This window comes from Nothoprocta perdicaria, unplaced genomic scaffold, assembly GCF_003342845.1.
Source record: "Nothoprocta perdicaria isolate Ctin4 unplaced genomic scaffold, notPer1 scaffold_103, whole genome shotgun sequence".
Classification (NCBI taxonomy): Eukaryota; Metazoa; Chordata; class Aves; order Tinamiformes; family Tinamidae; genus Nothoprocta; species Nothoprocta perdicaria.
The window spans coordinates 1,961,865-2,087,947 of NW_020454128.1; the positions used below are offsets into that span (position 1 = coordinate 1,961,865).

A 126,083-nucleotide genomic window follows, 5' to 3' on the forward strand; every position below is an offset into this window, starting at 1 on the left:
CTTCAGGCGGCCCCCGGTGGCTCCAGCCCCGCGCCGCGGTGGGGTGGGGGGCCCTGCGGGGCGGCAGCCCCTCGGGACGGCGGCGGCGGCGCGCGCAGCCCGCGCCCCGCGAGGGGAAGGCGACGCACAAAATGGCCGGCGCCCCCCGCCCTTCACGGCCGCCGCGCGGCTTTGGGGGTGCCGTGAGGGGCCCCAGCGCCTCCGCCGGCCTCGCCMCAAGCCTCCCTGGGAGGCGCTCGCTAACGAGGAGGTAGTTGTACGAATAGAGGCTTAACAAAAAGGAAATAAATAAATAAATAAGTGGGGTGGGCGTTGGTGTCGCAGCACTAGCCGTTGGCGGGGAGCACGGCTCTCTGCTCCCTGGAGCAGAGTCCTCGCCTGGAGGCGAGTCCGCCAGATCCTCGGACCGCGGGGGCCGAACGTTAATCTTGGCTTCTCTGGCTAATGAGGAGACTAAAACGGGACATCTGTCCCCCGACTGCTGCTGACTAGGTTATTAGCCATTTGTTGATTAAAACAGGTTAGTATTTATGTAGTAGAGGCATGTTAATTGTAAAATAGTTATAACTGAGTATGKATTTCATAGAATGTTCCCAGAAGGAGGTAATTTCAGTCAGAGGGGCTAATTTCAATTGCAAAACTCTTTAGAGTTTTGCCTGAGAAAGGGAAAAAATATAGATTCCAGGGTTTGTTAACATCTATTAGAGAATGATGTTGCAAAAATGCTTCCTTGCTCCCCAAAGAAAGGGAAAATAGTTACCAGTATTGGTAAACTGGTCACTCTTTGTAGTGATACTTAATTAAATAGTGATACTAAGTTASATACTTAAATGATATTATTGACACAGAAACATGTTTGCTTAATGCAAATCATCTGTAAGGGTGGAGCTGGGATTCACTGCTTCCCACTACCTCATAGTGGTCTCAGGGCAGAAAGTGACCTGTTTTACGGTGTCACTTCCATAGGTTTTGGGAGTTCTGAAATATTGGTATATATCATACGGGGATTTTAAGCTGTGAAGGACAGTGGCCTGTGAGAAGTTCAAAGCTGCGGTCTCTTTGTCCAGGCTCACAAAGGCTGGAGTCAACTCCTGTAAAAAGAGCAGCAGGAGAGCTGCTGAGGTATTTTACTTTGTAAATCTATAATGTCCTCATTAAGACCAATGGAGTTGCCATGTGTTCAGAAGCCCCAAGAAGTGAGTTCTCAAAATTTTGTTCAAAATTAATAGCTTTAAGTAGCAGTTGCACTTGTACATGTTAGAGCAGCTTTCTTTTTATTTTATTTTTTTTGAAATTGAATGCACAAAAATACACAAGCCTATATGTGGTTTTATATGCTGGTAGCTTTAAACTTTAGCTAAGAGACTGCTTTTGACTTGTTGCCCTAAAGAGATAGTTTACAGAGCACCCAAGGAAGCAATGAGCTGTAGGGATTTAAAGCAAACAGCAAGATTATTAGTGGTCTTGGTGAGAGATTCAGGGAGCTTCTAACTACAAATTGTTACAGGTTACTTAGCTAATGCAAATTGGCATACCTTGCTCGTGCTATTGGACGAACGTTCAGCTTGATCATACAATTTAATTATTAATGCTATCTATTATTACGCCATATATTTATAGATTAATAAGTTACTGTATCTCAACTTCCAAAATACTTTCACTTCATATCTTTAGGAATTAAATTTTGCATTTGTGGACTATTAATTTTCCTTCTTGTATTTCTCTAGAGAGGGAAAGGAATGGAAAACCCATTCCTGCAGTGCGTGGCAGGAAGATGGGAAAGTGTGCCTGCAGCGCTGAAATTCTGCCTGACTTGGAGGTAAGCATGAAGCTTTGTTGTTGTAAGGAAAGGAAAGCAGTTTTATTTTGGAAGTTCAGGTTTCCAGGTGGAGGGTAATGTAGACTCTGGTTTCCCTCTTCTCTTTGTCTCCTTTCAGTTGCTTTTTGCCATAATGCAGAACATAATCTAGCTCTGTGATATTTTTTTGTTAGGAAAAAGATCTTTGAAGTATTAGCAATAGGAGAAACAAGGTAAAGATTGGCTTTCAATTAAAATGGAGTGGTATGTGTCGTTYACCCCATCCCTGTTTAAGACTGCATTAAGAAAAAGCATGCGGGCAATCAGTAGAGACACGCTGACTCACCCAGCAGATTAGCATTTCTTCCCTTTCAGTCTGCTGAAGCTGCTCACTTGCTGTTATAATTAGGTGAGTTTAATGGTTTCATCTAAAGCAAGCTAAAGAAGACTTACAGAATGATGCCAAGGCTACATTCAGCCCAGGAAAACATCCCTGAGTGTGTCCAGCCTGTCAGATGGCAGTTATTGTGCTGAATGATACAGAAATTACAGTAATAACATGACTTAAAAAGACAGCTGTATACAGTCATATTCTAGTGCTGCATTGGCAAAAGCAAGCAACATAATGACAATAAATTTCTCTTAATGTATTTCCCTCTGCGACACTATGTGCCTGAGGTACCCAGTCTAGCAATGGCATCAGTACAAGGAAAACTCTCAGTCTCCACTGAGTGCAGTGTGGCAACTCTGCTTCCATCCTACAGTGGGTCATGGGCCTGAAGGGAGCCTCCCTGACGTCTCTCCTGGGCATAGATAATGCTCTCTGTGATTTTTCCCATTGATTTTGAAGTGATCCTCACTTTTTTTTTTTTTTTTTTGCAAAGGAAGGATTGAAAAAAGCAGTCCTGAAGGAGGAAGGAAATGTTCATCTATTCAGGGCAAGAACTGGAACAGGTCCATTTGAGCAGTGACTTTTTGTGCCAGTGCTTTATTACTATGGGAATGCAGTAAAACATGTCCTGTAGGTCCTCTTATTGATCTGACCAGAAAAGTATGTTGCAAAAGCTCAGCCTGGTTGAGGTGGTAAATTCTCACTGAAACCCTTGGAGAACTCCATCCGAGAAAAACCTTCACAGTTTCCTGACAATTMTTTCCTGGCTTTATAGCTGTTTCTCTCTCTAAAACTTCTGGGGGAGAAAAAAGGGAAAAAAACAAGACTTTTCTTTTGAGGTTTGCCAATTATTTTCATTTATATCTTTGCATCCTATATTCCAATTCCTTTCAATACAAGACAACATAAAATACAAATTGTTGAAGCCCATGGGGAATTTTGTCTGCAAGGATTGAGGTATAGATGCAGAAGAGATGCTAATAAGTATTTAATCTATTTCCTTTGAACTGCTGTTTGCTTTGTTTGTGTCATATATAGGAAGCGCCTGAGCAGCTTTCATTATTTTATCATCACTTACACCAGTTCTGTTTTGCTGCACACAGTAACATTAATTTACTCACTTTGAGCTTGTTCTGCCTCTTGATTGAGCTAGAGGAAACTGCCAGCCGCTTCTTCCATCTGAACTCTATCAATGAATGCTTAATTACCAGATTCATTAGCTCTGTTTACTCTTTGGTTTGGGACTCCAAACTAGGCCACAGAATCTGATGGCACATTTCYCCTTGCAGCTCAGGGGCTAGTTCTTAGCTATCAGAATGAATTCAAAACCATGTTCAGCTGTTGTCTGATGCCATCAATTAAATGTAAACACAAAGGCTCTTGTACAAACAAGATGAAACTCCCCCGTATTGGCAATTGCAAAGCAATCTATATGGCTTGAACAAGTCTCTCTCAAAGAGATCATTTACTCCATTGCAAGTCTCATTGCTGTAAGTGGGTCTTTTGCTAACGTAAAATGTAAAGGGTTAGATTCAGGAGTCCAGAGACCACGCTAGAATCTTGTGCAAGTTGGCACTGAGCCATAGGCTTCACTGAAGCCCTACCCGTTTAGGCTCATCTCCCTGTGAAGCCTCCTAATGTAGGCAGACATGTCCCTCCTTGCAGAGAGTGCAGTCTGCGAGTAGAAGCTGCTGGTGGTCCTGATTTCCCACCTGAAACCTTCTCACGTGAATCAGGTTGCTGGTATTRTATTTAGGTCTCAAGGCAAGGGCTTTGCATACAAAAAGCAGCACATTGCTCCACTTCCATGCTAGTATAATTTAATTGAAAAAATGTGTCTGCAGAGGTGTAATCTCTGGCACTACTCCTAGAATAAAAATAGCTTTGCAGCACTCTAATGCAGGGCTATTTGTAATCTATGCAACCTGATTTAGAGCCTCCTTGAGGCTTCTGGGGGTCTCTGTTAGCTGTGAGAAGTCAAGTGTTTTGTTAATATTACTAATAGAGGCGGATGAGAAGTTGCTGTTTCTCATTTGTGGAAATATTTCAGGAAAAATGGAAACATTTCAGTTCCATCAAAATTGTGGCTATAATTTTCTTTTTTGAGTATGGAAGAGTGAAAAGAGAATTGATCAAAACTGAAATTCTGAAACTTTGAGTGTCAAGCAGATTGTGGGGTCTTTCATTGATGAGTAATAGTAAAGATCAATTTTAGACAAGGCTTGGTTAGGTCAGGGTCTGCCTATCGATGTTTTGTATTAAACGATAAACTCTTAGCCCTTCTCGAAACTAGTGATAAAAGCTATTAAATGGATTGCCAGCAGCAGATTAAAACTGATTTCAACATTTCCAAGATAGAGGCTGAGAGATGATATGCACTGAGCTTGCTCCTTGTGAGGAGGAGCCTTCAATTAAAAAGCGAGCCCATAGTTCTGCTGCACTGAGCAATTCAGAGCCAGCTGGCACATCCCGAGGGCTGGTGAGCAGCCACAGCATGAGGAGGCTGATCTGACTGACTGAGCACTTCTGCTAAGCAGCCTCCAAAAGCAAGGAGACTGGGGCTCTACACCGAGGGATGAAGGTTGTCTCCGACACATCCTTTCGAATGGAGAGGTGCACCTATCTCCTGTGCCCAAAGGTTCGAGTTTGTCGAGTTTTCAGGAGCAGCAGCAGTGAGCCAAGCCTCGGATATTTAACATAAGGTGAAGTGTTGACCTCTTTGTRCTACTGCACCACATACTGTGACATTAATGAGAGCATATTGCACCTTTCAGTGGCACTTGCAGAGTGGTATTAGCAGTGGCTTATRCACTGTCACTGTGTTGAGGGGAATAATCCAACATGCATGCATTCCAGCTGTATTGCTGGGAAATGTTTCCTTTATGCTCATGGGCAAAAAAGCCCTGTAATTCTTGAGGAAAAACAGAGTTTTAAGTCCAGACACAGGTCAAAAATGGTTGCCATCAGAATTAACCAGGCCCTTATGCCCATAGTCTTGTATAAGTCAGTTACTCCTCCTGAAACAGCTCCRCTGCTTTTACAGGCAGCAGCTTGGAAACTCCTCCATGCTGCAGAGCCTTCCATGTCTCAAACATATGCCATGTTTTTGCCTTCAAATGATATTTCCCCTGTTGCTTGAAGGCAACTCAGCAGCCTGTCCTCTCTCCAAGTCTCTATAGATGCAGCAGCATCTGGCGACTTGGGGCTCTGCAGTGTGTGGCAGTTTAAAAAAAATAAATAAAATGCTGAGCAGTGGTATCCCTTGATCAATTAAACAATGGTTTGTCATCAGAAAGTATGCACTTTGAAAGAGCTGGGTACAGATCTTAATGCAAGCCAAGATATGCTTTTGCCTTTGAATTACAAGTTAAAAGAAATAGTTTGAAGTTATTTTTTATGATTTTAGGAAAAGATTCCTAATTTGTTTATAATACCCATTGCTGAAAGTGGAAAGCAGCTTCATTAAYTCCTTTTTAACTTCAGTAGTGGCTACATGTGACTTGGCTTTTGTTTTTCCTTGAGCGTGTACATGAAGATAGCAAAGAGGAGATGGTTACAAGAGCCACAGCAGCTGGTTTCATTAGACCAAGGCTGGGGACATGTGTAGCTCTTGGTAAGACCAGGATGCTCCCTGTTTTATTTAAGTGATTTGTATGCAGGGCTGTGCTTTCATTTCCAATAATGTGAAGGGAGCAGAAGTGTTGCAAGCTGTGTTGTTCCTATCTAGTATCATCTTTAAATCCTGGAATATGTGGAGTTTAAGGCCGGTAGGTCTGGAGGTAGGTTGTGCAGCGTGTCGGCTCACGAGAGGCTCAGGGATGCTGAGGAAAGGGGAGCCTCTCTGCTGGGCCCTGGAAGCTGCCGCTGTGCAGCCCGGTGCATGGGAAGCCAAGGCCTCCGGAAGCCAAAACCCCGAGGTGTAGACATGTGGAGTGGGTGAGGAAGGGGAAAGAGTGGGTTGTTTGATGCCGTAATGCAGCGCAATGCATGAAACAGGAGGCAAGTGACTGCCCCCGCCCCTCCCTGGTGCTGCGCCCGAGCTCCAGGAGGGAACGTATTGAAGAACGTATGGAAGGAGGGCATTGCAGGCGCTGCTCAGCTGCATCTCGGACTGGCTGTGCCAGGCAGTCCCACTGTCCCTGGAATGTGACCCAAATCGTTCCTTCAGGAGGGCTGTCATCCCGGGAGCAGCCTGCCCTGGACTGAGAGGTGCTGGTAGCAGAGGGAAGGGAAAGGCTGTGGGAGGGTTAACTCTGGGTTGCAGTTCCCTGCGGGAAGACTGCAGCACTTTGCTGGTGCCTGTGCTGCTCCAGCGCCTCCTGCTGGGAATGCACCCGCGTGGAGCTGCAGCCTGAGCGGAGATGGGAGCTGAAGCTTTCARCCCTGCCTTTGGAGGGAAGGAGATGGAATTGATCTGCACGGGGTGAAATAGCAGGAGTAGTAGCAGAGGCAGCTGCAGCTCCGGGGGAAGCTTAGGAGAGATCTCTGCGCGTCCTGGGCTGGACACRATCACGGTGACTTTGCCTTTGGCGAGCGGGGCAGCAACCGCAGCTGCCCCAGTGCTGGGCAGCCTGTGAGCACAGGAGTGTACTGGCTTGCAGTGGGGCAGGAGGCCGGGGCCGGGTGGGCAGCATTGCCGGGGCCACTCCCGGCTCCCCTTGGGAGGCTGCTGCTCTGCAGCAGGTCTGGCTGCTGGCAAGAGTTCAGCACTGCACCAAGTTTCCAGAGAGAGAAGGGAGGGAGAGAGGAGGAGAGTCCCGCATAGAGGAGGAGCCAGCCTGTCCCGGGCGTTGGCCAGCAGCCCAGCTGCTGCAGGGAAGAAAAGAAGCAGAAAGAACAAGCCTCCCCTTTGCTGTTCAGCAGCTCTCCTGCAGCTAGCAGGGTTTCGGTGCCTCCCAAACCTCGTCCCAAGAGCGACTCTGCTCTCATCCGCCTGAGAGTGGAGTTCTGTGCTCGTGACYGCCCTCGTACACTGTGCACCTCTTAGGTGACTGTCAGACTGAGGGGCAGACTCCTTTCTGGGTGGTACTTTCACACACACTTGCTGTAGAGAGCTGTTTCTGCCAYGGGTCTGCACAGGCAGATGTACTATATGGCCCTTCTTTTCAGTGCTGTGAAGGTTTCTGCAGTCAGGAGAAAGTCSTTTGCAGTCAGTCCTTAGAGGAGCAGGAGTGGCTGTGTGGGAACCAGGCTGCCTGCAGAGAAGGGGCTCCCTGCTGTTGAGCAGGCAGGAGGYGAGAGCAGTGCCGAGGGAGCTCGTGGGGCTCTCGTGCCGCCCGGGAGCGTGTGGGCGTCTGCTCTGCGTGGGGGAGATAACAGGGCAGGGCTGGCAGCTCTGCAGCCGTGTCCCGCGGCCCAGCCCTGGCAAAGCGGCTCCGTGCACACRCTGGGCAGGCCCTGGCAGGGCTTTTAGGAGCACGTTGGGTTTGGGTGGTTCAAAGGGGGGGGGGGTCTGGGCAGGGAGCAGTGCCCGTCCAGCAGCCTGCGCCACCCTAGACCAGGGCCCAACCCTGCGGCGCTGCCCTTTGCTGCAGGAGGAGGCTGAGTCACTGCAGCCCTGCGGCTCCTCTGGACCCCGCCGAGCCCCTGCACTCAGCTGGAGGCAGCTCAGCCTCTTCTTTCCTGCCTTTTCTGCCTATCTTGCTCTCCCCCCACTKTCTTCTTTTTCCTCTTTCTGGATCCCAGCCAAAAGAAACCATTGCTTTAAAATAAAAAGAATACTGCTGCAGCCACTATAAGATGATGCTGAATCTATTCGTCCTTTGGTAATGGATATTCCTGTTACTCTGGAGAGCAGCAATAATGTTTGATGAATACGGTATATACTGCAGCAGTTTTCTTCTTTAAAAGAGCCCTCTTGGGCATTGAGTCAGCAGCGATTATCTATTGGGCAGGCATTTCTTGGAAGAAGGGCCAGGGTGCAGGAGACATGATTTTTATTGTGTTTTGCAGGAATAAGCAGCAATAAAACACTCTGTACCGCTTCTCCGCACTGACTGCTGTACAAGCTATTCCTTTAACCTCTTCTTCCTCAGGGATTGCTGCAGAGCATCTCAGAAAAACTCTTTAAAGTGCCCAGCACGCAGCTGGGGGAGGATGCTCTGCAGGAGGGTGGGATGGGAATCTTGGTGCAGCACTGGGTGACAAATGGGTGCTGATTGAGCAGTCCCGTCGGCCCTTGGTGCCTGGAAATGTAGCTGTACTCTAAAAATAGCCACGGGCCCAACAGCACCGTTCTTGAGCCACACACACAAGCAGCTCCCTGTTATTAGTCYCTGCTGCCTCTAGCTCTAGCATTGATTTTAGCCCAGTGAGCCTCAAACTGGGCAGTTGGCCTTGGTACCATTCTGTTCTGAATCTCATGTAATCCTAACGTTTTGGGAAGCGTGACTTTTGTGGGAATTTGCTAGAGAGATGAATACTTACCAACCTGTTTGAGCTCTGAAAACCTCTCATAAGCTGGAGCTGCTCATTGGATGCCAGACAAACACCTCATTTCCTCATCTTGTATCTCAGAATCTGCTCACATATCTATTGCAGACAAGTTGTTTCCCTTTTCAGGTCTATTTTTAGCTCAGCTGTTCCTAGCTGTGCATCTTTAGGAGCATGCAGATGTTACATAATGAATAAGTCATTTTACTCGTAGAAAGACGGAGGGTTAGAGCGGATGCTTGGAACTGGGGATTCATTTGTGTCATGTTCTGCAATTTTTATGAAGTTATTTATATGGATAGAAGTATCTGTGTGTCTGTCTGTAACATCAGTTCTCCAAGGTTTCACTTGAATAGGTTTAAGGAGAATATTCAAGTGAATACAGAGCACACGCAGGAGCCAGACTGCGTTCTTTCGTTCCCTGTCTTCCTCCCACACTTATCACTGAAGTCTCCCAGCCTAGTAAATGACTTTAAAGCATTTGCARTTGGTGCCTGTTAATCTCTTCTAGTACCTGATGGGCACATCATTCCTAATACACTTTATATAACTACAAATGGAGCATTAAAGACCTTGAAGTATGCTGATTTATCATTTATTTTACTCGCATAAAGAGCATGGGCACCTAATGGCTTCTCATGAGCTGCTACTAATTTGCACTGTAGACTACAAAACAAGGACATTTTTCTTAGTGTCTTAGGTTAATATATTCAATTATTGATTCAGTTATTGGTTAAGAATCCTTTTTTTTTGTTTCCTTTTTTCCCTGGTTAGAGAATACTAACTGCATCYTTCTTGCAGAAGCAGGCGATGTTTAGAAAGGTTATGTGCAGAAAACAAACTCATGTCCCCAGGTTGGTACACTAGATGTGTGAACCTATTCTGATAAAGTAATTTACTTAAGTCACAAAATTGGCTTTCCATCCCATGAATAATTGGAATAAATATCTACCACCTGAGCCCTTCTGTAACTGACTGAGGTTCACAAGGTTTGTCCATGTCGCRCATTAAAATTGCCCTCCTCTACAGGCCAGGAGTTACAAATGGGCCACATCCGAATCCTTGGAAATGCCYAGTGCACTTGTATGGCAAAGAGGCCAATGTGAACGGGAGCTGAGCAGGAGCTGGAGCAGGTCGTGGTTATGCTCTTCCTTACCAGCTTTTCATGATGTGACTCTAATTTCAAAATCAAAAAGGAGCTGTGTTTATGTTTTCAGTGCCCCAAAAATCCATTTGGATGCTGAGGAAGTAAAGAGACTATAAAGTTTGCAGGAGGAGGAGGTGTGGCTCGTTCCCCACAGCTCTTTATCACGGTTCTGCTGCCCGGCTTGACGTGATGAACTGCTTACTGCAGACAGCACTAGAGCTAAATGGCATTTAACCCATGTCTGGATTTATTCCGGTTTACTTTACTCCATGAAACATTTCTCTTCCGATTTCCATCACTGCAACCCCCCCACTAGAGACCCACTCTCTACTAATTGTGTTTGAAAATGATTCACTGCGTGTGTGTGGATCTGACAGGCTTAATTACAATGCTCCATCTGTATGAGATAATTTAAAAGAGAAATTGAGAAGAGTCAGAGAGGTGCCAGATTGAGATTGGCTCCCAGATGTTTCGTGTGTGAAAGCATGTACAGGTTATCAATTGGGGAATTATAAATGGATGTGGGGAGGCATATGGTCATTGAATGCAATTGTTTTATAGATAAACTAACAGTGCAAAGTTAGGAATGTGTGGTAGGGGATTCATTTGGGCACCAGTTACTGTTATAAACCATTAAAAATGATCATCAATAAGCCAGATGTAATAAATAAACAGCAAAGAGAAAAACTGAGCAGGCTTGTGTGTGTTCCAGTCAGGATGTCTTCTCATATTGGAAATGTTGCTGTCAGGATGAAGCCTTTCCAAGATCTGGTACCAGTCACATCGCTGGACTAGTCCTGCATACGGGCAGATAAGTAAGTGCTGCAATTTCAGTGCTTTTCTTGGTAACATGCTGTGAATTATTTATGCCATCTCTTTCCCATCCTGGAGGCTTTGATGAAGGGAGAAAAGTGCTTGCGTATGCAGCTTCTTTTATAGAGCACAGGAAAATGGTGTCTGAAACAGATGCCTCAGCAGGTAGGCACAGGCCTTTGTAGGCTGCCCACCTATATGGGTGTCATGTATTAGCTGGAATTGTAGCAAGAGGAAATTTGCTGAAACCCAATCAGTGGTGATACTGTAAAAAGCAGGTTGGCACCTGCTTTATGGGGATCTCAACCGTGATCCCAAATGCTGCCTGTCTTTCCTTGTGCACCTTTGTTGCTGGCTAAAAAGCTGCTCTGTGATTAAATAGGTTACTGAGGAGCTTGTAGATTTTCCTACAGGGGCAGCTACAGCAGCAGCTTTAATTCAGTTTGTGAAGGGGTATTGACATCATCCCTATTAAATCATCTGAGGAGAGGGGTGGAACAGGAGGCGCCATTAGCAAGAGCCACCCACAAACCAGAGCCCACAGTGAGGAATGTCAACCACCAGCCAGGGCGAATTCCCCAGCGAGGTTATCTCACACGGAGGAGCCCAGGCAGGTCACGGCGTGTGCCGCTTGTGCAGACCSGGGTGAGGGTGGGTGAAGGAGGGTGCTGCAGATGGATGTGTGGTGGATGTGCCTGATTGCAGCACGAGCAGGAGCTGCAAAGAGGAGAATCACATACTTGATGATACTGTTTGCATACAAAAGGCTTGTACTGACGAGTACCAACCTGGTTTGAGCTTTGGTTTTTCCAGACTGCCTTATCTCGCTCTTATGTTGAGGTGTTTGGATTGCACGTTACCATGCAGTMGTTTAGCACAGGCTTCCAGTGCTCCTCTGCAACAGAAATAGTAAATAACATTAAGAAAAAAAGCTATCTGTAAAACAATAACTTGCAGTCTTCTAAGTAACTTGAAGTCATATCATTCATTACATTTCATTCTAGGTAGTCATGAAGGCCAACTTGATTATTAGTGTTTGTGCATAGAAGCCCTCTTTGTTATTAGATTATTGCTATTTTTTTCCCCTTACTGGTCTCAGCCGGTGTTCATTGATTAAGGGGGTTGCTCCAGGCATAAATAAATAAATAAATAAAATCACATCTTGCAGTCCTGCAGCTAATCAATGGGCTGGTTTTTAAAAGTCTGCAGATCACATTACAAGGGCAACTGCTCTTGTAGGTTCAGCAGATGTGGCTGCAAGCTGTGATTTTTGCATGCAAATGTGATGTGAAAATAGACAGTGCCTCCCTCTGAGTTGTCTAGCTTTAAAAATGGCCTGGTCACTCAATCTTTTGCTAGAATGCATTTATTTAAACATTGTTTTACTCRAAGAGTCTGGAGCAATTAGGAATTGGTTTTAGCTCTTCATACTATTCTACTCTTTGCACAAGGAATTTCACGTCAGAAAAGCCTGTTTTAGCACATCTTTGTTGATCAGTATCATTAGACACAATGACCTAATACACACTGGCCACACAATTAACTCATTATTTTGCTTGATTCCTCTCCTGAAGGCACTTCCTGCAAGCAATATTGGCTTAGTGCAATTTTAATGAAGATGAACAATTTAGTGGATTGTCTTACATGCCAGAATGATGATTTCTTTCCTTTCGTTGTGTGTACAAAACATACGTTTTTAAGGACATGCAGTCATATGTACTTACATGCAGACTTATCTACCATTTTGACCATCTTGGAATATTCYTAGCAGCCCTTCCAGTGTTAAAATGAGATGATACTGAAAAAGAGATAAAAACATTTGTGAACACCTTGGAAGAGGTGCTGACAGGCACAGATTTCCAGAACTGATGGTTTAAATTGACAGGGAAAACAAATAATGAGGAGGTTTAGTCCAAGCGGCACCATGCAGCAAGAAAGCGCAGCTGGAATCTGGGTGTTGAGTTCAGTTCTCCGTGTGGCTTGTGCTACTGTCCTCATTACAGTCCTACAAAATAAGGTAATACTCTATTTAAGACATCAGTGTTTCAGTGCTCACTGATACTCGGTTCTGCAAGCCTGAATCYTTACATACCCTCTTTTCTGTACCTAATATTTCCTATACTTTATTGTTTCATGTTTAAGAATTGTGTTCCTTTGAAATGCAAAACAGTGGTAGAAAGTGTTGTGTAGSGAGTACTTCAAGTTGGAGTCTGTAGCTGTGATGAGTCTTTAATGTATTAAGAGCTAGATTAACAACACAAAAGGAAAACCTTTTGAGGGAGGAAGGACTGGCTCTTTCTTGGCAGATTCTAGGGTGCTTTGAAGCATCTTGTTCAGGTACACACTGGATTTCAGCCCTAGCCTCTTAGAGATCCCAGTATTTTTAAACGAAGGGAGTATCTGTCTGTAGATCTCAGGACCACTGCAAATAACGTAAGAAAATGTTATGTGAATAATCAAGAATAATCATTCCATGGGATTTGTATTTTTAATAGCAATATGGGCCAGGTCCTGCTTGCTTTCCTCCCACTTCAGTGGAGGGTGTTTGTGAGGCTCTGTTCAGGGCACATTTGGCCCCATGTCGCTCGTGAGATCATTTTTAGCCCCGCTGTGTCCTATCTGCAGAGCTGCCAGTATCTGTGGTGCTGTCTAGCAGCCAGCAGTAACAGCAAAACATGACGCTCTTGTGCGTGGCAGATAACAGCAAACGAGTGGACCTTGTGTGTCGGGCATGTCACTAAGCCGAGCAGGTCTGTGCTCCTGACAACAAGCGCGTGCTCTCTCTTGCTCTCGCCTCTTCCCTTCCTTGCAGTAAGCACACCCAGCGGCATGCAATTTGGAAGGGGCTTGTGCTCCAGGCTGCGATTCTCTCAGTTCTGAGTTTTTTTTTTATTTTCCCTGAGGACTGGAAGCCGGTGGCTGCTGCATTATTTTGCAGGCTGAGACCAATTTTAGCATTCAGCACATCCCCTAACCTTGTGTACCCAAGGACAATGTGTACCCAAGGAATGGGGGCTTTTCTTGCAGGGTCCTGTGTCTTTAGACACTGTTTATTCCCCTCTGAAAGATACACTAAAGAGAGGATGATGTATTTTGTGTAGAGCAGATTCTCTAGAATACATTATCTGTTCTATGGTACTGATCCTTTATGCTGTGCTCTCCTTTTGAACCCATCATCTCAGCACATTAGCTGAATTCTTCCTGAACAATTTCAAATTGATTTACACTATGTCATGCYAAGGTGGGTACAAGAGCCTGTGTGTCCGAGACCTGGGGGCTTTGGTACTGCAGGGCCCTGCACTGCATTGTTCAGACCAAGGAGGCAGCCGGTGTGCCCGGTGACCAGGATCAGAAGCATCTCCGCCCTAATGCCAGGGTCTTTGTGCTTCTCCCTGGTGTGATTGGCATCCTTAAGTGCAGTAGTGCCTTAAATGAGTTAGCATGGTAGCTTTGCTGGCCCTGAAAGAACACGCCTCGAGATGCATCATCTATCGCTGACACTGCAGCTAATCATATACAGAAAAAATAAGACRTGCAGCCATAAATTTGGGCATTTGAACTTCAGATAAGGATTGGAGGTGAAAAAACTGGGCTGGGAGCCAAATAGATTCTGCAGCTTGCAAAGAATATCATTGACATGTGGGCAGAAGCCTGCAAGTCATAGGGTTAAGGTATAGAGGARCTTTGAGCTCGGGTGTTCAATAGTCCTGCCCTAACTACTTGTTTGCATTCCCAAAGCAGGTCATCTCTTTCTTCTTTGCTCTGTAACTGGATGTTTCTCTCTTAAAAAAAAAAAGAGAGAAAAAAAAAAAAGTTACTGTGCTTCCCTCCTCATGGAACTGCATTTTAACTTGATTTTCTTGTTTCCTGCAGCCCCATGCAATGACTTGATCAGACCAGTAGCGGTAACACAGTTACTTCAGCTGAGGGGTGAGAGCAAGGCAGCGATGTGGGCCCTGGAGCAGGAGGTAAGGCGCGTGGTTCTGCAGTGCCTCCCTCTTGCCGTGCTGCAGAGTCATTAATAAAGTCTCCTCGGTTTCCCACAACGTGCTGTCAGGCCCCGCATCTGGGCTGTCCTTCACAAGGGAGTGAGGATACTGCAGGTTCAGCTCTTTGCAAATTCACATAGGTCTGACCTCTGGGGCTGCACTCATTTGTCTGCCTAAAGTCGCTGGCATAGCTGAGCTACAAAACATTTTACTCGAGCTTCCCTAAATCCTTGCACAAAAGTTGTACTCTGTTGCAGGGAAGAACAGCAATCAGGGATGTGTGTGTAGTTTAATTTGCTTGGCAATTGGAGGCAGACAGAATTTTATCTTGGACAGAAATTGAGGTCAGTTGCAAAACGAAGTCAAAGGCATTCCTTTAGAAACCTTTTCTCTGCTGCAACTATTTCCACTTTTTCTCCATTATTCCAACTTAAACTGTTTAGTGAGCTTGATCTGAGTTTACAGGTAGTTGATTTTTTTTTTTTAAACAAAACTGCATCTATCCCTCCACAAAGTTTGAGCAAAGCCTGTGGGAGTCAGGCAGAACCTGTGCCTCAGAGTTTACCGGGTGGCCAGCTGCGTTAGGAAAAACTGCTCTGTCATTCCTGCCTTGTCTTGGATCTTTGCAACGGAGAGCCAGGAATTAAGATTCTCAGGCAGGCATTTACAAACTCTCATCTTTTCAGCGAGCGCTTCCTATATGGAAAAACACAGCAAAATATATATTATTTGGATGCATTTAAATACATACATATGGACCCTTTTTGGTTTTGAGGCCAGAAGATGCCTAATGCAGACCTGTGTATCCCGGCAGCTGTAGCTCAAGCACTGCCCGCCCTGGTGCCTGCTTTCCCGCGGCGCTTTGCCCTGCAAAGGGTTAAGCTCCRTGTCGAGCGCTGCAGCACAGGGCTGGAGGAAGCCTGAAGGACAGAGTGCTGCAGTGCCTCTTAGCAGGGYGTGCCGCCCGGCTGCAGTTCCGGCTGCACAGAGGCGCTTCCTTACCCTCCTGCTTGCTCCCCTTCGGACACTGCTCTGTCCAAACCCAGCTTTGGGGTGAGGGGCTTCACACAGCCCCTGTTCTGGGCATCTTCCGAGCCTGGCACTCCGYGTAATCCCCAGAGGCTTTTCCAGTGGTTTGGAGTTTGGCGAGTTGCAAGGTGCTGGTGTGGACAAGGAGGAGCTGGGCAGGGGTTTCGGTGCTCTGTGTGTGCTGTCCTGCTGGTGGCTTCCCACACCTGTCACGCGTGCTGTGCAACAGCCGCACCGTTCTGCCCACTCCACAGGCACTTGACCTTCCTAGGGGGGTTTATCAAGGTATTTATTTTACATAAGGTCCTAAAAGATACTGAATTTTTAAAGCACAGAGAAGCAGTTTCTGCAGGATTGAAAGACAAAGAGCTAGTTCTGCAGACTGGCTTGTATTTTATTTCCCTGACATAAAAGGGTTCCAGTGTCACCATATGCAGTTTCTGCTTCATGTTTAGATCCCATCCTTTTTTAATTGCAGTTTTGATCGTAATATGCAGCCGAGACTTGATCTTTCTTCCACTGAGCTGAAGCTAGAGGCAAATATCCCATTAACCTTAATCAAAAGGTAAAATTTAAACAAATCTATAATTTAGGCTATCAGCTCAGTAGCGATTTGTGAGCTCTTACAGACTTTCAGTGCTAGCTCATTGGCATGCATGGGGTCATGGAGAATATGTGGAGTCCAAAACTGATGAGGCTTCCTGCTAATGTGAAGGACAATTATGGTAGGTCTGATTGCAAGATCAGGCTCTGTAATTATAACGTGGCAAACATAATTTCTCCATCTCTCTGAAGTGTCCATTGTACTTTGGCACTGGTGGAGATGAAACAATTGTTCTGTTTCCTCTGAGGTCACAAGAATTCACAGTTCCCAATCTTGTGGGGACTTCAAAGGAGCATGCACAAAACCGCAATGGGGAGCACTTCACATACATTTATCCAGCACATATATTTTCAAAGAAAGTGCAGGGCCAGACTTGACAGCTGGTGGAGTGATGTTACTTCTAGTATAGAGCCACCTCCCTTTAGGTGGGTGTGCGGTGCCCCTACAACCAGAGCTGGTTCACTGGGATCGTGACTTTCCCTTATGTGAACTCTAGTGCCACCATGTGCCGGTCCATGGGATGATTTTTGGGGGAATGCAGAGATCTGCAGCAGGTGGGATCAGAACAAAAATACATTCTGTGAAACACAGAAATAGAAGGAAAAAAAATAAAAAAGAACCAAAGGAAAGAAAGAAAAAAAGAAAAAACTTCCAGCCTCTCTCTTTCATTTATTGGAGAAGTTTAGCATGGCTCTACTTCATGACCTGATGCTGCAGGCTGAAGGCTGCCGGCTCTACTTCTGTTACTGCAGGTCCTCACCAAGGAGCGTGGGTCTGATCCTGGAGTGCTGCACGGCTCGGTGCTGCACCATGAAGGTGGGTCTGTGACCACTCGCTTTACTTTGCTCAGATTATTCTCTGAGGTCAKTAAAGCAGGAATAGAGGCAGGTTGTCCTGCCTGCTCTGCTCTGAAGTTTGCAGGGACAAATTAGTCTTTCTAGGCTGCTGTGCTAGAGCTAAGCCTTATTTGGGCTGAAAATCTCAGGTGTTGACAATCTCTCCTCTTGGATTTCAGTCCTAAACTCACTAATTAAAATCCAGAAGAACAGGAAGACAGAGGAAAGCTTTTTCTTATTTACTGTAGAGGAGTACCAGTTGTCAGCAAGTAATTGTATTTTCCTGAGCGCGGTTGGTTGCTCTGGTGTTGCCGCAGACGGTGCCTGCATTTCCAAACGCCTGGCAACAGCGGCCTGACGTCAGCCTGGCGCACTGCTGGGCGCCGGCAGCGGGGCCGCTCGGCGTGTTCCCCTTGCGGCAGCAAGGAAGTTGCAGAGTTCTCTCGACATTTCTCTTGAACATTAAATTGAAAAACTGCCCATTGCCCACTTTTAAGCTGTAAAATATAGACTGCCACCTCTGCCTTTGAAAAGAGGGGTTTTGAGTTTTAGTTTACTTGCAGATCTGTGCAGATCCCTATAAATCACGAGTGTGAAAAAATACTCTTTTTGTTTCCACACAGTGCAAATAGAGAAAGCATCACTGAATGACAAGTTTATCTTGCGTCTCTTTGTTCTTGAACTAGCAGAAGGCTGAATCTCCTGCAAACGTGAGATGGACTTTTCATTGCTATTTGCTGCAGAATTACTTGAAGCAGGCAAGGACTTCAATAGGAAATAACCTGGCATAAACGTAAATTCTGCAGGCTAGCTCGTCAGCCCTGCAAAATGCATATTCTCCATGGATTTCTGTTGAACTGTTCCCGTTTGCTGCTGGTGGGGGAGCAGCCCCTAGGTTTTAAGGGCTCTAGGTTGTGCTGCAGCTCTGCCAAAGGAATTGCTCCAGAGGTTGCTCCGGAGGAGAGCTGCCATCCTGCAGTGGGGATGGTGCCCCTTGCTGCCGCGAGCCGGGGCAGGGCTGCTCCCAGGCTGGTCTCGTGGTGGCACCTGCCGTTGAACGGCCGGAACAGCATCTGCTCCGGACCCTGGGGACTGCAGTGACCTTGAGGGCTTTTCTGCAGATAAAGCACTTGGAGATCTCTTCTTAAAGCTGCTCCCACGTGAGGGCTGTAGGCTTAGATCTTCTAAGAGAATCAATTTCTAATGCCCTCCCATTCCCTACATTGCAGTACTTTCCTTTGATTCCTATATTTAGCAAATCTTTTCTTGAGGCTTTAATATATTTGTCATTAATTCTCCCTCTTAGGGACTTAAACTCTCTGCCCTCAGTGCTCCTTTCCATCTCCCCATAGCAGGTTTTTCTGTGAGCCAGTACAACTGGGGAAGTTTTGCTTCTTTGCAAAGATGAAAACATCTTTCGAACTCTGTTAAAATAAACCTCATGCTCTGGGAGCACCAAGAGAACAAAGAGCATCTGTTGCCATTGCTGAAATGACAGGAAGTCTCTGTCCAGGCTGCCCAGCCCTTTCATGAGAGAAGGCAGGACACAGAACACCGATGAGAAGCAGAGGGTAAATTAAGAGACATATTAGCGGCTTTGCCAGGGTTTTTAATCAGCCCTCAGGTCTAGGCTTCCTTTTTGGTTTTAGCAGCATTGGTTCATTATGCGAGAAATAATTACATATGCCAATGGAGACAGGCCCCCTTGAGCTGCTGTGACATCAGCCAGGTCCTTCCACTTTCGTTGCTCTCMATCCCTCTGAATCTGTGTCTTCCCATCACTAACCAATTTTGTTTGATAGTTTTGTCAGTAAGCAACCTTTGAAATAAATAAAGCAAAACTATTACTTTTTTTTTTAACAAAATGCTTCTAGATTCCATAGGAAAAAACACTCCTGCACGTAGCAATGGAGCAGGCTTCCAACTTAGATGTTTTTAGCTTTCAGATATCCTGGCTCCTGAAACCAGAGAAATCATTTCTTGTGGAAATTCTTTTCGTATAGGCTCTCTGGGAGGAGAGGAAGAGAAAAAGTACTGTTTTTAAAAAAGAAATTTTATTGATTGCAGTCAGATGAAGACAACTGTGACATCTGCACATATCTCTTAAGAATTATTGGAAGCTCATTTCTAGGCTTGGAAATTGTGATTAAATCTGACCACACTACCCCCTGCTGAGGACACTTTAGAGAACAAGCTCTTCAGACATTAAAGATGTAAGAGCTGCATTAATAATCAAACAGTCGATATCCATGGTTCAGCTCTGATGGATAGATACCACAGGCATTGCGAGGGGCTCCTGCTAATAGGGGCTTTCGGAGGCAGTGATTCTTAATGAAAATGTCTGCCAGTGCTTCCTCCTTTTCATCTTCACATGATTTCAAAAAGKAAAGAAAAACAGAATAAGTGAACAAAAGTAAAATGTAAATCCAGAGGTTGCAACTGGTCTCTTGGTAGCTACTGTCCTATTGTGGCTGTGCTCGAGCGGCTGCAGTTGAGGGCTCTGGCATACGCACCAGAAACAGGGCTAAAGAGGGAAGAATCCATATCCATCCCGGATGAGCATCAATTGCRGTTCATGCCATTACACCCAGGAAAGATCAGCTGAAATGTTCATTCTATTGAAGTCAGTCTGCGCGTTGCTACTGACTTCATCTCTCAGCCTCTCCAGTGTTGGCAGAACCTCTTGCTAACTATTTCTGGTGTTAAAACAAATTTCCATGTCAATTTTCCTTGCTCTTCTATGCTTTGTAAATGCAGGATAATTATGTTTTCAGTAGTTTTTTTCCTTTGTCCTTTAAGYCTTTAGTAATTGTCTCTCAGGGTTGAATGAAGAATGACACAATAGCAGCAATAATGTTGTTTGTTTTTCTATTAGGAAATGAACTGAGCTCTGTTGTATCTCACTGATTATAAAACCAGTTTAATTTCCCATGGAAAATGGGAATAATATCACATAATAAAACCCCCAGTATGTTGGCATTGAAATTAAAGTATTTGAACAGCAGAAACAAAACATTTATCCCCACAGTATTTATTCAGTAAGATGGGACAAGGATTCCCAAGCATATTCACAATGTGAGTGGTGTCATAAAACAGACTTTACCCTGGGGACATTTTTTTTCTGCTGCTCCAAATCTAGCCCAATTCCAAGCTTCTTTTTCACAGTTGCAAACCCTTTATGGAGCTGCTGTATGCAATTACTTACATGGAAAACAATATTAGAAGATGAATGAATATGCTTTTAATATAATTAGGAAAAAGGGGCAAAAATCATAACCCAGTGACCATTTGGCTCTTACAAACCTTTGACTGCTGGGTGAGAGAACAGCTTTTTTCATCAACAAATACCAGTTTGAGCCAGGGGAGTTCAAGTGAAACCAGCTGTTGTACAAGTGCTCCTTCTTGAATTTATGTATGGACTTCTTCCTCCAGCATCAACATGGGCTTTAATAAAATAGCTAAAAATATAAAAATAGTGGTTAATAGAGGATGGGAATTGGAGATCTCTGAAAACTTCGTAGCATAAAGATTTAAAAATGGGATTTTACCGAGGGCCACTGACTTGTAAAACCTTTCATCAAGCACACAAGCAGATTGGAAGACAGAGAGAATTGCAAGATAACATCCGTGTGTGCCTTTTTCGGAACTTCTTAAAAGAAGCTCAAAAGCAAGATACAACAATGTAATATCCAGCCATTGGAAAAGCCCTTGGCATCCTGGCTTGAACTGCAGCATCAGTGCAGTGCATCCCCAAATAGCTATCACAGAGCTTTCTGCCATTGCAGGAGCCTAGCGTGTGCCTAGGAAGCACAGCAATTGGCTGCACGGCAGCTGAGCTGATTTGCATCCACTGAGGACCAAGATAACTGAATGAGCTACTAATATGAATAAYGAAGTATGGCTGCCAGCAGTGATTAATTCACGAGCCAAAGAGCTGCGTTTGCTTCTAGCCTGTGGGAATCTTATCACGGCATGTGGCTGCAATAAATGGATTTGAGTGAAGCCTGATTGATGAAAATAGTTAGAAGTGGTGTTAGAAGTGAGATTTTTGAAATTCTAAAATTTCAGGTTTAATTTTCCATTGTGTTTCATTTCAGAAATGTTGGGTTTGGGACTTGCAGTTCTTAGAGCAGTGCAGTATTGGCCTTTCCATGTGGCACAGGTGAGTAAGCGAATGGTGGCACGTGCAGAACTGAACATGTTCTGCAGTTTCTCAGTTACAAAGTTGGTGACAGACCTTCTGCTTCCTTGAAAAGCACAAAATCCTACCAAGCTCTGCATCACRCTGACTGGTGCTTAGGTCTGCGTGGATGGGATTCCTGGCTGAGCAAGGCAGAGACGGCCATCTGGTACAGCACAGACTAGAGGGGAGGATTCTTCTGTCTTTCCTTAAGGAGGGACAGGTGCAGGGGAGTTAGGGAAGCTCAACTTTGAAAAACTAATAAACTCAGACATAAAAATTCAGAGCTATTAAAACAGAAGTGCCAAATAAGTGATTACTGAGAACCTGTTCAACTGATTTAAGAATACATCAAGGCAAAGATTTTTCCAAGCTGCCTCASGGTTGTTGTAGTCCCCATTCCTATTTAATTGAAAAAGGAGTCAGGTTTCTCTTTGGAAATTTTTGTACAAAAGCATGAAACAGATRATCAGTTAGTATGTGCACATAACCTAGCTAAATAGACCCAGGATGGTGACTGAAGAGTGTTTTCATGTCACCACAGGAAATAACTTCTTTTCTTCTSTTCCCCATTCATCCACTAGAGATTGGTACATTCTTTCCATATTGTAGCTCTTACTTTGGACAGGGGAGGGCAGCAGAACCACATTTCTTCACTGGCGGTTGCTGCACAGAGAGGAGATGCATTTGGCTTCGAAGGTGTTTCCTCAACATGACTTAATGTGTGAGGTGCCAAGTTTAGATGGAGATTTTTCTTCAGCAGTCCGGAAATTTACTCAAAAGCAGTATCATTTTTAGTGCACTAAAAATGTGAATGAATCCCAGTCAGCAGAATGCTCTGCCAGGTCTGATCTGCAGCACAATCTCAGTATCGTGGTTTTGGTGTGGTGCATATGTAACTCAGGTTAATCTCTGCTATAACCTCACTTAGAATTTAACTSTCTGTCTTGTGTGAGGCCAAGAAGAACAGGGTTTATACTGTTCGTCATTAACTGCMTTGACTAAGCAATATTTAAACAGAAAGAGAAGTGAAAGAAAGATCAYCCAATACATTTACTAATATTACAAATTAAAATAAAAGGCTTTCTGAAATAAAGCCTATTTTCAGCAGCAGCTGAGATTGCTTGTTCCATGTGCTCCTGATATTTGCAAATCATTACATTTAATGAATCATTCATCAACTTTCCCTACTTTAGTTATAAAACCAGCTCCTCTAGTTACAGCTTGTCAGTCTTTCATGCTTGGCTCTGCTTTTCATTTGCTGCCAAGAGTTTGTTTTACCTATGTCAGAAAATACTGGCACAGCTCAACCGGATCAACTACAGCATCAAGAACCTTAAAATAAACTCAAGGTTCTAGGTTCTCATTAAAGGTTTCCTTAGAGAACCCCTGGCCAAAGGCCTTGAAGCCCTGAATACAGCCCCCCTTTTAAAAACCCATTTCAGGGTCTTCCTGAATTCTTGGGAGCCTAACAAAGTACCTTGCTTTTTGTGTTAAGGTCTCAAAGCACTTTGCTAAGTTAGGTCTCAAAAATGTTTGGATGAATCTCCTAAAGTAAAAGGAGTTGTAAAATCCATAAGGGTGAAGAAGTATGTGAATAGCTGGTCTTATGCAGTCCTATAAGGTTGGTCAGTGCGCCCTCCTTGTGCAGCGCTGTGAGACCAGCTCCCTCGGGAAGCACCGAAACCCCTTGGGGAAAGATCCGAGCGCTGTTTTTGGGAAGGCTCYGGGTTCTAGCAGCAATTGAGTGTCAGGTTGTGTGCACATCACTGCAGCYGCGTGACCAACGTGCTGCTGGCAGCCGCACAGCACCAGGTGTTGGTAGGAAGTTGTGCAGCTCCCGGGGCTCACACCGGCATCAAACACCCTTGTGCCTGAAATCCCGCCCGGCAAAGAACAGCTTCATTTGTTGGGCAGAGCCAATTAGCAATATTTACTTTGTGGCTGTGTTTTTCTGCCGCTTCGAGGCGCCCGTGCAGATGAGGGCGCGTTAACGCCAGCGGAGCGCAGGCCGAGCGGTGTGCGCCGTGCCCAGCCGTGCTGCCCGCGCGGCGCGGCAGACGCAGGAGCTGCGCGGCGCCGCACAGCAGCCGAGCAGGCAGAGCCGCCGCGGTCATCTCCCCCGCTCGCCACCTTCAGCAGTGCGGTCAGCGGGAGGCTTTTCGGGTTGTCCATGGCAGCTCCCAGTGAATTCGGGCTAGCTCGGGAGCCCGCGCGCCCGCTCGGGGCGGCCCACGGAGCCGGCGGGGCAGCGCTCGGCCCTGGCACCAGCAGCAGCAGCTCAGCCCCCGTGCGCAACTCAGGATGCTCGGCCACCTTTGCATCCCAAGGCCATGGGACAGCAACCGTGTCTGGCGTGAGATGCTGTTTTTCCTGCATCCCTGTTTTCCGAATGCCTGGAGTAATGTTTAAGCCATCCTTTCATTGATGACAAAATATGAGTAATGGGGAAATACCCCCATGCMCAGGCCCCCGCCCTGCCCCGGGTGGACGGCAGCAGCAACGAGGACCGGGCGGGACCCCGGGCGGGCCCGAGGCTGCCGAGCGGGCGGGGCGGGAGCAGGTGATCCCGGCGGAGCGCAGCGGGGCCGCCTCCCTCCTGCCCCGTCCCCTCCCTCCMTCCGCGCGCCTCCCTCCTTCCTCGCTGCCGTCCCCTCGGCGCGGCGGGGAAGTTGCGGCYGCCGGGAAGTTGCCGCATGGCGGAGCGGGCCCGGCGGCAGGCGGCGGGCGGGCGGGCGCCATGGCCCGCTGGATCCCCACCAAGCGCGAGAAGTTCGGCGTCGGTGAGTGCCGGGCCTCGCGGGCCCTGCCCCGGGGCCGGGGGGCGGCAGCGGGAGCCGCGGGGCTCCCCGACCGTGCGGGGCCGCGAGGCAACAGCCGCGCGGCTGGTCCCGCTCCGCAGGGAAGGCGGAGCCGGGACGCGCCTGTTGAGACCGGGACGTCCAGGGCCGCCGGGACCGTACCCGCACGCAGCGGGGGTCTTGGCACGGTTGTGTTTTGGTGGAGGGGAAGGACAGGAAACCTCCTGCCTGCTGCCCGCGCTGCCTCCTTGCCGTGGAAGGGAGGGCGCTGGACACAACTTTCCTCCAGGAGGAACGTGCTAGTGCTCCGGCTGGGTAGTTCTGCGCCCCTTCAGTGTGGCAGGCTGAACACCGCACGGTTCTGGGGTTGTGTGAGACAACCGGACAGGGAGCAGTGGGCAGGAAACCACTAATGACACAAACAATTTGGTACAGATTATTTTAACGAAGGGTGATCTTGTTGCCTTGTGTTCCACAGCTGTGAGAGAGGAAGACTTGTAATTTCTTGCTTGCAGAGGGTTGGTTGCTCTGGCTCCCACGAGGTTGCTCATTCAAGTCCAGTGCACAAGTTTAAAAGGCAAGAATCTTGTCYCACGTGGTTCTGTGTAAAGCGAAGGGGGAAAAGAGCCCCCGTGTTGGAAGCTCCTTTGCGGCGCGGCCGCGCACAGGCTGGGCTGGCGGCGCTGCACAACCTTATCTGGCGCCTGCGGCGGTGCCCGCTGGGGTGTGAGCCCTGCACGCCTGAACTTTGTTTCTCGCTGCGTGGCCAGGAGCCCGGGCTGTTCATTATCCCCTGGGAGTCCATCTATGTGACTTGGGGAGGTTACTCTGAGCGTTAGGAAGTTGAAAAGTTTGGTATTGCTACCAGGTAAGTTGTAACTCTATAATTTGAGCAGTTGGGCTAGATGCTGGTTTCATTTTTTCAGCCTGTTTCTCTGCAAGGCTCTGCTATCTCAAGAGTGGCCTTGGGCAGTAGGATGAATCAGAGGCACTGCTCTAATCGACTCTTTTTTCCTTGCTTCCGGGGTGAGTTTTCGTTGCCGATTTGAGCCAACTGCTGATTATGACATCTCGCCTCGCAGGGCGCTGGCGGTGAGTAAGCAGGGTGGAGGCAGAGCCGCTGCTTCCTGCGCCGGCCGCCCTGCCGCTGCAGCTCTGCGGGCGCAGCACTTAGCTCTGCACGCGGACCTGCTGGAGCTCTCTGTGATGCTCTCAGGTGTAACCCGTGAGCAGGACTTAGTGCAGCGGGCAGCGCTCCTCAGAGCCCCACGAAGCAGCGCCTGGCTCTGTGAGCAGCGTTTGCCCCGTTGTGTTGATGGGTCTGAACTGCAGCGGTGGCCGCTTCCCCTTCTGCAGCTGCCTTGCGGGATGTGCTAAAGCTCTACGCTTTGCTGCCAGCTCCCTKAGCCCCTCACCTTGCTTAATGAGCAGGTTAATCAGAGGTTGCCTGCTTAACGARCAGGTTAATCAAAGGAGCTCGCTGGCCAGTTGGTCTGTGTTGAGGAAGTGCTTTTGTCCAAACTGGTCTTCAACACCAGGAAACTCCTGGGCAGCTTTAGTTCCCAGGCCTTCTCTGCATCTTCACCTCTTCTTTTGGAGGTTTCCATTTTACACTTTAAGTTTGCAAATAAATGGTGGTGTTGGAAAAGTGATGGCTTGTTTTGATCTCCGCAAAAGCAAGCCACTTGCCATGGACAAAATATCTTGGCCATATAACCAAAAGAAGCTATTTACTGTGGTGGCAAGTAGCAGATAGGAATTTTTAGCCTATTTTTATATATATGTTTTTTTTTCTTTGAGGGGATTTTGTGATTAAACTGGCAAGTAATTACCCGTAATAGTTATCAGTGACCTTTTAAACCCGTTATATTCTTGTCTGCTGGAGGGGCCAGGCCATAGGTCTATCCTGTAGCAAAGAAGTGTTTACTCTATTGAAACACCATGTGGTGGTTGGGTTACAATCAGCTGCATCATGTCTTAGGAATGGCAGTAATTTTTCAAATGTAAACCAGRGCTTGCCAGCTACGTTGGTGATTTACGTGAGCAGAAATGCAAGGATCACAGAGGGAGAGAGAGTGCTCCAGAATAAGATTTTTCTTACTAATTATTTGATCTGTGGTGATTTCTAATGTGCTTGGCCATTGAGTCTTGTCTTTATGTTCAGACTTCACATTTCCTCTGTAAAAACAGCCTTGAAAGATGGTCTGCGATCAAAAGAATTTCACAGTACTGATAGCAGATCACGATGCTGCGCTGCCAAATGAGAGCAAAACTCCTATTTGTTTCAACTTGCTGCGTGCTTTGCCCCAGCTCTTTGCAGAACGTGTCTGGCTGCTGCTGAGGRCCCCTGTTGGGCAACTCATTCCGGGTGAGGGCTCCGAAGGAYGCGGGAGCCCGGCTCCTGTTTTCAGGAAGGTCCTTAGGAGATCAGATTGCTCAAATTCTACACATGGCCATGACAGAGCTGCTTTAAGTCCCTTCCTTTTCTGCTAGTATATTCAGCCTGACTCGCTGGGCATTGCTTTAGTTAGCATTTTTAGGGGAAAAAGTCCTATTTATGCAACCAGGCTAAGGACAATCCCAGYCTAAAACTTCAGTCCAAAGTCACAGATGCACTTATGCCCATGCTGTCAGGACGAAGGCTGTGTTTTCCATGCATTCCATCTGTTTGTGGATGCGTAGAATACTTCCGTGAAGATCGGCGCCTTTGCCAGGAAACCTGCCCAAACCCAGACCGTTTACGTGCATTTTGCTACACAGCTCTCTGGAAGGCTGGTTCACGGTCTGCTTCAAAGGCTGAGGGTAGTGCAGAGCGCTGCTTTGGTTCAGCTGCAAACGCAGAGCAGGTTTTGCACGTGAACGATGTAAATGTCCTTCTGGTACCGTACGGACCATGGCTCCTAGGAAGAGTCCTGAGGAGGAGGCAGGGGACAGCGCGAGAGGGATAGAGRGCCCGGGCGGCCTCTTGAAGCTTCCAGGTAGGTGTCCAGCACAATGTCAGACGTGTCTACAAAGTAGTGGTTCTTCCCAGGACATCCTCCTTTCGCTCCCTTTATATATCCACTAATTTCTGGATGTGTGGCTGCAGTAAAAGTAGATYTCTGTGTATTTAATGTTAAATCTGGGCCAAGAAGAAAATTGCGGTATAATGGAGCTAGTAGGGCTTTTTGCTCTTGGGCAAGTTGGTACTTTGATCCTTTCTAGTAATAAAGCAGTTTATGACTCCCGCTGTATAATTCTAATATTGCTTCAGTGTCATGGGCAAATAATGGCAAGTTGTTCTGAAAAATAGCTTTTTAAAAATGCAGGAGTGGCTTAAATTGGAGTGCCTTGCAGCACTGTGACTCTGCAGTGCTCTGACAAGGTGCGAGGGCTTCACACTGAACAAAGAGGAAACTTAATGGAAAGAAATAAGCAGCTCTGGARGAGAGGAACGCTGCAGTGCCTGGCAGCACACACTCCATCTCCCTGTGTCCGGCACCTCCGCGGGCGGCTTGTTCCTGCTCTCCGGCCGGGTCTCCGTTGGCCCCTTCCTTGCAGCGCCAGCCGAGCGCTCCTGCTGCCCTTGCTGCCCTCTGCTCGGTGCCCAGCGGAGAGGCCGGGTGAAGGGTGCAGGGGCTGCAGGGAGTTGCAGGGTGTTCTGGCGCGTGGCATCCACRCCCTCCCTGGCCGCCTTCCTGAGCCGGGCGGCTCCTACAGCCTCTCCCAGGGAAATTCTGGGAGAACTGGCTGCTCCCGAGTGTTCGGCTGCGACCTGGAGCAGGCAGGAGGCCTGGCAAGGCCTGTGCCGCCGAGCTCTGTTGGCCGCCCATGCAGCAGGGGCTCCCTTTGGCTTTGGCTTCCCGGGGACTCCAGGCTGGGCTCGCTGGGCGCAGGAGCCTCGGGGCTTCAACCCGACGAGCGTCACAAGAGGAGCGGCCCGCAGGCAGGCGCGGGCTCCGCACTCCGCTCCATAGACATCCCCTCGCATCTCCACCCTCACGCCCACTGGAAATAATGTTTGCGGTGAAAACTCATTAGCTAGGAGCAGTTGTAGTTTGGTGTGGAGGTAATTCCAAGTTTTCCTTCCCTTTGATGTTTTGCCCGGTAAAAACTGGGACAGAAATGTAAAGCCAGTGGCAAAAATTCACTTYGTTCTTTTGAAAGTGCCACCCACTGTTAAGTTGGGAGTTAGCTGAGTGGTGCAATTTACGAAGTGATGGATTTTGGTTCTYTTTTAGCAAATCTGCTTGAAAAATTTTGTTGCAGAAATTAATGCTGCGCTTCTGTATCCAAAGAGAACTGCTGCAGCTTTTGGGGGAGAGATTTCATACAGGGSTGGTGGGCACGTTTACGATTGCATGTGCATTGTAAAATGAGCCTCTGCTAATTCACAGGAAAGGAAACATTGAAAATAGGAGGTTGCCTTTGTGAAAACTGAACTTACACCCTCTGGTAGGTATGCGCCRCACTCAGAACTGGAATGCAGGTGCCCCTTAGACACTCAGAAGTTCAGATATGAAAGCTGCTTTGCAGAGGACAGTCTGAAGGGTGCTCATGTGCGCGTTCTTGTCCACGTCTCTCCGAAATATGAAGCATTGAGAATGCGAGCGCTACCTCAAGAGTTCTGCTGAGTTAACTGATACCCGGAGGCAAGCCTGGCTCCAAACCATGTTCTCAGTCAGTTAATGTCAGTGGCAAAACTGGATTTCTGTGGTTAATGCGATGGATGAGACCATGTTACTGGATGGGGTAGTTCTCCAAAGGACAACGTTATAATTTAGTGTATTTGGGGAAGAATATTCATTTTTTCAGGCTAGATGCTATGCTCAGATTTCACAGATGGCGATTAAGCCTGGAGGGCGTGGGAGATGCCCACCCTAGAACAACATCGAGCCCTTAGCAAGGTCTGTCAGTCGCCTTGYGCCCCGGGATCTGTTCTCCCAGGCTCGCCTGCTGCACGTCCTGCCTGTCGAGGTGCCGATGGCTGCCTGAGTGTTTACAGCGAGAAAGCTCCTTATCTGCGGTTATTTGCCTTCAAAATGCTAAGCATTCCCGGGCCTGAATGTCAGCACCAGCCAGTTAGGAGTGCTCCTTTGTGGCACAACTGGTTAATCTGACACACAACTCTTAATTAAGCTATTCTCAATTTTTCAGGCATAAATTCCTGGGAAGTTACAAAAAAGTTTTTGCCCGAAAGTCAAAAAAAACCTTTGTCCCTATTAGGAATTAATTCCTTGGGCAGCTCCTCGTCTTGTAAATACAGCCACTGTCTTTGTGCCGCATCTTGGCACCGGGCGGCATAGCCGGCCGTGCGGGCGAGGCCGGGCGGCGCGGGCGCCGCTCTGTGTCTGTGCCGCTCCGTGTGCGCCAGGGCCCCGGCCCTTGGGCTGACAGGCGCCCTGGCCGCTCAATGTGCCGCTTTGTCGGGCCGGGAGGCAGGACGGCGGGGCGGCCGGGCCCTCGTGTCTGGGGTGACTGCGGGAGCGGCTCTTTCGACCCAAGTGCCCCATGGCGGRTCTTGAAGTGTAGCTGCTTTTGTGATTTTTCAGGCTAATAATCTACACTTGAAGTGCATTTAAGCAAGTTATTGAGGAAAAAGTGCYGTTTCCTTCTGCTTTGAATCGGACACAGTGGTACACGGTGGCTTCTGCCTCGCTTGTTTGGCTTCAGCTATTTTAGTTTGGCTTCCCTTTCAGAACTGGCTTGCAAATGAGTGGTGGTCTCGCACCTCACTGCTTAAGGAGCGGGTGAAGCATTGCGGCCTTTCAAGGGCTCTGCTTCTCGCCCTGTGTGCAACACAGAGACATCCTGCTGCCTGGGTGCCCTGGCTGGCACCTCAGCGCTCATGAATGCGCCGCGATGAAGCTTGCGCTGTCCTAAAGCTGCCAGAGTGAGAAGGAACCCTGCTCTCGCCCTCCTGGAGGTGTTGCATGCCGGCCCAGGCACGGTGCTGCCCGCCCCGGAGCCCCGCTCCCATGAGCCAGGTGGCTTTCCAGGCTCCTTGTTCCTGGTGGGACCGTTGCACAGTGCCCCAGTGCTGCATCCCTTGGGGCACAGCCTTCCCGGCGGGATGCGTAGCCTCCCAACCCCTGCAGGGCGCAAGGAGCAGCCTCCGTCCTGCGGTGTTTGCGGCCCCGTTCCTGCAGCCGCGGCCAGTGCCCWCCCCTTGAGCCGGCCGCAGCATCGCCCCACCACCTTCCCGCACTGCAGCAGGAAGCATTTGCTTGGATCCACTTCGCTAGTCGCCGTGCAAGGCCTCCTTGGTGTGCCTTAAGCAAAGGGATGCACTGCCTGTAGCTATCGATATGATCACTGCAATAAATGCAGTATCTGGTTCTGAGGGATTGCGTTTTTCCTCTTTGGCTCTTAATGCCCATCCGATTTTCTGACCTTCAATGTTAGTTTTCCTTTGGGATGGTAAAAGGAACAGAATTATCCTTCTAAAGTGGACTTCAAAGAGAGGTCTGAAACTTGGTTTGAAGGAGTCTGAAGTCATTSCTGAAAGTTTAGGCAGACAAGTAGTCTTTTTAAGTGCCTCATCGCTGCACTTTTAAGTTCCTATGGGAAGGGGCTTTTTTCCTTCATGTCATGACCACGTTCACGTGCAACTGCCTTTTTCTTTTAAGTCTGGAGAGAGGGCARATTAAATACACAGAATGAAAAAGAGGCTAAATGGTTTAAATAACTGCGGCTGAACTGTTTTGAATGGGAGCAGCTTCAGGCAGTAGGACGTATCAGCTGCAAACAGGAAAGCTCCCAGGGAAAGTATGCCARCAATTTGTCTTTTGTAACCGTGCACAAACTCATCGGGCAGGAGATTTCATGTATTTCATGTACAGGAATTGTGTGCGTATAAACACACATACATTTGCAAAAATGTATTTTTTTGGAAAATTTCAAAAAAAAAAATCCCCAAACTTTCTCCTCCTCTGGARATCTTCCAAACCCGCGTGGATGCACCTGGGTGCTCTGGGTGTCCCTGCTGGAGCAGAGGGTTGGGCTGGGTGATYTCTAGAGGTCCCCTCYGACCTCAGCCATTCAGGGATTCTGTGCAAAAGCAGGCGCTTCTCGTGTAGAAAACAGCCAGGAAACGGGAGTCTGGAAGGGCAGGTTAAGACGTGAGGGAGAGCGGCAGGAGGAAACTTGGGAGGCCAGGACGGGACAGCCAGGAGGCTGCCCTGCATCTGGTAGTGTTGACATTGCTGTAGATGGGCTGTTGATGTCCATACGCTGGGCACTGCGTGTTTGTGCTGACCTCTGCAACCCCCTGCGCACTTGCGGGCTGCGTTTGGCAGAACGGTTTGGGTTTTAGCTGGATACACTAAGGTAACGACCGTCTCCCCCCTCAGACGAACCTGTGATCTCGGCGTGTGTCGTGGCAGCTCTTAATGCAAGGCTCTCCAGCCATAAACATTATACGAGCTTTTCTACAGTTGTACTTACAAGATTTACTTTTGGGCCTATTCTGGGGCCTTTTGGGTGTCTGGATTGGATATTCATGTCACTAGAAAGTCTTAAATATCTTGACATAGGGGAAGAAAAATGGGAATGTCAAAGCAACTAGTGCCTTAGGACGAGAAGTCTGGTGAATGTTCCAGTAACCCTCTGGAAACAGCACAGAGACCGAATGTGTCCCGTCCGTGTTCCTGCTGGAGCCGGGGTGGACGGGAACAGCGGCTGCTGTGGATGAACGCGGCCCTCAGCGTGGGAAAGCGYGAGCGGGATCTGTTTAGGGCCCATGAACGGGGTTTGTTTAGGGCCCGTGAATAGGGTCTGTTTAGGGCCCGCGAGCAGGGTCTGTTTTAGCTACCACAGGGCGCTCACACAGGCTGCCTGCTCCCGTGGTCTTACTTATAGGTAGGATATTTTAAAGAAAGCTGGTATATGTTAGATAATTTCCGTTGTGGTAAGCCACARTCCTTGAAGATGGATCCTTGCCAGGAGGCAGTATACCTCATCTCGACAGAAATGATAGGCATTTGATGGGAATTTCCTGACACTGTAGCTGATTCTGTTTAATTTTCAGAGAATGTTATTCCAATACAAACCCTGTGAACTACAAGCAGCTTTCCCAGAGCCCCTGAAAATGTTCATCTGGTTTATTTGCCTTTAAAAAAAAAAAAAAGAAGGAACAGAAATAGAAAAAAGAAAACAAGTGTTACGATATACTTCCCAAATGCATTTTCCTGGGGAACAGCTTTTCAGGAACAGTTGGGAGACTTYGTGAGAGTTGCCACCTCCCTTGCACCTGAGGAACATCATTAGACACCCATCTGTAGGATAACACCGCACTGCCCTGCTTTAAGACAGGGATTTTCACCCAGGGCTTTAGGAAGGTGGCCTCGCTTTGGTAGGGGATTGGGCAGCTCTGGTTTAACCGGTCAGTTCCCTGAACTTTCCTGCCTCTCTGTGCTGTTTCTTGCTGCTCTGGATGTAGAAGTCGGGTCGAATGCGAGTGCCCAGCCCTGCGGCAGCAGCTGTGGGAGAGTGGCGCTGCAGGAAGGCTTCGGGAAGGGCGGCTTGGAAGTGCCGGCTACTGCGCTTAATCCTGTTCCCGCTGGAAATCCGATAAGTGTTCGAATTAGCCTCGTCTTTCGTTGGGGTTAAATTTGCCATGAATCTCAAGTTTTCATGCTAAAATTAGTTCTTGCCTGGGAAGAGCCTTTAGTAACAATAGTTTGAGGCRTTTAATACAGAAGAGTAGCAGTTTTTTGTTTTAAAATTTCTTCTGTTTTGCCTCTGTGAATATTACACTGTAGTCAGCTCTGTGAAACATTAATAAAAATTATCCTACTGAGCCATAGCTGTTGCCTGGGGAAATAGCACCCTTTGCTGGGCAGCTGGTGAGTTAACTGGAGCCAACTCTCCCTGTGATCTTCCTTCTAGCCATCTACAATTACGATGCTGCCCGGGATGTGGAGCTCTCCCTGCAAGTTGGCGATACCGTTCACATTTTGGAGATGTATGAAGGTAGGATYGCTTTCTAGTATTTTGCAGGATTTTTAAAATTAAATAAATCAAGCTTGTTTTTTAAATAGCGCAGAATTTGAATCTACGTTTCCAACTTCTGGTACGTCTCCCATGCCCRAAGCTCACTATATAGTGTTTGCTGGTTAGCTTTGAATTTTGAGCAGTATTAAAAATGCATGAAATAGAGAAGCAGCAGTCGTACCGTGGGTGTAATACCATGAACTGGCTCTGTCTGCCTTTGAAAGTCKCCAGCAGACTGTTGTCTCCCCCAGTAATTTACAGGTAAGTTTTTCCTCATATCGACCTCAATGTAAAGTATCTTGCAGAAAGGGAAGTAAAATTCCCGCTTTAAACTAGATGAGAATGACATTTTTGTGCTTCAGATCTACTTACTGAAGTAAACTATTTCATCATTATTTAGCTATTAGGAGCAGAATCCAATCTTCTAATTATTTTAAMGAATACACTGCTCACCCCTTCATTTGGAAGGTTGTGTCTGCTTTCTCCAAGGTCTCTTGCTCTTGCCAAAGTAAAAGCTCAGTCATTTTCACAGACCACATCAGGTTGAACAGGAAGCAGCATGGAGAATATTTCAGTATCTCTGCTTGGTACAGCAGGCTGCTTGTTTAGCGATTTGTTCATGGCCAATTGTTCTCTTTCCACTTGTCTTTGACCTTGACGCTGGAAAGAGCCAGCCAGTTCCTGCATGTCATGGTGGTTTTACTGATGTGTGTGGTATTGGATGGGGTTTTTATTTTATTTAAAGTATGCAATAGTGCTAAATTATGCTTTTATGAAAAGGATACGTCTTAGAGTTTCCAGAATGTGGTGATTATTTTCAGCAGGGGGATGTGGGAGGTGTTTGTTTTTAGCAAGGTGGTGGTTCTGTCCTGCATCTTGCTGCTTATTCAGCTGTTTGACAGGCAGTCAATAATAGGGAATGAATCTCAAACAATATCCCCATTTTAACCAGAAATTTCCCAGGTTGTAACTTTGACCTGACAGGGTTGATTGTAATTTGGGAAAATGAACATGTTTTGGCTGTTTCCATACACTGAGGTTAGCATTGTGGAGACCTGGTTTGTGATAGGGGCASCTCAGAATTACTGCAGTAAATTAAATTAAATATCTTTTCTGGAACAGACATTTGAGAATCCAAAGTGAAGGATGCTGATGGCCTTTCAGATGGTGATTCTGCTGATGGCCTTTTCTTATACACCATAAATATGATTTGGTTTGAAAACTCCAAGATCTAATAAAAGTGGGGAGACTGGGGGAGTTCCTGTTTGGTTTTGTTCCAATACCTGCCCTCCTTATCAGGACACACAACCCAGACTTAGAAGAAGGTTCCGCTTTGAGAAGGGTGTCGTGTTTGCAGGAAGGGCAGGCACTCTGTGGGCTATCAGGAACATTCCTCAGGGAAGGACGGGCACATTCCCAGGGCCACCCCGGGAGTCCTGTGCGCTGGTGGCATCGCTTGGAAACCCTTGTTCCTGGCCGGTGTTGGTTGCTCTGGGGTGCAGGGTTGAGGCAGGGGCTGCACGGGGTGCCCCACGCCAGGCAGCAGCCCGGTTTCCTCTCCTGCTAGCAACCAGCTTGCACGCAACTTCCTCCCAGCGTGGGTCTTGGCCGCTTCTCAGCGTGCCGTGCGTGCCGGAGCCCTTTGTGCTGCAGCAGCGCGGTGTGAACGTCGCCGTGCTGCTGCGAGGAGGAGCCCGGGCACCCGGTCAGCACGGGCTGCACCCGCCGGCTCCGCTGAGCTCAACGCCAGCTGTCTAAGGGACTCCAGTACAAACAATTGCATTCCCAGGATTGTCCAACCCGTAACATGCTGCTTTAAAAATAATGAAAGGTGAAAGTGAGGACTTGGGTTCAACTGAAGAAATAACCTTGTGGCGTTTCTGTGTCCTCCTCTCTAACCCTCCTTTCTTCAGCAAACCTCACCTTGAAAGAGTCTTGTAGTAGCCAAAATTTGCCATGTCACCTTTGGCTGAAAAGCCCTCCTCTGGTTAGCACATTGACCCAAGCTGTTATGTAGCGGGGTTCAGCACTGCTCCCAGATCCTCGTGGTGTTCTAGAAATGTCTGCGTTTGAACCTGTTGTCACTACACCATCGTTCTTCTGCGCATTAGGCTTGCATGCTTTTTAAAAAAGAAATAAGTTGAGTGATCATTGATGATTGCAAAGGAAAGAAAAACATCAAAAAAGTCCTTTTTCAAAGGACAGATAAGGTTATTGAAAATTACTGTAGAATTCTCAAGATGGCATGAACTAAATGCCAAAATACAGCTTTGCATAACAATACGGAATGTGCCTTTTGTGCAATCATTGCAAAATGTTTGACAAGGTTTGGGTAAATACCAGCAGGTCGTTTTGAATGAGAGGAAACTGTGATCTAGAGGACTTAAGAACCTGTGTCAAAACAAATTGAAATCACTGGGGAAAGATTCTTAAGTTCCATAACCCTCAGACCAAATGTAAATAACCTGCACAAGACTGTTCAATTAATTACTGACATAGCCAAAAATAAAATCTAAGTCTTCCAATTCCTAATCCAGTACCTTATCCAGTCAAAGTGGTCCAATATCAATCTGAAGCTTTCATCTTGTGGAATTGTGTATATTTCTTCTTTCTACAAGACTGGTACAGATGCCTTCACACTAGTAGATCTCAAATGAGCAAGATTGATAGGATTTATGTTGTGAACTGTAGTGAGAATGACAATGGACATTTAATTGCTGCATGCAAAGAAATATATTTGTGTCCCTTTCACAGGCTGGTACCGAGGATACACCCTCCGAAATAAATCTAAGAAGGTATGAACTCCCTTTTGGGTAACTTGTATTTCCCCGTTGCTGTGATCAGCTGTGCTCCCCTGTGTTAGTTCTTCACTTGCTGTTAAGCAGCTCTCCCGATCAAGCCCTTTTCCTTGAGCTGAATGTTTGGGAAGCATTAGCTACGTGCCCATGATAAGCAGCTGTAACGTAGTTTGAACCAGCAAAGCTGGACATTGTGCATGAGCTAGAGCAGCTCTTTGTTATTACGGTTTTGAACCTGAAGGCCCTCATCAGTGGTTATAAATAAAGCTGAGATTAGCGTTTGGATTTGGCTTGGAAAATATTCCAGAAGTTATGCATGGATGGATCTCAGCCAAACTTTGAGGTTTGGAAAAACAGGGTGAAAACTGCTTGGAAATGTAGTTTCCCACAGGAATACGGGCACCTCTCGTGGGATAACTTCCTTTGCGGCATCTCTGCATTTTTCCAGGTCTAAATGGGAATGAAAGGAAAATAGAAAAGGATTGCAGTGCTCTTCAAGGGGTTGCTTCCCTTAAATAAGGGGAGTTTGAGGCTGGTGAATTCCTGCAAGTGCTGTCATTAGGAAGCTTGCTGGATAGCCACGGGTTCAGGCAGCCTGGCAAACAGCTACCAGGGCATTTTGCAGCGAGGACAAGGGATCCATAGTTGCCTACGTGTTACAGCATTTCACACAGGAATGCAGGTATCATTGCAGTGGAGCAAGGAATCTGAGGTACACATGAGGTAATTAACAGCACTGGTCAATTATTGTTCTGTTCATGGTTTCCCTACCCTTTGCTGTTGAATGCATTTCTGACATGTCCTATGTTGGAGTACAATTTTTCTTCCCCTCTCTTTTCTAGGGWATTTTCCCAGAAACATACATTCATTTAAAAGAGGCAACTGTGGAGGACCGGGGGTAGGTTGCAATGTCTTGAGGTGTTCTGTTGGGATTTAAATCTGGGATTTTCCATTAAGAAAACTTAAATAGCGGTGTGTGTGAGGAACACTGCTGGGCTGTGYGTGCAGCAGGGTGGTATCTCACTGGCATTAGGCTTCTGGAGCTTTCCTTTTTGCCTTTGCCAGAGCATTATGCAGCCCCTGCTGCAGGCATGGGTGCAGAGAAACTCTCTTGGCAAAAATGGAGGTCTACTGGACATGTTTGTAGTGAGGCAGGTCCATCAAGTTACATTTAGATCCCCCGGGACACCCTGAAGTCATCAAATGCACTTGCTTGCAGGCAAGTAGCCAGCCGGAGCGTGGATCCCTTCCTGTCTTGGAAAGCCTTTAAGGAAATCACTCCTCATTTGATTCTTACAGCTTATTCTCTGATTATTTTAGTGAGGAGAAAACAGCAGTAGCAACAGGAAGTTACTTTAGAAGGAAGTTTATTTTTCTTTTTTAATTACTGTGGGCAAGGTTCCATGTCTAAGTGGTGGTTCCTCAGAACTTAAATTCCACTCATTTTAACGTCATGCTTCCAGAGCGAATCCATGGGGACAATTAAGACTAAAATGAAATATATTTATGTTAAAAATGTATAGTGAATGTACATGCATTTGCTAGAGAACGAATTGAAAGTTTAAAAATCTAAGTATCGTAGTGAATGARTTGTGTGAAAATCCAAGCCTCTAATTTCCAGTTACATATCTGTGTTTTACTAGTAGATCTTGAGTGTAATGGCCTTTCTCTTTTTCTCTCCCTCTTTTTACCTTTTTTTACCTTCTCTAGACAGCATGAAACTGTGATCCCAGGTGAATTGCCCCTTGGGCAAGAGCTCACTTCTACTTTGAGGGAGTGGGCAGTTATCTGGCACAAGTTATACGTGGTAAGTTTTCCTCAGCGCTTGGTATGTGATGCAGGGTGTTCGTACAGGTAAGCAGCCTGAAATGCAAACCATGTGAAAGCCTTGAAGGCTCCTGTTTATAGCCATTTCTGCAGTCCAAATTGTGTGTACACTGAAAGCAGGGGCGAGGGGAAACCCAAGTTATTCCTAAGCAGTGCAAAATGATGAAACAGCATAGTTTTCCAGTGGAAAAGAGGTATGAAATGGAGTTCACAGTAAATTACTATCTTTCAAAGTTGCTTTCTTTCAAAGCTAATGATTTAAGCAGATTAAAAACAATCTTGATATGTTTCTTGGTCAGTAGTGACAGTGCTTTCAGCCTGTCCAGGGTATGCTCTGTTGCTATATTTGAGATGAGAGAATTGTTCTAAATTAGTTTTAAACATATAGTTTAACSAGAGCAAGCTTTCCTGCTGAAAACTTGACCAAACCATAAGTATGTTTTGTCTGTGGGCCATGAAACCACAGGAATTTGTTCCACTCTCTTAATTTAATGAGAAGCCCGATGTGATGTAATTAGTGTGCAAAGAGAGAAAGAGAGTTCTGTTCCTGGCATTTATTTATTTATTTATTTATTTATTTATTTTATTTTATTTATTTTTCTCCTCTGAATAATTCTAAGGTCCTGGCCTCAGAATGTGCTTTTCTTAAGAGCAGAAGTCTTCTGTGTGTCTTTTCTTAAGAGCAGAAGTCTTCTGTGTGTCTCTACTTAACCCACATAAGTCTTAAAATAGTCTCACAAAATATTGTGGTTTGAAATGGATTAGGGTTTATTTTCGCAAATATATATCCACTACGGAATAAGTATGAAAACAAGTGGGAGTTTTTAACATGTTAACATGTCTTAGCTAGTGCAAACAGTTGAGGACGTAACTCGGGGCAGAGCTCAGGTGGGCAGTTAGGTAAGCTGCTGTTTCCCTAAAGTTTCACCTCAGTCTGCTAACCTAAGCTGCCTTCTCTTTGCAGTTATTTTTGCCTCAGTTAGAACACTGTTTGTTTGTTTTTAATAAATATGTCTCTGGTGTCTTCCCTACAGAAACTAAAGATTAGTCTTGTTTCTATCTGCCCCTTCACCTTTTCCCCAATCAAATAAAGGTTGGCTCTTTGTAGCACCCTTTAGATTTGTGTTCTTGAGGGGCAATTATGAGGAGTTGATATCATTCATATTCTTTGTGGAGGCCAGAATGGATAAATAATTGAAATCAGTCTGACTTCCTCTGCTATTTGGGARCAATTGGGGTGTATAATTAAGTATTAATGACATTGATCAGAATTTTTTTAATCTGAAGTGGTGAAGGGCTCAAATCTTGAGACTCTTAAAGCCTGAGAGTACAAAGCATTGGAGAATTTTCTCCATGGACTAATGTTGTGGTGTTGTGCAGTGCCAGTCTAACAGATGCTTTTAGTTCCATACAACTGGTATTAATGATTCAGTAGAACACATCTCAGAAAACTTCCTGAGCTAGTAGTGTTCAAGATCCTGCTAGATTGAAACTGTCCTTTTTGCCCTGTAGGATAACAAGACAACACAATTTCGTCATGTACAACAAATGACTTACAGCCTGATAGAATGGAGGTCACAAATCCTATCCGGGACCCTTCCCAAAGATGAGCTGGCAGAACTCAAAAAGAAAGTCACCGCCAAAATCGACTACGGCAACAGGTAAACTCCAAACTGTGGGCTGCAGGCAGGGGAAGATCCCAGATCTCTGGGCTCTGAAACTTGGATTTGAGAATGCCCCTCTAATGGCAATCAGGTCTTAAAATTTTCCTTGGAAAAGAGATAATCATGGTTTTCAGTCCTTCCAGGATCTGACTAACCCACCAGGTGGGCGTGTAGCATTTGGTTCTTCATATGCCAGYACTCTGCCCTTGCAGGGAATCTTAACCTGTCTGTCATCTGCAGAAATCCTGGTGCATGTCATATCCCATGGAGCAGCTTGGTGCTGGAGCCAGGATTTAGATGCCAGTTAGGAACTAAACTGCTTTATTAGCATGTTAAGTAGTGCAGTTCTCTAAGCCTCCTTTCATTGGCGTGTGCAGATGAAGAATTGTCTTCATAGGTCATTTATCTGTATGCCAGACCTCATTCAGTCAAGTTTGACAAGCAAGTTTATGGCAAAGAATAATAACTACCCATCATCCATAGGTACCTGTCAACCAGGGAAAACACCGTCGCAGGGGGAAGGTTTTCTGGGCAGCAATCCCAGCAATGTGATTGTTGCACGGAATGGACTTGGTCCTCACCCACTGGCTGGTTGCAAGTCCACAGTTTCATATCCTCTTTGTGCTCTTTCAGTCAYTTTTGATTTTGATTCTAACAGATTGGGTCAATTCTTTGCTTTTCTCACTTGTATGCTGCCCAGGATCCTGGGGTTGGATCTGGTTGTCCGAGATGACAATGGAAATATTCTGGATCCAGATGAAACCAGCACAATCTCGCTCTTCAGGTGCCATGAAACTGCATCAAAAAGGATTGAGGAGAGAATCCAGGAAGAGAAGGTGCTTCTTATTGCTCTCTTAGTYCTCTCAAGTAACTTGTCCCTGTTGTATTTGTACGTTTTTCTTAAATATTTCCATAGCAGAGCTAAATTCTGTGCTGTTTTTAATGAGAATGTTCTCCTTGCACTCTGCAGTCCCTGCAACAGAATTTGGACCTTCGAGGGCAGCCAGTGTTCAACACTACACATACGTATAGCCTGTACATGAACTTCAAGAATTTTGTCTGCAATATTGGAGAAGATGCTGAACTGTTAATGAGCCTCTATGATCCTGACCTCTCCAAATTTATCAGGTAGTTTTTGKTTTTTTGTAGGATAAGGAATGTAATCATCGTGGTAGTCTTTGTAAAGAACCCTCTATGGAGATTGAAGAGGAAGAACTAGCAGAAAGCCTGTCAATTATGCTGGCTGCAGTTCCTCTCGTGCTTTTGGAAAGGGTTATTTAATTTCATGTGAGGCAGGGAGTCGAGATTYTAAGCATGTGCACTTCCATTCTGAAAGCAGGATGTTTCTGTGATATGTTAGTGAAATCCTAGATGATCTCCTTATATGCACAACTTTCCCTATTATTTTCACTAGACTTGATGTGTTTAATCCATTGCTGCCCTCAAACTCGTGCATATGCCTAGTGTTGGTGTCAGGTCAGTGCAGGTTCACACACCTGAGAGCCAGGTGTCCTGCAGCAGGAGATAAAGAAGTGCCCAACGTTGTCAGGGAGGACCAGGGGTATCGGGCACCGTCTGGCTCCGTGCTGAAGGTACCAGGCATGGCACGTGATGCCAGGGGCATTTGGCAGGGAAGTAATTGTGAGTGCCCAACTGTCACACCTGCCACCTCACTTCTGTTGCTTCAGAATTGCCTTGGGAAAGAGGATTTGGACAGCAATTTCCAAATATTCCTACAAGATAAGAATGCTTTTGAGTTTTTACACAGGAAATGGGTGTATTAGATACTGATTGTTTTATTTCCTTTATTTGTAGTGAAAATTATCTGGTTCGTTGGGGCAGTAACGGGATGCCTAAAGAAATTGAGAAACTAAATAATCTTCAAGCAGTCTTTACTGTAAGTTGTGCTTGTGTCTTTGCAATTCTTCCCCATGCTGCAGACATTTGAGTCTTAGTGAGGTGGCTTCAGTTTTCGTGGTTTTTTTTTTTTTTTTTTTTNTTTTTTTTTTTTTTTTTTTTTTTTTTTTTTTTTTTTTTTGTGGTTGTTTCCTACCCCTGAGCAGCAGTGGGTGACACAAACTAATAACCTGGTCATCAGGATGTAGTATCCTGATAATTAACACCAATTAGTCTGCTGCAGTTCTGTTGCTGTCGTGGTGTTATCAAAGCAATGGGACATATAGTAATTGATAGAAATTGCTAACATCTTTGCAGTATGTTGTCCCTAGGGAAAAAGGGAAGAGTTCTTCTCCCCCCCCTTTTTTTTTTAATAAAGCATATTTCCTTTCATGCATATATACCACCGAACAGGAAGGTCTTTTAGTTGGCTCTCTGTTGGCTTATCCCCCATGCATGAAGCAGGTGGATTTAGCTTGCTTTATTTGAAATGGTTTCCAGGATTTAAGCAGCTCTGACTTGATCAGACCGAAGATCAGTTTGGTGTGTCAGATCGTGAGGGTAGGGCACATGGAGCTGAAAGATGGGAAGAAACACACGTGCGGCCTCCGGAGACCATTCGGAGTGGCAGGTAAGAGACTGAGAAATAGTCAGTTGCCAAATTAATTCACTGGAGGTGCTTCAGAAGAGAGGGTGGTGCAGAGGTTGAGTCGGCAGGCTAGGAATCTGGAAATGTGTCAGCCGAAGCCTGTCAGCCTCTTGGTGCGGGTGTTTCTGTCTCCAGGATGGAGGTGTTGCTACTCAGCTGCTTATAGTACCTCTGTGAGATCTTTTAATGGAAGATGTATAAGAAGATGAAATACTGTCACTGCTCAGCATTTGTTTTGTTAGCCCTTAGAAAGCTAACGTGCCCCCAGCGGCGCAGTACACTGTTCTCTGTTAAAGAGGGATTTGGTCCTCATGGCTATTGGAATAAAGCTGAAGTTTTCAAGAAGAGAGTGTTCACATTCTCTACTAAATGCTGACATCAATGGATGTCAAGGTTCTGTTTAAAGAGTTAAGATGATGAGTGGCTCTCTATATCACTGTCAAGAGTGTTTTTTAGGCCAAAATTGTTTCTCTTTAGATTCGGAAAAAATATTTTCCCATGAGTTTCCCTTTAGCAACTTTGCAGAACTATGTGTTGAACTTGTTGTTGCAGTGATGGACATAACTGACATCATACATGGAAAGGTGGATGATGAGGAAAAGCAACATTTTATTCCATTTCAGCAGTAAGTACTAGAGTAGGGGAAAACATTCCTCTTGGAATCATTTTTTAAGGCTTGGAAAGACATGCAAGCAAAGCGTGCTGTCGTGCAGAGCCCTTGTCGTGCAGAGCCCTTGTCGTGCAGAGCCCTTGCTCAGTGTTTGTCTGCCTCTCAGGCCCTATTGTTCTTCCCAGGATTGCCATGGAAACRTACATCAGACAGCGACAGCTAATCATGTCCCCTCTGATAACCTCCCATGTGATCGGAGAAAACGAACCCCTCACTTCTGTCTTCAACAAAGTCATCGCCGCGAAGGAAGTGAATCACAAAGGACAAGGTACTCCAGTCAGGAGAGAGGCTGGCAGAAAAACCCCGTGTGGGGAAAGGTTCCCCTTCCTTGCAAAGCAAAGGCAGGTCCCGAGATCAAAGCTCAGTGAAGTCACCTCCTGTGAGCCTGTGCTCTTTCTGACGGCTGCTACCTCAGCAGCTTGGCAGCTAAAACCATAAAAACAGGAGCTGCTCTTGGTAAAAAGAACCGCTCCTCTGGCTGATCACTGATAGMCTCATGTCCTTTGGATTGCAGTGAAATGTGTCTTGTGGCAGGTGCTCGGTGGTTATTTAGACAGTGGGAGCCTGTTTCCCTGTACACTCCTCAGGACTGAACTAACGTAGTATTTTAAAGATGCACCTCTTCATATGGACGGATATTGTTTTTAAGTGAATGTCGCTGACTGCATCTTTTGAATGGCTTTGGGGGTTTCAAGTACTTGGTTCTGGATTCTGCTGCCCTTGCTTGTGTACCCGGCCTTTACCCAAATACACTAGCACATTCATCCCGATGTTGGGGCTTGGGGAGCCRCACGCCGTACTAGGTTTTTAATTTCACGTGTGTGGTGTCTTTTTAATCCAGTAAGGAAGTGTTATGTGCTTCTTTTTCCTTAGGCCTTTGGGTTTCCCTGAAACTGCTTCCTGGTGATCTTGTACAGGTTCAAAAGGATTTTTCCCACCTTGTAGACAGATCAACAGCCGTGGCTCGCAAAATGGGGTTCCCGGAGATCATTCTTCCTGGTGGGTCCCATGTGCATTCTCTTAGAGAGGCAGGGGAAATGCTGGAATTCCTGCTGTGAACAAATCTATTCTAAAACTAGCTAAAGTTGTAGGTATTCAGATGTGTGGAGGTTTGTTTGGTTTTGTTTTTTTCTTTCTCTCTTCCATTCCTCTTGAAGTTTCTAGCTGTTCTCTTTACTTTTTGTGAAATAAGTGAAATGTGAAAAAGCTCCCTTTCTTTGAGATATGTTACATTAGACTGAGTGGACTCTGGAAAGGAGGGTGGGGGAACAACTCCTTAGTCAGAGTCATTTTCATCACATACAGTTTTAACCTCTTCTGTTTAATCTTTTAAAGCAAGTTTTTAGTCTTTGGAAGTGATTACAGTAAAAAAAATAAATTACCTAGAGCCAGAGATGTTTTGGGTGAAACTGCTACATTTTAAAAGTTTTTGCATAATTTGTGTAAATTGTATAAACTTTTACAGCTGTCTATACAAGAAAAACAACTGAAGGTCTCTGAATTTCAGGTGATGTTCGAAATGATATCTATGTCACCCTGGTACAAGGAGAGTTTGACAAAGGGAAGAAGAAGACTCCCAAGAACGTAGAAGTCACCATGTCTGTGCATGATGAAGATGGCAATCTGCAGGAGGTACGACGGACTTCATGGGAGGTGCCAGGCTGCTGAGTTTGGGATATACCTCTGGTGCATAGGATCTAATTYGTTCTCTAGCTGTATGCATAACCTGTGTGATAATGAGATGAAGATTATAGGAAATCAGTGACCAAATTTGAGGATTCACTTTCCTTTTTGGTTTGTTTTGGTTTGTTTTCTTCCCACATGAACAGCAAATTTGGGAAATCTTTAAAACTTGGTGAAAGCTGGTGAAACTTTCGAAGAAGTGACATACATTGAATTCCCTTGACTGTGAAATGAGGGCTTGGAGTTACTCTGTGGTTTACACTCTTTGAAAGTTTCCATCCTAAGATACCGTTTTTCTTTCCTTCTCAAATTGCCTTTATCTTTTTCCCTCTCTTTGTTCTTTTCTCCAAAGAAAGCTATCCATCCTGGTGCTGGTGATGAAGGTGTCTCCGAATATAAATCTGTTGTTTATTATCAAGTGAAGCAGCCTTGTTGGTATGAAACTGTAAAGGTAAGAGCGTGCATTTTAGCCCTCCTTCCTTTGTGCAGAAAATAAGACTAATCTAAAATTGGTAGAATAATGAGTAGCAGGATGTCCTGTAATGGGCCCTCATGGCATTTTCTCATTCTGTTGTGTGCAGGTGTCCATTGCCATAGAGGAGGTCAGTCGTTGCCATTTAAGATTCACTTTCCGTCATCGGTCGTCACAGGAATGTGAGTATCACAAACCAAGAYCTGCAGGGTACTGCACTCTGCCCAGTCTCATCTCAAGTGTGTGCGGTGGTGGTTTCTGTTGTTGTTGTTGCTGCTTTGTTTTGCTTTTGTTTTGAGAGTCCAGCAAGGTGACAGGCAGACAGCTCTTTCAGCACTGGGTCACAGAGTATGCTTGTTCCTTCACATAATGTGGTGTAGCTGAAGAAGTTGTCACATGGAGTTATGGAGTTGCATGTGGACAGTATAGACGTAAGATCGATCCTAGTAAAGATTTTTCTTTCTTTGCAGCTAGGGATAAGTCTGAGAGAGCTTTTGGCATGAGCTTTGTGAAGCTGATGAACACAGATGGAACAACCTTGCAGGACGGCAAACACAACTTGATTGTTTATAAGGTAGGTTATAACTTGTTGAAAGCGTTCTGTGCCTGTCACTGTGCTGAAGTGTGCACAGTGTTAATGTGTCTACTGGGTCAGACAGGGTGTGATCAAAGCGCAAGATGACACTTACCCTTGCTGTGTTCAACCAACAGGGTGATAACAAGAAAATGGAGGATGCTAAATGCTATTTAACTCTCCCATGTACAAAAATGGAGGTGGAGGAGAAGGAGATCTCCTCAGGAAAAAATCTGCACCACCTTGCAACCTTCACCCCGACCAAAGACAGTACAAAGGACAGTTTCCAGATTGCCACTCTGATCTGCTCCACTAAGCTCACCCAGAATGGTAGGTCTTGTGTTCGTGCCCTGGCAGTACTGGCATGTGTATTTGATGAGGTAAGAGAGCACTTTCTTTACCCCAAACCTTGCCTGGATTGCACTGTTTATGGACATGTCCCTTTAGCTTCAGTATGGCAGCTGCTTGTGTCACTCGCAGCCCGATCCCAGCATTGTTAGTATGGTCAGTACAAGCTATAGAGATATTTATGCATGCAAAAGAGACCATGCTATAGACATACTGTACCCCGACTACCTATGATAAGTGTAGTAGATTGGCCAGCATTTACAGAAAATGCAGCTGTCACTTTGTAAATGTTTCTTTTTCTTTTTTCTTTTTTCTTTTTTTTTTTTAAGAATCCTTTAAATTATAAGCCAATTATCTTCTTACCTTTGCCTGTTAAGAATGTAGCAATTAGAAGCAATCTGTTGAGCATGTTGTTATGCAATAACTCTGCTTTGCATACAGCCAAAGTGGCCAAATTAAAGGATGTGTTTATGTGAGTGAATATATTATATGCTCATAAGTGATGCAAGATTTAAATGAGTTAAAGCACTCAGTGTAGCTCAGGAAGGGTTTTAGTATAATATAATCTGTGACTTCRGGAAAGAGTCATCTGAAAAATTGACATGAGCTGTGGCTCCATCCAGGTGTGTGTGCAGAGCTGGGAGATGGGCATGAACTGCCCTGCTTGCAGTAGGGTTCATCTTCAAGAGACTGCTTTAAAGCAAACATAGAGCTTTTGTCAGGAAAAGCTTCCCAGCTTTGAGGTATCTTCTCTTGGGTGCATGAAGAGCCTCCAGAATTGTCCGCCAAATGCCTTMGATAATGAAATCACACCAAGGCTTCCCATTAATAGCAGAGTTAACGTTTTTTGCAAAGAGTAAAGAGCCATCTCAGGTTAATGTTCTGTACATGGCACTGTGACTTTTTCTAAGCTGATTCTAAAAATAGCCTTGTACTTCACTGTTCTGCAGGCATTAGAGGAAATCAGCTGTTTTGTTTTGATCTGCTTCTAATTGATGATGTTCTGTCCTTGCTAGTTGACCTGTTAGGTTTGTTGAACTGGCGTTCTAACTCTCAGAACATAGCCCACAACCTCAAGAAGCTAATGGAGGTGGAAGGAGGAGAAATTGTAAAGGTATGTGCAGAGATTTGAGTTGTCCTGTTGTGCAGACACTAAAGTGGGTGCTTGATGTTAACCTTGAAGAATTATAATTGTGCTGTGTGCAGAAGCACAAGTCCTGTAGACCATGAGGGTTATTGTTCTAACTGCCGAGCAACATGAGAGCACAAAGATATCTTTTGACCCTGGATTTCTCATTAGAATTCATTGACATAGAAATTAAAGAAATTACCAACTGGTAATTTCCATTAGTGGCTCTGAGCCTGCTGTGTGAGTATGACCTGCTGTGCTAGGAACAGAGCACAGAGAGGGCCCAAAGAGCTTCTGGTCAGAGCAGCTTGCGAAAAAGACCCGTATTGTGGGGAAGTGGCACAGCAAATACCACTGTGAATATATGCAGGACTGAGATCCCCTTTCAAAATGTTTCCATGTGGAACTTCAACAATTCAGCTGGGTTAGGCCAAAAGGGGAAAGAGGCATCAAAAGAGGAGGCTCTTGGGCAGGGTTCCAGAAGCACTAGTCTTTTCCCACCCTTTTGTGATTTTTCTGTCTCTAGTTTTTGCAAGACACCCTTGATGCCCTTTTCAACATAATGATGGAAATGTCAGACAATGAAACCTATGACTACCTTGTGTTTGATGCACTGGTGAGTAGCCTCTTTCGTGTGAATTTTGAATATTTATTTTTCAGTCCTATCTTCAGACTGTTTATGCTGCTTGTGAATAAACTGCATATGTGAATTGACATTTCATCCTGAGACATAGGTTATATTTAAAGACACTTTCAAGGCGTTGTCAAGCTTTTTCAGAGGCTGGGACTGGAATATGCCATGATGACCATTTTAATTACCACAATGAGATTAATAATAAACACATACATAAATAGGCAATTTGTTCAGATAACTTTCTCATCAGGAGAATTTACCAAAGAGATAAGCAGTGTTATCCATCTGAAACACAAAAGGTGCTAAAGGTTCAGGTGCTTCCCTGAACCTTTAGGGAAGGATTATAATAAATGAGAAAAGGTTTGCTGCTGCTTTGGAGAGGTGTAATGTCCTTGAAAAGCACACATATGTTCCTGTGTAACACAGCAAGGAAGTTGTGCACCTGGGGCTGTCCAGCAACTACAGACCTAACAGGTGAGGGTTCTTCCTGAACACGAAGTCTGATGTATCCTGCAGACGTGGTGTGAGGGTGAATATGGGGAGACAGAACATCTAATGCATGTCATGGTGGTTGCAGGATTAAGAGTGTTATGGACCTTACGTGGATCATTTTGGAATATAGATGACCAGATTTCTTTATCCTGGTTTGAAAAACAGCCTTAATCCTGTATCTTGACAGTATTTACTTAATGGCTGTGACTAGTGCCAGCCACTTCATGGAGCAGTTACTGTGTAAATGCTCGTGCAACCTGCCTCCCTTCTATCTGAGAAGTGACATGTTGCACACCACAGTATTTAGTTGCTGTTCAGGATGTGAAAAGCACTATCTGCAGCATTAAAGCTCCTGTGGAGGGGAAAAAAGCACAAACAGCAGAACAAACCCGCTTAGAGGCAGTTAGTTAAAGGTTATGCTGCTCTGTTAATCTCTTTCTTCTTGAATTTTTGGCAGGTATTTATTATTTCTTTGATTGGAGACATCAAGTTCCAGCATTTTAACCCTGTACTTGAAACTTATATTTACAAGCACTTCAGTGCAACCCTGGCATACGTGTAAGTAGCCACAAAGCCATGGGCTGTCTTCTCAGGAAGCTCATGGTAAACCACCCTGATACCATAAGAGCAGCATAGACTGCACGACTGTAGTCTGTACTCTGTKTAATAAACTAATTTGTTAAAAGTAACTAGCAGTTCTTTGCATCCGGTTGTGTGAACATAGACGGTGGGAGCAGTTCTGCTTCCCTATAGCATTTTCATCTGTGCAGCTCAAAGCAACTGGAAAATTCAGTTCATAATCATTGATGCTGYTTCTTAAGGGAAGGCGATGCACAGAATTTGATTAGGTATATGTTATAATTCAGTTCTGTTAGGCACCCTGCTGACTTCATCAACTTAAAAGTGAGGCCCTTAAGTGCTGCACCTAACATAGCTTACATATTTAAGGRTAAAAACCAAACTTCCTTTTCCCCTTTCAGATCTCTTTGGCTTTTTCTAGTACACRTGAATTCCCAGTCAGTCTCTTCCAGTGGTGGCTGTCCACCTCAAGATGAATCTGTTTAGCAGMCATGGAAGGACGGAGCTGTGAGCTCCTCTGATTCCGAGGCACTTTGCTCTTCACTTCCCTGGCTGTGCAGTYGTGGCTCGTGTATATTTTCCTCTCCTTGTAGCCTGGGGAAGATTCATCACTCTTATTTCTCTCTACTATAAATAAACCTCTTTGTCTGATTAATGGGCATGCTGTGTCTTAGCTTTTTGTTCCCTTCCCTTGCTTTCCAGCTTGGCTTGAAAATGTGATATCCACTTAATGGCAAGTGGACTAGAACATTATGTAATGTCCTTTGTGTGCTCCTCGTGCCAGAATTTGACAAAGCAAGGAATTAGATGCTAGGTGCTAGAATTTGATCTATACTTGGCAATACTTTGGYTATACTTGGCTGTACCCCACTGTGGGTGCTGTGAGTTGTTTCATTGAGAGGCTGGTTCCTGAATATTAGAGCTCTCATCCCCTTCTAATAAGGGGGCTGTAAAATCTTGACCTTGCATTTGATCCTTGCAGAGAGTAGGCAGCAAATAGTAATATGTAGTTACCCCGCTCTGTCCACAGCTCTCAAAGTGCTCAGTGAATATGCTTCAAAAGCCTGTTGTGCTCCATATGTTTTTTTTCCTTTTAGCATAGGAGAATGYTAACATATTCATAAGGTGTGAATCTACTTTAAATAGTAAGAGGGTTTCCAGCCTCCTGAACCCTTCTTTTAACAGAAAAGGAAAAGCAGATCGAGATGTTGGAATTTGTAGATGCAGCTAATGGCCATGGTTTGGACTAGATACCTGGGAACTCATTTTTTTTTAAATTTGGTTTTGAAAATCTGGCACCCCACGAAGCCAAGGGTTCAGAATTAAATAAATGATGAACAGGAATCCCTGCCTGTTATCTAAATATCAGATTGTGGTTCCTCCCTAAAATAAGGGAACTGGACTTGCAGCAGAAGTTAACTGCTATGTTTGTTCTCCTTTTCTCTTACAAAGGAAACTCACCAAAGTACTGAACTATTATGTAGGAAATGCAGATGACTCCAGCAAGACAGAGCTGCTGTTTGCTGCTCTGAAAGCCTTGAAGTACCTGTTTCGATTCATCGTTCAGTCACGAATCTTGTACCTGAGGTGAGGCAAAGGTCTTTGCCATYCTTATTTTGCCTCCTTTTGAAATCAGTGGAATAGTTTCTATTCAGCACCAGCATAAAGGATATTTTTCAGTGCATCCTTCATTCTTGAGTTATCAGAAAGTGCATCCTTCCAGCTTTTGTGTGTAGCTGGACACAAAAAGATGTGTAGAGATTGAAATCCCCGATTCAAAGAGGAAGAATCCTTTTAGTTATCTGCTGCRGGCTATAGACTGCATAGGATAGTGCTGAAAAAGAACCTATTTCTTAATTAAAACTACTAAAAAAAAGACTCCCTTAAAAAAAAAAAGGCTATATTTTGATGGATTTCTCAAGGTGTATTTTTTAAAAAGCAATGATAATTCCAAATATCCTAAGGAAAAATATCTATTTAGTGGTGTGAGAAAATGCCTGCCCCGTAGATATTTTCTTCCAAGGAAATGTATGCAGTGTCTTCTCATTTTCCTTGAGCTTTTTGCAGCAGAAAAATGCAGTTTGAGACAACTAGAAAAGTGCAGCTTTTCACTTACAACAGGATTTCAGCAGGAAATTACTGCTCTAGTAACTGCAGAACCCCACAGTGCCATTACGCTTGTTTCTTTGGAGAAGGAAATTGCTTTAAGATGCTATTCCAAAGGTCAAAATTCTCAGCCAATGTGACTCTGTTTCTCACCTAAATTTATATGTGTAACTAGCCTTTTCTGTTCTTTGTAGGTTTTATGGGAAAAGTGAAGATGGGGATGAATTTAATGATGCCATACGCAAGCTGTTCCTCTCCTTCAATGTCCTCATGGACCGGCCTTTAGAGGAGGCTGTCAAGATTAAGGTATGCAGAATTCTCAGGGAGAGATGATATTTCTTATTAGGTCAACTGATGGTGCCATGGGGAGAGGGACAAGCTTTGAGATACTCAAACCCATTGAGACTCATCTCGTATTGAATCCGAATCCTGCCAATGTCTGTTCTAATGATCTGTGTGTGGCAGGAAAGCAGTATTTGAATCCCAAAGTTCATCAAATAAAGACAGGAGCTCTTCATATATTCTGTAAATGTAGCTTAGCTGAAACCCCAAAGTTTACCAAAACTGAAGTACTTGGCTAGGCATCCTTCTCCCTTCACCTTTTCCACTCTGCACTGCAGATATGTGGTTGCTGGAGGCTTTTTGACTGCATAAATTTTGTCTTAAGTCACTTCTATTGTCTTCATACTTGCTCTTAATGAAACTGGATTTGCCGTGGGTCATATAACCTGCATGCATTGTTGTTGAGGCTTTGCACTCTTTTAGAATGAACCAGCTAATCTCTTTTTATTTGTGGTTCATGCTCTTGTTTTTTMTTGCAGGGTGCAGCTTTAAAGTACTTACCAAGCATTATAAATGATGTCAAACTAGTATTTGATCCCGTTGAACTCAGGTGACTATATTAAGTTGGTTTGTCCTCCAAATCCAACTTATGCTTTGAGAAGAATTTGGGGCATTTTCTTAAAACCAGCCACTGTGATTATGACATGATGATATAGGTAGTGCATGAATTTGAGGGAGCTYTTTAGAGGAAGGCAGTTTCGTTCAAAGGAAAACAAAAGTTTGTAGCACTTCAGGAAACATAAAACATTYGATAGATATTTCCTCTTCACTGGTCATACCTTTCCCTAGAACCTTCTTCCATGTCTCCTTGTTCTGACAGAAGTAATTTGCTAGTAAGCAGCAGACAGACAGCAAATGTACATGGAATTTAATTTAATGGAATTGTATGATTAAAATGAACCATCAGTCTTGGCTGAGAGGGGCATCTGGAAGGACRTGCTCTTGCCATCACAGAATCACAGTGTTTCAGAGTTCAGCAGTACTGTGTTGAAGCTCTGCAAACTCATGCTTGCCCTTTGTATGGAATTATGATTATTTTACACTAGCTGTGGAAGGCAAGTGGATAGAATTGCCAGTTTATAAGATCTTGTGACATACCTAGTGTGTCTTGTGATGCAAGCTTCATCTTGGAAGGGTGTGAATTGTTAAGGTTCTTTGAAACGAAGCATCAGACTGCATAGTAACTTGCCTATGGGGACCTCGAAAGTTCAGTGTCAGCAAAGTGACAGAATGCTTGACTTGCCCAGGTGCAGGGCAGGGTCAGTGTAGATGGAATCCCAGTCTCTGCCAGCACTGACCATCTCCTTGCTTTATGGTTTGCACTCCAGTGTCCTCTTCAGCAAGTTTATCCAAAGTATTCCCGACAACCACTTAGTTCGGCAGAAGCTAAACTGCATGACCAAGATTGTGGAGAGTGACCTCTTCAAACAGTCTGGTAAGGAGCAAATTATTGTCCTTGGGTTTTGCATGAGCCAGGTGCCCTTTACAAAGCAAAGTGTCTTTCAAATTCACCAGTTCTTTACGTTACCTTTATGTGTGGGTGCTGAACAGTCAAACACTGAGGCCAACAAGATGTGTTGCTCCCTTTCACCTTTTAGAATGCAGGGATGCGCTGCTTCCTTTACTGATAGACCAGCTGAGTGGTCAGCTGGATGACAATTCAAACAAGCCCGACCATGAGGCCTGCTCACAGCTACTTAGCAACGTTCTTGAGGTCCTAGATCGGAAAGATGTGGTGAGTGTGAACTGTGAGGGGTAGAACTTGAGAATAATTCTTCTTTTGAGAAGTGATGCCAAAGAACTGTTCTCAACTTCTGCTTTATAGAGTCATGAGGCTCAAATGTTTATAGAAATTGTATTGTCTTGCTATACTGCTTTGAATTGCGTTGCAAATGGAGCAGTTGTGTGTAAGAGGGGCTGCGTAAAGGTTGAATCAGTGGCTACTACTGCAGTACAAGAAGCAATTCCAGTCTTTATGGAACAAAATACTACTTCCACTTGCTTTGGAGACTAGTAGAATTACTTGGGGCAAGTCGTCTGAATACTTGGTTTGCCTTCCTCTGTTAGGGAACAGGAGTAGCCTTAGTTATTAAGTTAGAATGCCCAGTCACTCRTGGTATCGGACATGGAAATTGATTCTAAGATGCTTTAAACAGGACAGTTTGAACTGAATGCCTGTTCAGGGCAAACAACTGCTAAATCAGAATGTCGAATTCAGCTATGCCAGGGTGAACTAACAAGATCAATATAGATCAGTAAAACTAGCTCTTCAGCAGGTTTAAGACCTGCAGTATTTCAGTTGATAATATGAAGGCCCCCTTTTATGTATATTCCCAACAGCAACTCACTACTGTCAGAGCAGTCCTACCATGCAAGGTGCTGTCTGTAGAGCAGTTCATACTAAAAATTGTCTCAAATTGTCCTAATTGACTGTCTCCAGGGGCCCACTGCTGTCCACATCCAGCTGATCATGGAGCGCTTGCTAAGGAGGATAAACCGCACCGTRATTGGAATGAGCAGACAGTCTCCACACATTGTGAGAACCTTTTCTTTCCTTCACCTATTACCTTTTCAATCTCTTGCTATTATATTTTGTTGTACAGTTTGTTCTCTGGGGACCTTCAGTGTGTGGCAATACCTTATGAAATAATCTTTCTGCTTCCTGCAGTGTTTCTGTGCCACTGAGCATGGCTTTGGGTGGTGTTCTGAGGATGGGTAGTAGGATACAACTTGTCTTGCTCCAGCAGCAATTAAAGCTGGGACATAGTTGACCATGATTTCATGTTGCCTTGGGCCTCTTTGCCCAGGAGCTTGGTTTCATCCCAGCCTCTAATACAAAACCATTCTCTGCCAAAAAGGTGCAGGTTTGCTGTCATTGCTAAAATGGGATTAAATGCTCAAGTATGGAACATCACTTAAGTTGCATTTCTTACTCTGCAGTGTGGCATTGTGGTTRGGAGATGCAAGAAAGCTGATGTGTTCCACTAATCCTCACTGTGCTTATTCAGAAACAGTGAAAAATAATACTCCAGCAATGCTGTATTCTTAGTGTCACAGAGGCCTAGAGAACACTAATACCACTGTGTCATCCACATATATCAGTATATTCCACTGTTTGAAGGATATGTTTTTCTGTGATTGCAAGCTGTGATTCTTGTAAAAAAACCAAAGCTATTCCTGGACTTCATGCTTGAAATTCAGCCAGTCTTTATTGCTGTGGATTATAGGGGAAAACGGTCACACAGTCAGGACACAGATCACAGACAGAAATCAGGACTTTGATATCTGATACTTGAATAGGCAGAACCTTGATAGCCTATGCCACATTTTGAGTGTATGAGGCTTAACACAGAAAAATAATCCAATGTGTTGTTTTATTTCCCTTGTAGGGTATTTTTGTGGCCTGCATGACAGCTATCCTGAGGCAGATGGATGATTGCCATTACAGCCATTACATCAATACCTTCAAAACCAGGCAGGACATCATTGTAAGTCAGCCTTAGCTCAGCCCATAAAGAATTGCTCTCTGCTTCTGAAAGGTCGTTTCTAGCCACTGAATTCTCTTTTGAGTCATTATGCTGCTTCTGTCAGCAGTGAGTTTTGGGCACCCAACACCACAGGCTGTAGGGATGTGTTCACATCTCCCCTGCTGGGTGCAGAGTGTGATTCTGCTGACTCAGTAGAGCCTGAGATTAGCATTTGTTGCCTTGAGTAAAAGGCACGTTTAATGGCTCTTTAAGTCAGTGCAACCAAAGGAAGGAACCAGAAGAGGGAATGAAGAGGAAAGCGAAGAGTTCCATTTTTCTTTCTTTGCTTTGTTTATCTCTTTCTTTCTGTGTGTGGGGCTTGTTGGTGTTTTTAAGAGATTGGAAAGTTTTATAAAAATATATTTAAACTGAAGAAGAGATGGCAAATTTGAAAGCATATATATATATATATATATATAATATATATATATATAAAAATTTCTGAAATCAGGGAAGTATTCTTTGTTAAAAGTCTCATAGAATAATAGCCAACAAGCACATTACTACATTCCTATTCAAACCAAGGAGCTGAGCATCTGCTTCAGCAGGTAGCAGCAGAGATAACTTCTTCCTTGCTAAGTCTTGTACAATTTGTGTTCCCAAAGGCTTTCAGTATGAAACCACCTGAAACATTAGGTTATGTTGGGGATGAAGGGCTTTAAAACTGACTGATCTGTCCAAATTTGTCTCCAACTTCTCCGAAAAGCTGAAACAAAATTTATATTTATGCGAGTCTCTGATGCATGATACGGCAACTGCTCTGGCTTTCCTTTCGGCCCCTGTGTTCTAGTTATGCAGCTGAGAAGTGCTGGCTTATTTAAATCCTGGCTGGGGAAGAGCTGGAGTTGTGGTGGTGGCGCCCCAGGCAGCTCCCAGGCACGGGAAGGTGCTCGTGGGTGCGCGTGGGGCTGAGTGTGGGACTGAGCGTGCAAGTGGCTGCGCTTCCCCGCGTGCCTCCACAATGCAGCTGCCTACAGGACACACACRCTCCTCATGGCTCTCTCTGTTGGAGCCTTTATAGAAAGCACTCTATACACTCTATAAAGCAGTGTATATGGTTATGGAAAGATTATTTCATGAAGCAGTGTGGCGTTACAATACTCATGGAAAATTGCATCTCATTTTATTGCAATAATTTTTTATTACTGTTTGTTTTTGTTATTTGCATTTCTTTGCTGTGGTGTTTTCAGCCCTGACAATGCATCTTTTACTGGTTTGGTGTTACAAGTTAATTCTTATCTTCAAGGTGCCCCTTGTCAAGTCCAGCCCTTTCCATCAAGCTCTGATTTAATCAGGTCTAAAGGTTTTTTTACTGAGGCAGCACCAAATGCCCATTTCTCTCTCCACTGYATCAGTGTTGCTTGCCAGTTCTTTAGAGCAAGCTGTTTAGCTCAACAGAGTTTTTCTTTGCTGGTGATCTTTGCAAGGTGGTGATTTCTCTGACGACCTTTATATGTTCCTCTCATTTTGAGTGCAAATGTGCTGCCTTTGCAGATAACTGAATCTATTTAAATACTCATAGGTAGCACTTAGGTCTGTAGAGATCCTTTTTTTTTTGTTTTTGTTTTCCTACCTGAAGGTCAATATTAATATTATCTGTTTTCACTCTTGTTTTGTATATAAGTATGCATTAAAAAATGCCTCCAATTCAACCTTAGTTTGCCTAGATCTTAGGATGCAAACTGATCCATCATTTGGATCAGTTCTGCAATTGTGAAAACAGCATCTATAGTAATGTTCTAAGCCATACATCTATACATATGTTCTTAACAACTCTTCCTGAAAAACAGACTAGAAAAGGCTTAAATAACTGGGGAAGTGATAATACATTAAAGTTCCGTGTTCATAAATAATGGTGCTTTGGGCTGGGTCACTGTCATCATTCAGACATTTGGAAACAAGTCCTCAAATACTGTTCTTGCTTTTTAATCCATTTTGTGCACCAGAGCTCCCTGTGCCACGGCTTAATTCAAAACAGTAAAGACAGATTTAATTTAAAAGATTAGGTGCATGTTCTGTGGAGTTATTTTTCCTTCTATAATTGGAAATTTGAGATGTCAGATACATCATTATTGGAATATAGTCTCACAAGAAAAGGTCTTTTTTACTGTGTATTGATTGCTAACCAGTGCAGTCTCTAATCAATGCAGCTGCACATTTGCATTTTCCTGTATTTTCATGTGGTGAAGAGGCTACACGCTACAGCCTAATGGGCTGTGTTTTTCTCTYTGTTTTACAGGACTTTCTGATGGAAACATTCATTATGTTTAAGGATCTGATTGGAAAAAACGTTTATGCAAGTGACTGGATAGTCATGAATATGATGCAGAGCAGGTAGATAGTTGCTGCTGTTTTACATCCTGTGACTACTTTGGATTTTTTTTTTTTCTGGCCCTGAGAGTAGGGAGGTTCATACCAGCAGTCCTGCAAATCATTTATGTTACAAAGACTTATTTTCTTTTACAGACTCAGGATGATTTAGGTTTTGGTAAGGTCTAGTGTCTGAACTGGAGATGTGTTTTTGCCCTAAGGCACACAAAACTATGAAGTCCTGGGCTCACTGGGGCTGTCTGTTCTTGTCTCCTTCTGAGCTTTTATATAGGGGCTTAAACCCAGAACTACAGTGTTACTCTTTGAAAAGGTGCATTTTTAACGGAATTCTTTATATCTTCCAGAGTTTTCCTCCGGGCAGTGAATCAGTTTACATCAGTACTCAACCGTTTTTTTCTGGATCAAGCAAATTTTGAACTCCAGGTAATAACTCTGTTTTTCTGGACTTTCCTTTGGACACCATTGGTTCCCAAAAGGCAGTAAGAACCAGCAAGCCCCACTGGAACTGGATTTTTTGGTGTGGAAGGTGCAAGTAGGAGTATTCACAGTCTTGCACACAAAGCAGCTGAACAGAAGCCAGTTCTGAATTACAGTCCTGCTGCTAGTGCAGCAGATGAAGCTGTTGCAGGTTTACAAGCCTGGCAGCCTTCTGGCTAAAGAGAGTTAAGAACAAAATTCACAGGACATACCGATTGCCTTTTCCTCTAGGGGGAAAGTCCAAGCAAAGTGAGTGAAAAATTTTAAGTTGATCTATGCTTCTTGCTTGCCCTTTATGGCTAACAACAGTGACTCAGCTATGTTACACTCCTTTCTTATGCCAGTTGTTGCTTTCCCTTTGTCTTCTCTTGTTTTAGACTTGTTTCTCTTCCACAGCTCTGGAATAACTATTTCCATTTGGCAGTGGCATTTCTCACTCATGAATCCCTCCAGTTGGAGACCTTCTCACAAGCCAAACGCAACAAAATTATCAAGAAGTGAGTTTATGTTCAAAAGCAGCCCTGCCTTTTTTYTGCTTTTAAGAATCCATATGTGTACTTCTCCCTTATATCCCTATATGATATCCCCTATGCAATATTCAGGACGAAGCATGCTGTGGAAGTGCTTGATTAGTGAATGATGATAAAGGAGGAGGAGATTGTTTTTTTTTAAGGATGGGGTTGGCTTTGTGGTTGTACTGTTAAAGTTCTTCAGCAGTCTTTCAAAGGTAACTCCAATGCAAAGACCTTTTCATCTGCCTTTTTCTTCCTAGGTATGGGGACATGAGGAAAGAAATTGGCTTCAAAATAAGGGATATGTGGTATAACTTGGGTAAGTTTCATCTAAAGACGATTATTTGAGCTCTGAAGCTGGATTTCAGATCTTTTATTTCTTCATGAAAGCCACTTATGTTTAATGTGGGGAAATGCACATACGCTCAGCTGTTTCCAAGCACAAAGTTGTCTTTCCTTTTTCTGGAAGCAAATCAATTTGCAAAAGCAGCTCTTTTTTTTTTTTTTTTTTTTCCCATGTCAGCTGATGAGCTGATCTCCTAGAGATTCCATATAAAGGGTGGCCTTCACGTGGCAGGGCAAGAGTAGGATTTTCCAGAGAGCTTTTGTGGTTTAACAGCATGCATACAGTTGGTTCCTTCCTTCTGGGACTATTTCTGCATTTCGGAGCTCTAACATATGAATTCCATCTGAAGTGACTGTGTGCCCATTATCCACATACAAATTGTTGTTATGCCACTGTTATTTTATCTGTTATTCTATGTGATTAATATGCTTGCATGTGCATGCTCACACGTCCCATGCCTCCARGCAGCCATGTGTCATTAGGTGATGCTGACTCTTTCTTCCAGGCCCACACAAAATAAAGTTCATTCCAGCAATGGTAGGCCCAATCCTGGAGGTCACCCTGGTYCCAGAGCCCGAGCTGCGGAAAGCCACCATTCCTATCTTCTTTGATATGATGCAGTGCGAGTTCAACTTCAGCGGGAATGGAAACTTCCATATGGTAAGGGAGCCTGGTGGCTTCATTGCAGATGTTTCACATTGCACAAGAAGGAGAGTGAGCAGTTAAAAAAAAAAAAAAAAAAAAAAAAAAAAAAAAAAAGCCCAACTATTGTGCCAGACATTTTGGGAAGTTACTGACACACAAATGGATTGATGTAGTAATAACTAAAGTAAAGGGCTAAGAGCCTGGTCTGTCCCTGACTCTGCCACGACTGTGGCTGATTCAGTGAATATCTTTGTTTTCAGGTCGTTATGTACTTGCAGATGTGGAAATACCCACATCTAAATTGTGAAGCAACTTTGAGACCCTGAAAGGATAGTCTGCAAAGTTGTTTCTACTCTACTATTTACATTTATAATAACAATATGTATTGCCCTAAGGCAGATTTTTAGCTGTATATGCAAGCTACTAGAAAGAAAGCTGCTGGACAGTCAAGTGTACAGCTTGAATTATAATAACATCACATAGCTATTTACATACTGACTAATCTCTCATTAACTTAAATTTCACAACATACTTGATGCCATCATTATGAAAGGGAGATACAGAAAGCAGAAATGATTAGCTGGAGGCTAGACAAGTTAAAGGATAAAGTTGGGAACAGAATGTGAGTCCCTGACTTCAAACCCATGCTGATTCTTCTGGAAGTTGMTATTACTACTGAGAAAACACTAATAAAGATGGGGGAAAAGGGATCCTCTCTTTTGCCCTTATGTTAACTTTTCACTGCAGTTTCTAAGGACTTTTTCTTCCAGCTTTCCTCTAGGGGTATTGGGCATTAACATCTCAACTGGCAGGCAGGGGACATTCCAGTTACACTGTCGACAGTCTTCTCCCTGGAGACGAGTGGGAGCCATCCATCCAAGAGGCAGCCACCTTTGGCGTTTCAGACTGTTGTCAAATGTGACGTGCCATTCCCTAAGCACCGTACTCGCACCAGCCCAAGCCCTAACTTCAGTGTTCATTTGGGGTCTTTCTTCCCTTGGGGTCTTTAGCACTGTTTGCCCCAGGGTCTCAGGGGCTTCTGGAGTCAGTAGAAGGAAACAGGACGCGTGACATGGATCTTCCATTCCAGTAATATTTATAGACTAGCTATAGTGTCCTTGATATTTTGGAGTGTGAATATTTAAATCRTAGTAATAGAATTATGAATGACTCATACTTGATGCGCTGACACATAGCAGGGCATGACTACATGGCTAGACACGTATAATCACATGGCACTGGCTCCTTATTCTGCTCCAGGAATGAAAAAATCCTCTAGCTTTGCTTGTAAAACCAGCACCTGGTGGCAGGACAGTTCAGAAACAGCAGCTACAGCRTAACTAATGTTCCTCAAGATTTAATGTCCGTTTGACGTGTGGCTGGTCGTTTTTTTTTATTTATTTATTTATTATTTTTGTTTGTTTTTTGCCTTTTCAGTTTGAAAATGAGCTGATAACCAAGCTGGACCAGGAAGTAGAAGGTGGTCGAGGGGATGAGCAGTACAAGATTTTGCTGGAGAAACTGTAAGTTCATGACAACCGTGGAGGCGTTCATGTTTTCAGCTTAATTATTTTTTCTAATGAAAAGAAATGCTAATTAATCCATTGAGCAGAGAGTGTAGTTAACAGCAGTTTTAACACTGAACAGGTTTGCTGAAACTAACTGCCTTAAAATGATAGATTTATGCTCACATAGGAATTTATACAATAATCTAAACTTGGGAGGTGTAAACCTTGAAGAAGCCAAGCTGGCAAGCAGGTTGTGAGTAGAAAGGCTTGGGAAGCAACATGCTTGGAGGCCAAACCAAAATCAGAGCTTTGTTTTAGCAGGGAGCAGAACCCAAGTTTTGATTTGAGCTTTGGACCTGTCTAGCTTGGCTGTGTCAGACCTGGGGGATTGTTTTGCTCTGCAGTTTGGGAGTCTCTATCCTTGGAATGCATTGGCTTTGCTGAACAGTTTGTTTTCAGTTGTTGCTGAAGTTCTGTTCAGCACCACTCAGAATTCCTTCTGCCTTGCTCTGCCTGCATGTGTTTGCAGTCTTCTGGAGCACTGTCGGAAACATAAGTATCTCTCTGGGTCTGGAGAAGTGTTTGTGTTGCTGGTCAGCAGCTTGCTGGAAAACCTGCTGGACTACAGGACGATCATGCATGACGAAAGCAAGGAGAACCGCATGAGCTGCACCGTCAACGTGCTGGTACGGGGGCTGGATTTGGAGGGGGCCTGTGTGTGGTGTGATCGGGGGGCAGACCAGTCACTCCAGAGTGAACAGGAGGGACTTCTGTGTTGCACAATAATTCCCTGAGAAACGTATAGATTTGTCTTTTTCTCTGGGAAGGAAGCTATTGAATAAGGGCTGACTGTAGGAAAATTTCAGTATTTTAAATAGTTCTTCATGCCCCTTCCAGTTAATGATGGGCCCAAACCAGGCTACCAGTTATCAACAGCTATAAATCCTAGAAAGGTGAATAGTCCAAAATCAAATTATGTGGCTGGTCGTTGCTTATTCTGAGGTCCTGCAATACAGGCAGGAAAGATGGCTAGCCGATAATTTGGGAAATGCCAAGTTAAGTCCTGGTACCACCACAGAGAGCCTGGGTAGCCTTGGACAATCACTTTCTGTCTTTGACCTAATCCYCTCTCTAGAGGGGCTAGTTGAACCATGCTGTATCAAAGGGATGTTGCAGGGATCAATGCTTTTAGGTGGGCAAAACAATAGTGAAGATCATTAGAACAGGAATAATGTCTGAGTTACTTCTCTAGAGATGACAATGTGAATCCATCGTGTTTTACATCAGTTTGATTTAGCTTTTTCTATTCTTGGCAGAATTTTTACAAGGAGAAGAAACGAGAGGATATTTATATCAGGTAGGGTGGCTCCCTCTCCAGGCCTGTGTAGAAGCCTCTATTTCCCCTGATGTTCTGTATGGTAGAGGAATTCTTCTTATGAAACAATAATTTTTATTTCACTCCAGGTACCTCTATAAGCTCCGGGACCTGCACACAGACTGTGAGAACTTCACAGAGGCTGCGTACACTCTCCTCCTCCACGCAGAGCTGCTCCAGGTAATGCACGAGAGGCAACTTCAGTATCCACTGTCAGCATATGGGTTTCAGATGAAATGCAAACAGCTCAGAGTTAAACAGCTCATTCTTCTGTGCTTTTGTGTGGTTTTGAACCTAGCGTTCTAGTGGCGATTAAGGAATTTCACAATCTTAGAAACTACGTTTAGCTACATAGTGTTAGCTGTGTTAGCTACACRGGAGCTAAACAAACAAACGAAAAAAACAAAAGCCACAAAAAAGCCTGTAGCATTACTAGCATCAATGTGTATGCATTCCTAGTTTATATTAGGCAGCTACCCCCATCAGATCACTGCTAAAATCACCTTAATTTCCTTTTGTATTGATGCTGATTTTTGTCTTGAGGACCTCCCTGAGAAGATGAGTCTAGACACTGTAGAATTTGTTTACCTAAAATCTTCCAGTTCTTTATCTGTTTTCCTATATGCTAGTGGTCTGAGAAGCCATGTGCTGCTCACCTGCTCCAGAGGGACAGCTACTGCGTCTACTCACAACAGGAACTCAAGGAAAAACTCTACCAAGAAATTATCTCTTTCTTTGACAGAGGCAAAGTGAGTCTCCTCCTTGTTCCTATGGTTCACTCTTAAATACATGGCTTAGTGAACGTAGCTGGCAGAAGCTGGGTGTGAAGGAAGAGCAAACATGATTCCACGGCAGGTTGGATGCTTTAGGCTTGACTTGTTAGCAAAGATCAGAGGTCTAGGAAAAGCTGGGTCTCTTTGTCTTGAATGATCGGATCTTCTTATTCCTGTGCTAGTTAAAGAGCATCTGTAAACTTATTCCGTTCAAGATACTGAGTAGATCATAAAACTATAGGTGTGGGAGTTTGGTTTGTTTTCTCTCCCTGGGCAGTGGCTTTTGCAGAGTTTTGCAGCAAATGTGGTTTGTTTGGCAGATGCTGAAGTTTGTGCTAGTTGCACTTTGGATAGGTGGCTCCCCCTGCTCTCTGTGCTTGTGAGAGTGGAGGCCGTGCATAGGCAGTGCATTAAAGTGCATTGAGTTAGCATCAGCTGAATGTTTTACTGATCTTTCCRTGATAAATGAATGCTTTTAACAGAGTCGTCTTTTATCTTTGTGCTTTCCCCACCTGCTTCCATTCATTCCCCTGTGGAGATGTGGGAAAAAGCCATTCAACTAAGCAAGGAGTTGGCTGACATGTATGAAAACAAGGTCTTCGATTATGAGGGACTYGGTAACCTCCTGGTAAGGTTTCTCTCTCTGTTTTCAGCAGGCTACTGCTAGCTGGCTGTTGTTAATGTCATTGAGCGGCTTTGCCCAAACATATGTTAAGAACAAACAAACATTACCCCCCTCTTTTATAATACTAGAGGAATCTATTCCTAATTCCTGTTTTTTAAAGTATTTATCTTTTTACCTTATTAGCATGCTGATATCCTCTGCAGATGTTTAGCAGTCTTCGCGTTAATCAATAAGCCAGTGTTTGCATAGTGTATTGCCAGGCTCCACATACCTCTTCACCTTGTTGTTTCTGTGGTAAAGCTTTCATGTTCAAACACGGAATTGTAAAAAGGTCTCTGTACTGTTTTTTTTTTTTTTTTTTTTTAAGGTTAAAGATGTAACCAGCTGTCCTTTATGCTCTTGCATGTGAGGATCATCTGCCCAGTTTTATTTCTGCCAGTTCTCTGACATTTGTCACCATTTGTCTGCTTCCTACCACTTTTTAATTTGTGTTGCAGCAGTCAAGGGTTTTTAATATTTTCCTGGAATCCCCTAAAACATGGCACTGTTCTCACATCTGAAACCAGGAAATGAAGCTGATATTTCACCCAAACCACTAARGGGACTAATAGGAAATATTCCAAAACCAATATAAAATATTTTATAGAAGAGAACTAACAGATCCAGAATTTCACAGTGAATGTCAACTATAGTTTGACAGTGTCTCTAGGAACTCAAAAATTAAAATTCTGGGAACTTTTTCTTTTTTTTCCCCCCCCCAGAAAAAACGAGCTACATTTTATGAGAATATCATGAAGGCAATGAGACCTCAACCAGAGTACTTTGCTGTTGGATACTAYGGTCAAGGCTTCCCTTCTTTCCTGCGGGTAAGCATTCAGGCTCTGGAGTGGCAGGTTCCACAGAAGCTGCAGGGGATACATTTTCAGAGCTTTCTCAAAAAAATCAGGTGCTAAACTTCTTTTTCTTTGAATTAAACTCAGAGATCTGAATCTCTTAAACATTTTGGAACACTTCAGCCTATAACAGAATGACAATTAACAGACGACATTTTTTGTATTACCAGTTTTGGTAAAGTCAATGGGTTGCAGTTAGGTTTGTTAGGTAATTAATATGCTCTTATATGGACTTAGTGTGAGTCTGGGGAGTTTACAGTGACCTCGAAGATGAGGAGCAAAGGATAAGTGAGATTCCTTGCTTTAGGCTGTGCACTGTCTCCCAGCACGTGAGTTTCATGATGCCCTTCCTGCACATCAGTCACACTGTGACTTGTGCCAAGGATGAAGTCAGACTTAATCGTAGTTCTTCCTTCTATCCCTTACAAGTCAATTGCTGTGTCTTTGCCTATTTAGGGAGCCCCAGMGCTGTCGTCTTGTCTGATCACAAGACTTCTAGTGTGATTTGAGGCATGGAGGGAATTGTGCTCTCCAGAAAACGCATGATCTCACATACCCAAATGTGCCTGTATGTGTCTACACTGGCTGTCAATTGGCTGTGTCAGATACTGGGGTGAAATCTCCTACTTAGTAAATGAAATGGTCCCAAAACATGCCATGTTTGAGGATGAGTGTGCAGAGAAGTGATGGCAGCAGCTTAGCATAGCAAGTATACCAGGGCACACACTAAGTAAGTGAACAGCAGTTCACAGCGAGTGACATAAAGTGAGTGGAAAATGGAAGTGTGATCATGTTCAATAAGACTGCTCATGGGGAAAATGGACTTTCTAGGCAAATACGAGGATGCTATTGCAGGGTCTTGCACCTATGAGTTGCTCTGYTGTCACTCCAGCCTCTATTTTCTCTGATTCCAATTGCCTTTTAAGCAAGGAAGCAACCTTTGTTGTAAGCTAGACCTCTGGGACTACTCAAGGTGTTTGTTTGGAAAGCTCATTCTCATTGCCTTGTTTTTTGTTAACTCTCCTTTTCTTCTGCTGCCCACAGAATAAAATTTTTATCTACCGTGGCAAAGAGTATGAACGGAGGGAAGACTTCAACCTGAAGCTATTGACCCAGTTCCCCAGTGCCGAGAAGATGACSAGCACGGCTCCCCCAGGAGAGGAGATCAAGTCTTCTCCTAAACAGTGTATCTTTTAGTTCTGACGTGTTTTGGCTCACTGGTCTGCTGCCTTCTTCCTTGAAGAGCAGAATTAGTAAACAACAGATCACTAAGAAAGGAACATACGGCTCCTGGAGGTCTTGAAACAGACCCTGGGCATGAAAATAAGAATATCTGTAATTGGAATAGTGGATTTAAAAGCATACTGGAAGAGAACCTGATTTTGTCAAGCTTAAATGAGTTGTTAAGTTGAAACCTGCACAGGTTGCGGTTGAGGATTTCTTGTACCTTCCTTTCAAGGTGGCACTGGCAGTAGAAGTGGGATGAAGAGAAGGCTCTTTCTCCTTCCTTGCAGTTAACAAGGATTTAGGAATTGTTTTGGGGGAGGGTGGGCAGTGGAAGTGCCATTTCTCTACTATGTGGTAGAGAATTCATTGGGCTTAAGACCTCTCTTAGGGCTGAGTGTGGCCAAGTGGAACCTCATGAAGATTCTTTGCATTCTCTTTGTGACTTCAAGTCAGTAGCAGATGTGTTGCTGGAAGATGTATGTTAGTAAACACCAAGTTACTGGGCTTCTCGCGTGTGTTACACAGGCCAGGCTAAAGAATCTATTGGCCCATTTTGGCCTTAAAAATCCATGTGCAAAGGCCCAACTCAAGCAGTGATACCAGATGCTTCCCTTGCAATGAGCCTGCCAAGCATTAAAGTCACATAGGAAATTAAAATTCATGCAAGACCCAACTTGGTGTCAAAATTGCCTTCTCTATTTCTGCCTTGTTTCAGCTAGTTCCTTTGCATCTGTTTGTGTTTGTTTTAATGCTTTTGGCTCAAGATGAACCTGAACTGCAAAATTTGGATACAGATCTGAACTGTCCCAAAGTTTGGGGGTGTTTGTTTCCGGGTCTTTGGCATAGCCCTGTTTTAAGAGGGAGCAGCTGCATAGTTTGGATTTGATACAGGTTCTTTTCTGACTCTTGGAAACATCACTGGGAAATACAAGGAATTTGAGTGCCCAAATTGCTGTTGCATTAGGCAGGAATTAATGGTTCCTCAATGTCTCCTGCTTTTGGTTGTTTCATAAAAGTGTAACAGAAGCATTAATTAAGCTGTACAACATCTTAGGGAATGCCTAGATACATAAACTGTCTAGTTCTGAAATAGAAACTGTATGTAGCATGCTTAGCATGGCCGAGACTAATAAGCTCTCCTGAGAGAAGTATTTCAGCTAGGGCTTAGTGCTTGCTCTGATGTATCCGTGTGGTTTGGGGTTCGGATTTGGCGTGTATCCAGCTGGCTCTTCCGTGCGGGCAGAATGACCTTGCCTTTGCTTTGAAAATGCCATGTGGAAATATCTACAGTGAGTTGGAGGTCTACCCTACCTGTCAGGAAAACATTGCTATTCCAGAGCAGAGTTGACAAAGGTTCTCAAAGGAAATTGGTTAGTTTGGGTCAAATTGTTTATGCTTTACTCTTCYGTATTGGTTTTTACTGTTGTAAAGTCTTCAGTTCTTCGAGGACTGTAAGCTGTTGTGCTTGGGGATATTATTACAGAGTGTTCTTGTATTACTATGAAGGGTCAGCAAAAGCCAAAACAAAAGCAGGAGTAGATGTTTACTGGTAATAGGTTACGTTCTCCAACTAGCCGCCTCGTGCTTCAGGGGCTGGGAGCAAGGCTTGGTCTCTGCTAGAAAGTTTTGAGACCAAATAATGAGAGGGAGGAAGAGAGGGACAAATCCACTATGGAACCTAATCCAGAATCCTGTTTTCCCACCCCTAAAGTAGAAATCAGGAACACACAAACTTCTGAGGGAGTGTCAGGATTTGGAAGTATTCCTAGGGCCCTTATCTTTTGGGGCTTTTGATTCCTGACCAGCATACAAACTGCAATAAGAAACATAATGCCTGGAATTGCTGATGAACAACTGAGTATTTTTCTTTAAATGTGACAACAGCACAGGGAGTTGTTGAGAAGTTTTGACATTTGATGAAAACGGGAAGGATTTTTCTCTGTCTCTATTTTCCCTAAAGGGTTCATAGTTTTTCATCCTTAACCATAACTGTTCAGATGTGCAATGCTTCATAGTGAAGCCTGTGATGAACCTGCCACCTAACTATAAAGACAAACCTGTTCCCGAACAGATCTTAAAGTAATTACCTTTTCCCTCAACGTTTACTCTATGCTTTCTTCTCAAATAGCATAGGCACAAGGTAGAGTGCCTTTGTTTCTCATCTGCAGATTTGATTCATAGTCCAGTTTAAACTTTATTTCTGAAAAGAAGAGAATATTAGCGCAAGGAGGATGGAAGGAGAGGAGACTCACTGATTACTCTTCTTCTTTGCAGCTACTACAGAGCAAACGAGGTACAGCAGTTCACCCACTCGCGGCCATTCAGGAAAGGAGAAAAAGATCCAGAAAATGAATTTGCTGTGAGTCCTTCCCATCTAATTCCMGCTGTCTGGGGTGTTTGCAATGAGAAAACTGTACTGTATATTTATTTATTATATTAACGGTAGCATTTTGAACAGCAGTGTCGCAATTTCTTTTTCTCTGTGTGTGGCAATAGAACTTGGTTGTTAAAATGCAGGAGGAGCAGAGGACTGCACTTTATATTGGAGTCTTTATGCAGAGCCAATCTGGTATGTTGGGGGAGTCCGTAGCTGAAATTGTAATGCTCAAAATCCTTGATCGAGGAGCCATAAATATTGTGCTCTAACCACAGTTTCCTGCAGAGTACRGCTGTGTGCCTGGTGCAGTGTGGTCGTCCTCAAAAAGTCAACCAATAACCATGAGGGATAAGCTCAAGTTCAGGCCAGCTTCTGGTGTGCAGCACGGCGTGTTGCTGCAGTACAGCCGTGGCTGTAGCACATGAGCAGGTTCTCTTGCTGCCCGGGGCAGATAGCTGCTTATCTACGGTGGTTGTGCATGATGCATCCAACTCGAGATGAATGTGTTATAGTCACACTGCTACCAGTAATGATCCACACAGGRAGATAGCCTACTGTTGCTTTGTGGAAGTTATTTAAATAATAGAGGTGGCATTTGCTGCCAAAAACACTGAGTTTCATACCAGTTTATGAAATGTGAAAATCATTGCATCAGTCCTGCCTTCTAGTGCAGGAAAATTGGTTCCATGCTGCAGTGTAGGAGAGAGTTGAACTGGGACACTAGGATTTTCCTTATCTTGGACTTTTTTTCCTTCTCTAACCAGACTATGTGGATAGAAAGGACAACGTACACAACAGCTTATTCCTTCCCAGGCATTCTCAAGTGGTTTGAAGTCAAACAAATTGCAACGGTGAGTCCTGCATGTGCGTGGGATCCCTTGATCCCTGCTGGCATTGAGAATCTTGCAGTGCTTAGGACCACCTCTTGCACTGTTAGACCTGACACACCAATGGATTCTTTTGTCTAAAGAGRAAAGCAAATGTGCATCTTTTTTAATAGGCTTGTATTTTTATACCATTCCACAGAGGCTGTACCACAGGCAGTAAAATTGTGTTGAACATGTTGTGCATAGGGTGGGAGGGAGCAGTCACTTCTGTAACACAGTGCACAGGCAGTGGCCAGTTCCTAAACTGCTGCTTCTCCAGGGTTAGGTGTGAGTCATTCTTAAATTTATTTCTCTGAATGGTAGTTAGCAGAGGGAGTCCAAAATCTTCTGCTGAGAACTATTGAGCTGCTATTCATATGTGGGAACTCCTTACATAATATTCAGTGGAGGAGAATGAAGATTTATTCTAGTCTTTCTTCCTCTCAGGAGGAGATCAGCCCCTTGGAGAACGCCATAGAGACCATGGAGCWCACCAACGAGAAGATTGGCAACATTGTCCAGCAGCATGGCTGGGACCGGAGCCTGCCTGTCCATCCTCTCTCCATGCTCCTGAATGGCATCGTGGACCCAGCGGTCATGGGGGGATATACCAACTATGAAAAGGTTATTTTTCATATTTATCTGTAGCAGGTCGTGGTRGAAACATGAGAGTTCAGTTCTCAACTGTTACTCAAATTGAGTGTACTTGGCATTACTTGCATCTCTTCAAAGCTCAGAGATGGCAAAAGAACAAGGATGAGAGATTTCCACTAAACTGGAAGGTGGAAAACTCCCACATTTTTAGTATTTAATCTCAGAGTATTTAATCTTGTATTAATATAGAATATTAAAGCAACTAAACATTTTTCTTTCCAGTACATATTTTGTCTTTGCAGTGTTGCAACAAAGGGTATATATTTTAGAATAAAAGTAATCTTCACTGCTCAGGTTTGTCCAGTTGTTGGCACAGTGTTTGTTATGTTCTTCAGTTATGAAACTAGGCTGCTTATTCCTGGCATCGAACTGTGGTACAGCACCATGAAATATCCTGCTTATTTCCATACATTGAATTGGTGATATTAAAATGCTTAGTTTTTTTCAGATGTGTTGCTGTCATATGTAGTGAGGTACGAAGTGAAATGGGAGAAGGTCTGGTTTGTCTAGGGTGTAAAACTCTTTTGATTTCAGGAGAGCTGCCTACTTTACTGGGGTGAATTTGGCCTTAAATACTCTCATTTTGTGAATTAAAGTTGACATAAAGTTTAGAATTACGAAAGTGGGAAAGCAGTTAAAACTAGGAAATGCAAAATATCTGTAACCACATCTGGAAATAATCATTTCTGGTTCATATTTTCCTATTTCAACTAGAGATCAGCAGAGAACATTTGGCTTTTGTGGGCGGCTAGGATCTTGAGTTTTAATTGTTTCACTGTAGCCAAAAGCCAAAGTCTGTATTTTTTAACATGGATTTTCTTCTTGCAATAATTAAACACTTTCAAGACAGATCCATTGGGACCTGCACAGCAGTCCCTTTGCAGGCTAACCTTCTCCTGACATGAGCCTGTTTCAGAATCATACCATGAGRCCTATAAACACTAGTGCGTTTCGGCCAGTTAATGGAAGGCAGACTAAAAAATGTATGCAGAGGCTGAAATAGGTCAGAGATGCATGTTAAAACTGAAGGAAAAATATTAAGTATTTTATCTAGGAAAATAAAAATTAAATTCTTCCGACTGGGAATTGTGCCGTACTTCAAGGCAGTGGACAAAAACACAGTGTGAATTGGCACAGTTTTAAGACTTCAGTGCAGAGAAGTTCAACGTTAAGCCCATAGGTGTTCTGTTGATTAAAGATAAATGCACACAGAAGTGTAGAGTATGGGTACTTCAGTGATCCAAAATACGAATGAAATTCTCAACACAGACGTAGTTTTACTAACTCTTCAAAACAAGCCTCATGCAGAATGTTTTATATGAGGATTTGAGTCACAGAACTCAAGGAAATGGAAGGCAAGAGATGACCTGTTCTTTATGCAGCTTAGGCGAGGTGGTTTGAATGTGGTTGCGTASTGTAGGTTTTTGAATCCTAAAAATGAAAGGGATTTCTTGAAGGAAAACCTTGAGGCTGGTTTTGGTAGTCATATTTGTGTGACGTGTCATACAAGTCTCTCTTCCCCCAGTTCTCAAGAAATAATCGTGGTTCCTCTCTTTCTCCTTCAGCTTTATGATGGGGAGAGATGAAAAACAATCTTGTTACGAGGAATAAGGGCAAAGGACTGCTCTTGAAGTGTGGGGATCTTTGTCTCTTACTCAAAGCTAGCTGTGCGAGTATCATAGTCTCTGATCATCTCTCTTCTTTCAGGCCTTTTTCACAGAAAAGTATCTTGAAGAACATCCCGAAGACCAAGAAAAAATTGAATCGCTCAAGCAATTAATTGCTTTACAGGTATCATATTGTGAAAGATGGGAAAGATGTGTGTGGGAGCACAGATGTTGGGTTTTATTTTGGAAGAGAGACTGTAGATAAATACTGTAGGAACGAATCTTGGTATGTGTACAGGACTCTTTAAAAAAAATACTATTTTAAGAACTGTCTATTCTAAAACTGTGGTGCAGAATATTCCACTTAACTTGTGCTTTCCTGAATGTTATGCCAGAATATTTGCCAATGTGGCATAGATTTGTGGKTTTTGTTTTGTTTTGTTTTTATGAGTCTAACAAAGTATGTATTATCTTTTCTATGAAAATCACCAGTCCTAATATTTTCTCACTGTGATAACTGGAAGYTGTCTGTTTCAACTGCAAGCAGTGAGAAATTGTCCATTTTTTATATAAACTAAATTCCATCCATGCAGAGTATGTATCAGATTTCGTATATTTTYGTACAACAGAGCCAAGCTGAAACCGCTTCACAATCATATTGCTTTGCAAGCCAAGGGAGTGACATTCTAACACTTTGCATACTGTGTATATCAAAGCAGAATATGGAATCTGTATGAGGAAGAAGACTACATAAGTATAGGTGGGGAAGGAGTTCATATTTCCTTGTAGAACATGTACRGAGTTCAGATAGACAGTCAAGGGGTATTATAATGCCAAGTTCTGAGTCAGTAATTGAGCCCTGCAAACTTAAAGTGAATGGGCCATAAACCCTTTAAATGTGCMTAAGATATGAAAATTGGTTTAGAGAATTCTCTGCTATAGCAAGCGAGCTGATGGGTCCTTTCACAGCAAGTTCTGCTGCTCTTTTTAGATGCCCTTGTTGGCAGAAGGGATTAGGATCCATGGTGAGAAGCTGACTGAACAGCTGAAGCCTCTACACGAGAGACTGATCGCCTGTTTCAGAGAGCTGAAGAAGAAGGTGGAGAARCAGTATGGTGTAATAACTTTGGTAAATATATCTTGTTGTCTGTTACTTTGCTTTAAAACAACACACCATGCTCCTTTCCTGGCTTCTAAGTCAGTGTTACCAATACCAAAACTAAGTGTGTTTGTCTACAGCCTGCCTCCTTCACTGAAAGGAAACCGAGCAGATCGGGCTCTGTTGTGTTGCCCTACATCATGTCTTCCACGCTGAGACGACTCTCCGTGACGTCTGTGGCCTCTTCTGTGGTCTCTACATCTTCCACATCATCTGACAGCACTTCCTCCAGACCTGGTTCAGATGGGTTAGTAGTCAGCTTTTAAATGTGAATCACATTTAAGAGAGCGGGGAAGAGTGGGGATAGGTCTTTGCCACAGTGAGTTATTTTACAGTATTTTCAAAAAAAAAAGACACTCTTGATATAATTAGTCACTTGTAACATGAAGAATTGTACCTGTGCCTTCAGAGAGCTTTAAATGGAAAAATTATCCCTTTCTGTTTTACAGACAGGGATTTTTGAGGCATACCTAGGGATAGACCTGGGAATTAAACTTGGAATTCTCTGCCTCTTGAAACCCAATCCCTTATATAATACTGAGAAGGGATGTAGGCAGTGTATTTCAGATGTAAGCTATTTCTATTCCACGGGGATCCTGGAAAACAGGGTTTAGTTCAGTGTGGTCTTCAAAGAGATGTATGGCCATATGGTAGTAGTTCCACCCACTTGTTAGCAGCTGMTTACATGGAATTAAAGGGAGCTTCCATATGTGAAACACTTCCTGCTGTTGCTGCTTGGCATCTGCTTCATATCTGCCATTGCCAGGGAGTCTAGATGACTTGGTCAAGGTAACACTGTGGACTGAGTGGCATAKATCATCATAAAATGCTGATCTCAGTCCCTGTGCAAGTAGATCATACTTTGTCTTCTATGTAAGGAATAATGCTCGAACTGCTTGAGTAATTTAAGAGCAGAAAATTTGCTTGAAATTTCATTTTCTAATTCAAGTTTTTTACAATAACCTCTTACAATAAAAGATCACCACCTTTACACAGGAAATATATGAAATGATGCAACTGGACCAATGCTTCTTCTCTTTTTGCTTTCTCGCTGTGGCCTGCAGGTCTATTCTGGAGCCTCTTTTGGAAAGAAGAATATCAACAGCTTCCAGAGCTGAGGAACTGCCCATTAAAGATGATGGTGACAACCGGATTAGCAAATTCAAGCGGAAGGACTGGAGTGTTAGCAAGTCTCAGGTTATTGTGGAGAAGGCGCCAGAAACTGAACTGAATTCCAAAATGGTAAAAATAAYGGTGGTGGTAAATTCCACAACAGGAGACTTTAGTGTCTCCTTTGCTTTCAGGCATGCTTGCCATTGGGAACTTCATTAAATATTGGGAGGGGTTCGAATACCAAAAGCATTGGTCATCTGAGTAATGGCTTGCTTTTTTATTTGGAAAACTTGTGTCACAGCCTGAACTGCAGTTTCACTTAAAAGTAAAGTATGAGACACTGATGTTTCATCTAGGTGCTCAGTACCCTCTTTTCTTATGGGAGTCGAGGGTTATGTGATGTACTCAGCACCACATAGAACTGATCTGTTTGTGTTGGAGCAAGTAGTTACTGCTCAGATCCAGCTGGCAAGCCAGATACTCAGCTGCTATTAGTCACCATCACTACACAAATCAAATGTACTACAAGGTGAAGATCAGTTTGAGAGATTTGGGAATGGGAAAAGGATAGTCTGGTAGTTAGGTCACTAGCTTGGACTTTGAAAAACTGATTGTCTAAGTTTGTGCTCTGCTATGAACTGCCTGCATGAGTATTTATTTTTTGAGCAAATCATTTGCAAAAGAGAAATGAAAAAGACTCTTGATTCTGATAGTGTTGTAACAAGGAATATATTGGAGACTGTTAGACATTCAGGTTGATAGTGGGATCCAGGTAATAGTCAAGTGTGAATAGATAAATTTCAGCTCAGAGGTACAATTATGTGACCCTGGAGCAATATCCTGAGTTACGCTAAGACAACATTACCCAGCCGGAGAGTGCTTGAGAATTGGGCATCGGAGTATTTAAGCTGATGGCTCAGTAGTACTAATTTGACTTAGCATATTCCGTGTAATATTTAATAATTCACTTTCCTTCCCCAGCTCTCACAGAGCTGAATCTTGCAGGAATCGGTTACATTCTTAAAGATTCAGGAATTCTCATCAAATCTGAGTGATGCTGCCAGCACTTGGAGGCTGCAAGCTCTAGAGTCCATTTGGAACTGTGGCTCTAGAGTCCATTTGATTTTGAAAGTCTTTTTGTCCAAGAAGAGTCTCAGGTTGTAAATATTAGTAATTTAGGATACCGGGCCCTCTGCCTTTAAAGAGCTGATTTTGAATTAAATAGGTTTAACCCACAAATTGTGACATCAGATGGTAATCACTTTATTAAGTAGAACTAGTGGAAAAATACCTGGAAAAAAAAAAAAAAACTGGTTGTATCAACCAACTTTTCTTTCTCCTGCTTTATCGTATTCCCTTCTTGGAACGTTTTCTCCCAAGTTTGTTCATAGATCTTCTAGTCAAGTAAAACCATTTTCTAGCCTCACTGTGACCTCTACCATTCTTAGTTGCTAGACTGAGGGAATTAAAAACAGATTGTTATTGCTCCCCTGTTAGAGCGGTCCCACAGTAAAGCAGATGTGTCTCAGCACTGTTCCTGCTTTTGGGCATTGCTCAACCAGTTCCGAGGTTGCACTTTTTTTTCACCTGAATGCACCTTTCTTTCTAGTAGATGGCTCTTCTGGAGCATGTTGATGCCTTTCTGACAGGTCTGGTTATCTGATACGTGTGCAGCAACCTAGTTGATTTCTGAAGGTTTTGTTTACTCTGTGTTTCAACCAGAGCACGTCAGGAAAAGTGCAGAGGCCAAAGAGTCTTCAATTAGGAGACAACAGACTGACTTTGCTTCAGAATTCTTCACTCCAACAGTCGACACCACTCAGCCCACCACCCATCACTCCCAAAACCCCAAGAACACACAGTAAGTCCTGCRGCAGGGTGATTGATGTGTCCTTCAGGGCCGTGTCTGTGGTAGGAATTGCCATTTGCTGAGGTAACATCACTTGGGGAAGCTGGGGACGGAGGAGAGAACTGCGTAGATGTAGTTTGCTGAGAACGACCCCTGGCCATTAATATTTTTGTAGGAATTTGTGCTGTTAACATTACTTAGAAGTGTTATCAAAAGAGCTAATAGCATACTTGTGTCTTGCATACTGATTCTTGAAATTAGAAAAGCGGATGAACTTCAGAGAACATTTCATCTTTTCATTTTTTTTCAATTTCTATCTTGCTTTTTTCTTGTATTGAGTTGTGGGAAGGAGTATTGAATCTCAAGGTGAGCACTGTGTAACTGATTTTAAAAAACCTGTTTCTCTGGAAATCAGGTCAGGTGGCCCATCAACATGTGTTACACTTGTAAAACCAGTTTCTCGTCTCATACACCAGAGGTGAGGAGTACCTCTATTGAATTCACCGAATAGAAAGGGAATTGCCTCAATCCAGCATGTGGGTTTCATTTCAGAACAAGTCTCTGGTTGAATTTTCTAGKCAAGCCTTGAAAGCTTTCGTGTTCATTAATGAGTAATTCCCAGCTCTATCATGTGGCAAAATGTTTTAAGAGGAGGTGTTCCTGTGCTGCAGGAAAATTAGGGAGTAAGGGCTGTTATGCCTGAAAGAGAAAATTCATCTTGAAGAATTAGTAAAACAAATAATTGGCTGAATTACCTTCCTTGCATACGTAGTAGGCTGCCTGGAATTCTTCATAAGTTAGGATACTTACCCTGTCGACTGGAGTTAAAATCAAAGTGAATCCACACGTTGAGGCCTGGGCTCAAAGGAAGAGCCCTTGAACATTTCAGATGTGATAATGGATTCAATTTGCTTTTCTCTGAGGCATATACTTTTCACATGAGCTTAGGTTCATTTTATGAAGATRGAAGTCTTCTGGGTATTCTGAGCTTAAGGGAGATAGAGCTGTGATTCTGCTTTGACATATCTGCTCAAGTTTAGCTACTAAAACAGCTCTGTTAGCAGACTTAAACTGCAAAATGTTAAATGACTCTCCCTTAAAATTACCTGTATTCAATCCCATTTCTCACTGCTCCTCAGCTTTCTCTGCATTCACTACCTTTTTTCTATTGTTTTTTCCCCAGGTTTTCCCTCCTTGCAAGCGGATGGATTGGTGACTGCCGGCCTCCAGAGTACACCACCCCCTCCTCCGCCCAAGAGCAAACCCTACGAGAACAGCAGCTCCAGAAATTCTGGGGAGGTGAGGAAATGTGAGCGGGCACTTCTTTGGAAACCAGCTTTTGAGAGAGAAGTAGCAGTGGAATTTTCCAAACAGTCTCCAGGGTGGTGCAACTTGAAGTTTGTCTAATCATTTTACTGGTTCACTCCCTGGAACCACAAAGAATAAGAAGTTTTTCACTTTGGGAATGTTATTAGTGCAGCCCCTTTTTCAAGTGTTGTCCTTGGTTAGGCAAACTGATTAAAATCTATCAGAAATACAGAAAACAAACAAAAAACCCATAATGACTGAAGAGTTTAAAAAACATTATTAACATGTAAAATATCACAGTAGCCTGCTCTTTTTATGCTTTATTATTGCACTTTATTTTCTTAGGTTGCCCCACCACTGCCCAGCAGACGTGAAGCCAAACCTCCTCCTCCACCCCCCAAAACCAGAAAATCCAGTGTCGCTTCATCAGAGCAAGGATTGCAGTGAAGATCATCRCTTGCAAAACAGCAAGTGCCTGGAGTGAGGTGGCTGCTTTCCTTTTAATGACATAGCTCTGCAGCTCTGAAGACTAGTGATCCCTCTTCCCATTCCATTCACTTCACTTGGAGTTTTTCCTGGAAAATACCAAAAGAAGCTACTGTTGGAACTGTATTCCCAAGCTCTGATTTACATTCCCAATACTGAGACACTGTTCATGTGGGAGTAGCAGTAACTACTAAAATTCCCAATACTGAGACACTGTTCATGTGGGAGTAGCTACTAAAATTGCTATGTTTCATTGTCTTGTCTATCCTGGGTTTTTCTCCAATGCAATTTCACCAGCTCCTTCCTAGCGTAAATCTGTCACGGTAATGGCTTGGCTCAGTGTGTGTGTGTGTGTGTGTGTGTGTGTGTGTGTGTGTGTGTGTGTGTGTGTGTGTGAACGAAGGTAAGCCATGCCTTATTACTATGATATTCTTCCTGTTTTCACATAGATTTATTGCAGCCATACAGTTGCTCTAATGCACTGATCCCTCCTCCTGCCCCTGAACATGTAGTGAAACCTTGACGTTCATGAAGTGAAACAGGCCATTCCTAGCTGTAAAATGTCAGGTCTTGAGGTGTCAGGTGCCATCCATTTGATGTGCAGTCTCTGAAGATTCTTGATTGCAGGCAGAGACCTTGGCACTGTTGACAGAAGTCTTTTTTTCCTCCCTGCTAGTCATCCTATATATTTAAGGGGAAGAGATTCTGCCTTGCAGCATCTCTGCTCCAGTGGTGGTAGTTGCTCACTCCTGAGAGCTTAGGTTCATCAGTACTGTGTCATAATTTCCCTGCTGATGACGGTTTTAACACTACAAAGCTATTGATACTCTTCCCTGAATTGGGGAACTTGTACGGGGCTTGGCTCCTGTACATATCAGGGACGTGGTACCATATGTAAGTTTTTTCTTTTTAAATAGGGTGTAAAAAATCACTTATTTCCTGTGAAAATCTTAGAATTGGTAGGAGTTGCACTGGAACCAGCACTGTATTGATAGCAACAGCTTCAAGGATGGAGTGCATGCAAAGCTTGACCTCAGAAGTGAAGTGTAACGGCTGCAGTAACGTCTGCTCTGGCTGGCCAAATCCTCACGCGCTTCCCCACCCCACGTACGTTTGTTGCAGTTCTTGTCCTTTGTGTTTGTTCCACCTCTGTTGATCCAGTGTCTTTTTTAAGAACCTCTAGTTGTGAAGATCTAGGAGGTAGGCGAAAGACTTGACAAAGTTTATTATTGTTTGGATTAATCCTGTTCTCTGCAGCCTTTCCTTGGAGGATGGGATAGTTACGCTGTTTATAAGTAGATTATTAATCTCTTTTATTTATTCCCCGCTTTGTTTGGATGTCACCATCATTCTTTACATTTGTCTAGAGGAAAAAAAAAGTGATCTTGATTTTTTTTTTTTTTAAGATTGTTTTTAAATTAGGGTGTCTTTTTTCATGTTTTTAAATTAATATGATCCATTACAGAAGAAGCTGTTGCACACAGCTAGAGTAGTAGTTCCTCACAGTTCTGCAGAGATTGAAAATTAAGCACAGGTATYGTCCTGGTTCGTGGATCCGATGACTCAGTCAGCTCTCCTCTGTGCCTGGGCTGCCACATGAAGGACTTTGCTGTTCTGCAGCGTTTAAGCSAGAAGCAAATGCAGTTTAAAATCCTCTCTTACAAAATGAATTTCTACTCAACTCTACTTTTTCAAGAGTTAGCTGCTGCAAATGTATTTGTATTGATCTTTTCTTTTATCTTGTGCTGCGCAGCCATTTCTATCCTGACTGTTTCAGAATGAATGCATTGAAGAACTTTCCTCCTCCTTTATTTTGAACTCTGTAGTTAAAATTTCTTTCTATGCCTCCCCAAAGTTGCAGCTGCCAGTTGGAGCCAGTGAAGTTCTGAGGATTCATCTGGATTAGACTGTAGAGGCAAACTAAAATCTCTGCTGAAAATGTAGCTTATAGGAATAAATGTACATGCTTTTCTTTTACGGCTTACTGCACCATGGATGTCCCCAGGGGCCAGGAGGAGGCTTCCCCTCCCAAGCCCTGCGGGGCATTTTCACTGGCAGGTTTTCTGGGTCAGAAAGGGACTTAGAAGATAGAGGAGCTGGTGGTGATGATGAAGGGGCACGTTCTCAGCAGATGGAAGTCACCCGAGTTTCCTTAGGGGTGAAAGCTGAAATCTGTGTGTTGTGCCTAAGTGWTTGAGCGGCTTTTTGCCTTTTCGGGGAAGAGAAAATAAAATGGCTGGGCATGAAGTGTGTGAACAAGCATGGGGCTTTGCTGGTGCTGATGAAGTGGAGTCAAGTGTCCATATTTTTGTGAAATAATCCACCAGCGCTCTAGTCATGTGTGTTTTGTGTGTGTGTTTTTTTCTTTTTTTAGTTTGCTTTTTGTTTTTCACCTTAAAATGTTGTGATTTTTAGTGATTGCTTTCTCTAGCACCTACCTGATTTAAATTCTGAGATTAAATTCCAGAGATGATCTGAAGTCTCACTGTTTTATGAATAAAACCAATYTGGAAGTTAAACATCCAGTCTGCAGAGGAGACAAAATCTAATCCCATGTCATAGCCATGCTGTTCAAAGCTAGTGCTGAATTTCAAGTCTTTGAGGATTTTTCTTTCTTTTGAGAAATATACTCAACTCTTCTTTTCTGGAGCTTTTAATTAAAATTCGTCATGCTGTGATAAACTCCTTTAAAAATGTTACAGGCTCTAATCCACATCATGGGAAGAGAGAGGCAGACAGCTTTCTGTTTCAGTGGATTATTGGATTAGGAAAGGACACGGATTCCAATGAGAATTGCTCTGTGATCTGCAATGGCAGAAGATACTGTTGTGCTTATGTAGCAGTTGTGATATTCTGCATCTAATAACCTTCACACTGTGCAGCCCGGCGTATGTTCCGCAGTGAGTGATTACAAGCAAGCTAGATTCAGTGATAATTCTCCTTATTTATTTTATATAATTGTAAATTAAAATACTGATGTCTGTAACTTAACTGTGTTTTTAATAGTAAAATCATTGCTGACCATTACTGTTTCCCTTCTTCAACGTTTTTTCTTTTTTTTTCTTTTTTTTTTYYWWTTTTTTTTTAATTAAAAGCTGCTCTATATAGTATTTACTCTTGTAGACCAAATTCTGGTGGGCCAGGATGAGCTTTTCCTAGGACTGCATCAGAAACAAACGCTTATAAATAATATTCCATTGACAGCATGGCAGGACTTTGACTTTTCAGAAGCACCTGAGGTTTACCTAATTCTGCTCCTTGTAATTAATGTTTGCAATAAATATTTATTTGCTTGTGACGCTAGCGTATGTTTCCCAGTTGGAGCAGKTAGGCTTAATACTGTGTGCTCTGGAAAACCTGTCCCCAGCTGATGAAGGCCGATCGTGCAGGTACCTGTGCCCACATATCACAGCCTTGAAGGGGGCTTTTCAGAATGGCAGGGTGGAGAATCAGGGCTGTGAACACCCCCAGCACCCTGTGCATCTGCTCTGCAGCAAATATACAGAGGACCCGCAACCGTGTCAAAAAGAAGTGAGGGAAAAACTTGTTCATGTGGCATTTATTCTGATTTAAGGCTGCTGTTGAAAACACTGCATGTGCATGTCTGTGTACTTCGGAACTGTTTTTCAGAAACACGGTCGCTAGTTTTTGTTTTATACAGAGGTAAAGACTTTTAATACTTCTGAAATTCATTCTTTATATGTGTGGTATTAATTGCTGTAGCTTTCACCATCGGGATTGTAAAGGTTTAATGCTGTGAGGCTTGGGAAATGTCTGTGTGGACTTGAGGAATATGGATGTTGTCTGAAATGCTGTCGTAGATCATGGATGTGATAGTTTAGTTACAGATCTCCTTTCTTCTCTTTTCCTTTATTCCTCTACAGTTGAAACAAAAAAAAATACTGCTTATAAACTGCTCTGAAGGAAGAGTAGGAGCTGAGCTTTGGAAAGGAAATCTGCATCTCTCTGGGTAAAATGACACATAATTCACTAAGACTGTAAAGCAAGGTGTACAAATTTTTGTGTTTTTTAAAATGTATTAACTACTGTAAACTTTGTAAATACCTTTTTAAATAAATGTAGTTTTTGAGTGAACCAGGAAAAAAAAAATCAATGTTCTTCATTCATGCATGGATTATATTCCTCAAGTGTAAGTGGAATTACATTCCAACAGAAAGTTTATCTTTGTTAAAAATTAAACCTTTCTTACTTGTGTTACTGTATTTGGAGACTGCGTTCCCTTTACTTACAAACTACTGTCCTACACAACAGTATTTTCCACAATTTACATGTAACTTCAGAATATTTATTCACAAAATACAGTCTAAGCAGAGGTCAGCTGAGGAGGAATTSTTTTTAACGTTGTCTTCAAATTTTACTCGGAGTTCTTGGGTTTAAATTTTCTTCCTGCCAGCTTCTCCTTCCATCAGACTTGCCTGTGAACACACATGTACTTTGTTYAGAAGAAAGAAAAAAAGAAAGTTACTTTGATGGAATTTTAAAGCCTGGTCAGATGCTGAAATGTTCGTATTAYGACTTTAATTTGTAGGAGCATTAGAATGTCATAAAAATAACCCAACATGATCTCTGTGCCAGCTGCCTGTGGGTCTGAACGTAACGTCGTGTCACTGCCACTTAAAATAGCGCTTTTCAGCCCAAAGTGGGCGACCGACTTTACATGCGTTAAGGGGCCCACTGCGGATCTTGGAGCCAACCCAGCCGCTGGTGAAGAGCAGGGCCGACAGCAGCCAGGCCACCAGGCACGAGCTTTAGGAGAAGGTGCTYGGACAGTGTCCCTGCACGGAGCGCAGGGGCCAGGCACCGCTCCAGGGCAGAGCTTAGTGCCTGTGGAAGAGAAACGAGTCTCATATCAAACCCTGCTGGGTCTGCTCTTCTGCGGGAAGGGCTCTTTGCATCTCGGGGGTGGTAGGTGGAGGTGTTGGGGATAGAAACGCTCCATGAAGCAGTTGTTCCCTCCTGTGCCTTAGCTAGGACTAGCTACGTTTGCACACACTGTTGCTTCTCCAGGAGAGGATGAGGGCTGGACCGTTTCCTGACACTTCCCCTCTCATGGCATAACATTCTTGCAGCAACTCCAGCAGTGTGTTACCCTGGAAAAGCTGCATCTGGAAAAGGTTTAACTTGTTTTTGCTGTCATTAAGCAGTTAAAAGCATGGAGAAGGCCACGTGATTCAGAATATGTTACCGGAGAAAGAAATGCAAAATAAGTTATAAACCGYTGAATCAAACACCTTGTACACTTACTGTGCATAATCACCAGCCCTTTCCAACAAGGAAACCTAAACATCCACCTGGGGACCCTCAGCTCTGCAAAGGAAGGCCAAGTTTCCATGGGTGATCAGAGAACTCATACAAACATTCTGCCATTTTTCTGCGATCTCTTCCCTTCCTAACGTAGCTTCTTCCAACAGGAAAAGCTGTGCAAGCACCTGACGTTACGGGTGTTGGCTCTCGTGCTGCCAGCCGCGCTGCTGGAAGGTGAAGGTCCCGTTAGGATTTGTTCAGGGCCAGCTTGAGTTCAGGTAAGTAGTGCATGAAAATCCAATGGAAATGAAACTCTTCAGTCTGCTTTAGCATGTTTGGGTTTATGAGCCTTGTTTTTCAGATCAGCCTTTCCTAAGTGAGGGAATGAGTACRTAGCTGTGGGAGGTTTTGCTTTTGCTGTTGTTCTCGCTCCACCAGGGAAGCGGAGGTGTTGAGTGCTCAGTCTTCAGAAGCAGCTTGGAGTTGCTTCCCAGAAAGTGGCAAGYGTCTACCCGAGTTAAGGTGCTGCTATATATGTATATTAATTAAAGAGCACATCTCTGCTGGAGTGTACTTTTTGTGGCAGTAAGTCCACACAGTCTCTGCTGTCATTGCATTATGGCATCTAATGGAAAATACATTTCCTGGTCTAGGGACCTTGGGAGTTGCAGCTTCCATATGGCCTGGTCCTTCAGCTGGCAAAGGGTGCCTTTGAAGCTGAGCATCTGCGAATGCTGCCAAGATGCGGAATGAAGGTAGAAYGTCTCTCCCTCCTTGGTTTTTGTTTGTTTGTTTTTAATTTCGCGAGCAATGACATTACTAAAATGGGAGTGTCAAGAGTAATAGAGTCCTGAACTAAACTTTGATGCCTTTTCTTTGTCCTCCACCCCTTCTTCTCCCCCTGCATATCCTTTCCCWGCCTGAGACAGTTGCTTCATTTTCCCACAGAGCTAAAACAAACATGTTCCTTACCAGGGCTTCCTGCAGGTCACGAAACTTGGYGTGCTCAGAGGGGCCTGGGCATTCAGTCTTCTGCATTTCCTCCAGTTTTTCCATTCTGTTTTCAATCTGAATTGGGAAAGGATATGGCCCTCATGAAAGGCAAGCGCCCGTAGATGACGATGAAACTGCTCTGCTTCACAGTTTAAATTCACCTCCTCCCAACTGCTATTGTTACAGTAAACTTAATATGTAGGAACTGCTGTTTTGAGGGACTGTAGATGAAGCAGTGGAGYTGCACAACGCATGGGAAAAACAGGGGTGAATGGAGCCTTTCACAGCTGTCTTATGATTTAAATTCCTCATCTAATTGGTCGCTGTCTACTTAGTTACCACATGACATCTGCTCATGGCCACATTCACACTGAAGTAACTGGACATTGTCATAAAACAGCCACTCAGAATATTGGCTGAAACTAGGGGAACGGTGCATTCGGATTTAATTTGGAATTAAAACTTCTATCTTGCCCTTAAGCAGGCTGCACAAACTATGTGTGTGTAACAGCCACCACAGATGTCATCTTTCACTAAACTGCATCACTCTTAGCTTTGCAAGTAATAAATAAATGTGTGTGTATAGTATGTACACCCAGCAAAGCCTATTTTATCTCTAATACCACATCCTGTGCATATAAGGTGTCACAGTCAGAAGGACAAGGTTGCTCTAAAACCCCGGGCTTACCTCTTGGAATGATTCTGCCAGGTTTTCGGCGTTCCTTTTCCCTCCTGGTTGTAGTCCATAAGACCAGTGTTGAGCCAAGCAGATTTCCACGGCCGCAATAAGCAGGACGACGCTGATGAAGATCTTGCCGCACTTCTCCATCCTGGGAGAGCAAGACACCTTTGATATTGTGCTGGCATTGTAAGTATTGACCTGTTTTAYCTTGCAGAATCATGAAACATTTCTGGAGCTCCCATCTCCTGCCTTTCACTGGTATTATGTCAACATGTGGTCAAGATCAACATGGATTTTGAGCCACTCAGAATCGATTAGCCAACTATCAAGAAAACTGGTACCTGAAAAAAATGTATTGAGCTATGAATTAAGTTTTTTAAACATCTCAGAATTTTAGGAGAAGCAGGACCTYAAAGGCTTAGTGAAAAACCCTGCTGATAGTTGGCAGATATGTTCAGTTTAGCTAGTTCTTTAGAAAGTCCTCTCTCCATTTCCCAATGCAAACTGCTTCTACTGCAAGTATCTGTAAGGAGGGAATAAGTAGAATGGATTGTGGTGTGTCCAAGCACCTTACCTGCTTGGTGAAAGAATCTGCAGAGCTGCTCCTGCTGCTCCTGTTTGGACTGCTGTCCTTCTCATCTCCCTTTTATATACAGTCACCTCAACCTCCAACCTCGCACAGCAGGTGTCTTTATTTAATTCTCTCTCTCAGACTGCAATTTTCTTCTTAAAATCGCTGTAATGCAGCAGAACATAATTGGAACACCCCTGATGCAGCTGTTAAATTCTGCTCTTTAAAGCTACTGAAGGTAACAAACTTTCTTTTCAATGGCTTCTAATTTGTTAAAAAGGCAAAAAAGACTTTAAAAGGTGCGTTAAGTGGATCCAATAGACAAGTGGACTATAAACATGTTGGGGAAGGCACCTTCTCTGTGTTAGGATGGGGCTTCTTTCATGAATAGAATTTCCAGGCACTAACATGTGTCATGTATATATAGATACAGATACATAAAAGCATTTCTAGAGCTCTTCATTCTGAGAATCTGTGCACTGCAGGGTATTTTAAGAATGGAAGACAGTTATAGGGACAAGTTAAACTCGGTAACTTTAACTGCAGAAATCTTTTTTTTTTTTTAATAATTCTTCTGGCAGTAATTCTGACTTCCTCTGCACCTTTTTATGTGCAATTAAATGTATCATTACATAATATAATACATGAATGTATTGCATTTAATGGTCCTTAAACATCAGCTTCCCTGATGGGGTCACTCCCCATGACCTCTTTCAAATTAATGGATTAAAGAATAAGTAAATATTTTAAGGAGGATTAAACGACTTTAGCAAAAAAAAAGTACTTCTTCCTGCTCTAATGCAACATCACAGCAGGACTAGACAACATTTAACCTCAGCTGATAAAACTGATCAAGCTGTGAAAATGTTTTGTTTCCCTTGCAGAAGTGTTAGYGCAGGGCAGGATTTAGAAGGGAGATTTTCCTGTGATAACATTTTAAGGCCACTTCCTTCATGATCAGCTTGCCAAAAATTAATGTTATTTAAAGTAAATGGAAGATTTTGGTTGTCCGGAAGGAGACTTAGCCCAGTAATTGCACCTCTTACTACCCCAGCATGTTGAACTCCATCTACTGCCAGCCAACCCCTAACAGCTCTCACCCTTCCTTACAGTGCAGTAAAACACAGTCACGAATACTGTTCTGTAGCTGACAAATAAGCTTGTTAACTTGGCTTAGTTAACTTAGTAAACACTTTCTAGTAAACTTAGTTTCTTAGTAAACTTAGTTTCAACTAAGTTTGAAAGCAAATATGGGTCTTTTGCTTTCTGCCCACGTGCAGGTTGCCTGTGCAGAAGTGAAGACTCCTAAAACTCCAGTCTTTCCATAAAATGAGCTTTCAAGCCTGGGTGCATCCCTGGCTGCAGCAGGCAGCCCTGTTAAGGGAGCACTGGTTGCTTACAAGCACAGGCTAAGGGAACAGCCAGGGCCTCGGGAAAGGCAAAGAGCAGCTTCAGCTACAAAATACCTTCAGTTTACATACAAAGAAAAGCCCCAGCCATCAATGTTGCCCTTCTCTTCCAACTTACTGCACTTCCACTAAAAGTCAARTAATTTTCTTTTTTAAATTAAGAACATAAAGACATTTTTATATTTTATACTTTTATTAATGCAGTTTAAATTATGCAGGAACCTGCAATTTCTGAATAGGCCATTTTAGGCTATCCATACAGCTTTGTCATAGCAAAAGAGGTACCTTATAATGGTATGTGAATGAACAATGTCACATGCTGTGATTATTCAAAACATAGTGCTTCAGTGAGATTTCAAATATATTTTATACATAGTGATTATGAAAATAGATTTTTTTCCATACAATATTTTACTTCTGCCAGCTACAAAATATGATAAAGAAAAATAATTCATTTATTTCTCTAGCCCTGGGAATCTTCTCCCTCTACAACTTATACACCACTCTTCATGAAGGTGACGGTGTGAGAGAAAGGACTCCAAAGATCCAGATGACGCGTTTCCCTTGAACATACAGATATATTTTACCCCTTGTCCTAGAGCCAGATCAAGAGGCCTGGGAATCTGGAAACAACAACCACCCACAATTCTGAATCACACGCCTGTGGGATTTTGAGCCCCAGAAGTTCATGTGTTATGCCTGAGTCAACCCAACTTGAAAATAAGGGAGAATCCTGCAGTTCCCCCATAGGAACAAACAATTTATCATTTCTAACTAATGTTTCTAGATAAACAGCAAAGCAGCATTTTCATAGTTACTATGGAGACAACACAACTTCTGTCCGGAGGGCAGTAAATTCCCCCTGCAACAATCAAAGGCAAGTCCCTGCAGTAGCTGTGAAATTCAAAGCACTGCTCGCAGTGTCACAGGCTGCAAGGGTTCGGATACATTTGTTCTTAACTTCCAGGAACAGCTGTATTTCCTTAGATTCAAGGTTAGTTTCCACTTTGGGCTACTTTGATAAGCATCTGAGGTAAGAGAACTTGACAAACCGTTTTTGGTATAGTATCTTCCTGTGCTTTTTGATTGTGTCTGAAGCCAGAGGTGTGTTAGATGCGAGCTCCTACCCTGACGCTGAGCGCTGCTCTGCAGTGCAGCTCACACAGCTCATCTCGCAGCTGCTCTTGGAGACACTGCACTGCATTTCTCCATCTACATTTCAGTGCCCRCTGAGAGCAAAAAGGCTACAGGTGCTCAAGCTTAGGAGTGGAGAGGATACAGGAAAGCAAGAGCATTTTTCTCACCAGCTGTGAGAATGCAATTCCACACTAACTTGAAAAGGATTAAAAAAAGCCATCTGATTTTGGAACAGAGTTGTTCTAGTTATAACTAAAACTGCTGTGTATGTGAAGTGTCTTTTTTTTTTTTTTTTTTTTTTTTTTTTTTTTTTAAAGTAATCTCTACAGCAGAAGGGACTTCCACTGGGTATTTTAGAACATGACAGAGAGCTGTTCTTTACCTAAACTATTACAAGCTGAAACATTACCTATGACTACAGTTAACTATGGTTTCACCCCAAAAGAAAAGAGTACCTGAAAGTGTCCTGTGGACAACCACATCTGTCATTTAATACACTGTGCATGAATGAAGAAACCTACTGTAGATAAACTAATCTAACTGTAAACCTCAACTTTTTTGCTACTATACATGAATAACATTTTCTATTCATATTGCAGCTACAGATTTAATAAATAGAATTGCATATATTGTGCTTTATAAATTAAAATGCATTCCAAAGTGAGGCAATGCTAAATAATGAATCTAAAAAAAAAAAAAAAAAAAAAAGCCACACATTCTGGTTCTAAAACCAGCCCACTTCCTCATCCTCACTCTATTCACAAAGGTAGAAACAGTATCTATTTCTCTCTTAAATAAAAGCTCCCTCCCCCAAAAGTGATCAGAGAAGAGTGTACTTAGGCACTAATGCAAATTTGTCCAAGAAACATTGCTTCTAACTTAATAAGGAGAGCAGGTGAAAAAAGTCCCAGTAAGTGTTTTGATTGCTTCCTCTAGAGCAAGTTCTCTTCCCTATCTGACGCTCTGAGACATGTGCAAAGGTGTCAGCATCTCTTCAAAGATAGCTCCTTTTACATTAGATCCCCTCAAATTAGCTTCTTGTAGGTCACAACCCGACAGATCACAATTCTAAAGGGTAAAAGAAAAAAATACRTATTAGTTGAAGTATACCCAGAACTTACAGAAGCCATGAACACTACCATTAATTRCGATCTCTTGAGGTCTCTCACTCTACTCAAGTTTGTTATTTCTCCAAAGACAGGAACTGCTTTTCACAGTATCAGCTKGACTTATTTTTAAGTTATTAAACTGAGCACTTTTCATAACAAATTACCTTACAGGAGTTACTACTGCATGCTGAAAAAGGGCCTCAAAGAAGCTGCCTCTTCACAGTCTCAGCAGTTATTACTCTGAATACTTCTTTAATACTTGAGGAGGAACTGCCATGTAAACAGCTTGCAAAACAAGCCAGAGTGTTCTGCTGTAACAGAGACAGTGCTGTGACATGCTAGCAGTCAGGTAAGATTCTCCCATTACTCACTTCCAAATCAGTTCCTGCCAAAGTTGCTCCTCTGAGATTACAGTTTTTCAGCTTTGCATTTTTCAGCGTTGCAACTCTGAGATTGATTCCTGTCATTTGACTGCCTTCCATGTCAACACCTTTCAGGTTAGCCCCTAAAATACACAAAGAGTGGTTTTACAAGAAAGAACAGTCAAACTCCATCACTCCAGTGATACTTGTTCAGACCCATGCGAATTCATACAGCTCAGGGTCAAACYTGGGATTTAATGACTGTACAGTCACGTACTCAATCCCTTATTTGTGGCATCTTCTCATGAAGATACAGACTGCACAAGCCACGGCCAAATCTTTCACAGGCCATGCAAGTTTGTGTTATTTAAAAAAAGACCTGTTCAGTTTCCACACAGTAGCAGATAGACCAAGACTTCTTACCTTCCAAATTAGCTTTAAGGCCTGACGGATCTTCAAAATTGCACCCTTTTAGAGATGCTCCTTCTGCATTGGAACACAGCATCTTTACCCCCTGGAGGTTTGCGCACTGGTRAGAGACAGATGTACCACTGACACTTGGAAAAATGCAAGGATTAACAATACCAGAGATCAGTTTACAGTCTTCATTTCTTTTCATGCAGTGAATCCCACTAAAGCACAAAACAGTCTCGGGGACAGTATAACTACTCGCTATACTATTACTTCTCCATCTTGGTAAGTAGTTCTCTCCCAATGCTTTTTTTAAGCTTCATTTCTATTTCTTTTTGGCCAAAAAAGCTTTTGAATACATCAGACTAGCATGATTCAAGAAAATAGAAAAGCATAGCACGTTTCTAGTTCTTCTATTTGTTCCGATTCCTATTCCCTTGAATAAAGAAAGGGCAGCCCGAGACACATCTCTTACATCAAGCACCGAGCCAGAGAGGTCCGCTCTTTCCAGATTTGCGCAGCACAAGTTGGCATGGGCCAGGTTGCAGCGGCTTAGGTTTGCCATCTTGAAGTTTATGTATCGAAGGTCTAAGCGGGAAAGATCCGCTCCACTAAAATTGAGACCCTATAAAAAAAATACAGAGGCCAAAGCACACACATGGCTTGAATTCCATGGAGCTTTTTGACACACAGTGCTGGCAAGGTGTATCACCATTGAACCCCAATATTATAGGGCAAACGAAAGTCTGCATTTTCGCACCTGACATCGCAGCTCCGACTTGGTTGGCGTTGCCAGCAGGAATCGGACAAACTCCTTTCGCGATATAGGAGAATGATCCTCAGCTGGCTGCGAATTCTATTGAGAGAGTTGTTTAAAGGACAGGATTAAAAACATGCATTGCCTGRAAGAACAGGACGTGGACAGTCACATACAAAAACATCTTTATAGATACATATGTTACCTTAATAGCTATTTCTAGATGTTCGATCAATGAATCGATACCAAAAAATCTGGCTTCTTCCAAAACACCTAATGAAAGAAAGCAGCATTCATTATTCTCAACAAGCAGACCTTGAATAGCATCAGTGTTCTTCCTTACTGGAGGAGACACTGTACAGTCATGCCAAGAACATGCCAGTAACTTGAGGTTATTCATCCTTGCAGAATGATGAATTCACCAGYTTTTCACCTATTCTTTTAACTCTACATTTTAGCTATACTCAAAGATGAAYAGATCACTTGCTGGGGCTTAAGGGGTCTCTAAGAACTGCATACGCTAATAAAACTGTCAACCACATATATCATATTAGATGTAATTGGGTAAGGTTAGCTTGTTTTTAGCTAAAGGGAAATAATAACTCAGAAGGGATATTTCCAGTAGCAGCAGCAGGTTAAAGACAGCAAATCCAGTATTACAGCCACACAGTAATGCAATATGGAGAATTTTTAAAGCTCTCAGGATAAATAGATTTAACCAGTATATCTTCATTAAACCAAACATGGAATTGAACTGAGAATCGAGTGCACCAAATCTTTACATGAACATACACAAGTCCCACTGGTTTTATCTAGAAGCGAAGCTTGACTTCTGCAGCATAACAATTTAGGAGTCATACAGGTAATACCTACCTAGCAAATTAATGCCATCATTTACAATGAGCTGTCCATGACGCAAATAGTTCAGGATTGGCTCAAAATACTCTGGACTGCGGTCAATTAGGAATGCTCCTCTATGATCCTGCTTATTTCCCCAAGCATCTGTTTCCATAAAGCATATGTATAATTAAATTTGTGTTAATGGAAGAGCATTTGCTTCAAACTGTGACTACTACAGGGTCCTGGATTAAAATAACAAACATTTCACGTTAAAGGGCATTTTGTTAAAGGAAGGAGAGTAAAAGCAGGGAGAAAACGAACAAAAACACTTGAAAGTCTCTTTCTTCTACTCTACATAGCTAAAACACACATTACCAGAGTTTTACCTTGATAGTACCTTTGCTAATTCCTAGGTTAAAAGTTTATTCCAATATACTAACCTTTATCYTTAAACATATGAGCCAACATACTGTCAGGTTCTTTATTCACCAAAGTGCTCCTAGAAAAGAAAGGCAGCACAGTTTTATTTTTCAAATAGAACATTTGATCAAGAGACACACTCGTTGGTTAGAGTGTATTCTCTCCCCCTGGCAGCTTGCRGGTAGGGATGGTTGTACCTGACACTCATTCCAACATCCACAGCAYTAAAGTGATTTAGACAAAGTACTTTATTGAAGTCCTGTCAGCATGAAGCCAAACTAGATGGACTTTTACCGTGTAGTTGTGAAGTATCGGCCTCCAACATTGAGGGTTAGCCAGTCTGTGTGGGATCCTGTTAGTTCTTCATGAGATCTCGCATCGGTCTGAGGATCTACACAAGCAAGAACACAGTAACTATTAGAAGAATACGCTTGAATCTTCCATATGGTAAAACTCTTTACTGAAAGGTATCTGAAAATAAGTTTTATATTTACAGTAAAACAAAACAAAACCAAAAYTCCTTCCATTGAGCAAAACATTAAACATGGGAATTACATACACTTACCAATGAATGGTTCCCCTTCGCAGACAAACAAAACATCATCATCTCTGTAAGGGAAGGGGGTGGGGGGTGGTTAAAATCATTAACTATATTTTTTGTTCCTTTACGCAAGTGACAGTACAATTTCTCTCCTATTTAGCTTACCAGGTTATTAATAATAAGTTGACATTACTTAGAAGTTCAGTACCTGATTTTTATCTTAATCTTACAGGTTCCAGCACAGCTTAATACTCTCAAGTTCAAGAGAGCTGTTCCTGACACACACCTGTGCAAACCTGGTAGGAATCACTTCTTTTACGTAGCTCGTTGAACTTTATGCAATAGTTGTCTCACRCACACACGCTCTAGGAATTAACTTTATGAATTTAATGCAACGGTACAGCTTTAAAACCTCATCTGAAAGCCTCATCTGCTGCTATCCCCTCAGTTTAACAAAAAGAGGGACTTGTGCAAGGCTCGAGCAGGGGGATGCTCCTGGTACAGGGCACTGTGCCTGGGCCCAGCCCTGGGTGCGTTCAACGGCATCAAACGCCGCTGGAATGACCCTGCGGCAGGAGGAGCCTCTGCGGCCGTCGGAAAGGATGAGGAGCTTGGATGGACAACCCTGGTCGTGAGTCAGGCCTGGGGACTAGCCGGGTCCTAACGCCTCGGCCCTCACCCCACAGCTTTCGCCGGGCGAGCCTCACCTGATCAAGGCGATGTCGTCGATGAGGCCGCCCTTCCCGTTGTAAACGCTGGTCGCTTTGATTCCCAGCTTGCTGCTAGCCACGGAGAGCAGGTCCGAGAGCGTCCCGTACACCGCCACGACCTGCGGGGAAACGGCTCGTGCAGGCGCGGCGCGGGCCCCGGCGGCTCAAAGCGGCGCCTCCGCCGGGGGCCTCGCCGGGAGAGGAAGAGTCCGGCGCGGCTCCTGCCCCCATCCCCGGCCCGCGGGGAGCGGCAGGGCCCCCCGCCGCCCCCCTCACCTTCCCGTTCCGGGGGCTGCCGTTAACGAAGAGCGTGACCCGCCTCATGCTGCGGCGGCGGCGGCCGCTCCCGGCAGGCAGCGCCCGCGGAGCGACGGCGGCCGCAGCCAATCGGCGCCGCCGCGGGAGCCGCCCCGCCGGAGCGGCCGCTCGGGCGGCGGGGCGCGCGGGGCGGGCGGGAGGAGCCCTGCTCCCAGCCAATCAGGGGAGGAGCGAGCCGCCTTCATTTGCATGCGGCTGGGAGCGGACCTGATTGGTGGGGACTGTCATGTGGGCGGCGGTTGTTCAAACGGCCGTCATCAAACGGCCGTTACTGACCGGCCGCCTCACCGCGTGAGGTGCCGGCTCGTGATGCCTCCGCGCCGCAGGCAAGTAAAGAGTCCCTCCGGCCCGCGGGGCCCGGCGGCGTGAGGGGCGGGGAGCGGGGCGGGGCCGGGCTCCGTCGAACCGCCCCCGCCTCCTGCAGCTCCAGCCGTGACGGCTGCTGAGAGGGAGGYGAGAGTGGGAAAAGTGCGCGGAGGGATCCGCAGTGCTGCGGTCGGATTTGAATGCGGGCGGCGGGCGCGAGCGAGGCTCGTGAGGGCGTTTCGCGGCGTGGCGGGGGTGAAGCTGGGGCGCGGTGGTGCTTGGGCGGCGTAGGGGATGGGGGGCAGCGGCGAGGGCTCGTGCGGGAGMGGGGGGCGCCGCGGGGGGCAGGTGTGGGCCGCGGGAAGGTGGTGCGAGGGGCTGCGGGCTTGGGGAGGGAAGCCCCCCACGCCTGGGGGAGGGCCGCCCGAGGGGAGCGGGGCCTGGGAGGGGGTGCGTGGCCAAAGGCTGCGTCTTTGCTGCGTGTTGGTGCTCTCCTCGCCTGAGGAGCAGCGTCCCGTGCCCCTGTCCGGATGGATGCAAGCATCAGTGATCACTTCAAAAAAAAAATAGTATATATATGCACGCGTTATTTAACAACTTTGGTTAGTCTATGGCAAGATACAGAGAAAACATTTTTATGAAGTTAAAGTTTGACTTTYCTGAACCCCGTGTGCTTAGCTTTTAAATCTTGAGAACTGAATGCAAAATATGTTATTGTTTAAACGTTGCAGAGTTAATCTCAAAGTGCTGATACCTGTTGTAACAGTTCTTGGAGCAAAGTTATAATCACAGAAGAAACTACTTAATGTATTYTGCATTAATGTAAGATTTAGATTTACACAACCTTGTATTTTCTTATTGTGTAACACTTTTGCAGGTCTACCCTAGAGTTCATTGCTCTGTTTAGCCCCAGCCCTACATGTTCTTTCAGTGTAGAGTTCTAGGGATAACACTTTTTCTCCTTTTTATTCACACTGCTACCTGCCTTGCCCTAGAMAATTACTCCAGGGAATTACTAGGTTTGATCAAAGTTTGCAAAAAATCACTCATACCAAATATCTGCTTAATCTCATTTTCCTTTTGGTAGGGAGCTGCGATTACAGGAGGACAGAGACTGATTAAATATCTCTGCAGTCTTAGAGTACGTTGTTAACAATGCCCAGGCAATGTAAACATATAAATACTGTTCTGGAAGTTAAAGAAAATATGAGTAGAAGTGTGGAAGAAAAGGAAGAGGCCCGTTTCTCTGATCAAGACCAGAAGATCTGCAAAGTGACTGAATGCAAAATCACATTGGCATCTGAGAAGGAGAATTATAGTGATAAAAATCAAGTGACATTGGAAAGACCCATGCTGAAGTACAGTAAAGACTTGCAGAAAGAATCATACCTCAACTGCAAGGATGCTGTTAACTGTCAGCTCACAGAATGCTTTTTTGATACACTAAATAGAGTTACATTTGGTGAATCTACCTTGCCTTTGAGCRATAAGGACAGTTTTTCAGAAAGGAGACCTATGTCTTTGAGGAATGAAAGCTCCTGGATACCTGATAGAGATAAAGCAGAAGAAAAATATGACTGTGGAAAATCAGAGCAACTGAGGAGGAGAAAGCCTATTGATTTTGCAACTGCAACAATTGCTGAATTTGGGATTACCCCAGAATCATTCACTAAACAATCTGTAGGTAAGGCTGGGGTGAATGATGAAGGCTGTGCTTCTGGGATAGAACCCTGGAGGTCATCTGGTCCAGTGGCTTCTCAGTATGGGATCAGCTTCAAAATTAGATCATGATAAAGTTCAGGACTGTGTCCGGTGGAATTTGAAATGTCTAAGRATATAACATTGATGTAATATTGCTTTAATTCTCCATTTAAACTTTTTTTTTCTATCCAATTTTGTGCCAGTGTGCTTCTCAGTGAAGTAATAAGACTAATTCTGCAAATGTTATTGACAGCACCTTAATGAGCCTCTGAAATGGGGAAAGACAGAGCTCCTCACCTGAAATACCGTTTAACCATGTTCTGGAGTGTTCTTTTTTTGTGTGTGGATAGAAAAGGAATGTTCTGATTTCCTGTTTGTAGAGAAAAGTAAAGATCTAATTTCTTATTTTTATATTAGTGAAGAAAAGTTCTGGAATCTGCTTTTAAGGACTTTGTTGAAAAATAGCATAGAAAATAAAGGTTTCCTGAGCTGGATGTTTCCAGAAAGTGTAAACTCTTCTTCTAAAACAATATTTTTTTAAAAATAATTTTAATCTTTTTTTTTTYCCCTACCATTTAAAGCTATAGATGTTTTAACATGTACATTTTCATAGTATTTATTTTTTCTCTCCTGTGCTGGTTTCAGAGCAGTCTCCAACTTTGTCAAAGTTTAGACGAAGATCAACAATCGGCGTGCGAGGGTCCCCAGAAAATAACACACTTATTCGATACCTCGCCCAACAGAGAACGAGTAGGCAGAAAGAACTCTTTGCACAGGTGAGAATCTTTTGCAGATATCTAATGTATCAGTTTATTCCCCTTGGAAACAATATGTAATTCTTCATATATATGCATATTTACATATATATATAAAGATAGTACATACTGACAGGAGGAGAAGTTAAAGACAGACAACATAAGAAATAAGCATGACCTCATTTTGTTGGATTCTCTTAGGCACTTTAAAATAGTGACTAATTTGGTTTTGTGATAGATTTTGTTTTGATTACAGACTGCATACAGACTAGCATAAATAACTTATTTTTAAGTTATACTTCTTGATCTAATCTCTTTTTTTCTATATTTTTACAATGCAACTGAAGCAGTAACCAGATTAAAGACAAAACTTGCTTCTTAGAGCTTGTTATGCTAAAATATAAATGCAAAGTAACAAAGATATGCTGGCAAAAGAAATTTCATGAAGTTTAATTTTGTTTCCAGACTAGTCCTTTTAATCATCAAAATGCTGGATCATTAAAGGACAAAATATGTGCTTTTCAAAAATCTTTTACATCAGTGCAAGAAAATGAAGGGAAGATTGGCTCCCCTGGGCTCTCACAGGCGCCTGATGCTTTCCAGGAGGCAAGCTCTTGTAAGTTATTTTCTGCTCAAAAGTTCTTCCTTTAGTACAGAAGCACATTTGTGAGCAACAAAATTCTGTTGGTTTTTTTATTGGTAGCTGTTCTAAATATAGATTTCTTAGAAACAAGCTGTTGGAAGAGGATTCATCACTATTGTAATTTTTGTTACACTTTTATCAGAAACTAAAATAAAAATAGAGTATCTTTCKTCTTGTCCAATGATTTGTAATGCAGTAGAAACTTGATGAGACTTTTGCCTAAAGGCTGACTGGGTTAAGTGGTAGCAAAAACAAAATATTGTAAATTATGATCTGTTCAAGTGGTGCTGCAGAGAAAGCTCATCTCCTAGTTTAAAGCTGAAATCATAGCTCCTCTTTTAGTACAGTACAGCACTAAATGGGTGTTTTATTGAGGGGCAGGTTCTCGGAGAGAGAAAACAGTCTTTATTAGAAGATTTTTATAGGCGAGTTTGGGGTGAGGATGGGGCAAGTTCTTCAGCATGCAAGCCCTTTTCCAATTCTGATACAAAAAGCAAGCCCAAAAGTAAACACAGACTGCAAATAATGGCTTTATGTTTCTCTTAATTTTGTTAGCTAGACAACTAGGGAAGTGTAGTTGCACARTATAATATTTTTCATGCCTAACATGGGTGAGATACAAATCTTTATGCAAAATCTCTTCAAGTAATACTCTTTTTACCTTTGCACGTTGTATAAATTTCTGAAATATGAAGGAGATGATGAACAGTAGCAACAGAAATTTTGAGAAGAATGACTTTTGTAATTTAGAAGAGTGAAATACTGGGTGATATTGATGCAGCCAGTCTATCAACTGAGATGTATATTTATAATTTATGTTGCTGGAATGAAATTTTCTGAATTTTACTTCAGTCTTTAATTATCACATCTGTTTGCTTATTCTGAAGATTTCAGTCCTGAGTATGTCACTAAAGAAGACAGAAATAATGTTACATCAGATCTAACTAGAAAGAAAGTTAGTTTTGCAGAAGAACTGAGTCTGGAAACATATGATGAAACCAAAGCGCCTGTCACACCGGTACAAAGAGGAAATGTTTTATCCAAGAAACATATACAGAGCGGGTCCTGTCTTCAATCTGTATTGAAGAAGACACCAGTAAAGCAAATAATGGATGGCGGCAYGAAGGTTGGTTGACAGACTTGAACGTAGATATTAATGCTAGTGATGTGCTTCCTTGGTCATTGCTGAACTGCTCAAAGTTGAATCATGGCTAAAGCTATTGACTAATGATAAAATCATGCTTCAGAAAGATAGATAACAGGAGGTTTTGTCTGCTGTTTGCTAATATTAAAAGCTTTCATATTACAAGAAGTTATACGTGTATGTTGTATTCTATTTTTTCTATTTTTCTATTTTTTAGAAAACAAATAGGTTTGTTAAATGATGGGAGTGATTCTTAAATGTTACTTAAAACAACTTCAGTTTTGATTTAAACAATGCCAATATTTGAATATATTGAATAGATAGTATTGAATGATGGTATTGAATAGATGCGTAACAGCCAATTATCACTTAAACCTGATAGGTATTAGACAGTCCTGTTGACAGAAGAAGTGGTGAGTCTCTTCACGTCAGCAGTGCCACAAACATCTATGAATTACTTCAAGCAGGTCAGATTCTGTTTTTCTGTGAATAGATGCTCTATTTYATAGATTCATAGGGCTTTGCTGTGTACACTGTCTGAAGAATGATGTGCATATGAGCCATATAACTCCTTTGTGATTAGCCCTTGCATGATAACTTGCATTGTGATGCAGAAGATAAGGTTACAAAGGGAGATAAGGGCTGTATTTTGCTGTTTAGTTGGGAGTTAAGAGCCCTGGGGAGGCCTGTGAATTGAAAGTTGTATTTTAAGTTCACTAAGCGGTCAATATATGCTTTTAAAATAGAGGAGACTGAACAATGTGGCTCAGAAAAGCGAAAGAAGAAAAAAGTTTCTTTTGGAGAAGATCTAAGTCCAGAAATATTTGACAAAACTTTGCCTGCAAACACTCCATTGCACAAAGGAGCAACACCAGCCCGTTATCCAGGATTGCAAAGCAACAGTCCATTTACAGGGTCAAGTCTGACGGAAGACCCATTATCTCAACCAAACTTTGACTGCAGTGATGAAAACTTGTTTAAGGTATAAAAACAGTTTCTTACAGTCTCCTAGAATGTTTAATTATTTCCAAACTGTTTGATTTTTGAAAAGAAGTTGCCAAAATATTAAAATACAGACTGCTTGATGCTTTTAAAATGACATGTTAAGAACTCTTGTTTTTYCCTTTGCTGTATCAATCCTGAATAGCATTCTGCTTGTAAAGCTGGGTTTAAAACYGGTAGTATATTGAAGTTCTTCCCTTGGCTTATGTGCCTACTTGCAGAAAGCAAGTTGCATCATCCTTTACGACAACACATGTTATATGGCTGTTCCAAACTCTTATAGTCAAAGTGTTTTTTAGTGTATTTCAGATAATAGTATATTGGTAGTAAACTAAACTTTAACTTTTATTGGTCATCTTAAAGGAGTGCCCCAGGCCTCTTCAGGAGATAATGGAGGATTATGTTKCTGCGGAAGGTTTTTTATCTGCTGAAAATAAGGAAGGTAACATAGAATAATATTCTGTCCTTAATTTCATCTTTGAGTCATGCATTGTTCCATATCTGAAAATGGAGAGATGCCACAGATCTTATATAGTTCATATATATGAGATGTATTAAAACTTGATGCTAACATTTAAATATTYTTGCTTTCTCATATAGTTCTTTGCTGTAACTGCAGTGTTTGTTCACTGTGTAGTTTAAATGGGTGTTATTTGATCTTTAGCATTTTCCTGTSGTAATGGTTGGTCTAACTTGACTTGCTGCTTGCATGTTAGTGGAATACTTTTTTCTTAACAGAGCACTGAATTCAGTCTTTTATAAACTGAACAGGAGGGATATGATGTGAAAGAATATGAAAGCTTTTATCATCTTGAATTCAGGTTCAGAACTTTAAAATTTCACTTACAGCTTTTACTAAAACGTGCATACATCTCAGCACTACTAGGAGAGGTACAAGATCAGTTCCCTGGTGTAAAGTTGAATATGACAGACTCTAGGGAATGTCATAGTTAAATAATATTAAGTTATAGATGTTCCTTAAATTCATTTAAAATTTTGAATAACTGGGATTACTATCCTGATTTTGTTACTGAAGTTTTGATGTTCTTGAAGTAGCGAGCAAAACAATAAAGAAAAGGGAAAGGACAGGAAATCCTAGAGATATTCTTCTTTATTTTATAAGGAAAACTTTCAGGCTTTATATCTCTTTGATAGTCCTTTATGTGCGTTACTTAATCAAGGCTAAGATAATTAAACATACTGTGCCTGATGATAAGAATTTGGATAGACTCCTCAAAATGTGATTTATTGTGTGCTAAAACTGAATCAATATTTTCTTTATCAGAAACTGACAGATCTTTAACAAGAATAACTCGATCCTGTACAAAAAGAAAGGTAAGTTTCTATAGTGATGTTTAATTTCATTTCTTAGAATTCAGTGTTCTTTATATCTCTTAATATTTATTAGAATTTTTTAACATCTTCAAATAGGGTAGAGCCAGATGTATAGAAATACATTCCATTGGTGTAAYTAACAGTCTTAAGGAAAAGTTGTATTTGACCAAAAGTGCTTTTCCGATTACAGAAAACAAACAAACAAAAAAGCTCACCTCCCACCCCTAAAAAAAACAAACCAAAACAAAAAAGCTTTGGTTGAAGACTAATACTTAAAGTTACTTTTCTATTGAATTTTCTAGGAACTCTCCCATATAGTGTTCTCTAAACTTTATATGGTAGCTTTTTCATGGCCTTTCGTTCATAAAAGAGTGAATGACATTGAGATTCACTTAYGGAAATGTGAAAAAGACAAGACTTAAAAATTTGTTTCTATTCTTAAACCAAAAAAGAAAAAAAATTCCTTGAGATTTAGGTATTTAGAACTTACTGTACAGCAATTCTATAAGTGTTTTTGTTTGTGTTTGGTTTGTTTTTTATTTTAACTTGCTGTAGTGATGTGTTCTAGAACTATTAGGGGTAGGGGGGGAGAGGTAGTACCAGAAAAAAGCAACCTATCTTCTCTGAAGGAAATAGCAAGATGAATATTTACTATTTTCTCATTAGAATAGCCTTGTTTACAAATAGACCTGTATTGTACTGTGTATGTAGAGATTATAAGTCTTAATTTCTGGCTTTGAGATTAACTGCAATGTGATTCTTCTGGCTTTTTGGCTTTATTTTATATTTTTATAAAGCGTGTGTGTGTGTGCGTGTGTGCACGTGCACACGCACACAAATGCACATATGCAAACAATTTAAAATATTTGTTCCTTAACAGTATGGCACCGTTCCTGAAGAGACAGATTCTAGCATCTCAAAAGCCACAAGTGCCAAGAATACTAACAGTGTTAAAAATCCAAGAAAGAACAAATTTCAAAGACAAAAGAGCAAAACTGTATCTACTGCTGAGAAGACACCAGTAAGTGGCAGCCTACTGCAATTTGTAAATACTCTCTTCGTTTCTCTATCCAAATATCTTCTACAATTAGTTTAGTAGGGTGTTAAATATTGCAAAGGATCATTGTAACTGCATTGCACTCTATTCAATCTTCCCARTTTCTTCAGAGAGTAAAACGTACAAGCTATGGAAAAAGAAGAAGAAAGAAAAAGGTAAAAGAATCTTTATATGGGGAGAGAGAAAAGGCTTCTAAGAAACCTTTCCTGAGCCCAATCCCTGAAATTCCAGAAGTTTTCTATTTTGCCTCATCTCCAAACACACCAAGACAAATGCAAGGCAATCATARGACAAATGCAGTTTTTCCAGGTAATGTTTCTTAGTCCTGTTTTTCCTTATTACTTCTACTACTTTTTTTATTTCACTCTACTATGTATAAAACTATTGATACTTGCTGTGTACTGTGTATAGGTAGAGGCCCCTACATTTTTGTTGGTTGTTGGGGTTTTTTGACATTTAATGGCTTCTTGAGTGCAAAGATGGAGGAATGATTAGTAAAAGCAGAGACCAAATGATCTAATATGTCATAATTTCAGACTAGAGAAATTCAGCTCTTATGGAACTCCAGTATAAAGCTGACAGCTAGACTGAATTTACCTGCGATGTGACTGGGGTCTGACATTTTCTTTTTCTTTAAAGCTGGTATGTTGGGCGTGAATAGGTGATTAATGTGCAGTATCTTTTTAGGTAGGTTTTGTTAATGCTAGTTATCTGAAATTACTGTTTAGAAGATTACTTTTATATGAGTAACTTACTGCAAAGGTTTTAGTAATATTCTAGAAATGATTTTTGTATGTTTGCAAGTAGAGTCAAGTAATCCTGCGTTTATTCTAATTCAAATGACTTTTAGATGATTTCAAATCCAGGAATACTTATGAGGATGGTCAACAGAAAGTGGTTGAAAGAATGAAAGRGGAAAACATAGATACGATTCATACATGTCCAAGCTCTAAGGACCTGGATGCTGTGGAAGCCAGCAGCTCCAGAGACGCACTGTTTCAGACTTCAGGTGATCCAGAGCCTGTTTCAAGCACTGATTACCAGGTAACTGATCGTTATAAGGATACACCATTAGGTTGCTTCTAATGTACAGATTTTTTTTTTTTTTTTCCTGGGGGACAGGAAGAGGGCGTGCAGAGAGAAGAATGATTGGAGTGCTGAGGAAAACAAGTAGTAGTAGCAGTCCAATTATCAGCTATTTCAAACCATTACCTTTCACCAGTAATTAGAATTTTTTTTTTCTTTCTCCCAGTTTCCCAATAGTGTTGTACCCGAAGCAAAGTGTATATTTGATACGTCTGATTACATCCAGCAAGGTCAAGAGTTTGCATGTATAGAAGAAGCAGAAATTAATTCCTTAACAGAAAACAAGAAATTACAAGGAAACTTCCTAAATAAGGAAGAGCCACTAGCAAGACTAGAATTCCTGGAACCTCAGAACACTGGTGTACATAAGGATGCCCAAAGAATGGAGTGTTCACCAAAAGACTGCTCAAGAGGAAAACCATCAAGAAAAGGAAGAAATAGTACTGCGTGCATTTCTAACATTAAAGACTTAGATTTTGAAGCAATTGGAAACAAGTTTTCAGTTTCTTCTTTTAATGTGGAAGAAGTCCTATCTGCTGCTCAGCTGAAAAATGATTCCTTGGAGTCTTTTAGAATGAGTGATGCTAGTGATGGGAAAAGGAGGGTGAGACGCAGCATGAGACTACATAAAGATGCAGAAACTGAAGGACTTGCATGGATTCAAGTACCTGATGAGATCCAAGTGAGACCTCAACTTTTAGCTTCCTGTTGCAAAATTAGGAGAAGAGCAAGTGTATCTGTTCTTAAAGAATCTGAGAAAGTTCACCATAGAGAAGAAAACCTCATCAAATTTTCAGCACAAGGAAAGGAAAACAATAACTCTGGGCATCTTGATGATGGTTCTTGCAAAAGGCAGAGGAGGAGAAGCATGGGTGTATTCACACCTGCAGAAAAAAGAAATTGGGCTCAACCCCAGAAAAGGAGCATAGCAGATCTAGGAAACAGGAACGACAGAAGTAACCAAGAACCATATGGTGAAGTAGAAATATCTCTTGAAAATCAGTCTGACATTTAACAAATCTTCACCTACCTCTTTAAAAAAAAAAATGGTCAGTATTTTAACATAGATATTTTCTAACCTAAGTGCTATTAGAAATAGTCTCTATGTAATGGTGTAAGTGGAAGAAATATGTAATATCCTGTAATATCCTATTTCCTTATTAATTTTCGTAATAACTTAAATTTGCCCTTTCTTATCTTGATGACTCTAAAATGCTTGCTAATYGGAACTGTGAGAAGGAATTAGCTTGACTTGGAGAATTTGTTTAGTAGACCGTGCTGACGTAGTCAAGAGGATAAAACTTCCTGTCTTATGGTGAACTGARTTTTGGTAGCACCTCTTTATTCTAATCTGCATCTTCACCTTTTGTGTTTTYATAGTGTGGTGTGTTTTCAGAGCAATAAATTAGCAGTAAATCAAAGTTCCATTACAGGCASTGACTAGAGTGGAATTCATATAAAGATGGGCTAAATTTTATATCAGATTTACTAAACTATGCTTACTCATTTCAAAAAAGTTTCTAAATATTTATTGTATATAACTTTATTGTATGATGTATATTTTAATATTCAGTGCCTATGTATTAAATATAGGGCATAAGACTTGGTAGTTCACCTGTCATCCTACATTTTTACTTCTCTAATTTCAAAAATGTAATAAAAACGACGACTATAGATGATCAACTTAAACATTTGGCATTACTTTCACTCCTTATGATGTTCAGTTTTAGCCGTAGTGAAATACCTGTGCCCGCTTTCAGCAGAGCTTTATGTTGAATAAGATCTCTACTGTGACCTTGTTTTTACCATTATTGATGTAGAATAAAGTATTTTCTGTATTTAGTTGCTTTTATAAAGCCTAAAAGAAACAGAACATTTTCGGTTTTTTGCATGTTTTATTTCTCTTTGCAGGTATCATCAGTTTTTCCCAGGACAAGAAATCCTAAAGCAACCTGAGAGGAACTTCGCTAATTAAATGCTGTTCATCTTGTGCTGCTTTAGAAACATAACTGAAGTTATCTAAACAGTTGTTTTGATTTTATGTTGGGTTTTGCTTTTGTGTCACAGTGAAAACTTTAGAATGGGCAACAGTTAAATTAAATCTTCTTGGGGTAGCAGTCTGTTGGCTCACCAGCAGAGGGCATTCTGGCATGAGTTTTATGGGCCAACCTGGATTATTTGGAAAACTACATCATTGTGTACAGCTTCATTGGAAAAATACTAGCTGAGGATAAAACTTAAAGCTACTTGAGTTTAATAATAGCTGCTACTTCTAACAAAATGATTAAAACTAGATTTTAACAGTAATTGAGCCATGCTTCTAAGCATTAATCTATATTAGAAAGGTGAAATGCTAATGCATTGCATTCTAGGTATGAATTTCTATATGAAAATTGCACAACATTCTCTTAAACACAGTAGAGATCTACAATTGCAGCTGAGAATCTGAGGGCTTAGCTGTTGTATTAAATCTATCGGTGAGTGTAACCTGAGATTTTTGGGGCCTCAAATGCTGAATAGCACATTGAATATTCAGGTCAGCTAAAGGAATGCCTTGGAAGAAGAGACAGTAAACTAGCATATGTGATACTAGAAGGCTTAGTTTTTAAAATGCTGCCCAGAATGTTCTTGTTCTTTTTGAGGTTGCRGATGTAATGCACTGAAAACAGCAGCAATGGAAGAGCATTCTTCTTTAGAGGTTTCAAGACTGGATGGGTTAAGTGTGCTTTAGATGTGAAGTTTAAGTAAAATCAGAAATAATAGAGCTAGGCCCAGGCAAAGGAAAATAGTTGGATTTGCCTTATGTCACAATTTGGTTGAAAAGGGTTAGTAGCCATTACAGGGCATAATGTGGGTGAGGTTGTAGCCTGCAAAGATGCAAGAAGGTTGATGTAACTAGGTTTAATCTGGAGATAAGGCTTGAGACAAGTCTTGAATTATGTAGAAGGCTGTTAGGGGGACATGGCTAATAGTCTGTTCTTAATTTCCATCACAAATGGAACAAGAAATAATATGTTAAAATGAGAGAAAAATATCTCTGATAGACATTTTAAAAGTGCCAGCAGTAGAGACATTTGAGCATTGGAATACATTGCCTTGGGAAACTGGAATCTCCATCACTGAAGGCTCAATATGACAGTCATTCTAAGCAGGAAAAAGAAAACAATGAGAATAGTATGTGCGCTTTTTTTCTTTTCTATTATACTGATAAACCRTACTTTTTAAAAACCAGTGTTAATTAAACAGTTGCCTAATCTTGACCTAGTTTTTCTCTACTTGAAATTGAGTATTCGGACAATAGAAGGAGATGCTAGAATACAAGAGTGTTACCAACTTCTCTATTTAATGTTTATCTAGTCTTGATAATCATGCTAAAATGTCCTGTGCTCTTCTTCCTCTTGCCTCTGAATTCTCTAGCACTTTTATAGTTCATTTAAAACTGGAAGGATATTAGTGGTGAACTGATCTATGCACAAGGAAGCAAATAGAAAAGCACTGTTACATTTCTATGTATGAGGAACTGAACGTAAAAAAAGTTAAATTGTGTCAATTATAGTTTAAGCACACAGGAGGAGGAGTGGGCAGTGAAAGAAATTTGATGTTTCAAGCTGCTAGCAGGAAGGTAAGCAATAGAWATAATAACTGTTCAATAACAAGCTGTTAAATGTAGTTGAGCATTCCTTCAAATTGTCTGTATTTAAAATTAGGAGATAAACAGTACAAATCAAAATGTTCTAGTTTGAAGTAAGGTAAAGTCTTAATTTTCCTGTGTCCCCCTAGAAAAAATGATGTTGTGACTGTAACATAGAGACAAGAAGGATAATGTATTAGTTTTGTAATTAAGTCCAGTAAATTGTGCATAACAGAGCAGTTAACTACTTTAACCAAGCTTTGTAGGGGGAGGAAGAAAAACCTGTGTGCACTGGGAATGAGGGCATGGAACATATTCCCTAACTCAAACCCGAAAAACCTGGTGTTAGTCTTGGGTTATTTCCAACGACCCTTTGACTCCCATCTTCCTGCCCCCTGCACAGATTTGGAACTGGTCAGCCATTTCTGTTTTTGGAAGGGAGAGGAGACAGATATAATGAATGGCTTTTATTGTGCAATATTTCAAAACCTTTTTGACTGCATTCGGATGGGATGGAAAATGTTCTACCCTGTGCTGCAGCCAAAACAAACAAAACATATTCCCTAAACCTGGATGTGTGTTTCACTCAAACTGGCAGTAGTTAGAGCTCTACTCTTAAACAAGAATTTAGTTTGACAATTTTTAGGCCTTGTTCAGCTGAATATAACAGCCAAAGAAAATACTTGGGGAAAAAAAATTAAATAATACATATATTTACAGCTTGCAGGTGGCATTAATTTTTGCMGTTCATATTATTTAGTTTTAAGAATCCTGTTAGTAAGGATATATTGTATGTTTAAAAAAATATTCTTAATTGTCTCCTTTTTTCCTCTTTTTCGAACGAGTTTTTCTTATGAGAACAGTCACTCTGAAGAAAAATACATTTTATGTAACTCCCTGCTGGGTGATAAATAGTTGTGACTCAAGGCTTTAAAAGTTTTGGGTCTACCAAGAAACTGAAAATTCTATGAATGCAGGACCCAGCAAGCGAGGAGAAAACCCTTTTGACAGCAGCCTATTACTGACTGACTTCCAGCTCCACCAGAGTTGTTTAAATACCCTTTCTGTGGTGCAGCTTTGCTGCTGGTTTTTGGTATTGCCAAGCAGTTCGGTGAAGACCTTGTGCTGTAACTCGATTCCTGCAGAGCAACATGCTTTATGGCCTGAACAACCATATTTTTAAAAACTTCTGATTGAGACACCTATGCCCAAAGGCCTTTGAATACGGCATCCACAAAGAACTAAAACTATAAATTATCAAAGRGATATGATGCCTTTAGTCTCCCAAACAAATCGTCTGTTTCTGACAATGCCAACCCCAACACAAAAATTGCTTTGAACAATTAAAATATAAAGCTCTTAAAGCAAATAAATGAACCTCATATTTTTCTAAACATTATGATGAAATAGTAAAAGATTATGAATGAAATAGCTTAAAATCTGGAGAGAAGTTGTAAAATCAAATAGTTTTTCCTGGAAGGCCATATTAGTGTAGTAAAATGAACTCCAAATTAGGAATTGAATATTTAGGCTTTTAGTTTCTGCGTCGTCTGTRTATGGTCTTGTGCTTTTCCGCAAACCAAGTGCTTCTTGCTCTTTTTTTTCCATTTATTTGCTTATTTTGTTTTTCATTCATTTGCACTGTAGCGTCAGAGTGAAAAATAAGAATTTAATTCTGCTATCCAACAAATCAACTGAGTTAAACTGAAGACATTACTGAAGACTTGCTTCACTCTGTCATAAATAATCTGCCTATGTCAAATGAATGTTTGGACAAACCAATGTACTTAATTCCATGTTCAGAAGGTCAGTAATGCTGAGTTTTAGGAGTAAATAAGATTCATTAATTAAAAAAAAAAAGGGGGGGGGGAGTTGCAAGGGGACTCAAGTTTGAACTATGATTTTTGTCATTTTAAGTACTCTCATCTGTGTAAAATTGTTGGAGGAAAAGTGTGTAGGTACAAATAGTAATGATGCTTAATTACTTTCTTCTCAAGAAAAGCCTAAGTACCCATGTTATGCAAAGAAAGCTTTGTCATCTTTGTAGTAGTAGTAAGTAGTAGTACATTTATGCTAAGTATTACATAGTATAATCCATGGAGTATAAACTTTCGTAAGTGACACTTAAACATTTGTCTATTGCATCTCTTGCCCTGCTCCCCTCTCACAACAGCTATGGCAGCTAAAGCTTCTGAGCCCCCACGCGGTGTCCTGCTGCCTCTGCTACCCTGCTGCAGCCTTCCCAGGGCTCCAGTACTTCCCTGTTACTTAATTGCACCAGTTTTCAGCTCTTGCCAGCCACCAGTTGCCAAGCTCATTCCCAATGTGATGATCCGAGAGGGGAAATGAAGCAGTTGGTAACCCAGAGAATTCTGCATACACAAGATATCATGAGTTAAGCAAATCAAAGCAGTGCTGCCAGGACTCTCTAATGCCTGGCATGCTGCCTCTCAACAGAACCTCAACGACCCATAGTCAAAGCCAGAGCTGTGCAGTTAAGCACATTTGGAGTTGCATTGTTGTCTAAGAGTTATCGAAAATGRTAAGGCTGTAGGCAGAATTAACGATGTAATTTTCATACTGATATACCAAAATAGACAAAGTCTTAAATAGTTTCTCTCATGTTGGCRAAGAAAACCTCTGCTTCTGAATTTTGATTTTTTTATTGTTTCTTTTTTTTTCATTCCACTACGGATCASTAAGGGTTAGGGACTTGGGGTGGTAGTCAAGGAGAAGTCTTAAACTAAATCCTAAAACTTTCCGTTTCCACATTTTTAGCCTGCTTTCGATATTGAATGCAGTGCRACTAGTATGACTGTGCCAAAAGCTGTTTAAACAATATTAAGATGTTTTCTTCAAACTTCTCCCTAGGAAGATACTCTTTTTCGAGAGGAATGTTTTCCCTGGAGCATTACATCATGAATTGGTTCAGTTCTTGGAGTAAGAAATTGGACCAAATGGTGGGGAAGGTCTCCAGGGGAAACATATTTATGTTGTTAAGTATTCCCACCAGAAAGCTTAGAAACCGCTTACATATTACCATTCTGTCCACATTTAGCCTTTCACCTTATTGCAGCTGAACAGAGGGAAGGGGGGTGGTTAGACTTTTTTAAGGAAATTTGAACCTTCTTTGTTTTTGTCATTACTTTTTTTCCCCTTATTGTATCTTGTGAGCTGAACACTGGTAATGGAATGGCTCATTTTTGACGTTAATGCTGCATAAAGGTGTGTTTGTTTTATGTATGTACTGCTAATGAAATCACAATTACAAAAGYTGCCTTGGAAACTGCATTTATTTATTTGTTTGAGGATTAAAATGAGAGGAACCTCTGAGAAGACCAGAGGATAGAGGGATTTGGGTGGATTTATGGGATGGCAGCCACATGAACACTGGCTGAGCTGGAACAGTAGAGTGTGGCCTCTTCTTTAAGGAATAGTTCCACATACAAGATGGAGGTGCTTGCCATTGTATCCTTTATCAAATGAAAATTTCAGAACAATGAGAAATATAATCATTAATTTAGTAGTAGAGGTCAACAGGCTTCTTAGAAAATGGCATTTTTACTCTTTGTAACTGTTGTCTGAAAGCTGATAAGCCTGCAATTCAAAAAAGCTCCGTGTTCTGTTTTACAGAAAAAATAGGGACTTAAAGGCATATTCAAGATATAAGACGGATTAGAAAAGTTTTGAATTATTCTTCATCTTTAGTTCACACAATTGCCTTACATCATTGAAAGTGAAAATAGATACTACTGTAACAAAACTTAAAAGCCAGATATTTCCAGAGTAACACCCTGGACAAAGGTGCTGTGGGGCAGGACACGCCAGTGCTGGGTGAGTGGCTTGAAGGGACCATGGAGCTGAATTAGACAGAATGGAGCACCATGCAGCGGTGCAGAGTCATGTTCCGTGGGCGTGTGGAGAAAGTGTGTTCTACTGTCCCACACTTGTTTGATGGACAGAGAGAGGATATTTATCTCTGGAGTCTTTGTCTTCAGTCCTTAGAAGAGCAGAAACAAGTAAAAACTTAGTTGATCTTAGTTTTATGATACCATCTAATCATAAGCAGTTCAAGAGAAGTCAAGCCTTAAAGAAGCATTCTGTATTCCTATTTAAGATCTACTCTTTCTAATTTTTTTTTCTTATTTGTTTTGGGAGTGATTTTTTTAATTTGAATTTAAAGCAAAGGCAGACTTCTGCTGTTCATAACAAAAAAGACCATTAAGCTGGTCCAGCTGCTGAGGGACTGGCACTAAAATTGATGACTGGAAATTGGCACAAGATTGTAAAAGATTTCTGCCAAAATGTATTTAAATTATGTAATCATACTAAATACATAGTAATTACACTGTGTAAGTTATTGCTAGTTTCAGGTTATGAACTCATTCWATAACATGAACAGCATATAGTAGATAATACAATACTGTAGGTGGAGAGAAACTGTTTTGAAACTTATTGAAATCAATGGAAATACAAAATAGGGGTTCTAGATGAGGGTATGTAATTGATATTGCCCTATTCCAGCAGGGAAGGACAAATAATCTCCTTGTAAGATCAGCACTTTGACCTAATGTCAGAACCGTGATGCAACCAGTTACTTAGATGCTTAATTTCTGCCATAGAACAAACGTGGCAAAGTTGACATCAGGACCAACTCGTCACAGTGACAGTTCCCGGTGCYTTCCCTCTCCCCTAAGGCAGCAGATGGAACATTTAGTTTGTAAGAATTATGCCATCTTCACAGTAAGTGACAAGTCCTGTCAGGGTTTTTGTTTGTTTGTTTGTTTTAATTTGGGGTACTTTTATAAAAAGGAAGCTCAGTTACCCCCATAGCTTYATCAGCTATGAGACTGGTCCAGAATTTCCCTGAACAATCTATTAAAGAGGATAGTTCTGCAACCATTGTCACTGGAAATAACTTGGTTTTGAAGAGCTTGTGTTCTTCAGAATTTTATTACCAGCAATGAAACTGAGACTTTACCGCTGTTACTTTTGCTTTAATTCACAAATTCATTCCAGTTTATAAATCCTCCTTTCCAGCATACCTCCCTACTATGTCTCAGTAGGAATATCAGAAAGCACCTCTACTTGCAAGTCCTGAACTCTGAGAATATAGAGTGGAATCAATGGTTATTTAATCTTCCTGCTGCTGTTAACAAAAAGTAAAAAGATCTATTTACTTTTGCTTCCTTTCTTAGTCTTTTTTTTTTTTTTTCACTGCAAAACAAGCTTTTAAAAACTGATTATACCAGATGATTTAATGGTATGGCCAAATAGTCCCTGCTTGATTAAGATGGATGGTAGCTGTGTTTGCAGCAATAGCAATTAAGACTCCCAAGGCAAGCGAGAAAAATAACAAATGAATCTAGTAAGAACTTATGGGGAACCTCTTAAATTGAAACTCTTAAAGTGTTTTTAAAATTGTAAATTCCTTAACACTAGTAACATCTTAAGTTATTAAAACTCAAAAGATTGTTAGTTAGAATTATTTTTACCATATGTATTTTTTATGTTTTTATATTTAAGTATTTGAGCATTTTTAATTTTTTAAGTTATTAAGCAGTARCTTAAGAAGCTTAAGACCTGATTTCTTTAAGTTAACACTTTTCTTTCAGTTAAACCACAAAATGGCTTTAAAATGAGACTGACTATTTTAGCAAGCCTTTTTTTTTCTTTTTTTTTTTTAACCTGACATCTGTATGTGACACAATGGCCTATCATAGAAATATTGTATTTCTAACATGTCTTCTGTCCTGCACAGGCAGAGCTTCTCCAAATAGTCCCGATTTTCRGGGTATGTGATTAACAAACATTATGAGGATTCCTTGTCCCGAGCTGCTTTTGTTTATGAAGGTCTAGAGCTTTTGATATTGGAGAAGTCATTACATAGATCTGTGCCTCAGTTTCTACATGTGTAAAATGAGATGTTCTCCACCCTCTTGACAGCAGTGGAGTGTATTTCCAGTCTACAAAACACTGTGACACAACTATTGAAGTATTAGTGTTTTTAACCATTTTTATACCAACTTTATCTGTACGTACAGAGCTGAAGCAGTTAATATCTGATGGTGAGGAGCATTAATGTTATTGCTGTTCAGGTGTGACTGACAGAAAAAGCCCATATGATTTAAGGGTGACACTGCATTTAGAAGAGAGGTGGCTTGTTCAGCTTTTTAAAGTCCTTAAGATAATGTCTTTTATATCTATGATTGATTTATTTGATATTTATGCAGTTGGCAGTGGGATTTGAAATATAACATAAGCACTTCCTGAGATGTCAGTACTCCAATGTTAGTGTTCTGAACAAGGATGTAATTCATATCTGCAGGTGCTTACTCTGGTATCAAACACTTCAATAACATCATGCTTGTGGAATCCGGCACTCCCCGGTGTCCCATTTGTATCCTGATATGCCCACGTCTTTCCTATGTGTGTTTTTCTTTCTTAAGGAGCTCTCATTTCCTTCAATAGGATATGTTTTATTTCATCCTTTTTCCTGCATTTACTCATATTAATGTCACCGCATTCACTGGTAATAGCTCGGYTTGGAAATAACCCGTATATCCCTGAAAACACTAGGCCTGAAATTTAATGCCTAGGATACTCTATTAAGAAAGAATAGATGTTTAAGTGAAGGGAGGTGATCAGTTCTTGTCGGACTCTAATTTGATTGAACCGGTTTAAAGGTGTATCAAGCATGCTCAACTGCGGTGTGGTGGCCCTCCTCATTGCTCTACTAGGCAGTGTTTGAGAACGTTTGGCACAAAGTTTTCTGGCGTTTTCTGCTTTTTGGCTATACTGCTAGAAGCTGGATGCTGTCATAAACTAATGCTGTCAGATGGGGGAATTTAGGCCTCCTCTAAAAAAGAAAAACTGTAGACAACCATTTTAGTGTTCTCTCATGTGAGTTTCTATAGAGTGAGGAGAACAGAAGATGGAAGTGAGATCATGGACTTTTGCTGGTGGGCACGATCTGGGAAAGAAATCCAGCGTGCCGGTTAGATCAGCTGTCATTCGTGGGCTGTATTCTCAGCCATGCAGCTGTTAGGAAGGGTTGCTTGTACTTCTTGCGCCACAAAACACAATGTTTTTTAACTKCATATTTTTCCTCCCTTTCTCCCGTTTTGTTCCATTTAGGGCATGTGTCTGTTTATACTCCCATCTGTTTTAAGGAGATCAGTCTCTTCACTTGCTTTGCAAAATACAGCTGTGTATTTGGTGGAGTCTTAAGATAATGTTCTGTGAAGAGAATTGCTGCTTAGCACTGTCCCTCTTCCAACTGCCTTGTAGACATCAATCAGCCTTAATAAGCCTCCTGTTGTCATGGAAGAAGCATCGTTGATGGAAGTACATGAGACTTACACAGCTTGTAGAGTTGATTACTGAATATGACAGCGACAGGAGGAATCTCAGAAGCTTCTAAATGCCAGACCAAGTTTTCAGTTCGGAGGCCATTCTGAGAGAGCAGTTTTGATTAAATTCTGCAGTTCAGTGCCTGAAATCTTTTTATTTCCTGTCATTATCTTGGTACAATCACTAGTGCCTTTTTTTATTATTATGCCTGTGCTCATCAGCAGTGCTGTTCCCCATCCCCTTGAGAATTTCCCTTCCCTGAAAAGCTGAACTTCACAACACTGGTAGAAACGGCATTTTTCTCGCAGCTGGCAAGCAGCACACCACCAGAGTCCCTGGTTAACAGTGCTCTACGTGGGGAAATGTTACGAGCAGTAATCTGTTTGAACAACTCACTTGAGCAAGTTAGTGTTTCGCTGCAAACTCTCATAGGTGATTCATCTGGAACCAGCAATGAACAGAGACACAGTCTGTACTTCTACAGAATGCAGGCTCTTGCTTGCACCATGAGCTACCCCCTTTACAAGGCATGTGATCTGTAAATATATATATATTACTGTAGTGCCAGCCTAAATTTAATGCTTGTTTGCAGCATGAAGCAATATGTGTTACGAACCTTTAGCTAGCAGAACAGTCTTGTCTACAGTGGAAACAGGCCCACTCATCTTTATTACAGCAACACTTATATTGCAGCATTATATACTGTATATATAGTATTGAGGTATTCTTGTATGTGACCCAAAAGGTATCTTCTCCACTTTAATATAATGGAAGACAGGGGAACAGTTATGTTGTACCATGTTATAAGTTGGCATCATCAGAATGGCCGTATAAGATTTTAGAAGAATAATCCCCTGGAAGTTCTAAGATAGTTAAAACCTCTCAGATGGGGATACTGCAGAGACATACAGTATTCAAGTTATTTCACTCTCACAGTTTATAAATAGCAAAAATGCAATTTCCTGCTTTCAGTCAGGGCAGCTGCAAGTCACACTGGCCTGTGGAAACTGGCCAGTTTGACTCATGATGAAGCCCAAGTGCCACATGCATCTTACCTGCTTCAGCCACAGCTGAATTTCAGAAAAACGCTTAGGATCTAGAGTATCTAATGTCTACAGTGTCTAACCCTTTTTCAGTTTTCTCCCTCCACCATACAACTTTTTTTTTTTTTCCTTCTTCTACTGTCCTGCCTTAGAAAATAGCTAAATTCCWGCTAGGAGCAGGTGGGGACAGGGAATACATGATATCACCCCCACTGTAAAAGACAAAAAGATACCTGACAAAAATAAYGAGGAATTAATTTTGTTTCCTTTCTGCAGCAGGTGGAACAAGCCTGCCTACATAAAGCATTTGTTCCCATCTTCCCTTCTTTTTAACCTCTTCTTAAAAGCAAAAAACACTAACTCTAAAACTAACTCTAGCAGGACTTCAGCTAATGTTACCAGAGGGGTAAGTAAATGTGATTTTTAGTTGTCGGAGGTTTTTGCTGTTGTTGTTTTTAAAAGAGTTTCATGTATCTACATCTTCTAATTCTGAGAGAGGAAAAGATTTTTTAATACACAATTACTACAGAATGGGCTGAAGGGAAGCAAAGAAATAAGAACAAAAATGAAATTTTCCTAATTGCCAAGGGTGTGCACTTCCTCTGCATTGTGCTGCATAGAAGCCACACCTCAACAGAATAAGTCTGGAGATAAAGTTTTCTTGAAGATTTAGCAGCCACTACGCATAGAGAAAAAGACTTTGCAAAATCTTTCTGAAAAGGACAAGCCATGCACAAATGAACATATAGGAATGCATTAGCATAATGTTAAAATAACAATGATGAACTCCTAACATTTCAAAAACTCACAACTTCATGCCTATATCTCCAGAAAAGCTAAAACTTAGAAGGCAAATTACTATATTCTCATTTTTCCCTTGTCTTCTGGTGGAACTTTGTGGCTATAAGGCCCTGTATCTGCCTTGCACAGCTGAAGGCCACCAGTTTTACAGAGGAGGGGAAGGGTCACTGCAGAAGGAATTACAACACACAACAGTTGTGTGGCCAACTGAGGAGTCACCTGTGCAGCAGCTGGGGCTCAGGTGTGTTTGATTAGCCCTAATTACACTGTTCTCCTCAGCCCGAGTTTGGGTGGTCCTRGAGTCTGTGCAGTGGATGGTAAGCTCTCTGAGAGGATTTTCTCCTTGTTTTATTTTATGTTTATCTTTCTCTTCCTGTGTGATCTAGTGTAGCTTTGGTGCTTGGGAGCAAGAAATGAGTTTCCAATTGCTGGGTTCTGTATAGGGAACAAAGCATCCCCTTGGATGTGGCTCACAGCATGTGCTGCATGGTTCCTAGTGAGGGGGCATGGTGCTGGCTTGTTAAGGAAGMCTTGGCTTTTGATAACGGTGATAACGTTTGGCTTCTTCCCACAACGATTACCATCAGTGGATACTGCAGGTTGCCTGAGCTGCTTGGACTSCTTGGCTTTTCATGAAACTTGCCCCTGAAGTGGATTTCCCTGACCAAGTAAAGGTTTTCATTGAARATAGTTAGATCATCCTTGTCACGCTCTGAGTTTCAGCTGGTTTCACCAGGTGCCAGGGGCTGGTTTCTTCTTAGAGGGTTGTAGAGCATGCAGATCCCCTGTTTTCTCTCGAGTCTTCGTTACTGGTTAGTAGAAAAAAACTATGAAATGCTCTCAGGTATTATTAGTAGAGACATGATAATCTACAGTGCATGTCAGTAGTATCTTCATTTCTCCCCACTGATTTTGCTTTTGCTGCAGTCCTGTCTGTCTGCCCTCAGATTCTTAGCATTTTCTAGAACCTTTCTCCTTCCGGAGCCAGGTACTGTGTTCCCTCTGTACTCTCCCAAAGTGCGAGGTCTCATTTCAGTCCTCCTGCAATTGGGAAAGCAGGGACTTGGTGAGGAAAGGGGTAAGTCAGATACGAATGATGACACTGAAGTTTYGAGGCCCCGGAAGCGGGTTTGTGCCCATGTGGCACATACAAAGGAACAAAGGAGACACTTGCTTTCAGCTGGGTAGGAGCACGATGCCAGAGCAGACAAGGCAGCCTCGCTGCTCTGCACACCGCTGGGCTCCAGGGCAGCTTGGCTCAGGCAGCCAGCTTGACTCGCTGTCCTCCCGTTTTGTGCTGCACGTCACCAGCTGCAACATGGGTCTTGTGCTTCAGAGAGCAGTTGTTGGATGTCTGGAGGGTTGCCGTTTTGAGGAGGGAAAAGCAAGCAGATAAATATACAAAGAGCAACACTTGTCTTATAAAAATGACCTAACCAAACAATTAGATACATCTTGGAGCTGATTTTAACTCTCTGCATACGCAGCAGCCAGCTWTTAATAAACAGCACTCTTTGTGGATGGATGATGGTATAACTATGTGTGTGTGCAATATCTAGGCAGACTATAAAAGCCCACAGATAGGGAGCAAAGGAGAGTTGCTGAGAAAGCTTTATGTTGCATGTAGATTCAAAGAGATGCAAGCTTAACAGTCCCCAGTGAATCCCATTCTGTGGCCTTAATGTTGCTCCCATATCTGTGGGAAAGACCTTTAGGGAGTAGTTGGCTCTTCTTTATGGCCACACAGAACTCRTGAGCGCAGTTTACACTTTTGGTTTGCAGCACTGTTTCAGGAAATTTATTTGGGCTAAGCTCAAGCACGTGGKTAAGTTTTCACAGGATAGGGACCCTGGATTCAGGACAGAACAGTCTTTTACTGTGTGCTTGGACAATAGCATTCATCTTAACAGAGGGGAAAACATGTGAATGAATGAATGAGTGCAAGGTGTCTGCTAGTACAAATTCAGTTGCTTTAAATTGCAAAGGTGAAAATAATCTCTGAGAGTGGGGAGCAGTGTAGGGCAATGGAAAGTTATTAAAAGAGAAAGCATCTCAAGAAACCCAACTTTGTTTCATTCTTATGAAGAAGATTTTAATACAACAGGGAAAAAGCATTGGGAGTAATTATCCAAAATGGGTGGCATAAATCCGAACAGAAAGTAATACATCAGTTTTAAAGCTGCTCATTTCAAACTGTGAGTTAGATTTATTTGACCTGCATTTGGGAGCAAATATTAATGAAAGGGCGAAGGCAGCTTATGGCTCTTTCAGTTCTTTCATTTCCCACTAGATGTCTCCGGTGTAAAAACTAATTATGAATGTTCTTGATTTAATTTGGAAAAAAAATTGGATGAAGCTTTTTTTTTATTATTATTTCTTTTYGAGTCTTGTGCTATTGTGTGCAGTTTAACCCTTGATCTTTCTTCAGTAACTACTTCAGCCTTAAGTATGATGGGGGGGCCACTTAGAAACTATGCAGTTAATGAATGCTCTTTCTTTTAATAGTGAGTTGTCCAAGAATTACAAAAAGAAAAAGACACTTAGACCTCCTTTGACTTTACTTTGTTCAAGAGTAACTTTATGAGAATAAACATTCTGGGTGAATCTGCAGATTCATTTTTATTCTTCTGTTGCATTTGATTTGAATAGAAAGAAGAATCCAGCCATGTAGAACTCGCAGCAGAACTGAAACTTGGCTTATCCTAGAAAAAAAGCAGAATTCCTCATGGTATTGTTCTGTGACCTGCAGACTAGACACAGTGTGGAAGAGCTTTGGGTAACAATGATTTGGWGGTTGATTGGCCTGCTTATTTAAAATGAATTGTTTTAACTTTTTTTTTTAAACACAATATGGATCTTCTACTATCTGGATGATATCCAAAAATCTATATAAGTGCAAAGGATTGGACTTATATTTGGAAGAAGCAAAAATCCTTCTTCATACTTGGCCTTTTTGAGGTAAGGAACCAAATCAAATTGTCAAGGGCAGACTAAGGTGTAGTTTCATTGTCATGGACTTCAGTTATTTGCTCTATCATTGCGCGTATTTTTGCCTTGACGCCGAAGTTGACAAATTGTTGAAACCAAAACCCAGGCAGAAATGTTTTCATTTCGGTTTGGCTTGTACAAGCTAGCTCTGGAAAAGCTTGCCTTTAATTCTTTCCTGCAGCAATTCAGCTATCGAGAAGCCTTGCCGATAGCTTCGGTTTGAGGAACCGCTGGAGCTCATTGTGTGTTAGCGTCAGAGCCAGGGCCGCAGCCCAGGTGTCACCCAGGCCCTCGCAGGCTGGTGACAGCTCCTCTACTGGCATGTGGGGATGTGCAGATTCAAGAGCTTCCCTTGTCTGCTCCGTTACCCTCTTAGGCTAGTGATGCTCCCTCAAGATAAACCTGCCATTAAAACCCATCTAATCACTGGAACAGCAAGTGTACTGAGTTACAGACATCTAGCAGGCCTTTAAATAAAAGACTTGACTGGCAATAATAATAATCTAAAAAACCAAACAAATAAAAAAAAAAAAAACCTGTACCAGTCACCATAAGAAAAGGCATCCTGAGGGAAAATAATTGCCCTCTGTGTACTACATAGCATATGCCGACTGCATCCTGCTGCCATTTTCATATAAAAAAACTTTAAATTATGGCATTGTAAGGAAACACATTTCAAAACCAATGCGTAAAGGTCCATAGGCAGCAGCAATCTAAAAGTAAATATCTTCATAGCTATTAGGTTAATATAAGACCTATGCTGAAGAGCAGAAAGGAAACAATAATCAATTCTTTCTCCCAAAACACAAGTCTTTTTCCCAATTAAAAGTGATAAGCCACAGATAAATATTTCAAAAGAACTGAGTATTTTTTCTGATTATTTTACTTTGCTGTTCAGAAAGAATCCTGGGTGCTGGGATGCAATTTTTTGTGTATGCGTATTTTGCAGTCAGTTCTGTTTTAAACATCTCAGGGATGATTTCTGAGAATGGCCAGGAAAAAGATCTACTGCTGCTTCTCATCCCATAATCCTAAATTTCATCTCTCTGAATTTAAGATGTAATATCTGTGAGCAGATTTTCAGAATAGTTTTGTATAGGGTTCATTAAATACTTTGGAAAAGATATTTTAAAATTGTTATGCAGATTTTCCATTTGTATTTGCACATTTTTAAAATCTGGCAGCTTAGATAGAAATGGTGTTCTTAGGAAACCTAATCTTTCACCTGTAATAGATTAATAACTGTCTGCTTGTGCAAATATTTAATGAGGAAAGTTGATTCTTTCCAACCCACCTCCTCTTTCACTGCGCAAATCCAAGGCTTCATCATTCAGTGGAGCACGCATGCACGTGGTTAGATGCACATGCTGTTAGGCCCAAGCTGATACGTCCTTCCCCTTGGCACTCTCAGTTTAAGCCAGCCCTGTAGTAGCAGATCTTGGCACATGGCCTGTTTGGAACACAGGCAACGCAAGCTCGTGGTAAAAAGCATCATCCTCGTTTTATGGATAGTGATGGATAGTAAATGGACCTGAGGGTGAATGAGAAGGCTTGTRCCTATGGATAATCCCCTCCCAGGGCTGACCTGTTACGGGACGAACTTTTCAGTGGCTCTTCCAGCATGTGGTGGTAGCTCAGATGTTCCCTTTCCTTGCTTTGTAAAACAGCACAGATGCACTCTGAACAGCATCGTCTTTGCCTGCTCCGGGGGGTGGTACAGGCTAACTAGCTCACAGTCAGCCTAAAACACCACCAGCAGGAACCTGTCCTTCTTTTGCTTGCTTTCTTATACTTAATATATTTCCGTGTGTTTCACTTCTTACATTACCTTGCTGCTGTGCTCTGTTTGCGATGGAGCCCCGTTCTCCAGCCTGGCCGTTCAGAGCGCTGGCARGCGCGGGCTCAACACAGCGCTGCTGGCGAGGCACAGGGTTGTGGCTGCAGCACCTCCCAAAATCCCCAGGCTTGACAGGAGTCTGTGGGCGCTATTATAATTAGATAATAGAATAATTTCATATGCAATTGAAAATGCTGCAGGGAAAGAAGAGGGATATTTAGGAAAGTAGATTGTAATTACTTGAGCTGGAATTTGTCCAGGATGCAGAGGTTAGTCTTGTGAAAAGTGCCAAGGGATCTTCAGTGCGCACAACTAGTTAGGATCTCAGTTAGACTTCTGATTCAAAAGATGCAGTCCTTACAGCCCGGTGCCCCACAGTGCGCTCGTTCAGGGCTGAATAGAGCTACCAGAAAAAGGCCCAGGCAGCTTTCCATAATAAAGGTCAAAAAGGAAATAGAGGTTATTGACAATGACTTTYACGTGCCCCAAATTTTCCCTAGCATTTTCTCCAATGCTTTCCAAAGAGAAACAGTCTGATTTTTGTTGTTGTTTTTGTTTTTTTCCTCAATGGGAGCTGGACACAATCCCCATGTGGCCCAATTGAAAATCCCAGAATAAAATTTGTGCTTTAATCAGACTGAGTAGTCCACTAATGATTCAGTTTCCATCATRGAGAAGATGTTGGTGTCATTAGGCGAGACTCTGACTTGCACTCTCTGAAAAAGACCTTTCTAATTTTCATCTTTACTGCTAGTCAGAAAGATATATACTCTCCAAATAATGGCAGTTTCCTTGTGCTGAAGTTATAGCGGCTTCATGATACAATAAACAGCACCCTGTCATAAGTCTTGTATAAAAAATGGCCTGACATTTCTTTAAAAGCAAAGAGAAACACTACTGCAGTGATGACCTCTGTGCAAGGTCACAGATGTTTTGCATGGTGGGGGAAACTATGGTTACATACTTATATGCTACGATATATTGCTTACTGTTCACAAAGCGTTTTCCTGAGAAATTACAGTGCATTAAAAAAAACTCGGGTGAGCTCCATGCAGCCTTTTGGTGCTAGCTTTTTAAGTGATACAAAGCAGAATTAATATGACTGGGTGGGTTTTTTTCTCTTTTGTTCCCCCTTCTTCCACTTACTTTGCACTTTTTAGAAAAGCCTTTAAATGCTTTACCTTCCAAATTGGATAGAATTTCGAAGAATAACAATCAAGCGGGTCCTGAGAAGGTTTGTAATTCAGCTTAAGTTTGGAGACCTGCCGAAATGTTTGGACATTTATCAGAACATCTGCAAAAATTGAATTGGAAATCTCACCATAATAGTTTGCTTATTAGATTTCTTGTGCTTCCCAGCATGTGGGAAGTCAACTGGTGGAACTTATCGCCACTGTTAAAATGCTGTTTGGTGTGTGCAAAACCTGGGTTAAAGGTTTGAGGTTTATATCCTGCAGCGGTGTAAACTGAGATACCTCATTAGAGAGAGCCATTTCATTTGATGTTGATGGATCCAGTTGTGCATTTGACCCTTATATGTATTTATACTGAATGCATCATCAACAAGGAACTTGCTAGGGCTAGAAAAAAACATTTCCCCTGGGACATTTTACTTTGTGGTACGTTCCCCAGAGAGGCTGTGCAGCTGGGTTCCTACTCCGGGAGCAGTGTAGTCTGAGGGTAGCAGAGCTCTGAGCAAATTGTGGAAACTTTGCTGATTTACTAACTGAAAATGTTCCTGAGCACTTTAATCACACAGAAAGAAATGCCCCAAGAATCCAGTCCATCCTGGTAAAGGAAGGATTCTGACTGCTGAAATTAGACTGAAAGGGCTGGAACAATTCTTGCCCCCAAACAATCTCGGCTGGAAGTGTCAGGGTAATCCAAAATCAGTGCCAGTTTGTCCCAACATCAGTTGTAAGAAGAGTGAGCAWGAGTGCAGATTTTGGTGACTTAACCAGGTCACCATGGGTGTTTACATGAGTCATTACCCTAAGTTTTTATGTAGAGCATACTGAGGTATAGTACAGTGAGGTAATTTTCTGGCTTTACAGCTGGCTTATTCCAGGTACATTCAGTATGTCTTCGTGAGGCTGTGCTGCGTTATTTTGCACATGGTGCAAAATATACTGTCTGGTGCTTTATATTTTGGACTGTTTTTTTCCATATTCTTCCAGGTAGCTAGAAGTCCAGGCAGCAGAGGGAAGGTAAAAACCCGGTTCACTGGGCGGYAGATTCCTCAGTAAGTGTCCTCCTGGCTGGGCTGACATGTGCGGAGTAAGGCCCGAGGATAAGGAAGGATGTCCTGATGTGAGGCATTTAGAGGTTTGACTCTGGTCCAGAAATGAGCAAGGTGGAATTGTTACTCTCCGAGTCCCACGCACACTCAGAACTGTGCAGGGCTCTGCTTTGCAGTCTAATAATGTAGCTACCATGTGGGACTAGTAAAGCACATAACCCAAAACTAATTTGTTATAATTTAATGGTGTACCGCCTTTCCTAGTAGGGTAGAAAATGATCGTCTTCGTTGCCTGGGGGATGTGGTATAATGGAAAACATTTCCCCCCTTAAATATTGTCTGTTGGACACTGATATACTTAACTGACATTCTGTTTAAAGGACAAGCAGGGTTAAACATCAATATCCTTGTGGCCTTTGATACTTGGTTAATGGGGAGTGGCTGATGTCTGGCCCTTCCAAATGAAGGGTTTGGGGGTTGGTTTTTCTTCTTTTTGTTGTTGTTGTTTTTGTTGTACAGTATTGGAGGATACTTAAGGAACATTTAATTAGGCATCCCCTTTCTTCTCCTTTACATGCACTTGAAAGCATACTTATTGCAGCTGGGTTTCCGGGTGATTGACACGTGTCATCAAAAATGCCCCCCTCTCTGGGGATGCCCAATCTTTGGCTGCTTAAATGGAGGTCCCTGAGACGGACTTTTATTTGTGCCTCACTTGTCATCCTCTATTCCTTCCTCATTCCTTGTATTCTAATGTGGCTACTACCATAGGTAGTAGATACCCTCTCCTTGACTTCATGTTGGCACCTGAATTTGGAGGCTTTTTCCAGAAGATAGCAGGTGGCTACAGTCAACTTGCAGCAGCACTCTGTGCTTGCCRAGTTCAAGAGATTAACGAAGGGAGGTCAAGGTGACGGTTGCAGTTCTGTGTGTGGGGAAGTTGAGGCAGAGCCTTTTTCTGGATTATACGACAAGGGCTGCCGCTACTGGCAGGCTGCTGAGCTGGGCAAGTCTTGTGATCTGGGCCAAGATTCCCGTCTGTCAGCTGGTGGGATGAGAGGCAGCTCCTGCGGGCAGAGCTCCAGCTGCCGTCTCTTGCCTCGCTCTTAAACCAGCGCCTTGAATGGCTGCTTGGCTCAAAAAACTTCTGGTTCACGGAATTAGGCAGCATTTAGTGTCATTGCCTAATGACACTAAATGCTTTCAGCCCTGAGTAAACTGTAAACTACCAGTAAACTAGTAAACTACCAGGAGGGGAAGCGCAGAGACTAAGYTCAAGCACAATTGTTAATGACAGAAGAAAGCTTAGCTGTTTTTTAGTGTATATTAATTTAGTGCCGTTTTAAACTTTCCAGTTAGTGTTCACCTCTTGCCTACTGTGCATGATACCTGAAGTTGCAAAGCAAATTCTTTGTTTGCTGTTTGGCATAAGAATTTAATCAGCCTCCCCCTTCCCCCATCTTCCCTTCAGTTGCTCTTCTCAACTAATTAAAGAAATTCCAGGGTGATCCCAGCTGCTCTTCCAGTGGCGTTTTCAGTCAGCATGAGAAAGTCCTTTATGTTTTTAAAGCAAACAGCCGTGGTGGAACAGGAGTTCAGAGGGAACCCAACAGGAAAGATGCTGCCTTTTTGGGAAGGGGTTCCTAGGCCCTTGGTGCGGAGGGGGACGCTGGGRTTTAGCCGCTAGATGGCAAGAGGCAGCTGCCTGCGGAGCGCGCGACCACCACCAGCTCTGGCACCCCGCGCCTTCTCTTTAGCTTGCTTGCTTTATTTAAAGATATAGTAGACGGTGACCTTTGCTGCCTTGAACTCTGTGGAGAGATGTCGGAGACATGTACGATGCGCTGCCTTTGTTTAAATAGATACTGCCAAGGTGTTGTGTGCTCTGTCATTCCAGCTCCCCGGGGACGCTCACAAGCTGAACAAATTTCCGTATAGGTATTTTATCCCCTTTGAACATGTAGAATTGTTTGAAATGACTGTCTTTGCACATGTTGGGAGAAAGGATGCGTTTTCAACTCATCAACCATTTAACATGTCACCTTGAAGAAGGTTTCTCTGCACAACCTGCCCTCAATTTGCCACCTGTAGCATGGGGGGTGATAATGACTTTTTTTCTGTGCCTGATGTGTAGAAAACCCAGGCCATACTATTGCTGTAAAAGTCCCGTTCAGAGCGGCTGTTGGGAGGTGGTTTGTTCTTTGGTTTGCTTGTTCTTGTAGAAGGTCACATGAGGAGGGAGCTGAGGAGCATGGCTTGGTGAAAGTGCCACGCGTAGCGCAGTACCCTGGTGTATGCCTGGGCATCAACAGCATGACCAAGGGGAAAAATTCCTGTCCGGCAACGTGCCCACAAGGCCCTATCCCAGTGTCCCTACGGAGGCACACGCATCTCCTCAGCCGCGTCGCTGTGAGGCAGCGGGTCCCGCTCCGCGTGCGGGTGGAGCTCAGGGCGTCCGTCCACGTTTCCGTTCAGACCTGGGCCCCAGCGTGGCCCCCAAGCTGCCGACCCTGCCGCTGCGGCGCCCCTTGCCGCGCCGCTCCTCTTGTTCCCTCCGCTCAGATTGAGCTGTATGCCAGCTCTTTAAAAACAATAGACACTTGGGCGGGGAGGGAAGAGGAAGGCTGGAATAATTAGACTAGAAAATACCAAGGGATGTGACAAATGAATCTTCCACTGGAAGGCTGGCTGAGTATTTAAACTGGATGTGCACAGCTGGTGATCTTGTTCTTCACCATGGGGCCAAAACCTGCTCACCTGAGTCACAAAAGTCCAACTGAACTGACTTGCAAACAGTGGGGCAAGCCTTGATACCAGGATAGATTAATTGGTTGAGTTGGGGCTCTAGCTGTTTTATAAAGCATGATATGCAGAAGCTGCTGTGGCCATGGAGGGGCCAGTAGGGCTCCAGCTCCATGCAGGTAGCATCGTGTTTATTTCTGCAGAGTTCTTCCTGCAGATCTGGAAATGGATGGGCATGCTTTGCTTTATTTTAATTCTGTCTTAAATATAATCCATTCAGAGAAGGACAGAGCTCTGCTCACCAGGACAAGAAGGCAAGACAAGAAGTTGTCGCGGGGCTGCCCAGTGGTGTGCACCTCCCCTCGGGCTGTGGTTGAACACTGTGCCTTCAGAGCAAAAGAAAATATTGTGCCTTCAGGGGTCTGTGACAGATGGTGTCCACCATTACAGTTGTAGTTTCCCCCCGCATTGATTATACATATACTGAAATTAGTAGAGATTCACAGTAACTTTATGCTCTGATATTGTATAGCAGTATTAACTTATGACTGTGCATGATTTTAGCATAAATATAAATGTCCTTTTGTTAGGGTTCTAGTAACCCTAACGTGTTCGCTATGAAATCCAGGGTATGGTGATGCCTTGTTTCCTAATGTAACCTTCCAGTTGTATGAAACAATGAGGATTGTTGAAGAAGAAAACCTGGCTGCCATGAAATTACAATTTTCACTGTGATGCTATTTGCTATTAACCACTCTCCCCTAATGTGTTCTGTGAAATCAATAAAGTCAGATTTCTGTCTTGTTTGAAGGCAGTTAGATTTCTTCACTATTAAGCATTGACAGTGTGCTCCGGGGCACATAGTAGAGTAAGGCAAATAATTTGCCAGGGTGAATTATTTTGCTGCATGTGTCTCTGAATTCTACCGTGTGTTTGCTTGTCAGTTTGCAGGCTGGATGGCATTTTTGTGTGTTGTGCCATTTGTTTGTTTTTTTATTTTAGAGCCAGTCTGGGTTCGTGGGCTCCTTTTCCTGCACTGAGTGCCTGAGGCGCTAGCTCTGTTGTCAGCTGACGAATGCAGTGATGCCACCAGTGCAGTACGAATGGGGCAGTGCTGATTTCATAACTGATGTGCTCGGCTTCACTATCACGATGAAGCTGACCCACATGCAAAGAATTGTCATGAAATCTCTGCACTAATTAAATTCCACTTACACCTCTACATTATACACAAAAGTTCTTTTTCTGTAAAGTCCATTTGATATCTGACTGTCAGATGTCAGAATTGCTGCAAGAAAATGAGACAGCTTACTACAAATGCCTTATACTCCATCCATGTGTGTTGTTTCTTTTACTCCAAATGCTTATAATTTATAGAAGAAAACATTGAAAAACTAGCCCATTCCTTATGTAGGACCTGATCTGCCTCTCCTACAAACATGAGAAGAATTGCCTGGTATTTTTACAGTTTTTGGCTTTTGAGTGCAACATGCTTTTATTTGTTTTTTTTTTATCTTTGTTACTTTTCTGTTATATTCTTGCCTTCTGCTGCAGATGCCAGCACACTGGCTCCTCGAGTGAGTCAGCGTCAGCGAGCCCAAGAACACATTCCGCCTTGCTGCAGCTCCAGGTGTTGTTGATATTTTTAAACAATCGTTGGAGAGACCCCAAGATTTGAAGACAGGGCTTGGYGGAAGGGCTGCATGTTCAAATCACTTTTAAATAATTAGAAATACGAAGCAAGTGAGCAAACATATCAAAAGCAAACCCTTTCTATGTGGCGAACCCTCTGTCGCACTTGGTGTGAACGTGAGAACCTTCACTTGGCCCCCTGTACTGCCACACATATGGTCTCACACGTACTAATGTGATAATGCTGCACGCTGGGAAAATATTTTGTTGAAAATAAGAGTAAAGCAGCATCTTTGCTTTTCCTGGATAATTAGTGGTAGAATATGTAGATGGCTTGCTTTTCTTGGAGCAGCTGTGCATAAAAACTACCTCTGTGCTCAATATGGCAAGTATGGATTGAATGTGGTCACTAAAGCTTTAACTTGTTTTGCCTATATGTGGTTACCACRTTCTCTTGGACAGGGATGGTCTCTSTCTTTAGGCAGCTTGGTTACCCAATGAGTAAGTTGGCCTTTGTATTAATATTCCCTCAGTAGGCTTCCCTAATGGTCATGCCTATATCTAGAAAAGAGAAAAAATAGTGATCTTGTCAAGTGAAACACACAGAAAAGGTGTTATATATTTAGCTATATGTTTGATTTTTTTTTTTTTTTTTTTTTTTTTTTTTGTCTTTGTGCCTCTTGTGAGGGAAAAACGGAAGTCACTTCTTAAGATCCTCCACTTTTTAAAAAGTGGAGAATTTTTTTTTA

General features: G+C 42.6%; 4 protein-coding genes and 1 long non-coding RNA gene across 5 annotated transcripts; 3 read left to right on the forward strand and 2 right to left on the reverse strand.

Moving 5' to 3' along the window:
• The first annotated feature begins 10,508 nt into the window (after positions 1 to 10,508).
• LOC112950946 lies at positions 10,509 to 21,179 on the forward strand. The gene is made up of 3 exons (XR_003250098.1): positions 10,509 to 10,583; positions 14,455 to 14,549; positions 21,137 to 21,179. It is a non-coding gene; the product is annotated as an uncharacterized LOC112950946 (long non-coding RNA).
• Positions 21,180 to 23,945: 2,766 nt separating this feature from the next.
• On the forward strand, positions 23,946 to 76,853 carry DOCK5 (dedicator of cytokinesis 5). Its single transcript, XM_026043500.1, has 52 exons — positions 23,946 to 24,002; positions 32,889 to 32,972; positions 35,748 to 35,788; positions 36,634 to 36,689; positions 37,502 to 37,598; positions 39,131 to 39,279; positions 39,983 to 40,118; positions 40,253 to 40,410; positions 41,098 to 41,179; positions 41,680 to 41,809; positions 42,380 to 42,452; positions 42,623 to 42,765; positions 43,371 to 43,496; positions 44,005 to 44,129; positions 44,533 to 44,631; positions 44,762 to 44,834; positions 45,123 to 45,226; positions 45,364 to 45,556; positions 46,591 to 46,688; positions 47,230 to 47,319; positions 48,287 to 48,387; positions 49,861 to 49,995; positions 50,709 to 50,820; positions 51,336 to 51,406; positions 52,185 to 52,291; positions 52,455 to 52,591; positions 53,297 to 53,392; positions 54,246 to 54,344; positions 56,623 to 56,717; positions 57,059 to 57,137; positions 57,588 to 57,688; positions 57,964 to 58,022; positions 58,555 to 58,709; positions 60,132 to 60,217; positions 60,732 to 60,888; positions 61,519 to 61,559; positions 61,667 to 61,757; positions 62,207 to 62,326; positions 62,889 to 62,978; positions 63,737 to 63,841; positions 64,913 to 65,054; positions 67,093 to 67,174; positions 67,370 to 67,454; positions 68,237 to 68,323; positions 68,786 to 68,962; positions 70,700 to 70,783; positions 71,591 to 71,728; positions 71,839 to 72,005; positions 72,823 to 73,000; positions 74,594 to 74,732; positions 75,904 to 76,019; positions 76,374 to 76,853. Exons 1-52 carry the CDS (start codon positions 23,960 to 23,962, stop codon positions 76,473 to 76,475), a joined length of 5,634 nt encoding a protein of 1,877 aa, XP_025899285.1. The 5' UTR covers positions 23,946 to 23,959; the 3' UTR covers positions 76,476 to 76,853.
• A 3,858-nt stretch (positions 76,854 to 80,711) lies between these two features.
• Positions 80,712 to 83,601, reverse strand: GNRH1 (gonadotropin releasing hormone 1). Its single transcript, XM_026043696.1, has 3 exons — positions 83,461 to 83,601; positions 82,752 to 82,847; positions 80,712 to 80,950 (listed from the first exon to the last, which is right to left on the reverse strand). The coding sequence occupies exons 1-3, from the start codon at positions 83,599 to 83,601 to the stop codon at positions 80,909 to 80,911; spliced, it is 279 nt and encodes a 92-aa protein (XP_025899481.1). The 3' UTR covers positions 80,712 to 80,908.
• A 3,317-nt stretch (positions 83,602 to 86,918) lies between these two features.
• On the reverse strand, positions 86,919 to 92,062 carry KCTD9 (potassium channel tetramerization domain containing 9). The gene is made up of 12 exons (XM_026043522.1): positions 91,998 to 92,062; positions 91,719 to 91,840; positions 91,036 to 91,079; positions 90,765 to 90,861; positions 90,491 to 90,549; positions 90,084 to 90,212; positions 89,416 to 89,483; positions 89,214 to 89,309; positions 88,929 to 89,078; positions 88,466 to 88,571; positions 88,052 to 88,185; positions 86,919 to 87,639 (listed from the first exon to the last, which is right to left on the reverse strand). Exons 1-12 carry the CDS (start codon positions 92,043 to 92,045, stop codon positions 87,523 to 87,525), a joined length of 1,170 nt encoding a protein of 389 aa, XP_025899307.1. The 5' UTR covers positions 92,046 to 92,062; the 3' UTR covers positions 86,919 to 87,522.
• A 1,386-nt stretch (positions 92,063 to 93,448) lies between these two features.
• Positions 93,449 to 102,906, forward strand: CDCA2 (cell division cycle associated 2). Its single transcript, XM_026042694.1, has 12 exons — positions 93,449 to 94,029; positions 94,692 to 94,822; positions 95,267 to 95,417; positions 96,332 to 96,570; positions 96,971 to 97,055; positions 97,335 to 97,570; positions 97,954 to 98,032; positions 98,876 to 98,925; positions 99,806 to 99,946; positions 100,084 to 100,291; positions 100,833 to 101,026; positions 101,235 to 102,906. The coding sequence occupies exons 1-12, from the start codon at positions 93,501 to 93,503 to the stop codon at positions 102,081 to 102,083; spliced, it is 2,892 nt and encodes a 963-aa protein (XP_025898479.1). The 5' UTR covers positions 93,449 to 93,500; the 3' UTR covers positions 102,084 to 102,906.
• The last annotated feature ends 23,177 nt before the right edge of the window (positions 102,907 to 126,083 follow it).